The sequence below is a fragment of the Phocoena phocoena genome, chromosome 3 (genome assembly GCF_963924675.1).
Source record: "Phocoena phocoena chromosome 3, mPhoPho1.1, whole genome shotgun sequence".
Lineage (NCBI taxonomy): Eukaryota > Metazoa > Chordata > Mammalia > Artiodactyla > Phocoenidae > Phocoena > Phocoena phocoena.
Genome location: NC_089221.1, coordinates 117,114,395 through 117,258,573, shown reverse-complemented (window position 1 = coordinate 117,258,573; position 144,179 = coordinate 117,114,395). Strand labels below are relative to the sequence as shown.

The 144,179-nt window shown below is 46.4% G+C and overlaps 3 protein-coding genes across 4 annotated transcripts; 1 reads left to right on the top strand and 2 right to left on the bottom strand.

Moving 5' to 3' along the window:
- Positions 1 to 43,429: 43,429 nt before the first annotated feature.
- On the bottom strand, positions 43,430 to 101,812 carry UBE2D2 (ubiquitin conjugating enzyme E2 D2). Its single transcript, XM_065873203.1, has 7 exons — positions 101,338 to 101,812; positions 59,444 to 59,507; positions 53,246 to 53,277; positions 53,089 to 53,166; positions 52,899 to 53,004; positions 46,007 to 46,100; positions 43,430 to 44,361 (listed from the first exon to the last, which is right to left on the bottom strand). The coding sequence occupies exons 1-7, from the start codon at positions 101,359 to 101,361 to the stop codon at positions 44,316 to 44,318; spliced, it is 444 nt and encodes a 147-aa protein (XP_065729275.1). The 5' UTR covers positions 101,362 to 101,812; the 3' UTR covers positions 43,430 to 44,315.
- Positions 101,813 to 133,124: 31,312 nt separating this feature from the next.
- On the top strand, positions 133,125 to 138,117 carry STING1 (stimulator of interferon response cGAMP interactor 1). 2 transcript variants are annotated; one of them, XM_065873117.1, is made up of 8 exons: positions 133,125 to 133,170; positions 133,509 to 133,609; positions 134,126 to 134,352; positions 134,483 to 134,666; positions 134,916 to 135,024; positions 135,905 to 136,143; positions 136,876 to 137,062; positions 137,664 to 137,937. In XM_065873117.1, the coding sequence occupies exons 3-8, from the start codon at positions 134,126 to 134,128 to the stop codon at positions 137,852 to 137,854; spliced, it is 1,137 nt and encodes a 378-aa protein (XP_065729189.1). In that variant the 5' UTR covers positions 133,125 to 133,170; positions 133,509 to 133,609; the 3' UTR covers positions 137,855 to 137,937. The 2 variants fall into 2 exon arrangements, with proteins under 2 accessions (XP_065729189.1, XP_065729190.1); XM_065873118.1 differs by lacking the exon at positions 133,125 to 133,170 and having other exon boundaries at positions 133,484 to 133,609; positions 134,205 to 134,352; positions 137,664 to 138,117.
- A 2,915-nt stretch (positions 138,118 to 141,032) lies between these two features.
- On the bottom strand, positions 141,033 to 142,824 carry SMIM33 (small integral membrane protein 33). The gene is made up of 2 exons (XM_065875619.1): positions 142,816 to 142,824; positions 141,033 to 141,422 (listed from the first exon to the last, which is right to left on the bottom strand). Exons 1-2 carry the CDS (start codon positions 142,822 to 142,824, stop codon positions 141,033 to 141,035), a joined length of 399 nt encoding a protein of 132 aa, XP_065731691.1.
- Between the last annotated feature and the right edge of the window lie 1,355 nt (positions 142,825 to 144,179).

Genomic DNA, 144,179 nt, shown 5'->3' with positions numbered 1-144,179 from the left:
GTCCACATCTCATTCCCCCAACACTTACACACCCTAATTGGGGGCTGGAGATGGGCAGAGGGACCCAGAGACAGAGCCTGGGAGACTCCCCTGAGCCCGCTCTCCCAGCCAGTGCCACCAAGCCCATCCTGACCCACCCAGAACCCTCCCATTCCACTCCATCTCAGTGCTCTTGTGCCCAAGATGGTGGACATCCATGGAGGCCGGCCAGGTGGGTAGGGTGGCCCATCTGTCAACCACCATTTCCTACTTTCCAGGGGCTCCCTGGACACAAAGGGTGCATCAGAGGGGAAGCCTCAAGCTCACTTCAGCATCTCAGGGGACAAAAGCTCCTTGGGTGTTGTAACTGCTCAAGGAACACCGGGCCCCAAGGAGCACACTTGGATTGGAGTGTGTATGGTGAAAGCAGCCCTAGGGACAAGTATATCTGTGTGTGTCCACCTGGGAGGTGTGTCAGAAACCTGTGCACGCTACATGCACAAGAGTGTGTGCGTGTGTGTACAGTCTCAGCTGTCACTCTGTGGGTTTCAGCACTGATGTACACATCGGGCTTAGATATCAGCAGAGGTGGAGGTCTTTGTGTGACTCCCCTGTGTGTACGAGTGGAATGTGGCTATCTGCATCTGTGGACGTACGCGTATGACCGAGTGTGCTTGTGTCCAAGTAGAGTGGTTTACGTGGTGGCTGGATGTTTGTGGGTTCTTCTGGCCTGTGAGCGTGTTCGCGTGCGTGCAGGCGTGCATGCGCTCACCGTGAGTTGTCTCAGGGCCTCTGAAGGGTTCTGGGATGTGAGTCTGGGGCCCACCTGGCGTGGCGATGGTGCAGACAGGAACTGACGCCAGGTGCTGGGGCCCCTGTGGAAACAGGAAGTTGCCCACAGGTACGCCTGGGCTGTGGTGGAGGCTGAGCTCTGCCCAGGTTCAGTTTGTCCCCCTGAAAAACCAACCCAGGGTTCCACTGGCCAAGAACCTGTCCCAGCCCCGAGGGAGGCACCTGCCTTGTCTGCCGTTCAAGACCTGACAGCTCTGCGCAGCATCTGCCTGGCCTGAGCGTGGAAAAAACTGGAAAACAAAAGCCCCCAGACCGCAGGCCCTCCCTGCAGAGGCATGGGGGAGGCAGGCAAGAGGCGGGAGGATGAGGAGGAGGGAGGGAGGTGGCGCTGCAGCCCCGGAACACAAAAATAATGAGGCGAGAGGGGCCATGGGGCCGAGCCGGCTGGTTCCGGAGTCGCTATCTGACCTTGACAGATGCCACAGCTGGGCGCCTGGAGAGGAGCCGCCGCCACAGTGCTGCCAAACAGCCCCCCCAACCCACCACCTCCCCCAGGTTGGGCCAACGGAGGTTCAGGCAGGCCCCAGCCACAGGCAGCCGCCCCACCAGGTGGGAGCAGGGAGACCTCAGGGTGCAACCCAGTCAGGCAGGGGGGTGGGGTGGGGGTATGGAGGCAAGAGAGTGGGGGCGGGGCCGCTGCAGGGCACGGGAGGCGGCAACTGGGGTCTCCTGGGGGCACCCTGGCCCTCAGGTGCGGCTATGTGTGTGAGAGACACACAGAGCATGCTACTGTGCTTGTATAGCTACGAGGCTGAGGGTGTGTGTGCAAGAGAAGCCAAGTGTGAGTGTGGGTGTGACGGAGACGAAGCTCGTACTTGGGTGCACGCGTCCTTGGGGTCACTGATCACTCCCCTGTGCCCTTCCAGAGCCACAGCTGTGCTGGTGGGAGCGAGCCACGCTGGGGCCAGGGGTGGCAGGGTGTGAAGAAAGCCACAGGCGCCCCGCACCAGCAAGTTCTGTCACTTGCAGATGGAGGAGAGGTGGCCCTGTGGCCTGCCTGGGCCTCCCCTTTCTCACACCATGGTGGTGCCCCCGGGCACAGTGATGGGCTCGGGCTTGGACTCCACCACTCTGGGGACACCAGTGAGGGGCTTTGGGTATGAGCTGCTAGCGGGGATGCTGGGCTGGAGGCCGATTAGCAATTCTGAGCACTGGCTGCATAATTAAAAAATCATTACGGCAGGCGGGCGGGCAGAGCCGAGTGTGAGCTCGCGCTCAGAGAGGGTGGGGACACTGCCACGGCGCTCCCCCTCCCACCGCTTCCCTGAGGAAAATCCCACCTGCTAATATAATTATGGAAAAACACAAGCACAGAAATTCAGTTTCAGCAAACGACGTGCGTTGAGTGCCCAGGGCCTACCTGGCCCTCAGCACAGTGAGTAGGTTGGTCACCAGTGCCCAAGGCTCCTGGCAGGCCCTTCCAGGTCCATAATCCAGACCCCCACCTCCACCCCGTCAGAAGCCCCCAAGAGGGCAGGCGGGGGACATGTAAAGCCCAGCTCCTCAAATTACAAATTCAAGAGAAAACTGGCCTGTCCTGATAGTGGACAGATGGGGAAACTGAGGCTAAGGAATCTGTATAAGCTTATTGTATTTGTGGCAACGCTGAGAAGAAGAGTCGGGTCCCGCTTCACCAATGCAATGGGGAACTCAACCCCATCCCCATCCCCATCCCTTCCCCGGTATCCCTCCAGCTTCCCTATCTCATCAGTCATCCCCCAGCCCCTTCCACTCCCGCTGGGACGCACAGATCTCTCCGGAGACTGAACAGGACTGTTCAAGCCAGGTGACCCAGCACCTCCCAGCGCCTACCCACGCCGGGACCCCAGGACGGGGGCGCGGGGAGCCCCAGCCTCCTAGTTCAGGGACAGGGTGCCCTGGGCTCGTCTGGGTTAAGCTAGGCCAGCAGGGCTGGCTCCCGCCACAGGAAAGGCAGCCAGGTCTGGGGCACAGGCCCCAGGATGGCAGGAACAGCAGCCATAACCTCCGGCCTGGAGCGGGCGGCGGGCGGCGTGGGGAGGGGAGCCGGCCCTAATTAGTCGGCCAGGGACCCGGGCGGGCGCCGGGGTGGCAGACGCAGAAGCAGAAGCCGGAGCCGCGCAGGCACGTCCGCGGCCGGGAGGCGGCAGGGAGCCGGGAGGCCGCGGCGCCCTGGGACGCAGTGGGGCAGGCGGCCTGGGAAGGCCCGGGCGGAGGAGATTCCGCACCGAACAGGCCTGGCTTCCCTCATTCCTCAGTGCCACCAGGCGCAGCAATTAGAGGCTTTCAAAGTTTGTTCTTAATTGGTTTCATTTTTGCCTCATAAATGATTCATGGCCCTGGAGGTCTGGGAGGCAGAGAGAGTGGCAGGGGAAATTTGGGGAGGCTTTCGCTGGGAGCCAGGCCCCCTACCTGAGGCTGGAGAGGGGGCTAAAGCCTTAGCCCAGTTGATGATAGGGCCTGGGGAAGCCTTGGGCAGGTGGGATCCTCCAGCAAAAATAAAAACCCAGGCCCTCTCCTTGGGGCACTGACTAATTAGGAACTGCAACTTCTCTGTAGATCAGAGCTCTGCATCCAGGCCCAGAGCCACCGCAGCTGCTGGGGCCCTGGGAGGGTGAATAATAATGTAATGATAACAAAATAACAGTGTCAATAGTCATAATAAAGATGGTGAACACTTAAGAAGGAGTTCTCACAAAGTTTTGGACATGAAGCTAAGAACATCTCTTTTAACCACCCATCCTACACCCGCCAAGCACTACCAGGAAGAGGTACCAGGATCCCCATTTTACAGATAAAGAAACTGAGGCTCGGAGAGATTAAGGTCTCTCCTCTGACCCTCTGATGCCAGAACTCCTCACTCCCCAAGGTCTCAGGAGCCTGGGCCTCAAGGCTGGACACTGGGAACACTGCCTGCCAGGTGAGTTAGGAGCTGCAGGTCCGAAGGAAGCCTGCAGAAGATCCCACACCCATCTGGGCCAGGTTAGCTCTGCCCCTCACAAGGCTGAGCAATGTCCTCACCGGGCGTCAATTGGCCCAGCTGTCAAATAGAAAAGCAGGAGCCCTATGACCCCCACCCAGTGCTAACTCTGTGCTGGGCATGTGATCAGAGAGATGTCATGGATCCCACCCTCAGGAAGCTCCCAGTCTATGGACACACACAGAGAAGGGTTTAATAAGAGTCTGTGCAGAGAACTCCGAGCGCTTAGCCAGTCGCCTGCTGGGAGCTTCTTGGAGGTAAGGTGGGCAGAGGAAGTTTCTCCCCTTTAAGCCCATACCCAGCCCACACAGGATGCTCAGGGAATGGGTGTGGTCCATTTAAACCCTAGGCTAGAGGTCAGACCTTGAAGAAACCCAGAACTACAGACTACATCAGAGGGCTGTGGGATGCAAAATGCCCAGCTCAGCCTGCCCACGACAGTCACTTTTATTCTGAACAACTATGAGAGGTGAGGCCTACACAATTAACTGCAGGGCCCACTTGGTCCCTGGGGACATCCTGGAGGTAAGGAAATGCACTAAACAAATGCAAGAGTAGATGCTGTATGGACTCCCCCTAGAGGCCCGTGGGCTCTGGGCCGCTAGCTGCTGGCTCTTGGGTGCTTCACAAATATCACCTCCTCGTGTGTCCTCCAGCTCCAGTCCCAACCACATGCACCAGATTCCCCTCCAAAATCTTGGCCTTCTCAGGCTCTGGCACCTGCACAGTTCCATTGGCTCCCTGCTCTCCCACCCATCCGGCCTCACCTGGCAGTGAAATAGTCTGGTGCCAAAGTCAGATGCTTCAAGTGGTTATACCTCCCCGTGCCTCACCACAGCCCTCTGCGTGGCATATATGATCACACCTGTTTCCCAGATGAAGAAAATGAGGCTCTGAGCAGCTAAGGCACTTACTCAAGGCCACACAGCTTAGGGGAACCCAGACCCAAACATCCTGAAAGCCCATGTGCCTCACCTTGCTGGCCTCCTACAGGTCATATCCCTGACCTGTCCCAGGCCTGGCCACCTCCTGCCCCAGCCCCAGCCTATCCTCAGTCTAGACAAAGACTGTAACAGAGTCCACACTCCTCCGGACACTAGAACCTGGTCAGGCTGTTGTGGTCCGGGGCCCTGCAGGGGGTCCAGGAGGCAGTAGGGTTCCCTACATAACCCAGGGAGCCCTAGGGTATGGGGCCTCCTGCCTCAGCCCAGCTGGGTCATCCTAAAGATTGGGTGGGGTGGTGGGAGGAGTCCCCATATGCACATACAGGGTACCACAAATGTCTGAGGAAGGGGAAGGAGGCGGCACAATGATGCCAGGGAGGAAGGGGGTGGCCATGTTCTCTGGCCCTCTCTTTGGGGTACAGTCAACTTTAAGGCTCCTATCACACACATTTGGGAGGGGGCTGCCTGTGGAAGTGTTCATCCCTTGGGAAGAAGCCTAACTTTTATACACCCACTACATCCTGCTGGAGAATACAGCTGAATGCCTTGTCACACCCTCTGAGCCTCAGTTGCTTCATCTGTACAATGGGCCCAATAATGTCCCTTGAGCTCTATGGAAAAGACTTTGGGAATAGGTTTAGAGGTTTCACTTGAGAAAAGGGATTCGGAAGAACTGGACAAAACACTCAGTAGTCTATGTTGGCTGGGGGCACTTGAGACACTGTGGCCAGTGTATAGTAGAAGCTTGACAATGGCCTGGTGAACACATAAACAAGTGGCTGAGTTCAGAGTTCAGAGTTCAGCTTAGCAGGTCCAGGTGACACACCCTTCCCAGGTGTCCCCTCTGGGCCAAGACACTGGTCTGCCCAGCCAGGTCACCGGGATCTCCCTCCCCAGCCTGCCCAGGAAGCTGCACGTCCCAGGCGGGTCAGCACTGACGTCAGTAGGACCAGCTGGGCGTGGAGCCTGCCACCTCTGGAACCACCAATTAATTAACTTTTTCAAATTAATTTCCCAAGGAAAATTCCATAATTACATCTGTCTCCATCAGCCTGAGCTGGGCAGGCAAGAAGACCCCGCAATGAGATAGAACATGACCATACTAGGGGGTGACCATACTAGCCCCAGGAAGAGGTCAGAGAGGCACTGGGGGTTGGGTTTCATCCTGGCAGGGTGATTGTCTGGCCTCCTTATGGATGCTGAATGAGGGGAGGGGGCCGAGAAGCCAGAGCCCCCCAACCAGGAGGTGGAGGGCTCAGGGACACCCATGCCTTCCCAGCTCATCCTGCTGCCCCCACCCCCCACCCTGTGCCCCCAAACCACAGTGGGTCTTGGCAGGGCCCAGTAGTAGCACCGGCACCGCAAGGCTGAGGAGGCCGCGACTGCGGCGTTCTAATTTCCCAAAGGGGTTGAGATTAATTAGCTCACACACAGGCGCAGAGAGGAGAGGAGAGTGGGAACAGGGGCGGGTAGCGTCAGGCGAGGAGCTGGCTGGCGCTCCCCCCACCCGCCCAATAGGCAGTCAGGTGGCCTTGACAGCCTGGGTGCTCTGAAGGTCAGTGGCCAAGCCGGCTGAGCCAGCAGACTGGCACTATCTCCTTCCCAGAAGCCCTGAGACCAAGACGGGGCAGTGGTGGTGCAGCAACCAAGAGGACAGCTGGTGGGTGTGGTAGGTCACCATGGATCGAGTCTCTGCCAGGTGCTCTGTCCACACCATCTTGTTTTATTCTCCCAGCAGCCAAAAGAGGTAGGCACCATGGCCTTCCCATTTCACAGATAAGAACACTGAGGCTCAGAGCTGAGTTAAAGTCAAGTCACCCAAGTTGTTGATGGTGAGACTAAAATCCAAGTTGGCCCATCTCTAGAGCCCACCTTGCTCCCCCTGGATCCCGTGCTGACATGAGGTCTGCAGGAGCCCTGAGCCTAAGGGACCTGGTGACCAGTTGCAGGTGCAGGGCCTGTGAGTGCGTCTGTCTGACTGTGACTTACCTCCACCTCAGAGAATGTGCAGGGCAGACTCTCAAGTCATTTTACAGATGCAGAAACTGAGACCAGAAAGGGGAAGTAACTTGCCAAACAGCACAGGGCCCCAAACCCAGACTTTCTGCCCCTGTTTAAGGCCAGCAACAACTTCCAGAAATATAAACCCGACTCAGTGACCTTTAGTGAGCCCTGACCCAGGGCCACGCTGTGCCTGGTGCTCTCTTCAGCTAACCAGCACACTGACTGGGGCGGTGGGGGGCGTCACTGTGGCCCCTGTGTACAGAAGAGGAAGATAGCTCCAGCTCAAGGGCACTTTCTTAACTACTCCCTGCAGGGCTCCCCAGAGAGAGGAAAAGAGTCCCCAGGAAGGTGGGGGGTGGGGATGGGAGAGATGTGTGACGCTGACCAGGCCCCTAAGCAGCTCTCACAAGACTAGCAACTGACCTTCCCAGAACTTGTCTGCAAGGAGATCCCTGCAACCCTAAGGAGCATCAATCCGCCCCCTGGGGAATGCCCTGACTCCTACCCCACTCCCAGTGAATCATGTCTGCAGAAGACAAGGGCAACAGGGCTCACCCTCCCCAGGCTTAAGGGGTCAGCAGTCCCAAGGTTCTTGGGTCCAAGATAACAGAGGGTCCTAGGAGAGTCATGGGGCTGGGCATAGGTGGTGAAGGGGATGGCCCAACTACGAACATTACTCATCATGTGGATTATGGGAGGTGGGTAGGGAGTCCCCCAGAGGCACAGGTTCAGGCCATGAAAGGGTCCAAGTCGGGGGTTTGGAGTCAGGGTTCCTCTCCCACTCTGCAGCCTCCAGTTAGGTGACCTCAGACAAGTGGCTTGATCTTGCTGAGCCCATTCCCTGATCTGTGAAATGCCCGCCATGACAGCCCCACCCCCACCAGGGTCCTAGAGAGGATATATGTGAGGTTCTTAGTGCAGGGCCAGCATGCACAGGCGCTCAATAAGTGAGAGCTGTGTTGTTATTTTTACTGTCAGCACCAGCCAACACGAGAATGAGTGTCAAGGACAGCTCAAGCCAGGAGTGCTGGGTAATCCAGGTTGCAGCCCCAGTTCTGCCACTGTTTGCCTTTGAGCCAATCCCTCATGCCTCAGTTTCCCCGGCCTGAAACAACATTCCCTGCCCTGTCCTCGTACCTGCAGGAACACGGGGAGATGAGCACACGGTAGGGTTCTGAAGGCTACAAAGAGGGCAGCACTCAGCTGTCCTTTTCTGGCCACAGGAATAACCCACCACTACTTCCTGCCAACCTTTCCTCCTACCTCCCTGGCCCCCCAGAACTGCCTGCTCTATATCAGCACTTCTTCAAACTCCCACAGTCCCAACAGCCCTTCCACAGGTGTATACTAAGCCCCTCACCACCTTGCAAAGGCCACGTTTGCCACCTGGAAGTCCCTGCTTGAGTCTAACTTGTGGCCTTGCTACCTGTTGGGGGTTAGGGGATAGAAAAAGTCTTGGAACCATGGCTGGCTCTCTGTTTCCACCCATACTGTGAAGCCCCCAGGAATGTCCACCCAAGGACCCCGGGTTCCTCTGCCCCGGGTCCAATCTATTCCCAACCCTCCCCCTCTCTGTGGCCCCAAGCCCAGCCTCTCCACTCCCACACCCCAGCATTGTCATCTAAGAACAGTCCTAGAGAAGGGTAAATCCAAGACATTCTAATCAAGGAGTCCTTGTTGTGGGGTACTACTACTCCCAGAAAAATGCCAGCTTTGGTGGAGCAGACAGGTGGAGGGGAGGGCTGGACTCACCTGGAGATCCAACTGTTACGTGGTGAGAACCACAGCCCACCACCTACTTCAGCTCTTGCAGTTTTAAGACACAGAGATAAGGGTCATACCCATTTTACAGGTGGCAAAAGTGAGGTCAGAGAGGTTGACACACTGGGCCATGATTTACACAGCAGGCAGTAATCAAGCTCCAAGTAACCAAGCCAGATGTGGAGCCCAGGCCTGTCCAACTCCAGAGTCAATGGCTCAGGAGACATCCAGTCCTCCTGAAGCCCAGGCCTGTCCAACTCCAGAGTCAATGGCTCAGGAGACATCCAGTCCTCCTGACTGGCCACTGCTGTTTGTTTTCTTCAGGATGCCTAGGCCCCTCTCTTCTCCCCGATCACTGTCCAGGCCTTTATTGGGGAGACCTATGTGGCCAGGAGATGGGAGCCAACATGGGCCCCGAGTTCACCTGCCCCTTGACCTCTGCTAGGCTGTCTCAATCCTGTGGGCCCAGAATGATCTGCAGTCTGAGTGTTAGGTGACTGTGTCCAAAGCCCTCAATGACCATGAAGCCACCCCCATCAGACTCAATTCTCTCATCTGAAAAATGATGTACTTTTCAGTGTATGAAAAATGGGTATACCCCCAGTTCTGCTCACTCCAGGGAAGGCAGGCACCGGCCCCAACAGGCAGCAGAAACATAGAGGCTCCCTGAGGGCATCCCTCTAACGCAGCAGCCCAGCCCTTCCTTGTACTCAGGCCAGCTCTGTATCCATTTTGCAGGCCAGGGACTAAGAACCAGGGGCTAACTCCGAATTCTAAGTCTCAGGGTGCTGGCTGCAGGGCAGGAGGGGATGACGAGGGGCTTGGGAACCAAGAGGACAGAGGAAAACGGGTGCCAGGGTGAGCAGGGAGTGTGAGCTGACAGACTCCTGAGGCACAGCCCCCTAGATCAAGGGAGTCTCATTCCTCCTCAGTATCTGGCACCCCCAATCTCCCAAGGACCCAGCTCCCTGAGTGGGGGGAGCAGCCGGCCACTTGGCGCTCCCAGGAAAATCGATTCTCCATGGCTTTTCTTCGCCAGCCTTTCCTCTTCCTAGCTCCTCTGCATCCCTCCCCCATCGACCCCCAACAGGCTCTGCCTGGACCAGAGATCCCCATACTGGAGGGTAAGTGGGTTTAACACTTCCACACCTGAGACTTGGGCCTCCTCCCCCAGAGAGCCAGCCTGAGGGGTGGGAAAACGCCTCCCTTCCCGTGCCCACCTTGTAGAATTCAGCTGACTCTACATGGCTGAGAGCTGGGCCTCTTTTGTGTGAGCCTATACAGGGGCCTTTGAGTGAATGGAGCCTCAACTACGCTGAGAGCGCACATGTGCGTGCCACGCTTGGTGCGGTCAGCGCCCCTGGCCCAACTCTCCGCACCATCTGGGTGAGCTGTGGCCGGAGGACGATGGCCTGAGGCCGTGACAGGATGGAGCAGACATACAACTGCCTTATTGGAGCCGTGTCCCAGGGGCCCAGCACGCCCACGTGTGACTCTGTTTACCCATTCACCTCTGCGTGTGCCAGTGTGTGTGTGCGCCAGAGGCTGGGGCCATGAGTGTGACAGAGAGCGTGCTTCTGGAGTGTGCACAGTAAAAGTGACTGGGCCGTGCCCGTGGGGGTCAGCCGTGTGTGCTGGGTCATGTGGAACGACGTGTGCTGAGTGACCGTCTGTCCCAAGCGCATGCCCCCGGGGGTGCCGCGTGGGGCGTGCGTGAGTACGCGCTGCCTGCCAGGCCGCAGGGCCTCGTGGGGCTGCTGGGGACCGGGTGACTCACGTCTCCTGAGCTCATCCTGCCGCCAGCCCGCCTAGCTCACCCTGCTTTGCTGGGCTCATGGCCGCCAGCGCAAGGGAGGGGGTTGGGGGAGGCTTGGGCAGACGCGGCAGGGAGGCCAGCTTGATAAATAACCTGCTGCTTCCCCAGGCCTCTGAGAAGGGGAGGCTGCATCATGGGGAGAAGGGGAGAAGCGGGGGGGAGGCAGCCCTGGCCCCCACAGCCCAGGCTACGGCTCCGGTTCCTGTTTCATCGAAACCTGAGCTGGGAAAAGCCTATCGGGTCATCTTGCTGTCCTGCCGGCCGCCAGGCCCAGGCAAGCTGCCCCTCAGGGGACAAGCCCGCAGCCTGGCCGCCCAGCCGGTGGGTGGGTGGGTGGGGGGAGGATATTTCTGTCCAGACTAAATGCAGCTCTAGGCCTCTGTCTGCCCCCCCACCAACAGCTGCTCCCAGGGGCCCCCTGGCTCTGCAGGACTGACTAAATATAGCCCCCCACCCTAGCAACCCCCAATGTTCACCTCTTCCCATTGACCCCACCCTCACGAGGGTAGGGAGAAAGCCAGGGAGCCCACTGTGTGACCCTGGGCCAGTGTATGCCCCTCTCTGGGCTCTCAGCTAGGAAACATCAAGTATTACTCAGCTCTAGGCCCTGACCTGCCTAAAAGGAACTATCGGAGAGAAGACAAAGGTGACTAAATTGGGGTCTCTGTCCAGGGAGGTAGGGGCTGAGGTCCCCTCCTTCAAAATGACTCCAGCCTGCTTCAGCAAAAGAATGCCTGGGGGAGCCCTCCCCAGCACCCCAAGTACCTTTAGGCTTATAAACATGGCCCCCTTCACCCTGCCTATTCCTTGCCCAGGCTGGGCAATACCAGGCTCCTCCGACCTGCTTCAGCCGGACCCTGGCCAGGAAACAAGTCGTGCCAGGCTTGGGGTGGGGGGAGACGCAGGAGCATGACAGCTGCTATTTCCTGCAGGCCACAGTTGGGCACAACCCGGATTCCTGCCTGGCTCCACACTCCACCAGACAGCCTCTCCCAGGCTCCGGCCCTCAACAGGGCACCCCTTCCCCAGTGAGAGCACTATCATCAGCCAGGGTCCCGGTCCCACTCCTCCCACTCCACTGATACAGGCAGGAAGAAGGTGCCGGATGCACCTTCTGGCCTGGGCTGGGGAGAATGGTGGTCTCTCCAGGGTTCAACAGGCGGGGGAAGCAGCCCCAGCTTCCCTCCTCCTGCCTGCCTGCCCACCCGGCTGCTTCCCCCAGCCCCACACGCACCAAATTCCCCACATGCCTGTCTGTCTCTGACAGCTCGCGCAAATACTTGGCTGCGCGGGCACCCGCTGTTCTGAGCCCGCTGCGCCTCCTCCCCTGCCTTCCCCCGGGGGCTCTGCAGACGCAGCCAGGGATGGGAGGGGGGCCAGAGCCAAGAAGCTTGGTGGGCAGTAGGGGGAGTGAAGGCGGGAGGAACCAGTCTCAATTCCGAAGCACCAGCCCCGGCCCCCAGGCCTGGGGGAACTGAGGGACTTGGGAGGCCACCATGAGCCAGCCCTGGTTGGGCGGCAGCTGCGGACGCCCCCGCTGCCCCCCGGAACCTCCCAGGAGGACCTTCCGGAGGCCTCCCACTCGCCTCAGCCGATGAAACAGCATCTGCCGCTCCTGCGGTGGCAGCTCAGGACAGGGCGGAGGGCACCGTGAGGCCCCTGGGGAAGGCTTTGAAATCTGGACTACGGCCCAGCCCCTCCTGGCAGCCCAGCCCCTCCTGGCAGCCCGGCCCGCCACCACAGGCCCAGCCCCAGAGCGTGGGGAGCTGTGTTCCAGCCCTCCTGCAGTGTGAGGGGCACACCTGCCCAGCTGCCAGGCCTGGGACGTCTCCATCCGACTGGCTGGGGGCCTTGTTTGCCCCAACTATCCTCCTTCCTGCTTGCCTCACCTCCCTCCCAGGGGACCAGTGGAGGAAACACTTCCTGAGAACAGCTGGGATTTTCCGCTGGACATTGCGCCTCGCTGGCCAGCCCCTTATCTCCCCCCACCGGCACCACCCTCATTCCTTCTCCCAGAGTCACCCCTTTAGCCAAATCATACTCCCACCCCGCAACCAAGAACACCCCTCCTCTCCCCACTACTTGCCTCAGGATCCCCAGTACCCAGCACATATCCAGGCACAGAGCAGACAATGAATGAATGACCTCATGGAATGACACGCTCCATTTTGCAGATGGGTATATATCGAGGCCAGGAGAGAGCCCAGTGAGCTAGGTCTCCCATCCAGGGTTCTTCCTGAAGGAGACTCTGTCTGCAGGGCCCTTCTCTATCATTTCCCACCCGCCACACTTTCTGCCCCAGGAACCCATTCAGCCTCCCAGGCTACTGGAGGCATCAGGGCGACTCCAAGCAGAACTTCTCAGTGCTCTGGGTCCAAACGCCCAGCTGGCTATTCAGTACTACTCGCCCAACTCTCCCACAGCGTAAGGGTGGTCTTAAAAAGAATCCCAACTGTACTGTCCTTGTGACGCTAGACTGTGGGGTAAAGCCTCCTCTCCCCATTGCACAGATGGGGCTGCTGAGGCCCCCAGGGGAGGGGGAAGCTGCAGGCGGCCGTGAATCAGAGGGGGAGCTGGGAAGCCGCCCGGCCCTGCCGGCTGTCGCTGGAAGCAACAGCCTGCATTTCCTCCTCACACTGGTGCCTCGGGGAAGCGTGGGCAGCGGGCAGGCAGGCACTGCCGTGAGGACCCCTCCTGTGCCTGCAGGCCAGCCGCATCCCCTTGCTGCCTGACTGGGCCCACACAGCCCACTCCCCGAGCCAGCTTCATCTACAAAGAGGGGTAGACCAGAGGCAGAACTGGGTTTCTGTCTAAGGTATGTACTCATGTCACTTGAGGGCACCACAGGGAAGCCCCTCCCCTCAGATCCTCAATGTTCCTAGCATCAAACAAGATTGAAACATGACCATTCACGCATCCTTCCAGCAGTAAAGCCCATGGCTCTGTGATTCTAGAATCCCAACACGACAAGAATCCTGACAAGACTCCCACAGCTCCAAGCATTCTATGATTCTAGACTCCTGTGACTTAAAATTCTAGGCCACCAAGAATGGACGCTGCCTGGAAGAAAGGGGGCCAAGCCCACTCCGACCTGCTGCTATGTGCCCAGCTAACCAATTTCCTATCTAGCTTTGGGGGAGGCGGGTCAGGCAGGAGAGGGGCTGGGCTCTTCCATCAGGGTCAACAGGACCCGGACGCGAGGCTGTGGGGCGGGCGTGGGGGGTTATAAGCCTGGGGATACAGCTGGTCTAGTCCTGGAGGACAGGCCACCACCTCGTGGCACACACAGCCACTGACGCTGCAGCTGTCAGGAAGCCCAGCCTGCGCCAGAGCAAAAGTGGGTGGGTAGGAGTTTGTGAGCCTGCACCCTTACCCTGTAGCTCAGAGGGAGGACGGGCGTCAGGTCAGGGCTGGTCTCCCTGCTTCTCAGGTTCCAAGCCAAGCTCCACGCTTCATCTTCCTGTCTTCACCACCCACTGCTTCCTCCTTCCCACCACAGTCCCCTCACCTCTCAGGCTCCCAGACCAGCTGGCAGCCAACCAGGGCAAGGTTCCCAAGCCCATTTGATAGATGGAATAACTGAGGTCCAGGGAGAAGACATGACCTGCCCCAAGGGCTCAGCCTCAGCAGCCTACTGGTCTCTGGCTGCATCTCTCAGCCCTGCCCCCCCAAGCTCACTTTCCAGAATCCTCTACAGGGCCAGAGGGTCTCCACAGCCAATCTGTGGATTTCTCTGATCACCAGCATAAGCATATCCCCCATTCTGGTGTCCCTTGAGAACACTCAATTCCACAGCCAATCACCTGGTCATTCATTAATTCATTCTTTCATTCACCCAACTAGCCAATCAGCCCATCTTCCCACCAGATGCCAGGCCCCTTGCCAGGAGTCTGGGGGCCTCGAGAAGGAAAGAGAGCACGGCCTGTATTCAGTAGGCATTTACGGAGTGCCTGCTGTGACCAGGCAGTGTGGACCACCACACAGAGACCAACCCTGGCTGTCCTCTTGGTGTTTATAGCCAGTCAAGGGCTCAGCCAGGACCCAGTCCCACTCGTCAGTGGCAAGTCCTGAGGCAAGTCACAAACTCTCCAGCCTCAGTTTCCTCATTTGTATATGGGAATGCTAACAGCACCTAAATCACTGGCCTACTGTGAGCATTAAAGGAAGTGAAGGCTAGAAAGCTGCTCACACAGTGCCTGCCCACAGGAAGGGCTTAGGATGGGTTAGCCATTGTCATCACCATTGTTACGACCTATTATGATCATTACAGTAATAATTGGGGGACAGCAGTTGATTAGAGCAGCAGCTAAAGCTCTTCAAACACTTAGCTGGTGCCAGGCACTGGGGGTACAGGAAGCAATCACTGCCACATCCCATTGCAAGGCTGGCAAGGAGCGGGCTCAGTAAATCCCATAAGCATCTGATGGATGAGGGACTCAATGACAAGAGGCATGGCCCTGCCTCCAAGGAAGGTACACACTCCGTCATGTGTTCATGTGTGCTGCACATGTATGTGCGAGAACTTAATTATGCATATGAATGCGTCTACGTGGGAAACCTGGGAGGTCCAGCAGGTTATGCGGGAAGCGGGGTAGCAGTGAACAGAACGCAGTTGCTGACGCCGGCTCAGGCCCCCCACCCTACCCTACCCAACCCCTGCCAGTGATCATAGCAGAGCTGAGGGGATCACGGCAAAAGCATGGACCAGGCCCGGTAGGGAGAGGCCCGGAAAGATGCTTTGCATAGTTCTGACCACCAGATTACAGGCCTAGGCTAGGCCCCTAGGTGGAGGTGTGGAGGCTGCCAGGTGCTGTCCCACACGAATCAGGCCCCAGCGCCCGCACTTCATGCCTGTTCTGGCACGGCACATGAGGGTTCCTGCTGGCAGACGGGGCAAGTCCGAGGAGGTCAACGGAGGTCATGGGGAAGAGAGGGAACAGTGGGCCCAAGGGCCATGTGGGGTCTGCTGGACAGGGGAGGGTGGGTACAGGGCTCCCCCCGGGCCACCGGGCAGGCCTGGCTCTGCCCTGCTGGGGCCAGCAGCTGGAGGGAAGTAAATATAGCGCGGGGCGTCCCGGCCACATTCCTGGGAGGCCAGTACGGCCCGCCTGCCCGCTGCTCTAGGCAGAGCGCAGCAGCCAGGGCCCAGAACTGCCACTGCCCTCTTCCCAAACAAACAGAAAAATAAATAAAACCAGCTCTCATGGCCAGCACAGCTGGGGGGAGGGGGCAGGAAGGGGTGGACCCAGAAGGGGGGGCAGACAGGCACACCAGTTGCTGCGGTTTCTGTTCTGCTGGGAAGGAGGAGGCCAACAAAAGAGGAAAATGGAGGGAAAGGGCAGGGAGATAGTCAGAGACGGGAGAGGAGGGGAGAGAATGCGCAGGAGAGATGGAGGGTGTGACAGGCAGAGGTGCCAGGGAGGCAGGTCAGGAGGGACAGGGATGATGTCAGGGCTGGTTGGGGGAAGGCAGAGGCAGCCTTGGGGTCAGTAATTCAGCAATTCAGCGACACGGATGCCCCTGGGTGGGGGGCAGCAGGCAGACAAAGGGGGCCTGTGCACTGGGGCAGGGGGCCGGCTCCAAAGGCCATGAAATATTAAAGACCCTAGGCCAATGAGTGACAGAGGTCATAGAAATAAGGAGACTAGCAGGGAGATACAGGGACCCTGAAGCAGACCCCCTCCCAAACCCGTGTCTGTCGCCCTCCATCACCTCCTGAGCAGAGCAAGTCTCCCCCAACTCTCCTCCTGCTGTGGCTGCTTTCTGTCTTTCCATCCAGACGGAGGACAGGCAGAGGGTGGGAGGGGCCGTAGGGATTAGTGATGGCAGGGGACCTTTGCGGTTCCCTCTTCCCTCTGGCTGATCTGCACGCAGCCGGCCTTCCAGAGCTGCCAGCCACCCTAGTAAGAGGGCCAGGAGGCCTGTCAGCACAGCCGCTGCCACAGGCGCCTCCTGGGGAAGAAGGGGGTAGACATCCAGCTTCCCCTTTACAGAAGAAAAATCAGCCAAGCCACCACTTTCCACAGAGACAAGCAGGAGGGAAGGCCATGCCTCACAGCTCAGCTGAGCCAGCGAGTAAACGGGCAAGCAAGCCAGCAGGTAGCCCTCCTACCCATCCAGGTCCCATTATCAGCCTCATGACCTTGGCCAGTCCCCTTGTCCCCGAGCCTGTGTCTTCACCAGCCCCACCCCACCCAGGCTTGGTGTGAGGAAAGAAATAAGAGGACAAGTAATACTTTGAAAACCTGCAGGGGCAGCTGGGGCCAAGCAACTGCATGCAGATAATCCTGTGAGGTCAGACCCATTCTCGGTCCCATTTTACAGATGGGGAAGAGAAATCCAGAGAGGCAAAGTGATGTATCCAAGGTCATACACCTGGTAAGTGGCAGAATGGAGACAGAAATGCTAACCACGAGCCACGTGTTCTGTCTTCCTTTTCACTGGGGGATATGAAGTCCTCATCACCATAAAAGCCAACTTTTATTGAATGCTGACTGTGGGTTAGCCACTGGTGCTGGGCACTGCACAGCCATCCCTGTGTTAATCTGAAAAAAGCCTTGTGGGGCAGGCACTCTTATTATCCCATTTCAGGGATAAGGAAACTGAGGATCATAGAAAGAACACATACGGACCAAAGGTCATATATCCAGCTAGGCAGTGACATGGCCAGGATTTGGAGCCAGGTCTGACTCCTGAGTCAGTGGTCAAATACACTTGCCCAGGCAAGGTCAAGGCAGGAGGTTAGGAGGACCCAGTAGAGGGGAGCTCAGTGATCCTATTGGTGCCTGGAACAGCCAACAGGAAAAGGTCAAAAACAAGGTCACAACTGCTATGCCAGGGGTCGTCAGCAACTGCTCTGGGAACAGGAGATGGGCAGAGCCTGTGGGGACCCACAGTGAGGGCACTGCCTAGGGGCCTGGCCAGAGTGATCTGCCTGGTCTACCCAGAGCTCATGTACCAGATTACACAAGCCCCCTCTCCTAGCATGGGGATACTGAGGCTGGTCCAAAAAGCCCTGTCCTGTTGGCCCCCAGGGCTGCAACAAGCACCCCAGGGCCAGTGTGCCAGGAACTAATCACCCCCACCTCCAGAGCCCTCAGTGCTGGCAGAAGAGGGGGCAAGATCCCCTCCCTCCCTCCCTGGCCCTGTGAGCCCAGAGGGAGGCCAGCATCAGAAGCAGGAAATGAAGAAGAATTTGCGATCTAATTGAGCTGGCGGGGGATTAGGAGGCAGAATGCAATTACAGGGGCTGGAGCAGGGCCAGGGGCACTGACACCCCGAGATGTGGCCTGGCCCAGGTGACTGGGCCTAGCCAGTCTCTGGCCAGAGACACCCTATGGGGGGTGGGTGGGCAGGGAGGGGGAGACAGGTGGGCAAAGATTGGGGCCAGACCACTCTTCAGCACACACAGGACTACAGGGTTCCAGCTCCATGAAACACCCAGAAACAAGAAGTTTTCCTGAGAATTCTCCCCCAGGGAACAGTCCTGTGGACTCTCCCATGGGGAGCAGGAAGACAGGAACACACGCTCTCACAGGCTCCACTCATGCATGTACACACACGTGTTCATGCTCCCAGGAAAGCCCTGCAGACCCATGTTCACTTGCAGGGGGACAGACTCCCAACCTGCAGACACACAGCAATGGTCCTTTGCTGCCAATGGCTCCACCAAAGGGGGGAAAAACACAAAACAGAACAGAAAAATAAACCCATGACCTTAAAATCCTTTTATTCCCATAATCACAGGCTGCCATCGCCGTGGATACGTGCTGTCACCCCGGCCCCAGCCTGTCTCCCTCCATGGCTTCCAAAACTCCCAGCAGGCAGGCAGATGGGGAGGCTGCCCAGTTACTGCCAGGGAGGGCAGGGGAGGGGAAAGACTGGGTGGGAGAGGTTCAACATTACATACACTCACACACTCAGGGCCTCAATAAGGGAGGGAGAGACAGAAAGAGAAAGGAACATAGACACCAGCCACCAAAGACAGACATAGACCATTGTCAGCACAGCTCAGATATGCCACTCCCAGAGTCACACACACTTTCTCAATTCAGATACACCACTCAGGGGGCGAGACACTCTGATATTTACAAGCATATATAAAACACACAGATATACACAAATTATGAACACACCCTCTCCAAAATTCTAAGCACACAGAACTCAGAATATACACATTCCTAGATTTACAGGGACAAATCCAACTTTCAGATATAGGCTCTCAGGTTCACAAACAAACAGGTATATGCGATGCATACACAAACTACTACTAGATCCATAGACACATGTCCTGATTCACAAATATACACATGCTCAGACTCCTACACCCCAAGAGAGAAAGACACACATTCAACACACAGAGTCACAGATAAACACGTCTTGAGTCATTAGCGCACACACCACCCAAATTCCCACATCTCATACCAACAGACTAGACCCACACAGCCTCATCCAGCAGCTGACACTGCCTTTGACTTTAGGGGGCAGGTGGAATGGTTGGAGATTCCTGGGTCTTTGAGGGGGCAGTCCTTTCTTATTGCCCGCAGCCTGGGAGGTGGGCTCAGAGTTGGGGGGAATAAAGGGGGAAGTAAGAGAAAGCAAAAAAAAACTTGAGTGGGATATTCTTGTTGGGCAGTAGTGCGTGAGTAACTGGGGAGGCTTTTTGTGGTCTGGTGAGTTCCAGCTATGAGCGAGAGTTTAACTATTAATACACTTAACCAAGGGCACTTCACACACACGCACACCCATACAACCACACACACAGGCTACGATGGGACCAGGTGGTGGGGGGTAAGAGAGGTAGAGCCCCAGGAAAAAAATGGGAAAGCCCCATTCAGGGCCCCAGGGGGTAGGGAAAGTGGGTGGAGTTTCTACCCTGGGCCTGCCTCCAGAGCAGGGGCAGAGTCAGTGATTCATTTCTGCACTCCCAGAAGGGTGGGGCTTGACACACAGTAGGTGCTCAATAAATACACACTAGACCAATGAATGAATAAGTAAATTATATATAAAGAGTGGGCAATAATAATAACAACAGTAATAATAAGTGAGCCCCACCCCATCCTTGGTCAATTAAGGCATGCTTCAGAACACCGTGCTTGGGGAGCTAGTTCTGACTTCATGGTCACCCGACCAAAGGCTCTAAGAAAGTAGGCCTGGGTCTGGCTCATCAGTATCCCACCATTCCTCCACCCTATCAGGCATCCTGGAAAGTCAGCTGACCTCAGCCCAGCCTACACCCCTCCCTCCCAGAGAGACCCCCATCTCCATTCCACTCTCCCATGAATAACTAGATGAGGTCCTAAAGAAGGTGGGGTATTTAATTCCCAGAGACTTGATCCTTTATCCAGATGCAACCCTGCCCCCCACACTCCCATAAGCCTCAGCTTCACATCTGCCAAATGGGTAGAAGGTAGGCAAGAAGCTGGAAAGAGGCAGCAAGAGTTGGGGGCCGCAGTAGGAACCCATAGAACACAGGTTTGAGCTGGCCTGGGCCCTGGATGCAGAATCCTCCCCTCCCCTTCCCTTCCCCCACCCAGCCCAGCCCTGCCGGGTGGACATTCCAGGCCTCACGTGATAAAGACGAGGCCGCTGGCCCACGGGTAAGTCAACAGGCTCTGTCGGGGGAGAGATAGGAGGCCCTGGCCAGGGTCACCTGCTGAGCCGGGAAAACAGCCGGGCCCAAATACACACATAAATAAGGCGCCAACGGACAGCCAGTCAGCCAAGGGTCTGTCTTCTGCAGAGGAACCTCTGCCCCCACCTTGGAAAGGGAGGTGGCATGGGAGAGGGAGGTGCAAGGCTAGCTCTTGCTTCCCTGGGAGAGCCCCCAGGTCCTGCCAGGATTGGAGGTGGGCATGTGGGAGCGGTGGGCTTCTACCGAGACCCCCAGGGCTGACTGAAAACTCAGAGGCCAACCTCCCTCAGCTGTTCCCACCCCTTCCCAGGGCAAAAATCACCCCCTCTCCCTCCTCCCCAAGGAGAGAGGACAATTTCCGTTCTGGGAAGGGGGTGACAGCTGCAGAGCGGGCCACTACCCGCTCACCCCGCCCCAAGCTCTTGCTTGAGTCTCATCCAGAGAAACTGCTAAATCAACACTACGCAGTAGTAGGTAGCGCTGGCCTCAGTCTCCCCGCATCGCTCTCAAAAAGGGGTTTGGGAGGAGGCTTCGGGTTCCTGGGTTTCCTAAGACGGTTGGCACCTAGGGTACGAGGGTCTTTCGGGAGGGGGATCAGGGCAAGCTTAGGCCAGCACGCCCCCTAAAAACATCTAATTTAAATGCTCTCAGTTACATGGACAGCCATCCCCCGGCCCCCCCCCCCCCCCCGCCTCCCGCCCCCGCGGGCCGGGGCAGCTGAGGTGGCGCCGGGCGTTCAAATAGCGCTCCAAACAAGTCCGCAGCGACCGCGCACGCAGCCCCCGCCAGGCGGCCCCAGCGGAAAACTTGAAAGGGACTCTGTTTGCCGGCCGCCCTGGGGCGGCTCCGGCGGGGGCGAGGGCCGAACCAACGTACACGCCCCCTCCTCAGCGCTTCCTGCGCAAACGCGGAGAGGCGGCGGGGGGGGGGGGGGGGCCGGGCCCACCACAAAACCTAGGACTCCGAACAGCGCCCGCGGCGCAGGCTAAGGCGGAGGTCAAGAGGCTGGCTCGCCAGAACACCCCCCTTCAGCCCCTTCTATCCGAAGACGCGACTCTCAGACCACCCAGGGTCCAAGGGGCAAAGTAGGGCGCGGCTGCCAACCCTTCAGACCCCCGTCGCAGGAGACAAGAGGAGGGAGCAAGTCTTCCCGGATGAGTGCCTACAGAACCCCCCAAATCTGCAAGGTTCCTCCTTGCAGCCCGTGTCACCAGCCCAACTCCGCGTACCCCTTCCGATTCCTGAAGGGGGGGGAAACCAAAAAGCGATCTTGCTCCCTCATTGGGTGCTTCAGCTCTTCTGACAGGTCCCGGAGGCGGCCCCCCATTTAAAAACTGGGGTCACTCACTTTCTGTTGATCCTACAAATAAACAAAGCCGGGCGCACCCCGCGCTCCCCGCCGGAAAGCAGCCCATTACGGGCGAGGACAACTTCCCCCAGCAAGAAAATTAACACATTCTTCTCGCGGCGGTTCGGCACCCCGCTCTGGGGAAGAAGAGAGGAGGGGGCTCGGGGCCAAACTTCACGGGTAAATTTGGGGCCAGAGCAACGAAGCAGGCGCCTGGGACACCCGCCTCCCACAGCTCCGCAGCTAGAGGAACACCCCCATTCTCCCTCCCTGGCTTTGCATGCTGCTTGGCCACGCGGGGCTCAGGAGACAGCCTGAAAGACTCCCTAAGGCTTGGGAGGAAGGGAGAAGGAGGCCGCGGAGAGCAGTGGTGGTCGGGGGTGATACTTGGACGGAAAAAAAAAAAAGGTCAAACTTGGTCAGCCCGCCAGGCACCCCGCGGGCAGCGGGGGCGAGGAGCCTCAGGGGAAATGTAGAAGTGGCCACCGCCCCCTCCAAGTGGAGGGGGAGACTCAGCCACGCGTCGTCCTGGGCGTTAGAGCAGTAATGCCCCCAAAACACAGAGCTGCGAATGGGGTCTGTTGGGGGGAGTGCGCGCCGGAGATCTCCAATCAGCCGCCCCCGCAGGCGGAGCGCCCGCCCAACACCGAGAGGTGAGGACACGGGCTCCCGCCGCCCCTGTGCCCTCAAGCGCGAGTACTTGGGGAGGGGACCGTACCCCTCAGGGAGAGCCCCGACCCCAATCCATGGCGCCCAAGCCGCCGTCCCCGACCCTAAAACCCCTCTTTTTGTCTGAACTCAGTGATCTGCGACCGAGCAGACTGCGGCTTGGGGAGGCTTGAGTATAGAAGAGGCCATCGAGCGATCACCGGAGCTAGTGATCCCAGCCTCCGGGGCTCCGAGGCTCAGACTACGGACGCCCCCCGCCACACCCAAACACGGACCCCTCTTTTCCCGTCCCTGGCTCTCCGCACCTGAACTTCGGGGGAGCCCGCGCCGCCAAACTTTCAGCAGACTTGCAGCGAACTCCGGCCCCGGCCGCGCACCGGGCCCCGGGGGAGGAGAGGGAGGTAGGCGGGGAAGGGGAGGGGGCCGGCCTCCGGGGGGGGGTCGGGGGAGGGCCGTGGCCCGACACCTACCGGCTCTCAGAGTCGTCCAAGCCGCCACTGCCGCCGCCGCCGCGAGGCCGAGGGGGAGGGGAGGGGCGGGGAGCTGCGCTCCGCTCTGGGCACCGCCACCGCGGTGCGCTCCGCTCCAGCCGCGCCGCCCGCCGTGCCCGGGTCCGGAGCCGGAGTCACGCCGCCGCGGCTGGTCGGAGGCGGGGAGGGGGGGGAGCCTGCAGCACCTGCCCCTCCTCCCCCTCCCCGCGGCCCAAATTAAAAAACAACAAAAAGCAACTAATCACCCCCAAGCGTAGCGCTGAGCGGCTGGCGGAGGGCGCAGCGTGAGGCGCCCGGACTCAGCAGGCAGCGCGCATGGCTGGGCGCTGGGCTGGGCAGGGCAGGGACGCGGGGCCCGGCTTCGGGGAACAAGGTTCGGCCGCTCTTCTCTCTCGGCTCGGGCGCCTGCTCTCGCCGCCGCCACCGCCTCTGCTGCCGCCTCTACATCCCCGCTCAGGCTCCGCCGCCTCTGCCACCGCCGCCGCCGCGCGCCCGCCCGGGCAGGAGCTCTGAACGCTGCCCGGGGGCTGCCGGCAAAACCCGGACCGGACTCAACGCTCCCTCCTCCTTCCTCCCCCCCCCCCCAACCTCGGCTCCCCTCCCTCCTCCCTCCGCCTCCCGCCCGACGCAGCTCTGGCCACTTGGACGCCGCAGGCTCTGAGGCCGGAGCCGCAGCCACTGCGCCTCAAGCTCCCCGCGCTCTGACGAGGTCGGCCCAGGCTGAGCTCCCCAGCGCGCCCCGTCTTCACCTCTTTTTCTGCAACTTTACAAAAAATAAGAGGACCTCTCCCGTTCTGTGAGGAGTGCATGGGCTTGGAGACGCACCTTATGGGGAAATCCGCCATCTCTCTGCCCCCTCTCTCCAGCCGGCAGCGAAGCTACAAGGACCAGTAGGAAGGGTTTGGCCGCGCCCCTCAGCTCAGGTGCGCGTAGGGCCGAGAACTCATAGCCGAGCACTCTTGGAGCTAGACTCGTGTTCAAAGATTGCACCCTTCCCAGAGTGCATTCCCGTACCGTACCCGGTGGGCTCTAGTTACCCGGGAGAAAGGGGGTGGAGGTTCCTGTCCCCATTACACAGATGAGGAAACTGATCCGAGAAAGGACATTTTGTTACCTACGCTGGCCCCAACGGAAACCCTGAGTCCTGGAGCTAAAGCGACTACATCGTGGTGCCCTGAGACCGTGGCCTGTGAACTCTGAGCCCGAAACAGTGCCTAGCACAGAGAAACGCTCAACAGACACTGGTTGAAAGAGAGAACAAAAGCCCAGCGGGTACAGATTTGGGCCCGCATATCCTCGCAGTCATTCAGTGCCCCCTCCATCTGCCCAGCTTGGGCTAATCCTAAAGCTGCAGATGTCGTCTTCTCACCACTTCAGGGACCCACAGAGCGAGCCCCAGGCTCACTCGTATAATCCCAAAGTGGAAAGTTTCTTCAATTCTGTGGAATTCATGGGGGTGGATTTGTGCTGCCTCCACGAGACAGAGAAAACACAGCCCCCAGACCAGAGACCCTAACAGGAAAGGGGCAGGACGGTTTGCGAAGTCTGCCTAGGGTTAAACATTACAGCCTGAGAACGATTGGGACCCAGATAACAGGGAGTTAACTGCAGCGACCTGGTGCCTCCAGCCACTGGAGCAGTCTCAGTGGAAGAAGCAAAACTAGCTCCCACCTCGCTGTTTCCTCCTCTGTGCCGCCTGCCTCGGTGTTGGAGGGCCTGGGGCCTGGGTCTCATGGGAGCAGCCGCTGGTGCCCACCCTCCAAGCCTTCTGAATTTGGCTTTGGGACTTTGACCCTGCCAGGGGATAGGGGTGTGAGGGAGGTGTCAGAGGGCAGAGTTCATCTGGAATGTGTTGTCTCTCTACCTGTCCTGACCTCCCAGGCCACAGGGAATGACCCTCTCTTGAACACCCCCTCCCTTCCACAAAAGCTGAAAAGTGTCCTCCTTTAACTGTGTGTCAACAAATGGCTCCCTAGCCTGTCCAGCAAGCTTCCTCAAAGCCACACCAAACGTACCATGTGAGTAAAGCAAGGTACTTGCTCTGAGAACACAGTTTTAAGACAAACGAACACCTCCAGATTATCACCCCTAAACTGCTTAAATTAAAGATAGACATTCTGGGCCCCACCCTGACTGTCAGGTACAGTATGGTGTTAGGCACTGACCATACAAGGCAAAAAGAAGCAGGGTCCCAGGCCTAGATGCTCAAGGGTCTGCAAACACTCAGCCCACCACTGTCTACCTTTTCTGGGGAAGCTGAGGCCCAAACTGTGAGGTGGGACCTGTTGCCCAGGAGTCAGCAGCAGGCCTCAGAGGATTAGGACCCAAGAAATGAAACTCAGTCCTCAGAGCTTCTGAAGCCTAGGGTGAGTGCAGAATCAGGCCCTGCATACCTGAAAAAAGCTTCATGCTGAAATCCATGGGGGGTGGGGGTGATAGTAGCTCCACCTTAGGGAATTACTATTAATTACCCACTTTTTTCCCCAAGACCTCTGTCTCCTCCCCATCTCAGGAGGGCAAAGCCCAGGGGGCTGCAGGCTGCAATGGAGATGAGTCAGGTGATACTAATGGTGACTTTCTCAGGGAACGGGTGTTGGCATATGCCTGGCCTAGTTTAGAGAGTGGATCTTGGAGTCTTCCCCTTTTCCTGGAAATTAAGAAGTGGAGGGAGACCCAGATCCTCACTTATCCACCTCGGGTAGGAACCAGAGAGGAGAGTGGCAGAACTGTCCACATGGAAAATGCAACATGAACAGGAAATACCACATGCAAACCATCCACATAGAACTCTCTACCATAACAAGTAAGACAAGGGGGAGACACCCAGGAAGGATTGGGCGGGAGGTCTCTGGCCTTGGGAGAGACTATCCCCACCCCAGGCCCCTTCCACAAGAAGTAAAGGGATCCTGGTTCACAATCCCTCCAAAAAGGAGTATTGGAGTTTCATATTGCTATTCAATCAATCAGCTTAGAGTCAGGAAGCAAATTCCATAAGTCTCCAGTACCTGTCGGGGAGAGAAGGGCCCTGCACCCACCTGCCCTGTCTTCCGGGTAGGAATGTGTCAGTCCAGTACCCTGGATCCTGCTCTCCTGGTCCTGGTTATAATATCCATAGCTGGCATTTACAAAGCCCTTACCCTGAGCAGGGCATTAAGCTAAATAGTTAAGGTAACTTATCTCATTTAATCTTTACATCAGCCCCAGTAGTAGTATTGTCCCCATTTTTCAGATGAGGAAACTGACATGAGACTGGCACCAAAGTTGTTTTCCTAACCTCAGAGATTTGCTATCCTAGTGAGGCTTCTCACACACACATCTGCCTGGGGTTCACCTGTTCCTCATCCTGTAGTGACTAATCAGAGCCCATAGGGCTCAGCTCAAGCCCCTTTCCCAACTTGGCCTGGCTTCCCTAACTGGTCTGTTCTTCCCTGCAATCCCTGAGCCCTGCTGACCAACACCATTCAACACTGGTGGTTCCCTCAGACACCCCAAAACTTCCCTTCAAGTATCTGTGGCTTTGCATGCACTGTTCCCTCTGCCCAGAAGGGCCTTAATCAAGCTCACCTCCTGAAGTCCTCACTGAAGCCCAAGAGCATGTATTACTCCACTGGGAACCTTCTTTGACTTCTACTCCCCACCTCAGTTTGGCTTATATCTACAGAGCCAGCACTAGCCTTTGTGCAAATTAGAAAAAGCGACCACTTTTTGGCAGATATAGGTACCCCCATGTGGCAGCAGGTCATAAACTGTCTTCCAGTCTTCCTAGACCCCTTGGCCAGGTGTCTTTTTTGCAGTGCATGCACTGAACAATTGTACTCTGTGGCCTGGCTTTGGGGGCCCTCATCTGTCCCGTCCTATGGCCACAGTGACCACACTGCACAGAAATAGCTTTTATTTGCTCATTGTCTCCCTGTCCCCTCACTACTACCACCCACGAAAATCTGTTGAGGGTAAGGGAGAGTCTCCTACCTGCTTTGGGCCTGAAGCCTGGCACTAAGTACGTACCAGTAGTAAGGATTGTAGCCAACAGTTTTCTGAGCACTTACTATGCGTCTGGCACCACACTAATTGCTTTCTGTGAATATGCTTATTTAATCCTGGTATTCAAGACAACTGCTTAATGTTACAAAGTAGCAAAACCAAGATTTAAACCCATGCCTTGTGTGGGGGATCTACCTTTTCCATGACTACCATCTATCAGCTAATGTCAGTCATTGATTAAACATCCAGTGACTGGGAATGGCTACACGGAGAGGAGTGTGGAAGTTAGTCTCCAATAAAGATGGCCAACCCAGAGCTTGGCCTATGCCTCTCCTGAGGCCCCAGTTCCTGCATCTGTATCACAGAAAATGAGAGCCAGGGCATTTGGAGCCCTGCCTCAGGGCAGGGTGCAGGATAATGCTCAGTGGGGTCACACTGGACTGTGACCTTGGCCAAAATTCCAGAGCAGGGCTGGGGGTGCAAACGTGGGCAGGGGAAGAGGGAAGCTTGACTGCCTAGACATGGGCCCACGCCTCTGGGGTCTAAGCCCTCACATACTGACCACTGGCCCTTCGGCCCCACCCCTGCCCCCATGACCTCCGAAGGGACAAGAGAACCGTGAAACTAGAAGGAAATTTCAGAAAAGCTAGATCTGTTTCTTAGGAGGCCAAGGTCCAGCCATCCCTAAGAAGTCAGTTTGGTGGCCCAGCCTGGCCCTGAGCTGTGTAAACAGTGGGGAAGGGAGGCGGGCAGAAGGGGGACTCCAGTCCCAGAATAAAATGACTCTGGGGTGAGGCTGGGAGGGAGCAGAGACCAGGCCAACACATACACTCACACTTTGTATTTCCGCTTGCACCCCAGCACACAGCTACACATGTGCCAGACAACCAGAAGTAGCCCCATGCTCTGCCAGGCCCAGGGAACTCAGCCCTTATGTGGTAAGGGAAGGGGAGTGGGGGCAGTTGGGGGCGTCTGTCATGCCCCTGACAGTAACGCTTTTCTTAAGATCTTCCTTCTTTCTTTCCTTCCTTCCTTCCTTCCTTCCTTCCTCCCTCCCTCCCTCCCTCCCTCCCTCCCTCCCTCCCTCCCTTTCTCCCTGGCTGTGTTGGGTCTTCATTGCTGCACTCAGGCTTTGGGCTTTCTGTTGCAGGGAGCGGGGGCTACTCTTCCGTTGCGGCAGGCGGGCTTCTCATTGCAGTGGCTTCTCTTGTTGCAGAGCGCGGGCTCTAGGCACGCAGGCTCAGTAGTTGTGATGCACGGACTTAGTTGCTCCGTGGCACGTGGGATCTTCCAGGACCAGGTATCAAACCCATGTCCCCTGCGTTGGCAGGCGGATTCTTAACCACTGCGCCACCAGGAAGTCCCCTGACAGTAACTCTTGACTTCACTAGGCACAATCATGGTTCAGCTGTCTCTCCAACAGGAAGTGGGACTGTGTGCTCCCAGAGGCCAAAGCTGTGGCTCCATGGCCTCAGGGTCAAGAAGAGGGAGGGGCCGCAAGGTAACAGAAAGGGGCCTTGGGGGAGGGGAGGACACAGCATCCCAAACCTGGAGGCCACAGACCAGGCCCAAAGAGGGGGTGCCGGTGGTGGTGTGCCCTGGGCATCCAGAAGCCTGGCCAGAAAGTGCTCTATCCAAGACATGCAGGCTAGGGTGGGGTGATATGGAGAAAAGTTGCTGGAGGTGGAGAGGTGGGGCTAGGCCTCCCCTCACAGATGTGACTCCAGAAGGCAAAGCAGGGTCTTAAATGTCCCTCACACTGAGACTTTAGAAAACAGAACCCAGCCTCCCTCCTCAGACCACACCCTACCTACCAACCCCTACTTTGCCTTCCTCTTCCAGAGAATGGGGTACTCAGGCAGTTGCCTGGGGGTAGGCCCAGGATGAACTGCTCTTTGAACTGGCGGGACTGGTTCTGTGTCTAGCCACCTGGGCAGTCACGGGTTGCTTGCCTTGCTGGGCCTGTGAGGAGGGAGGCCTCAGGAAGGGGCCCCTCGTAAATCGTTAACTCCCAGAGCAGCCTCTGCTGCCGGGTCCCCTCAGCCCCACCCCCAGTTGTGACTCTGACACTTAGAGAGCCCACCAGCCCCCCGGAGGCCAGAGTCAGAGGTTAGAGGTCAGAGTCAGAGGTCGTAGCACCTGGACAAATCCCTCCCCCGACTATCTGGAGGGAGGTGGGTGGGGGGGAGAGGGGGACGGTGTCTTTGGGGAAGGCCCTTCTCCCTTAAGTTCAGAGCTTCTCACCCTAGTTTGCCCTCCAGCCTTCCTACTGTAGCCCTGACCTTTGCCTCTTAGGAGAGAGTCAGGAGCTCTTGGTGGGCCTCCTGGGGCAGCCCCTGGGCAAGTCCCAACCCCACCAGACCCTTATCCTCAGAGAGATAACTATGCCAGTCCCACCCACTTCACCCTCAAGGGGTATCACCAGGACTAGATAATGAATGGGTTGAGGAAAAGAATTAAGATACGTTCAGAATTGGGATAGGACCCTCAGCATTGTTCCAACCCTGCTTCCTGGTGCTGGGGTCCCCCAAGGGAAATAATCAAGGCTGCCTTTCTGAAGATATTGTGCTAAACCCTTTACCTCCTTGGTAATCTGTTTAGCAATCACATTCTCATTTTGCAAATAAGGAAACTGAGGCTCTGAGAGGAGAGGTGACTTACCTAGGCTGTGGCAGCTGTACAAGGAGCAGGGCCAGGATTTGAACCCGTTGTGTGCTCTCAAGCTGAACCCTTGAAGGGTTCTCTGTCTCCTTCTTAAATTCCTGAACTACAGATGAGGAGACACCCTAAAGCCAGAATGGGCGGAACAATCCCCCCAGTGTAACACTGGTTGTAGCGGGGCTGATATGAGGCAGGTAGGAGAGGGTATGTGGGCAGGAGACTGCCAATGCCCCCAACCTCTCTGTAAGCCCCTCCTCCAGGGCAGCTCCCCCTCAGGTCACGTAGCCCCAGGTGCTACCACAGAGGAGGCTTGGCTGCTGCTCCCCCCACACCTCAGGAAGAACTCTCCTGACCCAGACAGGCTAAGGAGGGAGGACTGATGGTGCTACCACCTTTTTCGCTAGGGAGGCATCTCAGAAGCCGAGGAGACAGAGATCAAAAAAAAAAAAAAAATCAACTTTTAATCGAGATTCAGAAAAGATTCATAAATGAAATGATTCCCCGAGGAAATATAAAAAGTTACTTACGGCACAGCTAAGTTGAGCATGCTTCAATCGGGGGCTGTTGAGAAATCATTAAGATATACAAGACGCTTTTTTAGATATATGTGGGCTCCGTCAGGAGAGATGGCCATTGCTCCAGTTGGAGAGAGATCTGGCCCTGAGCTGGCTTGGCCTGCTGGGTCACCTCCTTGGACTCATGGCTGGGGAAGGAGGGCAAAGTGGGGAGAAACCCTACCTGCCAGGCCTCAAGGGCCATTGCCCAGAGGTTGTTACTGCCCCTAGGGGCCCAGAGACTCTCTGGCAAGGGAGAGTGGAGCAGAAGGGATTATGGTTAGAACTTTTTATTGATTGAAGTAGCTTTTTCCCACTTTCTAACAGCAAAATGGGACGTGGCAGAGCTAGAGCTACTTCCCTCAAAAAACGAAAGAGGGGACCTCCCCCACCCCCATATCCCCTCGCCCCTTGCCCTATTGCTTGGGTCAGCCTGAGGAAGTGATCACTACTTGGACAGAGAAGGACCAGAATGTGCTCTCAGATCTATGTCTGAGGGCTTTGCCTTGGGGGAGGGGCAGGCCAGGGAACACTGGGGGAGTGGACCACCCTGGGGAATTTTCAAGGATGATCACTAGCTTTTGAGAAGACATTCTCCCCTCTCCACTGTAGCCATAATCCATTTCTTCACTGGAAGGCTTATTTGAGGTCTAACCCTCCTCTCTTGCAGCCTGTGGGGGTCTTTCTGCCTCTTCCTTTCCCAAAGCCTAGGACTTTCAGGATTGAGGCTAGGACATCAGTGGAGGGTCTCTGCTGAATACTTATCACCTTCCCCCTTCTGTGCACTCCTGGGGACCAAAACTCCTGGGCTTTAGACAAGGTCAAGGCCTTACTCATCTCCATGCTCTGTCAAGTACCTGGTCCTCAGTTGGTGTCAAATATTTACTGAAGAGGAGGGAGGGCATCAGGATGCAGCTGGGGCAATCTGTCCCGTGGGGGTGGGTGTGGAGGAGAAAGGAAACAGGCAAGAGCCTGCTCAGGGGACTGTAAGTGGCAGTGCCTGGACCCCCTTTCTTAGGCCCATCTACCTGGGTAGCCCCCTCCTCCATTAAATCATCAAGGGTGGCAAGAAACCCGAGCCGGATGGTCGTGGCCACACTGCCTTGTGGGTGACCCGAACCCGATCCTGGCCAGGCCGAGGCGCTATTTTAAACTCCAGCTCCAAGCTGCTGCCTCATACCGCTTGGCCCATCTCTGGTTACAAAGCCACTGCCCACCTCCCGGCCACTTCCTCCTCCCCACCCTAGGACCCCCTGGGCTGGTGCTGGGTTCAATGTGTCTTGGGGAAACCCTGCTCTCTGTAGGCCCTGGTCTGTCAACTGGCACCAGTGCTCTTCTCCATCCCATAGCTGAGCCCAGTTAGGCACCCTCATCCCTCTACCCACACAAGGACCTGTTGACCTTTATTTTGACTGAAAATTCCCCCATGGGGTTCTCTTCCCCAGGAATAAGGGCACACCCTGGCCAGAGAACCACACAGCCCAGGAGAGGGCAGATGCTACAGGAAGAAAGGAAGTAGGTTAGACATAAGTAGGGACTTCCCAGCAGTGACACTATGCTCTAGAAAACTTTCCCTTACCTCAATGCCTGCCTGCCTGCTTGAGCAGGAAGAAGGAGATGACTCCAGAGGGAGCTCCCTCCCCAGTCCTCAGGCTCAAGGGCTTCTGGGCTGGGGGGGAATCAGGTAGCACTTAGCCACCCACAGTGTCTTCTTTCCTCCCCTTCCTCAAGGGGAGAGCTCGGCATTCAGGTGGCCCAGCTGTCAGCTGGCTGGGCCCGCTGGACTTGTGTCCACAATCCTGCTCCAGGCAGTAGCCCCCACTGGCTCTCAGTCCTGCCAGACCTACTCCCAACCCAACACTGGCCTAGAGGGAGGCAGCAGAGACATTGCCAGGGCACCAAGGGAAGGCAGGAGGCTGATCATCCATGTTGGCTCCCCTCATCTCAAGCTGGCTGGGCAGAAGGTCGCACAGGCAGCCTGAGTACCCCCATGAACGCCCCCGCTCCCCCGCCCCCATGCTATGTAGTCTCAGCAGTAAGGTGTTGGCACCAAGCCTGGTGCAGCTGAGCAGTGACGCCAAATGCTCTGCCATCTCAGGCAAGCATGGTTTCCTCCAACCTAGCAGGGGCCATGGGGAGGGGGGAGAGTGTCTCCCACCCTCCTGGGCCTGAGACAGCTGGGGACAGAGCCTTTTTGGAAACCTCCCTTTCCACTACTGAAGAGGATATATGGCATCCCCATGGGGTCCTAGCCACCCCTTCCAACCCAGGGGGCTGGTCCTGAGGTTAGACCAGTGATTCTCAACTAGAGCTGATTTTGCCTCCCAGGGGCCATTGGGCAATATCTGGAGATGTTTTCGGTTGTCACAACTGCTGCTAAGCATCTTACAATGCACAGGACAAAGAATTAAATGGCCCAAAATGTCAATAGTGCTGAGGTTGAAAAACCCTTGGAAGAAGTCCCTGACTAATCTGGGAGCCTGGTAGGAGATAGGAGGTATTCTCCACACAACACTCACAGGGGCCGAGGCTCATCATTTCCCACCCCCAACAGGCAGAGAAGGTCCTCCTGCCATTCTGGCTTCAAAGGCCCCTTATAGCCTGAGGAATGTGGTAAGCCGCCTGCCTGCCCACCCACCCACCAGCCTCTGGGCTTGTTAGAAAAAGTGCCCATGGGGGGATGGGGACGGCAACACTTCACCTGCCCATGATGGGAATTCAGACATATCCTACCTACCAAGCGAGCCCTACAGAGCCCTCCCCTCAAGAGGATCTGTGGAAAAGTATAGGGGTTGCCCTGCCCCACCAGACCCATCCCCAGAGGGTTGGCCCAGCATGGGGCTGGCTGGAAGCTCTGGCCTCCTCCTCATCTCTCTGCCTCCTCCCATTTCTATTTAGGAGGCAGCCATGGTGGCTCGGCTCTTGTCTCTGGTTTCCTAGGGAGCTCTGCTGAAGCAGCCCAGCCTCCATGGGTCCATCTGTCAGGGAGGCTGTTCCGCCCCATCGATTGCTGTTCCCAGGGGGCTGTGCTGCTCGAGGGACCCAATGTGGCGGCCAGATAGGAGGGAACTACACCGATAAGGGGGGGTGGGGGCAGCTTGGCAGCAGGCAGAGCTGAGGGGAGCTGACACTTTAGGGAGAAGAAACAAAGCTAGACAGGCATGAGAAATGCAGAGGGCCAGGGGCACCAAGGCAGGAGGCTGGCTGGAATGACCTCTGAAGCCAGCTGGCACTCTCAGGACTCAGTTTTGCTCCTGGACACACCAAATTCCCACTTGCAAAGACAATAATAATAATTGCTAATACATGTTGAGCAGGAACAGTATGTCCAGCACTGGACTGGGGGCTTTGCACACCTCTGCTTTCATCTGAGGTTCACACTCATCCAAAGCAGGTGCTGTTATATTCCTCCACACGGGAGGAAGAGAACCAGAGAGGTTACAGCACTTGTCAGCAGGCACACAGAGGAGCTGGGACTAGAATTGGAGGCGGGTCAGCCTGGGCAGCAGCTATGCCCCAGTCCCAGACAATGCCAGGCCTAGGGGGAGGAGGCGTGTCTCGCCAGGCAAGAGGCCCTGCCCGCCCTCCCCATGGAGGCGCCTCCTCCCCTGGGCTCTGTGACATCTGCCCCGCTTCCCGGCCCCAGACAGCTGCCTGAAGCCACGTCAGCACTTCCACCAGGGAGCCTGGAAACTGGCTCTGGCCCCTGGGCAAAGGGGAACCAGGAAGGCTGAGTCCCCGACACGGTGGCCTTGAGAGGCTGTGATCCACTCAGCCCAGCAGGTGGTGGGTCAGCATGACCTTGGGTTGGGCTTTTCTGAGCCTCAGTTTCCCCTGTTCAGATGGGGGGGTGCTTTGGGAAGGCTTCAGAGGAGAATGCAGCTGCGTCTTGGGTGGACAGGAGCAAACATTCCCTTGCAGCCAGAGTTCTGGGGGCACCCCAGGGAGCCTGCAACCCCCACTGTCCACTCGGGGCCAGGTGGTCATTTGGCGAGGCTCATATGGGTGAGGAGGAAGGTGGGGAGGTGTCTATGCCCGGCTCAAGCCCGAGCACTGGCTGGCTGGGGCCAGAGATAACCGGCGCCTCCCGGAAAATCATTAGCATCTGTTTGGGCCACGGCAAAGCTGGCCCGCAGGCGCCTCCGCCCGCCGGAAACAGCCCCCCACGCCCCCACCCGAGCGCACAGGCGCACCGACCATGCCCCCACCCTCCCCGGGGCCAGCTCAAACTAGTGGAGCGACAAGCATCCACCCACCCAGGGAGGAAGGTCTGGGTGCAGGGCCGCAGGCCGGGCAGGCGGGGATCTGGCCTCTCCGTCGGGCGTCCTGGCGTGGGCGGTCCGGTCCGCGCTCTGGGCAATCCAGGCCGGCTCTTAGTGGCGCCCGCGCTGGCGGCAGCCCAGGGAGTGTGTGGAAATGACACCGCCAGGGCGGCGGAGATCCCCCCTCCTGACATTGGCTGGAAAGTGGAGCAGCTCGTCAGGGACAATCAATGGCGATCGATCGCTGCACGGCGCGGGCGGGCGGCGCGGGGGAGGGGCAGTGGTGCTGGCATACGCGGCTGAGGTCAGACAACACACAGACCCGAAAAGGGGCACAGAGGCACATGGGGTGACACGGACACACAATCTGTACAGGGATGGGCCACTATGGGCCACTGCCCCCACCAAGGAAGCACACTCACCTCACGGAGTTACAGCACACTACAACAGTCTCTGACACAAGTTAGGACAGGAGGGTCAAGGGGTCAAACAAATGGTTCCCCCGGACACACACAATAGGGTCACAGACACATAACAATACAGCCAGTCACGCTGTCACACAACCAGTTCACACCACCACAACCGATGACCCTACACTAGACACCCACATCACCAAAATACAAAATAAGTCATACATTCTACTAGCTGGTCTCAACTACAGGACAGAAGGGAGTTACATACTCTGGCTGCACAACAAAGCAAAAAAGTCACACAGCCAAATTATACACCATCACCATCACCTCAAAAAACATTGTCAAATTGGGTCTTAAACTATGGAACAACACAGTGGAGCCCCATATTGGCAACACAAAACAGGACATAGAGCCCAAGTATACAACAGGACCCCACACTGCCACAAGTTGCACTTCAGCAAGTAAGACAGAGATGCAGCTGTATCACATCCGCCAACGAGAATATAACATGGCACAATAAACATTGTGGCACAGGCAAACCAGCATTAACTCTCAGGGTTCTGACGGAACCAAATGAGTTACTGCAGGTTAGGCACTTAGCACAGGGCCAAGCACATGGTAAGCACTCAAAACACAGAGGGTAGTGGGATCATTTTTAATGTCTGTATGCTAGTTAAGTCATATCAATATGATTGTAACTACTTAATAGCATCACTCTCTCCAGATAGGTCCATTCCTGTCCAGGAACCTGATTCATCCCAACAACAAAATTAGTTCAACCATTACACACACCTGGGAAACACAATTCAAGTGTCACAAACCACTCACACTGCTGCACTCACTCACACAGTGGCCATACACATCAATTCCCCTAGTACACTGCCACACTGGCCACACACACTTTGGGACTTCCGTGGGGAAACCACCCCCAATCTCTCATCAGGTGCAACTCAACTAGTACATAGCTACTGGCCCCATTTCCTGCCACTCTCACAAGGCTGTAGAACACAAAGCACCGCCCACCCAGCAGTGATCTGCTCTCTCAGTTAAAACAAGGTCCAGAACCTCCCACGCAAGCTCCTTAAGGACCATCCCTAATCAGTCTCTCTCTCCATTCCGCCATTTTTTGTACAGAAACCGAGGCATCAGTTCCAGAGCGCTCCCTTTTCCAAATCTAAAGCAGGAAAGAGGGCTGGCCCCTGATCTCAGAAATCCACCCCACCCCTCACCACCACCATTTCCCAGTGGTACATGTGTGTAGGAACAAGGCCAAGATCCCTCATTCCTTCAACACACCCTTACAGGCCACTCCTGTGCTTCCAGTTGTAGGGCCAGCTGGGCTGTAGCCCTTATTTCCTCCAGTTAAGGCCTGGGACCTCCCAGGGGCTTCCAGGAATCCCTTGCAGCCAAGGAGCTCCCCCTAAAGGTGCCACCCGGAAAGGCTTCAAACATTCCCTAGTTTTGCCTGGCTGTGTAACACTGCCTAATTCCCCAGCCTCTCTCTGTGCCTGGATCCCAAATCCTGCCTGTTGATCCAAGATTCCAACGGCTGCCCCCCTTCGAGACCTCACGCACGCACACACAGGCACTCTTTAAGAGAGCGTAGAACCACTAGGTGGCCTGTGCTCTAGAATGGGGGAAAGCAAGGATTCTGGGCTGTGGGCTAGTGCTACAATCACCCATGTCTCATCCCTTACTCTCACCCTTCAGGTAGGGCGGGGAAACAGCTGGGGGAGGTCTGGCCTCCTTCCACAACATCCCCACTCCCAGATGGCTGGAGGCAGCTCTTCCCAGCATCCCCTTCCAGGCTTTTATTCACCAGAAAGGGTATCTGAGCTCCCCTTTTGTCCCCCAAGAGAAACAGAGGGACACAAACCCTGTGCAGGGGCACACAGGCTGTCCAGGCATGTCCATCATCTAAATGCCTACCCATTCTGTTTTTAGGCACATTCTTTTTTTTTGCAGTACACGGGCCTCTCACTGTTGCGGCCTCTCCCGTTGCGGAGCACCGGCTCCGGAGGCCCAGGCTCAGCGGCCATGGCTCACGGGCCCAGCCGCGGGGATCTTCCCGGACTGGGGCACGAACCTGCGTCCCCTGCATCGGCAGGCAGACTCTCAACCACTGTGCCACCAGGGAAGCCCTAGGCACATTCTTGCAGGCCTTGCCAAGTGGGTATGAAAGGCATAGGCCCCAAAGGGGCCCAGACACCCTGCCCCAAGTCCCTGGGTGTCCCAGGAGCTGGTCCTGCTCAAAATCATCTGGCTTGTATAAGAGTCCAGCAAAAATGTCCAACTACCCACGCCTACTACCCTGAATTCATAAGCACCCACAGCCGCAACCCTTTAATTTGATAAGGCCATTTTCCACCAAGCATTGCCTATGGGCCAGGCTGGGCCAAGTGCCCATTTTCCAGATGAGAAAACCAAGCAAAGGAGAGAGAAATTAGTTGCTCAAGAATATACAACTGAAAAGTCATGGGCCTGTGATTCAAATACAGATTCGACTTCTGTTCCTCAAAGGCTACACAGTTTAGGCTCACACCCAGATGCATAAACACTAAGGAATGTCCATGCTCACAATTCTCTCACACGTTCCTACACACATGGGCAGCCCCCCCCCCCCCCCCGCACATACTCACACATACAAGCAGGCCTACACTCTCCCACGCCTGGGGCCTGTCAGCCACATTCTCCATGGCTCCCTCCCTCCAACAGGGACAGGGACAGGCAGGGAGTCCACATTCCCAGGTTTCCGCCCTGACCCTGCCCCCCCACCCTTCCCACTCAAAGCACACATTCCTCCTGCTACAGCCAGATAACCAGCCCCAGGGGGAGGCCTGGGAGAAAGCAAGGCATTCTGGGGGCCAGACTCCTGGGCCTACTCTGGGCTGCCTAAGCCAGCTCTACTGCCTGGATCTGGCATGGTAGGAAGCCAGAAGCTTTCCCTGCAGATAGCCCCCACCCTTCTAGCCATGCTAGACCCAAGGCTTCCCTCCAGATTCCAGGAACTTCCTTATGCTCAGAGATTCACACTCCAGGAAGGGCCCCCAAGGGTCTCCCAACTCACCCTTTGGATGCAAAATCCCTTATACAGTTAGTAACTAGAGCAGGACCTAGGGAGCCCCCAGGACTCCTCTCTCTCCCACTCTTAAAGCGTCTCTCAGCAGGTGAAAGCGCAGGTTCCATGCACCAACAGCCCCCAGGCAGTTTTCCCCATCTGGGCGTAGTGGCAGTTAATTCTCACAGCTCTGCCTGGGGTGCAGCCACTTGGAGGGCTCAGCAAATCTGGAGATATTTGCATACCCAGATGGCCGAGCCTGGAATTTCAAAGAATTCCCCAAGAAGAGGCAGCTGGCTTCCCGGTAGTGGCCCTGGAGGCTCACAGCTGTTGGGCTGGAAGACTGGGGAGTCTAGGGCCCCAATACACAAGATAAGATTGAAAAGGACAAGGGAAGAACATCTCCCAGGCCCTATCACCAGCCCCCAGCTCTGTTCCTCCTGTCCCCAGCCCTCCACCCCTCAGGTATGAAAAGTCATGTCCTGGTTGCCCAGAGTAGGTAGGCAGGCAAAGGAGACAGGGCTAGTTGGCTAGAGTCAGAGGGACTGCCTGCCTTTGGGGAAAGGTAACAGTGGGCACCAGACAGAGAAGTGCCAGAAATATGAAATCCCCTTGTTCACATGAAGCAACAGATAGGCCTTTGTCCCCATGCAACCTGCAGTCAGGTGGGCAAAGGCCCTGGCCTGGTCCCTACGAACCTGTCCACACACAGACACATGGCTACTATACCAATGGCGAGGGGAATGGGGAGCTGGTGGCTTGACACTTCTGGCAGGCCTTGGGCTAGAATACTAATCTGTTCCCTCAGTGTGATTAAGGCTATGATGGAGCATAATGAGTTAGACACTGGGCCATCCAGTTCTGGATAATCAGTAAACAAAGCCAAACCCAAACAGGCCTCCCCACCCCAACCAAAGCTCCTCCCAGGTTCTGTCCAAGCCGATTTACTGACCACCTACCTCATGGTTGTTACAGCTATAGGTCACCACTGCCCTCTGCTGGCAACTCAGGCACTAGCATCCACTCAGATACCAGCTCGCTCCCTACGTAGCCAAGCAAATGCACTTCAGTCACCTCCTCCATCTGTGGGCATAGAAACTTAAGCCTACCCAACTGTCACCTGTCAGAAGGTGGCAGGGGGCAGGATTAGCAGGGAGGAACCCAGGGACACAGTGTGTCAGAGGAGAAATCACAAAGGAATTCTGCCCCTCTTCCCAAAATTTACGTCCAAAACTTCAAGTGTCCTTTCTCTCCAGCTTAGAGGTTAAAACCCCACACTCATGGGAACAGTGCCTGCCCCATAACCTGTTGCAATGCAGCAGAACCTCCCCTTTACCCCTTGTCTTATGCCTTCTCTTTGTCCCCTCCAAAGGAGGGCCAGGCTTAGATGATCTGGGAACCATCCTTTGAAAAAGCTCAACTTCTCTGGCAGGTCTGAGAAAGCCTTTGTTCCCCTGGTTCCTTCTGTTACACTGCAGCAGGTGACTGGAAGTCCTGGGCGCCTCTGAAACAAGGCCAGCTCCCCTCAACTTTTACTGCAACACCCTGCAAGCAGCCACACCTTTCAAAGATGGCAGAGATACGGAATGGAGGTGGGGGGAGACTGCCCAGAAAGACCTAACCAGTATTGCCCCTTAATTAGCTGGGGGAAGCTCCAGAAGCCCATCAGGTAGGTAGCCTAGATTTGCCAACTACCTCAAGCATGGAACATCTCTCACCCCTGAGCTGGCTCTGGAGCCCAAACAAATGTCAGGTTGTACTTGTGTACTGTTTCTAGAAACCTCCAAGTCAGAAGGCCTAACTAGCAGTTTTAGAGCTTTCAAAGCTACTCACTTCCTATGGAAAACTTCAAAGGTGAGAAAGCTGGCCAAACCCTTCCTACTCACTCTCGTTCTCTAGAAGCCCTACAATTTAGGGTAGGGGAGTACCCTTTAAGAGTCAAGATTTTTAAGTACTTAGGAAGAAATTCAAACAGGAGAACAAGTGGCTCAGGGCAAGGAGCGAAGTTCCTGGGAAAATGGCTGCTGTCGCCCCTCGTATCCTTAGGAGAAGTCTGAAAAGGAACATGGCACACTGACTGAGGCTGGTGCTGCTCTTCTCTGGACATCAGTCACCAGAGGCCTGGGCACTCAGTAACTTCTTGGCCTTTCCAAAGGTGATCAACCATTTGCTTTCAGTGTATATACACTGTAGGGTTATCAGGAACCCCAGCCCTGGAAAAGGCCATTCTATTAATAACAACTCACACAGGAGATTAAAAGCAAACAAAACCCCCACTCAATTGAAAACTATTAAGTGCTATCCTGGTGCTAAGACATTCATATAGTTCTTCATCCGATAAGAGGCAGGCTACAGTTTGCCTCCAGTTAAGGTGCAGCTCCACAAAAAATTCAAAGATGAAAAGTAATCAATTGTCACAAAAACGTCTGACTCTGCCTCTTCTTCAATCAGCCCAGGAGCAGGCACTGAGAAAGGGCAAAGCTGGCTGGTGACTGTGTCGCACATTGAGCCACTGAGACCAAAGGCCTTAAAGGCTTTACAGTCAGTCCCAAGCTTTGAGCTTTGCCACTTATATTGACTAGGGTAAAATATGGCAACAATGGGGGAATGTATGTGTTTCGGGATCACCCTGAGAAAGTGATCCCATGGCCGGTTTTCATTATTTCTAAGCCCATCCCAGGAATTGTATTCAGGCACCTCTGAATATCCCTGGAAATATTCAGAGGTGCCTGAATACCAACCACTTATACCAGCTGGGGCTAAGGTTAGGAAAAGGCTTTTAAGGAAGCCTTTTGTTTGGTACAGAGAACTCAGAGCCACTTTTCATCTAAGCACATGCACAACAAAGGAATGATGAAACAGGCTCCAGGAGTGTCCCAAAGGAAGTCTATTTTCTCTTCCTGGATGGATATGAATGTATATTCTGATAGTTTGCTACCTTCATAGTTATTCTCATATTAAAAGTCTATTTTCTCCACTGTCTCCAGGCTGCTGGCCCCGGCCAGGATCCTGAATGGCTTTTTAGCACGCTATCTAAGTTCTACATTTGGGAGCTACCAGATGACAAACCTGACTGGCTGAAAGCTGGACTGGCCTTGGGTACCTCCATCTTCTTGTGGATCTATCTCATCAAACATAAAGAAGATGTTTTAGAATATAAAAGAAGAAATGGGTTGGAATAAACTTTTGATATACTAATACAGTATGTCCCATATAGTGATTATAACAGTTCCTCTGGATTTACCAATCTGTTGAGTTATAAACATAAGAGAAAAAATTTTACGTGATATTACGTTGAGTCAGCATTTGTGCTTTGCTTAAATGGGAAAAAAAAAATCTGCTTTCTCTACCATCACAATCACCAGAATAACCCATCACGTGAAATAAAGACTGTTTCACAAAGGGAATGAAATGGAGATGGGTTCCTAACATGAATGACAATTTTCTGCAGGGGTAATAAAGATGCTATTCCTGAGAAGGAAGGAAGGAAAGATGTGTTCATAATTCAGAAGATCTAGGAACTGAAGAAAGTTCTTCTATTAAAACCTAGCCACTGGTTGTTAATGGGTATGGTACAGCAGACTAAGACAAAAGCCACAGTTTCACTCTAATTGCAGACAAGGGGCGGTTTACAGGCATTCCAACTGTAGTTTAGAAATAATTCATTTCTCCTGACAACCTACCTAGGGCTCCAAATTACTTGTTGAGGCAAAGAGGAATGACTAGAAAAGTGGAATACTGTAGCTGTTGGAAGTAGAAAAGGAATGCCTCAATTTCTAGGTCAGTGCAGAGAACATGGGCCCCCCTCTCTGACCACCACATCCTTCTCTCTAAAGACCTCCCTGCTGCTCCCACGCCAAGAGTCCTCTTTCCAAATCTTTATATTACAAACTAGCAGAACAACGCTACCTTTGACCACTGGCCAGTAACAGAGCATGCAAGTATCCAAAATCATGTAGCTTTACCAAAAGAGACTGTTCCAACTATAACTTGATCAAGCACTCCATGTTGTTAAGAAGCAAAGCAGGGGCTTCCCTGGTGGCGCAGTGGTTAAGAATCTGCCTGCCAATGCAGGGGACACAGGTTCGAGCCCTGGTCTGGGAAGATCCCACATGCCGTGGAGCATCTAAGCCCGTGCGCCACAACTACTGAGCCTGCACTCTAGAGCCCGCAAGCCACAACTACTGAAGCCCGCGTGCGCCTAGAGCCCGTGCTCCGCAACGAGAGCAGCTACTGTAATGAGAAGCCTGCGCACCTCAACGAAGAGTAGCCCCTGCTCACCACAACTAGAGAAAGCCCGTGCGCAGCAACGAAGACCCAACGCAGCCAAAAATAAATAAATAAAATTATTAAGAAAAAAAAAAAGCAAAGCAATTAACATATACACACTACTAAATATAAAATAGATAACCAACAAGGACCTACTGTATAGCACGGGGAACTATACTCAATATTTCGTAATAACCTATAAGGGAAAAGAATCTATCTATCTATCTATATACACACACACACACACACACACACATATACATATATATACATATGAAACTGAATCACTTTGCTGTACACCTGAAACTAATACAACACTGTAAACCAACTATACTTCAATTAAAAACAAAAAAGAAGCAATGGGAACCCATACACTGACATTCCTTTATAACCACTGCCCACCAAGATAATCAAATCTACTGCAAACAAGCTTTCACATGTGATAAAACTACAGACACTTCTGTAAAAAGCAATGTGATCCCAGATGAGACCCATCCTGAGTTACACACTTTTTTTGTGAGTGGGGAAGGTGGTCTCCTCACTGAGCCTTCATTCTGGCCAAGGCATATGTAAGCAGACTGGACCAAATATGTTCCAAACTCAAATGAGCAAGACCAAACTGCATTCAAAAGCCAAATGTTTCATGAACACCAGGATGACTTTTACTTAAAAGTACTCTTGTGAAAATATCTACATTATGACCTAATAAATGGTAATAAGCTGGCTGCTGTTTAAGATGACAAAGAATGGGGCTTTCAGGATCTGTGCAACTAACCCATGGTCAACAGTCAAAAACTGAATTCCCACTTACCCATGATACTGAGAATGAGGGTAATTTTAGGTTAGAGCTCAATTCTAACTCCTTTACCCACAACTATTAATAGTCAAACTTCTTTGCACGGTCAAGGATGCTAGAAATGCTAATAATAAGTAGCCAGCAGCTAAAATGAAGCACTTTAAAGGTTTCAGGTATCACACCTTAGTTCTGAGATGGAATAGTGACACTGAGAGATAAGACAAGTTAAACAAGTTTAAAACCAAAAGCAGTGGACATTTATTCCTCAATTTTTGTGCAAGAGTGTAAAGATGCATTTGAAAGAACCTGACGGCTAGAGAGCATCAGCCATTGCTTTCAGGCTGGCCTGGTTTACAATTAGATTAGGAGAGGTAGGGGGAGAAAAAGTAACTTGCCTAGTTCACAGGAACGATGTTTCTGGCAAACACAGCTGTTTACAAGTTTCAAACTACATTTTACTAGCGTCAAGGGAAGACCAAAAAGCCACATACAGTACAATTTAAAATTGGATGAACATCCTGCAATGTTAGTGCAAAGTAATTATGTAGACTCTCCAATACAAGATTGTGCTCATGTTTCCCAGGTTTGGTCAATGTTGTTTTTACAATCACAATCACAGAAGCTGAACTTACCAAATAGCAATGCCTTTGTTTTATGTCCTATGTACCAAAGGAATGTCACAAGGTTTCAGTGAAATGCAGCTTAGTTTCAATAATAAAGCAAATTTCTTATTTAGTTTAACAGTCATGTTCCTGGAATACTGCATATATAAATTTCATGAAAATTCTTTTAAGCTTATGCGTTTATCTTGTTCAGTAAAATTACTTTCAAGATATCCTTTTTACTATGTAAACTGAATTGTTTCATGATTTTGAAATGCAACCAGTATAAATGAAAACATTTTAGGGGTGGGAAAAAATCCACCACTAATCTCAGCTAGACAAAATTCTTAAAATCAAAAAGCCTATTCACACAAAATTATATGTAATGACTGTAGTAATCAGTTTATTACACAGATTAATCATTCTTGAACGTACAGGCTCCAGAGGAGCAATTGGGTCTTTAAATATACACAAGTATTTCCATCGAATGAATTTTCACCCTTACATCCAGATAGACCTAAGCAGTTAAAAACATAAGAAAAATAAGAGCTATTAGCTATGTATTAACTGAGAAACCACATACAAACCAAAGAATATGGAAGAGAGAAAGAGGGGCTGAAGGACGAAGGTTGAAGGGTGGGGAGATGTAAAAGAGTTGGAAACAAAGCCCATCACACTTTACTTACTAATAGCTCCAATCCATTTAAATGTTGACCAGTTAAACTTAGACCTTAAAATACAGGATGTAGGTAGAGTTTAATCTGATTGGTCATAACTTTCACCTAAGACGTTAAGTCCTTCGGAATAAAACGAATACAGAAACAGCTTCACGTTCTTCGCCTTGCTTTTCATAACTGTTTTGAGTTTAATGGGATTTCACTTAAAAAACAATCTCCTACAGGTCAGTGGAGCTTTTCTTCCCCATCCAAGCACACACCATACCCACCACCCCTCACTCTGCCGTTATCCAAATTTAAGTCAATAAGGAAAGCTTTTAGTCTCACACCTAGGTTATGCCTGGAGAACTGGCTTGTCACACACACACTTCTCTGCTAGGAGGCAATGTTGGTACAGAAGTACAGTATTTCTAGTTTGTTGTTCCAAGTATGTACAACACGCAGCACTGCTGTATCAGGTAAACATGTGCACAGGGGAAGATGAGGCGTGGGCTCATAGAAAGCAGTCAAATGGAAATCAAAAGGACTTTCTCTTTCAGAGTTCCCCTATCTTTATTTGTAGAGGTTATCCAATAATTTCTTTAATTACATCGCATACTTCTGAGTCCATTCCCGAGCTATTCTGTTGTACCTGTACACACAAAGAGAAGCTTAGCTTAACACAGGTGAGGAGTCAGTTAGAAAGCAAAAGAGTTCATTCATTATCGAATGCAGTAACTTGAAGGGAATAACTTATAGTATATTCAAGCTAAGCCATCTTCCTACTCCAAATTTCTAATAAGCATTTATTCAATGATAGTGGGAAATATCCTATAAATGCTACTAATACAGGATTCTAATTAAATTTTAGCACTTGCTGGCATACCCTCAGTCTATACTTGATCGACGTATTTCTAACAGACAATCTTCAACCCTTGTTTGACTTATTTGGAGTTCTTGGAACAATATAATTCTATATTATATGGTTCTTGAAATCATATAATAATGATTAAATTGACATAACACTTTCCCCTGCATCAATAAAACAACCAGTTCTGGCAGGACTTATTTTAACAATTTGGTTGCTAAAATGAATGGGTTTATTGCTCCAGAAGAACATTTTAGTAGTAAAATAAGCAGGGCAAAAGGATCTTTAATTCTTTGATCAAAAAAGTTCTGCTGACCATTACCGCCACAATGACTTGGGAAAAATGCCCATAATTCTAAATATGGGACAAAATGGTTCTCTAATCAGAAAATGTATTTATGGGCTTCCCTGGTGGCGCAGTGGTTGAGAGTCTGCCTGCCGATGCAGGGGACGCGGGTTCGTGCCCTGGTCCGGGAAGATCCCACATGCCACGGAGCGGCTGGGCCCGTGAGCCATGGCCGCTGAGCCTGCGCGTCTGGAGCCTGTGCTCCGCAACGGGAGAGGCCACAACAGTGAGAGGCCCGCGTACCGAAAAAAAAAAAAAAAAGTATTTCTAAGTAAATTCACAAATAGAAAAATGCATGATCTAATTTTATTCTGAATGCAGCCAAGAATACATAGTTATAGATACTATTCAGACAGAAAAAAACTAAACTAAGAACCAATTGCCGTTAGAATTCCCCATTCTCAATGCAGCTCCATTTTAAAATATCCTATTTATATGCCTCTCTAACCAATAATTCAATTAATTGTTTAATCTTTTATATTTTAACTTTAGAAAATTATCCACTACCTCCCAACTATTTCCTTCACACTCTAATTGAATAATACACAAAACAAACAAACAAAAATCTCAATACTCTCAGTTATTATCTCTTGTGATATCCTGACCACTCTTCAATAATTCACAATACAATTCTAAAATATGTAAATTCTACAAGTTTTGTTTTAAAGGAAACTTGGAGCTAATAACATTTATTAATAATCAATGTCTTGTAACATTTATTCACTTTCTTTTTTACACTATTCCAAATGGTAGAAAATCAATTCTCTTTCCCATTAATTTATAAATACCTACCTAAGACAAATGGGCTCTTGATGCAAAATCTTTACACGTCAAAAGCCAAGCAGAAGACCTAAAGCTGTTGGAAAATATACTATAGAAAAGTTTTTCTAGGCAGTAGGAGTCATGAAACAATCAGATATAAAATCATTTACTTATAATGATACTCGATGCAAATACTCCTCTTTCCTGTCCCCAGGTGAGTATATTAGGACTTCATTTTAAGTATCTGACAGATACTCAGCCCTTAGACAAAAACATCTCCACCCTGCCACAGATACTCTGCTGTCTGGAGACCATACTTACTTTTCTCTATCTGTTTTGTAGATCCGAGCAATCTCAGGCACTAAAGGATCATCTGGATTGGGATCACACAACAGAGAACAGATGGACAAAAGTACTAGAATGAAAAAAAACATACAAATTAGTAGAGGAACAAAAGCAAAAAGGTTGAAAGAAACATGAGATGCCAACACAAGAGAAAATTCTAAGACCCTATTTATATTGTAGTGCCTAACAGCTTTGTAAGCTCTACCTAAGTTTACAGTAACAGTAATCAACAAAGATTCTAAGATTTCTCTATGCTTGAACCCCTGAGGAAGCTGGCCCAGGCTGGTGAAGTGTCTTGCCTCATGTCCCTGGTTAGTGAGTAAAATTAGAGTGGAATTATAGAATCCAGGTCTTCCAAATCCTAGACCAATAACACTTTTCCCAGCTTATGAAGTTCAATTTTTAGAAGCCCATGTTCAGGGATAAATGGCTTTCAAAATTCCAAAGACAACCACACTACTGAATGCTCTTAGTAAGAAATGACAACTATGAAATCCAACAATCACTGCTTTCTCCATGGCAGATACTATATATTCAGATGCAATGGATTTGTTTCATTTTTAGTTGAAAACGATTTAGTCTAAGAACATAAAGGCCAGTACTTGCTCCCAAATGGGGCTGGCCACACTTATTATAGAGGATACAACATATCTCAAACTAAAGTCTCAAATTATTTTCAGTAATGATTTAGAATCTCATCTAAGCCATTTCCTCAGTGACAACCTGGAATGTAGCAGACAGATCTCAACAGTACAATTTCCTCTGTTCAAATTCATTAACTTATGTATTCCTTATTGAAAGCAAAGAGGAGGCTAAGGCCACTAATTACATTAAATCCAGTGGTCTCTGACATACTGAAATAAATTCCAATCCTTCTATTCTGATGTTACCAGAACTCAGCTACCTTATTTCTCTCTAATGTTCTGTAGCAAGAGACAATGATTCAGAGCCCACGTTACTCCCCAAACATCAAATTCATCAGGAAAAGGAATATTCCTTTTCCTATCAAATCTGTTCTACGGAGATGAGGGGCTTCTGAGAGATGAGAAAGTTTACACGCCCTTTATCATTCAGTTGTTAACAAAAAAAGCTATTTCCTTGCCTTAAGAGTATATGGAAAACAAAAAACATCAGGCAAGATGTTTTCTGACTCTTCATTCCTGTTGCCCACAAATGGCAGATGGCATTCCCAAAATATCTTCTCTTCCCATTGTCAGGTGTATCACCTGATGCCCTCTTCAAGCACAGAACATTCTAACAGCAATTAGGAAAGATTTCATGTATTTCCTGGAAATGACAACAAGGAGTTATAGATCTTTGAATGTTCATGAAATTACTGACTATAGAAGAAGAAACTTATCTGGCCTATCAAGCTGGCAAGAATACAACTGATTCTTCACCTAAAATTAGACATACGACCATTAGTATTTGTTAAGTTCCCTTTATTTACTCTTCCAACTATTTCAATAAGGCAACTTTAAAAAGACAAATTTTTTAAAAAATTGAAGTATAGTTGATTTACAATGTTGTGTTAGTTTCAGGTATACAGCAAAGTGATTCAGTTATACATATACATATATACTCTTTTTCAGATTCTTGTTGTGCATTATACGTTATTACAAGATACTGAATATAGTTTCCTGTGCTATACAGTAGGTCCTTGTTTATCTATTTTATATATAGTAGTGTGTAACTATTAGTTCCAAACTCCTAATTTATCCCTCCCCGCTCCATTTCCCCTTTGTCAACCATAAATTTGTCTTCTATGTCTGTGAGTCTGTTGCTGTTTTGTAAATAAGTTCATTTGTATCATTTTAAAAAGATAAGTTTTAAGTAAATAACTTTTCTCTCTTTCTTTCCAGGAAAGGAAGGTAGGATGCGGGTTATCTGGACCTGGTAAAACAGTTCTTAGTACACTACTGAGATCCTTGAATTTGTAGAAAATTGATTTGGCTTATAATATACTATACCTTCTTTCTCTATAAAGAGAATAACTTCTGTTTCTACAGCTTGTAGAGACTCTTCACTGAAGTAACTAAATTTTCACCAACATATATATATATTCCTCATCAGTACATACCCATTTTCATTAGTGTCATAACCCACAGTCACTTCCAATTCTAAAAACATATAATCAAGTGGCTTTATGATGGACTTAATCTGCTTCCTTTAAGTTTTCTGTATATTTAGGTCCCTTACCTATATACTTAAAGTGGAGGGCATTTCGGGTCAAGATTACTGCCCTCAAAAACAGACTATGGGGACTTCCCTGGTGGTACACTGGTTAAGAATCTGCCTGCCAATTCAGGGGACAAGGGTTTGAGCCCTGGTCTGGGAAGATCCCACATGCCGTGGAGCAACTAAGCCCGTGCGCCACAACTACTGAGCCCGCGTGCCACAACTACTGAAGCCTGTGTGCCTAGAGCTCATGCTCAGAAACAAGAGAAGCCACCTCAATAAGCCCACACACTGCAATGATGAGTAGCCCCCACTTGCCACAACTAGAGAAATGCCCGTGTGCAGCACCGAAGACCCAATGCAGCCAAAAATTAACTAATTAAAAAAAAGAAAAAACGGACTATGTTAAAGGGATAATTATATCACATACAGGATTCAGGCCTTCTTTAAAACACTAAACCTAGGTATGTTGATATAACCAAATTCAACAAAATGGCACTGCAGGTATTTTAAAAGATAGCTATCTAGACAGAACATATCAAGTCAAATAAACTAACACCCCTTATGATTTAGAACAACTGAAAAAATCAACACCAGGCACAGAAGGGAAAGGGAAAAAAAAAAGCTATGGTAACAATTTCAGGTATCTCGACCCCCTCGCCCCCCCAGACACACAGACACACACAGACTCACACACAGACACACACACAGACACACACACACAGAGTCCCACCTCTCTTGGCCCCATTTATATCTAGATTTCTATCTCTACAGCTACTTGGTAAAAGAAGAGCAACCAGGCCAGGAAATCACAAGAATAATAGGCATATGAACACTTTCACAAGCAGCCCTTGAATTACAAGGAGGCCTTCAAAAAGAAAAGGGGCCACTTATCTGGAAAACTATTTTAGTCACAATTTTGAAAAATGTGGTCCTCTGACTTTTTGTTTGTATTTTTGCCTGGGACCCCAGAAATCTTCATTTAATGCCCCAGAGTTTTTGTTTCCTTCAAAAAATTAACTTTTAAGAATATGCAAGTCTTACTGTAATTACAACATGACAAATATCCAATAATTTTTAAAATTAATTATTTATTTTTGGCTGCACTAGGTCTTTGCTGCTGCGTGTGAGCTTTCTCTAGTTGCAGCAAGCGGGGGCCATGCTTCGTTGCAGTGTGTGGGCTTCTCACTGTGGTAGCTTCTCTTGTTGTGGAGCACGGGCTCTAGGCTGCGTGCTCAGTAGTTGTGGCACACAGGCTTAGCTGCTCCGCAGTATGTGGGATCTTCCCAGACCAGGGCTCGAACCGGTGTCCCCTGCATTGGCAGGCAGTTTCTTAACCACCGTGCCACCAGGGAAGTTCCTATCCAGTACTTTTTTTTTTTTCTTTTTTTGGGCTGCGTTGGGTCTTCGTTGCTGCATGTAGGCCTTCTCTAGTTGTGGCGAGTGGGGGGCTACTCTTTTTTTTTTGGGGGGGCTACTCTTCATTGTGGCAGGCTTCTCATTGAAGTGGCTTCTCTTGTGGTGGAGCACAGGTTCTAGGCGCATGGGCTTCAGTAGTTCCGGTGTGTGGGCTCTAGAGTGCAGACTCAGTAGTTGTGGCGCACAGGCTTAGTTGCTTTGCGGCAAGTGGGATCTTCCCGGACCAGGTTTTGAAACCGTGTCCCCTACACTGGCAGGCAGATTCTTAATCACTGCACCACCAGGGAAGTCCCCTCCAAAACTTTTTACAATAGTGCCTTTATCCCAGTTATTTAGGTGCTTACAAGGTACGAGTCAACTATGGATTTTTTGCTTTTTAAAAAAAAAAAATTTATTTATTTATTTAGGCTGTGTTGGGTCTTCATTGCAGTGTGCAGGCTTTCTCTAGTTGCGGTGAGTGGGGGCTACTCTTCATTGCAGTGTGCGGGCTTTTCATTGAGGTGGCTTCTCCTGTTGCGTAGCACAGGTTCTATGCACTTGGGCTTCAGTAGTTGAGGCACACGGGCTCAGTAGTTGTGGCCCCCAGGCTTAGTTGCTCCGCGGCATGTGGGATCTTCCCGGACCAGGGATCAAACCTGTGCCCCCTGCATTGGCAGGCAGATTCTTAACCACCGTGCCACCAGGGAAGTCCCCTCCAATACTTTTTACAATAGTGCCTTTATCCCAGTTATTTGGGTGCTTACAAGGAACCAGTTAACTATGCATTTTTGCTTTTTTAATCTTCATAATAACAGTGAAATAGTTTTTATCATCCCTATTCTACCGATGAAAACTCTGTGGAATGCAGAAGCCAATCTGTCTCAAGTCTCATCCAATAAGAGGTGGAGCTGAGATCCTAATAAAGGCAGTTGCATCCAGAATCTATGTTCTTTAACATGAAACTATGTTGCCTCTTGTCTAAATGTATGCATTAAAGAAATGATAAAATTTAAGTAGACAGAAAAGAAAAATATTTTTATGTACCAAATTTCATCCCCAAATACCCAAACTATTTCTTTCTAGCTATTTAATATACTTTCTATACAATGCAAGTTACAGTGTGTAACACTTTATCTCTTTTCTGCTTTTTTCAAACATTGTATTTTCCTATTTCCCACAATATTTTTAAGGATCAATACTCTTTTGAATGCATCTTCCAGAACCAATATATTTTCTCCTCTACCATTGAGTCTATATGTAATTTCTATTTTTCAGAAATAACACTGTTGCAAATGTACTTGCACAGAGAACTTTTTTTAACCATTGGGCTTATTTTTTTAGTACAAATGAATGAACCTAGAATTACTGGGTCAAAGGGTATTAATGATTAAATCTCTTATTTCTTAATACATACTGGCAGACTGGACTATACAAATCTATACTTCTATCTGTAGCATATATAAGCACTCATTTCAATGTAGTTCACCAACATTTATTTTTCTTTTGTAAAGATCTTTGTTAATTAAAAAGGTGAAAAATGGGAACTTATTTTAATTTTATTTCCTCTGTTCCTTTCTGTCCATTGGGATCTAGGTTTTTCCTTACTGATTTATATATGTTCTTCATATCTGTTAAACATATTGGCCCATTATCATACTTGCAGCCTATTTCTAGTATCTGTACTTTGACAACATTTAATCCACTTGTGATTTCATTTGGGTATGATGTTGAGGGGTTGAACAATCTCACATCAACAAATAAGATAATATTCAGTTCAGGAATATAAAAAAAATCCCCAACCTCCTCATATAACTAGGTCTTATTTTAAAGAACTATTGGAGGGGGACTTCCCTGATGGCGCAGTGGTTAAGACTGCGCACCCAACGCAGGGGGCCCGGGTTCGCTCCCTGGTCTAGGAACTAGATCCCACATGCATGCCACCACTAAGAGTTCGAATACCACAACTAAGGACCCTGTGACTTCCCTGGTGGTGCAGTGGTTAAGAATCCGCCTGCCAATGCAGGGGACACGGGTTCGATCTGTGGTCCGGCAAGATCCCACATGCTGTGGAGCAACTAAGCTCGTGCGCCACAACTACTGAGCCTGCACTCTAGAGCACGCAAGCCACAACTACTGAGCCTGTGTGCCACAACTACTGAAGCCCACGCACCTAAAGCCTGTGATCCACAACAAGAGAAGCCACCACAATGAGAGGCCCGTGCACCACAACAAAGAGTAGCCCCTGCTCGCCACAACTAGAGAAAGCCCGCATGCAGCAACAAAGACCCAACGCAGCCAAATAAGTAAGTACATAAGTAAGTAAAGAAAGAAAGAAACAACTACTGGATCTTCCATCACTAAGTTGGCAACTAACTTTCTCTACACATTTTCACCCCCCCCACACACACAATATACCAAAGATTAAGATGCTCAAATAAAAATTTATATTAAATTGATTATCTTAGAGGGTGATTCTGTTCCTGACAGAAACCTAAAGATAAGAGCTGGTAAAACCTTAAAGAATGTGAATATGAATTCATCTATACTTTGCTCTTCAAGAAACTACTGTCTATGCTTATAGTATACAAGCATTCCTCTACAATGGCTGTTTTTTTAATTATTCTGGAACAATATCTATCCTTTCCATTCATGGATCTCAAGGTTGGAAGAGACATTGTTTGTCTTCTACTTTTACTATGCTCTAAAAAAACATTCATACCAAGTAGTCATATTCCAACCTATGCTTGAATAGCAAGAGCAATGGACAGAGAGCAGTCACGACACCAAGGAATACCTATGCTTGAAAATCCAGCTCTCTCCAGTGGGTCTAAAGGTCTTTTTAAGAATAAGGGGCGGGGGGGGGGGGGCCTTCCCTGGTGGCGCAGTGGTTGGGAGTCTGCCTGCCAATGCAGGGGATGCGGGTTCACGCCCTGGTCTGGGAAGATCCCACATGCCGCGGAGCAACTGGGCCCGTGAGCCACAACTACTGAGCCCGCACGTCTGAAGCCTGCGCTCCACAACAAGAGAGGCCGTGATAGTGAAGAGGCCCACGCACTGCGATGAAGAGTGGCCCCCGCTCGCCACAACTAGAGAAAGCCCTTGCACAGAAACAAAGATGCAACACAGCCATAAATAAATAAATAAATTACTTAAAAAGAAAAAAAAGAATAAGGGGGATTGCTACCTCCTCTTAAAAAAGGAATCCGATCAATCTTTCCAAGAATAAGTAATCTTAAAAAGACAAAAAACACAGTAGGATTTTTATATTGATATCAAATACTCATTCTATTACCTTTTGAAATAGTTAGTGCTGGAGACCACTGTGACCGTAGAATATCAAGACAAATGCTGCCATTACTGTTAATATTTGGATGATAAATTCTTGTTGTAAATGCAACCTATCAAAAAAGGAAAATTTTTTGTAAACTGTTTCAATAGTATTGTCAAAAGTAGATACAAAACAATTGTCATATCCCAATTACCTTAGGTGGTTTGAAGGGGTAATCTGTTGGGAAATGAATTGTCAAGAAAAATACTCCACCCTGATAGGGACTGTCATTCTGTTGATAACAAGAAAAGTTGGATTAAAATGAGTGAATTACATAAACTATTTATTCTGAAATTAATCTGAATACTTACTGGCCCCATTATTGTAGCTTGCCAATGGAACACTGAAAAAGAACAACAAAAAATCACCATGAAGCAACATCCACAGTATGCCTACACCATAATAACATATCATTCCCCATGTAATCTCAGTTCATTTATTAGCAATATGATGAGTCCTAAGCAGGATGAGGAATCTAAATTAAGTTGGAGTCTGAACAGAGAAAACAAAAATGACTAGCATGGTATAGAACACTGATAAGGTGCTCAACAAAGAAGTATCTGGGCTAAAACATCTTGAAAATTCATGTCAGGGAGACAAAATTCTTGACAAGGTCCAAAATTTCACTTTTAAACAGGCATTTCCTTACCTCAAAGGGTAAAAAAGAACCACAAGATTCAATTCTTTCATGTGTTATATCATTTCCCCAACACAAATATATATAATATACTCCTTTTATAATACTGGCATAGAGCAGAACAGTAAACTTAAAGTAGACAATACTCAAATTAGGAAATGCTGGCTTTTTTCCAGTGAGAAAAAAATTTCCAAGAGTTCTCACCTGTAGGTGTTTAGAATTGCTGGTACCTCAGTAAATAAAGAAAACATCAGCTGAAAGCCCCAAGCTTGATTACAAACTCGGGATAATCCCAATAAATTATATACTTGTTTAATAAGGAAATTTTCTCTTCAAACTGCAAAAAATGGTGCTTGTTCCATTTCCAAGGTAATGCCACTAAGGACAACACAAAGATCAAATAGCCAGTTTTCACTTCTAAGCAAGCTACTTAGCATTTAACATTCACACTAGGATTTGAGCGAACTAAGGGAAGCTATCACTGGGATTATAGATGAGCAAACCAAACCACCTAACCCTCGACACAAAGAGGAAATGTGAAGACTAAAAAACCGCACGAAAATCCACTGGGATATCAGGCCAAATCCTTAAATTCCTTCTGACCACCTGGCATGAGAACTGACCCTATAGTTGGCCTGCCCCTCACTGGGGCCTGAATCTACAAAGAGCAGCTTGTTTATTAGGAATTAAAAATAAAGGATAGGTACTGCTGAGGCTCTCATTTTTACGTTACCCATCATTAGTACTGAGAAAAATTCCTCATAACTTCTGCCAACCAATTTTTTATGGATTAAGCAGCTAAGGAGAAAGTCACTTTGAGTCACTAAGATTAGTCCCAGTATCTTTAACAAAGGTCCTATTAAAAGAGCCCTAAGGTCCTATTTAAAGAAACAAGTCTCATTCTGTTTTTAATCATAAATATACTTACAATTTGAGTAAACAAAACACAATGATAATTGGAGTAAACAATCCCAATGACAAAGCTGAAAACACTATTAAAAATGACCAAGCTACAGGTCAAGGGAATTGTTTTAAAGCAATCTTATTCTTCCATTTAATCCTTCTATATTTTTAAAATTTGTGGCTGTAAATGGGAAGATATATTTATACCTGCACTCTTGTTAAAGGTTGTAAGAATCAGATAAGGAATAAAAAGAGAGAACTAACGCACTTAGATGATAAAATATACAAATATCGAGACATGCTAAAAAATTTAGTTAAAAAATTTTAAAACTATCAAAGTCCTAACTTTTTCTTCTGAGTCTTTTCAAGATCAATCTTTCTCTTGCTACTGACAGACTTAAGAAGTTATTGGAAAAATTTAAACCTGAACAAATTCTTGGCTGAAGGTAAAATATTTATTTTTGGTGATTTCCTATTCTTCCTCTACAGAAAACAAAGACCATTTTATGCTTTATGATTAAAATCGACTAAAAATTAGACAACATAGAAACCCAAAAAGCTTGGAGCAGAAATTCTGACAAGACAAGCTGGCAACTAGAACATTTACAATTACATAAAGGATACCCTTCCTAGAAGATGTGAAAAGATCAATATTTTCAAGTAATAATGCAATCTCTTTCATATCTGGCACTCTGGAAAATTGAAAATATTCTAGTATATTTAAGCAAGAATCTTATATTACTGAAAACTCTTATAAGCAACATCAACAGGCTATTTCATATGTAATTCATATCCATTTAGTTAGTAAATCATGTTTGTTTAATATTCCCCAATAGAACTAAACTTATATAAACCATTAGTTCTAAATAAAAACCCATTAACACTCAAATGCTAACCTTTATTAACTTATTTGTTTTCGTCTTTATAAATAAAGGGTCAAATACTGTCACCAGAAAAATGAGCAAAAGCACATACACCAGGCTGTCTTTAAGAGTGAGAGGGGAGAGGAATAAGGAAATTGCTAATGTAGCAACTGAGATCAACAATATTTATGTCTCTTGTTAAAATGATCTAGAATCTACAATATCAACAAAAGGCAGAGAAGAACAAAATAAAAACACATTAATTTGGGGCTTCCCTGGTGGCGCAGTGGATGGGAGTCCGCCTGCCGATGCGGGGTACACGGGTTCCCACCCTGGTCCGGGAAGATCCCACGAGCCGCGGAGCGGCTGAGCCCGGCTGGGCCCGTGAGCCATGGCTGCTGGGCCTGCGCGTCCGGAGCCTGTGCTCCGCAGCCTGTGCTCCGCAGCGGGAGGGGCCACGGCAGTGGGAGGCCCGCGTACCGCAAAAAAACAAAACACAACAACAAAAAAACACATTAATTTAATTAACAAAAGCATTTCAAGACCTACCATTTAAATCTTAATTGAGTATTCTGCCACACTGGTTAAATATAAGAATACCTACTGGAATCAGTGTTACGTCTCCCTCTGGAGCACATTTGTTTCCATGTCTTGGCTATTGTAAACAGTGCTATGAACACTGGGGTGCATATTATCTTTTCCAAGTAGTTCTCTCCAGATAAATGCCCAGGAGTGGGATTGCTGGATCATATGGTAACTCTACTTTTAGTTTTTTAAGGAACCTCCATACTGTTCTCCATAGTGGCTGCACCAATTACATTCCCACCAACAGTGTAGGAGGGTTCCCTTTTCTCTACACCTCCAGCGTTTACTGTTTGTAGATTTTTTGACAATGGCCATTCTGACTAGTGTGAGGTGATACTTCATTGTAGTTCTGATCTGCTTTTCTCTAATAACTAGAAATATTGAGCATTTTTTCATGTATCTATTGGCCACCTGTATGTCTTCTTTGGAGAAATGTCTATTTAAGGTCTTCTGCCCATTATTTGATTGGGTTGTTTGTTCTTTATCAAAAAGCTTTTATTAAGCTGTATGAGCTGTTTGTATATTTTGGAAATTAATTCCTTGTTGGTTGCATAGTTTGCAAATATTTTCTCCTATTCCACAGGTTGTCTTTTTTTGTTTACAGTTTCCTTTGCTGTGCAAAAGCTTTTAAGTTTAATTATGTTCTACTGTTTATTTTTGTTTTTATTTCCATTACTCTAGGAGACGGAGCCAAAAAAATACTGCTGCAATTTATGTCAAAAAGTACTCTCCTTGTGTTTTCCTCTAGGAGTTTTAGAGTATCTGGTCTTACACTTAGGTGTTTATTTTGAGTGTATTTTTGTATATGGTGTGAGAAAATGTTCTGATTTCATTCTTTTACATGTAGCTGTCCAGTTTTCCCAGAACCACTTACTGAAGAGACTATCTTTTTCTCCATTGAATATTCTTGATTCTTTTGTTGTAGATTAATTGACCTTAAGTGCATAGGTTTACTTCTGGGCTTTCTATCCTGTTCTACTGATATACATGCTCGTTTTTTGTTTTCCTGTTCCACTGATCTATATGCTTGTTTTCTGCTTTCCTGTTCCACTGATCTATATTCTTGTTTTCCACACCATACCCCTTTGATTACTGTAGCTTTGTAGTACATTATGAAGTCAGGAAGCATGATTCCTCTAGCTCCAGTCTTCTTTCTCAAGATTGTTTTGGCTATTCGAGGTCTTCTGTGTTTCCATACAAATTTAAAAAATTTTTGTTCTAGTTCTATGAAAAATGCCATTGGTAATTTGATAGGGATAGCACTGAATCTGTAGATTGCCTTGGGCAGTATGGTCATTTTAACAATATCTGTCTACGTCGTCTTCAATTTCTTTCACCAGCAACTTATAGTTTTCAGAGTATAGGTCTTTTCAGCATAATGTTTTTAATGCTCATCCATGTTGTAGTATGTATCATTTCATTCTTGTTAATCGTCAAATAATATTCCATTGTATGGATACACCACATTTTATTTACCCCTTCATCAGCTGGTGGGCATTTGGGTTGTTTTCACTTTTTGGCTATTATAAAGCTTCTATGAACAATCATGTATGAGTTTTTGTACAGATATATGTTTCATTTCTCTTGGACACATACCTAGGAATGAACTCACTGGGTTATATCGTAACTCTATGTTTAACTTTTTGAGGAACTAACAGGCTGTCTTCCAAGCTGGCTATACCATTTTGCATTCTACCAGCAATGTATGAAGGTTCAAATTTCTCCACATCCTCATCAACATTTGTTATTATTTGACTTTTTGATTCTAGCCATCCTAGTGGGTGTAAAGTGACATCTCATTATGGTTCTGACATGCATTTCCCTGATGATTAATGATGCTGAACATCTTTCCATGTGTTTATTGGCCATTTGTATATCTTATTTGGAGAAACAGCTATTCAGATCCTCTGTTTATTTTAAAATTGGGTTATCTATCTTTATATTGCTGAGATATAGACTTTTAAAAAATATTTTGGATAAATTGGCTTATTAGATATATATGACCTACAAAATTTTTCTCCCATTCTGTGTGTCTTTTCACTTTCTTAATAGTATCATTTGTTGCACCTAAGTTTTAAATTTTGATGAAGTCTAATTTATCTTTTTCTCTTATTGCTTATGCTTTGGGGGAGTTTAACTCTCCAGGGTAACCATTTTTTCAATCTGACAAAGGAATGTAATAGTACTAACTATGGTAGAAGCAAAGGCAAATTACTTTAGCACACTACAGAACTTCAAAAATGAAATCTAATCCCCAGACTTCAAATGCTTTTAATTAAAAATCATCCACTCTCAACTTTGAGGAATTTACCTGAAATAAAAACACTCTTTCAATTGAATGACCACACTGATGCAGATGGATTATATGGTAACCGTGAAATGACAAAAGTAGAATCAGAAAACCTGAGAATGAGTCCACTTCTGGAACCTCCACAAGCCTCTCACCAGATTCTTCTCTAAAATAGTTTACAATTTCTATCCCAATGACCTAAAAGAATTGTGAGGCGTAAATGAGATAATGTGTGTTTAAGTACTTGTCCTGTCCTGTTTGGTATCAAATACTATAGTTACTCATACTGGACAGGTCTAAACATAACATAAATGGGATTTTTCATCACAAGTACTTAGTCTTATAATTTATAACATCTGTTTTATCTATAAAGCAGTCCTTGTACAAGGGCTTTGCTTTGGTTCTTAAGGATTTAGGAGACCAAAACAGCAATCTAAGAAAAACAAGGAAAAAATTAATTTACACACAAACTAATATAACCTCATTTATTTTTTGTCTTAATCTATATACTTCTCTCACACAAATGTTTCCAAGTATATTCCATTTTTCCCCTATTTGCTAAATGTTGCATTTTTTGTGTGAATTAGTTTTGTGTTACAAGGCACAGCCTCTTCAAATATCCTCCATTTTAAAAAGGATAAAAGGCGGTATAAGGGGAAAAAGCTGTGTTGAGACAAAGTGGAACAAAAACAAAATTATTATCCAACATGTACGATAAGTACAATAGATTATTTCAAACAGGATTAAGGAGATAAACTGGACATTAAAAATAAATTGTAGCTGTCTTCACGAGTATGAGTCAATAGAAAGACAGACACAGACCCACATACATACATACACATATACATATACACACACATACCCCCCCATCATCTTTAGTATTATCTTACTGAAAGAACAGTAGCTTGCTGTAAGTAAAAGCTCGAATATTTTGACTCAAGTAAATACCCAGAAGGGACAAAGGACAGATAAGAAGGAGCCAGGACAACTACACAGACAATGTCTGGCAGAAGAGGTTCAAAATGTAATAAACAGTAAAGATGATGGGATACACATAAAACTGCACCTTTCATGGGCAAGTAAAGGTAAATACTGCCTCTTCTCTACTGCATAATTATCTCTTCACACAAAATAACCTTAAGAGATGTATATTTATCAGTCCCAGAGTTCCCCAGAGGCAGATTTTTATGCTGTTTTATGTTTCACTCTATCATTCCTTTCACATACTTACTATCATCTCCAACGGGACCTGCTGAACACTGTGCTGGGGGGTCCCGCGCCAGGTCGTTCAATTCCTTACGGAGAGAAAAAAGAAATGTATTCAACATAAATATAACTTTTATCCATTAATAAAATTGTCACTGTTACCAACATTCTCTGTCCCACCAGTAAAGCTCTTTTAGGAGCACTCCTTCAAAGCCAGAGAAGGGTAGATTAATGAAATCTTTGGGATTTCATTATTTGGGATTCTTGAATGCAAATATATGTTTATACAAGTAATCATTTTTGCTTTGTTCGGAGTTTAGTAGGTATTAAATATAAGGAAGGTAAACATGTATCGTACTAAAGAACCACAAAAACTGTTTTTAAGTAAAAACTTATTCGTTTTCAAAAAAGATCAACGGCTTTTTTTAAAAAAAGATTTAATTTTATTTTTTTGGCTGCAGTGGGTCTTCGTTGCTGTGCGTGGGCTTTCTGTGGTGGCTTCTCTTGCGGCGGAGCACGGGCTCTAGGCATGCAGGCTTCAATAGTTGTGGCACGCAGTCTCTGGAGCGCAGGCTCAGTACTTGTGGCACACGGGCTTAGATGCTCCACGGCATGTGGGATCTTCCCGGACCAGGGATGGAACCCGTATCCCCTGCACTGGCAGGCAGAGTCTTACCCACTGCGCCACCAGAGGAAGTCCCCATAGGCTGGTTTTTGTACCTCAAAACCATTAGGTTATACTTGAGACAAACTCTTTAAGTCATCTTTAAGTCATAAATGTTCCAAATTACACGGAACCATCTGACAAGATACTGGTATTTTTTCAGCTCATATCCACTACCAAGGTTTCAAATGTAGTAGAAAAAACTTAAAAAAGGGTATATTACAGGGCTTCCCTGGTGGCGCAGTGGTTGAGAGTCCGCCTGCTGATGCAGCGGACACGGGTTCATGCCCCGGTCCAGGAAGATCCCACATGCCGCGCAGCGGCTAGGCCCGTGAGCCATGGCCGCTGAGCCCGCGTGTCTGGAGCCTGTGCTCCGCAATGGGAGAGGCCACAACAGTGAGAGGCCCGCATACTACAAAAAACAAACAAACAAACAAAAAGGATACATTACAAAGCTGGCTGAACATAACCCATCATAAAGATTTGTAATCAGAGATGGAACTACTTGTAGTAATGCTCCACAACCAGATGCCAGCTTCTTAGCTACTTTAAGGTAAGAACCCACAAAGTTGAGATTTGTTACTGGGTGGGGATGCCTGAAAAACCACAAAGCAGGAAATCACACTATATTCCCTTTCCCCTTGACTTGGTATTTGAGATTAAAAACAAGCTCTGAGGGAGGACTAGTTTTAATTATATGTTAAAACCAGAACAGTAAAAACAGTAAAATCTATTAAAAGTACAATAAAAACTATCTCAAATCTTATTAATGAGTTACATAAGTAAACTTTTAAACTTGCAACACATAGATATTTCTGTAAGTCCCTTCTTCTGAGTTAACTTATTCAACCAGCCATTTGGTTACATCAATTATCCTGTTTTATCCTATCTGTAAGCTCGGAGGACAAAGCATAAAGTATAGAAATAAAGTTCTGTTTTGTTTTTTAAAGGGCTGGGGTTGAGATAAAGATTTAACAATATTTACTTTCTTTCATATCTCAATTTGGTGATTTTGTATTCCTCTACAACAGAGATTCCTTGCCCATCTCAAGGAGGAAAACAAACAAAAAACAACCTACTGTACAGTTCCTATTCCCAAATGTTTGTAATAAAGGTCACTATAACTAAGAATGCTTGATTGATTTGAAACAAAAAGTTAATCTACTTCTGACTAACATTTATCTAAGTGAATATAAGATTCATCAGATGGTGATCACTTTGTAATGTACAGAAATATCAAATCACTATATTGTGCACCAGAAACTAACATAGTGTTGTGGGTCAACTATACTTCAAAAACAAACAAACTCATAGAAAAAGAGATCAGATTTGTTTATCAGAGGTGAGGGGAGGTGGTGAATTAGTCAAAAGGTACAAATTTCCAGTTATAAGATAAATAAGTACTAGGTATGTAAATGTACATCATGATAAATTAACACTGCTGTATTTTAAAAAATATTTTATTTATTTTATTTATATTTTTGGCTGCATCGGGTCTTAGTTGCAGCGCTCGGGCTCTTCGTTGTGGAGCGTGGGCTTCTCTCTAGTTGTGGCACGTGGGTTCCAGAACACGTGGGCTCAATAGTTGCGGCACACAGGCTTAGCTGTCCCTCGGCATGTGGGATCTTAGTTCCCCAACCAGGGATCGAACCAGCATCCCCTGCACTGGAAGACAGATTCTTTACCACTGGACCACCAGGGAAGTCCCAACACTGCTGTATGTTATACATGAAAGTTGTTAAGAGAATAAATCGTAGGAGTTCTCATTACAAGGAAAAAAATTTTTTTCTTTACCTTTTATTTTGTATCTGTGAGATGATGGATATTCACTAAACTTACCATGGTAATCATTTCATGATATACGTAAGTCAAATCATTATGCTGAACATCTTTTTTTTTGCTCCGGATGCGCAGGCTCAGCAGCCATGGCTCATGGGCCCAGCCGCTCTGCGGCATGTGGGATCTTCCCGGACCGGGGCACGAACCCGTGTCCCCTGCATCGGCAGGCGGACTCTCAACCACTGCGCCACCAGGGAAGCCCCCTATGCTGAACATCTTAAACATAAATAGTATGTCAATAAAACTGAAAGGAAAAAAATTTGAGCCATTAAAAAAAAATCCATCAGTTCACTTCATGAGCCAGTATGATATAATTAATTCAAAAAACCTTAACCCAAACTTAAGCTAATACACAATTAACATACTCATTCAACACTTCCTTGGTTCAAGGCACTCATATGGATGAATCTCAAAGGCATAATGTTAAGTGAAATCAGTCAGACATAAAAAGACTATATTCTGTATGATTCCACTGATATGCATTCTAAAAAAGGTAAATTTATAGTGACAGAAAGCAGACCAATAGTTTCAGGGGCCAGAGAGAGCTGGAGGGGATTGAACTGCAAAGGGACATGAGGAAAATTTGGGGGGTTATGGAAATATTCTATATCATGATTTTCATAGGGACCACAAAACTGTGTATATATTTATTAAAACTCAAATTGTATACTTAAAATTGTTGAATTTTATTGCATATAATATATATCAAAGTTGTTTGCTAAAAAAGCATATATCCATTCATCTTTGTATATGCATAAAATATCTCTGATTTAAGAAACTAGTTCACAGTATTTGCCTTCAGAAGGAAAGTCTGTTTTGGAGGTGAGAATAGGAACTATATGTATTCTTTTTATACCTTTTAACAAGTGTATTTATTGCCTATTTGAAAAATAAATTACCAGGGGCTTCCCTGGTGGCGCAGTGGTTAAGAATCCACCTTCCAATGCAGGGGACACGGGTTCGAGCCCTGGTCCGAGAAGATCCCACATGCTGCGGAGCAACTAAGCCTGTGTGCCACAACTACTGAAGACTGCGCGCCTGGAGTCTGTGCTCCGCCACAAGAGAAGGCACCACAATGAGAAGCCCTCACACCGCAACAAAGAGTAGCCCCCGCTCGCCGCAACCAGAGAAAGCCCGCGCACAGCAACACAAGAACCAATGCAGCCAAAAAATTAAATAAATCTATATTTAAAAAAAATAACTTACCAGTTCTGACTATAAATTTCGATTAAAATAAAATAGCTATTAAAAGCTGTGACCATCTCATTTCAAAATAGTGAAAAGCCAGTTAGACTGAATAGACACAGAAGCTACAAAATTTGATGTGCCTGCATTAAGATGAAAACTGAAGGGAGTTCCCTGGTGGCCTAGTGATTAGGATTCCAGGCTTTCACTGCCATGGCCCAAGGAACTGAGATCCTGCAAGCCGAGTGGCGTGGCCAAAAACAAAACAAAGATGAATCTTGAAATTAAATAACGGCACTGATCTAGACAGATCACTTGGGCAGAAAAAAATACCCTAACACATCAGGCTATTTTTTAACAGTTGGCTTTATCATATGCCTTTATACCTATACATTAATTTCCTTAACTTCTTATTCCAAAAGAAATAGTATTCAGATTTCTTGTATATCATATAGCAAATTACGCATTACTGGGATTGAGAGTAGGGCTAAGACAAAACCCAAAACCAAGGAATTTTCCTGTTTATTGAAAAACTTTTCTATAGAAAGAGCAATAGAGAAATAAAGTATATATAATTAAATTTAGAAAAAAGAGGGAGGAGGGAACTTTGACAGGATCCTCAATTTCTAAAAAGATTTTATAATCTTCCTTTGAAATCTAAAAAAAATTAAAATAAAGGTCCTGTTTTGGGAATAAACTGGATATTACTAAATAGTTCTCAATTAAAATTTTTTTCTTTGACGGTATACACTCCCCTTGTTTATACGTATACAGCAGAATTGTTATTTTTAAAGATTAAGGGTTATAAACAATTTTGATTCTCTGCAACTTTCCCAAGTATTTATCTTAGTTCAAACAGCCCCAAAACCTTACACAAATTAATTTAATTATTTTCAAGTAAGGTTTAATTCACTACAAACGTTTTTTTTTTCGGCCATGCACCACGGATTGCGGGATCTTAGTTCCCTGACCAGGGATCAAACAAAACCATGCGCCCTGCTGTGGAAGTGTGGAGTCTTAACCACTGGACCACTAGGGAAGTTCCCAAACTTTTATATTTTATTTATTATTTTTTTAACTTTTTAAAAAACATCTTTATTGGAGTATAATTGCTTTAGAATGGTGTGTTAGTTTCTGCTTTATAACAAAGTGAATCAGCTATACATATATCCCCATATCTCTTCCCTCTTGCATCTCCCTCCCTCCCACCCTCCCTTTCCCACCCCTCTAGGTGGTCACAAAGCACCGAGCTGATCTCTGTGTGCTATGGGGCTGCTTCCCACTAGCTATCTATTTTACGTTTGGTAGTGTATATATGTCCATGCCACTGTCTCACTTTGTCCCAGCTTACCCTTCCCCCTCCCCGTATCCTCAAGTCCATTCTCTAGCCAAACTTTTAAATACATTTCCTAATACTACCTTTTTTGGCTCAGGAATATGAAATCCAATGAAGAGATACACAGGAATGATTATAATGCCTTATATGACTCCTTAAGAATACCTACTTTCCAAAGGATTACCCCTTCTTTAAAAGGGACCACTATTAAAAAAAACAGAACGCTAAAGTCTCTGAGCCTCAGATATTTCTGTATCATAGCACTGTAGCAAAAAGAAAGGAAACTTCCTGGGACTTCCCTGGTGCCCCAGTGGTTAAGACTCCACGCTTCCACTGCAGGGAATGCAGGGTGCGGGTTGAGGGGGAAGAAAGAAAGAAAGAAAGAAAGAAAGGAAACTTCCTAGCTCTGTGGGGAGGGGGTCCTGCAAGGGATATGTAGAGTTTCCTTTCACTGTATCCTTAAATACTCAAATAGGTCATTAGTTGGTAAAAATTAATGCTACTATTAGCTATTTTTAAAAAACCTCTTTCCCCAGTCTTAACAATTATGAAGCAAAATACAGATTGCATGGAATACAGATTTGTTTCACCATTTTGGTTTTTACCCTATGGCATATGGTGAGAGAAACAAGATGGGAAAATGAGAGGTTATAGTTACTTTCACAGAAAATTGGTTTCAAAGTCAATTTTTTTTTACTTTTTTTTTGACTTTGGGAAGCCCCAAAGTCAATTTTTAATAGTTCTAAATTTTGTTGTACAAATCAAGGATCTTTGGTGGTGTTAATCAGGATATGAGAAGATTTAAGCACAAATTATGATTCAACACCAGAAGAGATCATCTAGACCAATCCCCAATTTTATTTTTTAAAAAAGATACAGGGCTTCCCTGGTGGCGCAGTGGTTGAGAGTCTGGCTGCCGATTCAGGGGGCACAGGTTCGTGCCCCGGTCCGGGAAGATCCCACATGCCGCGGAGCGGCTGGGCCCGTGAGCCATGGCCGCTGAGCCTGCACGTCCAGAGCCTGTGCTCCGCGACGGGAGAGGCCACAACAGTGAGAGGCCCACGAACCACAAAAAAAAAAAAAAAAAAAAAAAAGATACAAAGTATCCAACCCGAGTAAAACATGTAATTAGTAATTAGAGTAAGGACATGGTGTTCTACTATACATGTTCTACCATATCATGTCTTTTTAGTCTGAATCTAAAAAATACTAGAAATGTACAAGTTAGAATGCCTGAGAAACTATGTTGCCCAGGAAATCAAGCTGAACCTCCTTTTAAGATGAATGAACTGCAAAGAAAGAACAGCTAGATAAGTAGTAGTTCTCAAAAATGAGGTCCTGGCACAGCAGCACCATTATCACAAGAAAACTTATTAGAAATGCAAATTCTCAGGCTCCAACCAGACCTACTGAATCAGAAACTCTGCAGTGTAGCCTAACAATGTGCATTTTAACAAGTCCCCCAGAAAATTATGATGTACACTAAATCCTGACTGCCTTTATGTTTGACAAATTAAGCATCAGAGACAGAAGACAATGCTAGAAAACTCACTACCAGCAAAACTGAAAGTGAAGGGAAGGTGAAGGGCAACATGATAGCACAAAATGAAGAAATCAAGAAAGGGGTGAGACACGTGCCACAACTACTGAAGCCTGCGCGCCTAGAGCCCGTGCTCTGCAACAAGAGAAGCCCGCGCACCTCAATGAAGAGCAGCCCCCACACACTGCAACTAGAGAAAGCCGGCGCACAGCAACGAAGACCCAACACAGCCAAAAATTTAAAAATTAATTAATTAATTAAAAAAAAAAAAAGAAAGGGGTAAGACTTAGAAAGATAAGGTATGTTCCACGTTTTCAAGACACACTGAAGGGAAGCAGTCTGTCATCACCATAGTACTGCATTGTCCCTGCTGCACTCCTACCTTACCAGGGCTGCAACAGAAATGTTAACTTATGTGTCCAGCATAATACTTGAAGCTAGTATTTAAAAATTAACTGCTAGAGTATTTAAAATTACAAATGTTTAAAACTTAGGAAATATTAGTAACTCAGTTATCCTAGATGAGTTTGAAAGAAAATTATTAACTTCTGAAAATATCAAATTATAGAATCTGGTACTCTAATATTTTCTATTTCCCTCTTAATAATGTTGCCTTCTATTTTAAAGACAGACAAACTGATGGAAACATGTATCAATACCAATCTTTCCCTGAACTCAGTATAAGCAGAAGTGGTAATCTTATTTGAGGTTAAAGTCTGTACTCTTTTAAAAAAATTCAAGTCAACTAAAAGTATAGAAAATACCCAGCACAAACCTATGACCCAGCTTTGCCCAATCTAAACATTGTTGTATCAACTCTGGATCTTTAAGAAGTCCCCTTTGTTTTCCTCTCCAAAGTAATGATTACGCTGAATTTAGTGTTTATCATTCTCTTGCATACTTTTATACTTTTCTATGTGTCTATAAACAACGTAGCTTTATCACATTTTTAAACTTTTATTTTAAAAGTGTTACATGGCATGTATTCTTCTATACTTTGCTTTTCCCTCAACATAGTAAGGTATTTTTCCATGAGGATCTAGTTTATAGTTTATTCCTTTTTACTGCTGTTTATTTTGCTAGTGGGTGTCTAAACCAATAATGTTTCCTTTCTTTAGGTGATGGACATTTGTTTCCTATTTTTCACTATTACAATGTTTTGGTAAATATTTATACACACATTCTTGTATTCACATGAGTTTTTCAAGCTAAACACTTCTTTGACTTAAATAACAAGTACCCCTCCCCCTTTTTAACCATGCACCGATGCCTTTTATTATGTATGGGTTTTTAAAAATTATTTCCTCAATCCATACACACAGGCAAAAATAAGTGTACTCTTCAACACACTGGAACTTGCAAACCTGATCATTGCCTAGAGAAGGGAAAATTATCCCTAGAACATGCTTAACCAGGAGGCCAATTCATCTGCCAACATCCAAGAGCACAGAAATGAACGTGATAGACACTATCTTCCATCTGAATCTTCATTCACCGCCATTTGACAACCCTTCTATACATATTGGAAACTAACCATTTCATGTGTAATTATGTTAATGAAAATAAGTTTCCATAAGGATTATAATGGTTATTCTACAACCTGTTTGTGTTCTTGCTGATATCAGCAGGGGCAACAGGCAGAATTCAGTTTTTCCAAGTCTTCATATCCTTTGATGGGACTTCACTGGTGGTCCAGTGGCTAAGACTCCACACTCCCAATGCAGGGGTGGGGGGTGGGGGGCCTGGGTTCTATTCCCGGCCAGGGAAATAGATCGCACGTGCCACATAAGAGTTCACATGCCACAACTAAAGATCCCACGTGCTGCAACTAAGATCCAGTGCAGCCAAATAAATAAATAAATATTAAACAAAACAACAACAAAACTTGTATATATATATATATCTCCTTTGACGTTTTCTCATTATTCTGCTCTTAGGTAACTTTAAGCAAGTCATTCAACTTCTCCAGATCAGAACTTTCACATCTATAAAACAAGGAAGTTAAACTAAAATAGCATGGTTTGGTTATAGATTTAGGGGTCAAATAAGTTTGGGAAATGTTATAATCCACATACTTGTAAGAATATTCAAGGTTCTAAAGAAGTCCTGCATAAAGAAAACACTATTGTTTGGACACAGAAGCAGGCTTTGCTTCCTTCCTTGGCCCATTCTTCCAATGCCCCGTTCCCTGCCCAAGATTTTATTCTCACAAAATGCCTAATGCCCATGGGAAAGTCCAACATAAGTCTGAAGGAATCACAAACACTTTTTATCCCAAAGAAATATTATTGTTGTAGAATAAAAGAATTTTAAGCATGACACAGAGAAATCTACACAACATGGCTAATACTTTCCTAAAGTTATCTACACCTTGTCTCTCACATCTGGACTATAAATTACTTCAGTGTGGTTTTTTTTGTGTGTGGTAAAATACACAAACATAAAATTTACCATCTTACCCATTTTAAAGCATATAGTTCAGTGGTATTAAATACATTCATAATGTTCTGTTCAAAATGTTTTAAGAGAATGCTTATAGCAAGAAAAAGCTCATTATGAGTAGCTTTTCAGATATGGTTAATACAACATAAATGCCCTTTCTAAGGCGATTACATGATTCTATTAATTTCTGGATACAGGTTTTTTCTGTTGTTTTTTTAAGTTACTTTTGTCAAGTTCCAGGAAATCCTTACAAGTGCTATTTGTGTGACAATGTCCATAGCTTCGTAGTGATCAAATAGATAGCTGATGTGTCTCTGGCTTAAAACATTTTTTCTAGATAAAAAGGGGGAAAAGCACTTTTCTCACAAAGGACATATCTTTTAAAAGGGAAATGATATGCTACATAAAGATATTAGCAATATTTGTCATTTATGTAATCCTAACTGTTGTACTACAAAATGTTCAAATACTGAAAGCTTATACCACTCATATCACAACCTAGAAAGGAAAGCTAAGCAAGGTAACCTTATTGTACGTATACATATAAAGTCAACAAGATCTAAAATTCTATGTAACAAAGGAGATCCTGATTACCCTAAGGTAAAACAAGGAATTAAAAGAATTACAAAACTTTAAAGAAAATTCTTTCTTTAGACTCATTATTGACTTTAATTATGCAACCAGGGCTTGAATAAAGGGGCAGGGGTAGGGGAGGAGGGGAGGAAAGGAGGCAGGAGTCAGGAAGTCAGAGTATAATAAGGGCTATCACTATTCTGTAAGTGGGAAAACTCAACTATAGGAAAGAAGCTGTGAGTTCAGACTTATATGGTATTTCTTTCTTTCTTTTGGCCAGGCCCACTTGCAGGATCTTAGTTCCCCAACCAGGGATTGAACCCCAGCCCGGCAGTGAAAGCACTGCATCCTAACCACTGTACCGCCAGCAAATTCCCTGATATTTCTATAAATTACAGCTGAGTTATAAGGGATTCGTATTTGTTTTGGCACATTTAAAGTTTCACAAAGCAGAAACCAATATGAAATTCTGACAATGGATATAATTAACCCAATTATGAACCTGAAGTTAAAAATTGTCAAGGGAGGAGTCAAGATGGCAGTGTGGGAAGATGTGGAGTTAGCGTCTCCCCACAACTAGGGCATCTACTGGCCGCTGGTGGGGGACTCTGACCCCCAAGGAGATGGGAGGAACCCTGAAGTGAACCGGTAGGACTAGGGGGACCCAGCGGGGAGGAGAAGTGGAGGTCAGACAAGATCAGCGCCCCTGAGGCCAGGGAGATCAGGAGAGGCAGGAGGGAGGGACTCTCTGGGAAGAGCAGGAGAGGAGCAGAGGGCGATCACCTGGCCCACTCAGGCAGGGGAGGCTGCTGAGCTCCCAAGCTGCTTCCTTCCCTATCTAAAGCCCCACCTAGGCCGCGCGGGTTCCGGGGAGATCAGGAGTGACAGGCTGGAGGGGCCATCCAGGAGGAGCGGGAGAGGAACGGAGGGCAACTGCCCCACCCACTTGGGCCAGGGGAACCTGCTGAGCTCCCAGGCCGATCCCCTGCCCTCCAGGCCACATGGGTCCTTGGGGGCATAGAAGGGAGGCTGGGGAGATCAGGGGAGGCAGGTGGGAGGGGCCCTCTCAGACCCCAGACTGGAGGAGCAGAAGAGGAGAGGAGGGCGTTTGCCCTGTCCTCTTGAGCCCAGGAAGCTTGCTAGTGCCCAGGTGAGGTCCCCTGCCCTCTGAGACCAGGCTGGGGGGCAGGCCTGGGCCCCTTCTGTTCCTTGAGCCTAAGCCCCATCCCCCACAGCCCCCAGCACCTTTTCCAGCCCTGTGGGTCCTGAACATTGGCCCTGCCCACCGCCCAAACCTCGCCCTTGCTTAGGCCCCACTCTCCACAGCTAAGGCCATCCCCCCCCCGGCTGCCATTTTTCCCTTTTCTTCCTCCTCTTTCTTACTATTGTGGTACTGATGTACCTTCTGGTTGTTGATTCATCTATATTTTTATTTTCACATTCTTTCTAACATATCTGTTAGCTTCCCAGTCTAATTTTATTTTTTACTTTGTTATTTTTCTCTCTCTTTTTTAAAGTTATTTTTGGCTACATTGGGTCTTTGTTGCTGCATGCAGCTTTCTCTAGCTACGGGAGCGGGGGCTGCTCTTCATTGTGGTGCACGGGCTTCTCACTGTCGTGGCTTCCCTTGTTGCAGAGCAAGCGCTCTAGGCCCACGGGCTTCAGCAGTTGTGGCTCATGGGCTCTAGAGAGCAGGCTCAGTAGATGTGGGGCACGGGCTTTGTTGCTCCACGGCATGTGGGATCTTCCCGGATCAGGGCTCAAACCCATGTCCCCTGCATTGGCAGGCAGATTCTTAACCACTGCACCACTAGGGAAGCCTCTCTCTCTCTCTCTCTCTTTTTTTTTGCCACCCCACCTGGCTTGTGGGATCTTGATTCGCAAGCCTGGGTTCGGGGGGAAGCTCCTGCGGTGGGAGCTCAAGTCCGAACCACTGGACTAACAGAGAACCTCAGACCTCAGGGAATATTCACTGGAGTGAGGTCTCACAGAGTTCCTCATCTCAGCACCAAGACCCAGCCCTACCCAATAACCTACAAACTCCAGTGCTGGAAGCCTCAGGTCAAACAACCAGTAAAACAGGAACACAATTCCACTCATTAAAAAAAAAAAAGAGAGAGACGGCAAAAAAAGTATGTCACAGATGAAGGAGCAAGGCAAAAACCTACAAGACCAAATAAATGAATAGGAAATCTACCTGAAAAAGAATTCAGAGTAATGACAGTAAAGATGATCCAGAATCTCAGAAATAGAATGGAAGCACAGATTGAGAAAATACAAGAAATGTTTAACAAAGATCTAGAAGAACTAAAGAACAAACAAACAGAGATGAACAACACAGTAACAAATAAAAAGTACACTAGAAGGAATCAATAACAGAATAACCGAGGCAGAAGAACGAATAAGTGAGCTGGAGGACAAAATGGTGGAAATAACTTCTGAGGAGCAAAATTAAAAAAAAAGAATGAGAAGAATTGAAGACAATCTCAGAGACCTCTGGGACAACACTAAACACACCAACATTCGAGTTATAGGGGTCCCAGAAGAAGAGAAAAAGAAAGGGTCTGAGAAAATATTTGAAGAGATTATATCGGAAAACTTCCCTAACATGGGAAAGGAAAGAGTCACCCAAGTCCAGGAAGCACTGAGAGTCCCATACAGGAACACCACACCAAGACACATATTAATCAGACTCAAAAAATTAAATTCAAAGAAAAAATATTAAAAGCAGCAAGGGAAAAACAAAAAAATAACATACAAAGGAATCCCCATAAGGTTATCAGCTGATTTTTCAGTGGAAACTCTGCAGGCCAGAAGGGAGTGGCAGGATATACTTAAAGTGATGAAAGAGAAAAATCTACAACCAAGATTACTCTACCCAGCAAGGATCTCATGCAGATTTGATGGAGAAGTCAAAAGCTTTTCAGACAAACAAAAGCTAAGAGAATTCAGCACCACCAAACCAGCTTTACAACAAATGCTAAAGAAACTTCTCTAAGTGGGAAACACAAGAGAAGAAAAAGACCCACAAAAACAAACCCAAAACAATTAGAAAATGGTAATAGGAACATACATATCAATAATCACCTTGAATGTAAATGGATTAAATGCCCCAACCAAAAGACACAGACTGGCTGAAAGGATACAAAAACAAGACCCATATATATGCTGTCTACAGAGACCCACTTCAGACCTAGGGACACATACAGACTGAAAGTGAAGGGATGGAAAAAGATATTCCATGCAAATGGAAATCAAAAGAAAGCTGGAGTAGCAATACTCATATCAGATAAAACAGACTTTAAAATAAAGACTGCTACAAGAGATAGGGAGGGACACTACATAATGATCAAAGGATCAATCCAAGAAGATATAACAATTATAAATGTTTATGCACCCAACATAGGAGCACCGCAATACATGAGGCAAATGCTAACAACCATGAAAGGAGAAATTGACAGTAACACAATAATAGTAGGGGACTGTAACACCCCACTTACACCAATGGACAGATCATCCAAACAGAAAATAAATAAGGAAACACAAGCTTTAAATGACACAATAAACCACATAGATCTAATAGATATTTATAGAACATTCCACCCCAAAGTGGCAGAATACACTTTCTTCTCAAGTGCACATACAACATTCCCCAAGATAGATCACATTTTGGGTCACAAATCAAGCCGCAGAAACTTTAAGAAAATTGAAATCGTATCAAGCATCTTTTCTGACCACAACGCTACGAGACTGTAAATCAATTACAGGGAAAACTGTAAAAAACACAAATACATGGAGGCTAAACAGTGTGCTAAAAAATAACCAAGAGATTACTGAAGAAATCAAAGAAAAAAAATACATAAAAACAAATGACAATGAAAACATGATGACCCAAAACCTATGGGACACAGCAAAAGCAGTTTAAGAGAGAAGTTTATAGCAATTCAATCTCACCTCAAGAAACAAGAAAAATCTCAAATAAACAATCTAACCCTACACTTAAAACAACTAGAGAAAGAAGAACAAAGAAAACCCAAAGTCAGTAGAAGAAATCAAGATAAGAGCAGAAATAAATGAAATAGAAACGAAGAAAACAATAGCAAAGATCAATAAAACTAAATGCTGGTTCTTTGAGAAGATAAACAAAATTGATAAACCCTTAGCCAGACTCATCAAGAAAAAAAGGGAGAGGACGCAAATCAATAAAATTAAAAATGAAAAAGGAGAAATCACAACTGACACTGCAGAAATACAAAGGATTATAAGAGACTACTACAAACAACTATATGCCAATAAAATGGACAACCATGAAGAAATGGACAAATTCTTGGAAAGGTACAATTTTCCAAGACTGAACCAGGAAGAATTAGAAAATATAAACAGACCTATCACAAGTAATGAAATTGAAACCGTAATTAAAAATCTTCCAACAAACAAAAGTCCAGGGCCAGATGGCTTCCCAGGCGAATTCTATCAAACATTTAGAGAAGAGCTTAACACCTATTCTTCTCAAACCCTTCCAAAAAACTGCAGAGGGAGAAACACTCCCAAATTCATTCTATGAAGCCACCATCACACTGATACCAAAACCAGACAAAGACAGTACAGAAAAAGAAAATTATAAACCAATATCACTGATGAATATAGATGCAAAAATCCTCAACAAAATACTAGCCAACAGAATCCAACAGCACATTAAAAGGATCACACACCATGATCAAGCGGGGTTTATCCCAGGGATGCAAGGATTCTTCAATATATGCAAATCAATCAATGTGATACCCCACATTAACAAATTAAGGAATAAAAACCATATGATCATCTCAACAGATGCAGAAAAAGCTTTTGACAAAATTCAAAACCCATTTATGATAAAAACTCTCCAGAAAATGGGCATAGTGGGAACCTACCTTAACATAATAAAGGCCATATATGACAAACCCACAGCAAGCATCATACTCAATGGCGAAAAACTGAAAGCATTTCCACTAGGATCAGAAACAAGACAAGGATGTCCACTCTCGCCACTCCTATTCAACACAGTTTTGGAAGTTCTAGCCACAGCAATCAGAGAAGAAAAAGAAATAAAAGGGATACAAATTGGAAAAGAAGAAGTAAAACTGTCACTATTTGCTGATGACATGATACTATACACAGAAAATCCTAAAGAGGCCACCAGAAAACTACTAGAACTAATCAATGAATTTGGTAAGGTTGCAGGATACAAAATTAATGCACAGAAATCTCTGGCATTCCTATACACCAACAACAAAAAATCAGAAAGAGAAATTAAGGAAACACTCCCATTTACCACTGCAACAAAAAGAATAAAATACCTAGGAATAAACCTGCCTCAAGAGTCAAAAGACTTGTGCTTCCCTGGTGGCGCAGTGCTTGAGAGTCCGCCTGCCGATGCAGGGGACGCAGGTTCGTGCCCTGGTCCGGGAGGATCCCATGCACTGCGGAGCGGCTAAGCCCATGAGCCATGGCCACTGAGCCTGTGTGTCCAGAGCCTGTGCTCCGCAATGAGAGAGGCCACAACAGTGAGAGGCCCGCGTACTGAAATTAAAAAAAAAAAAAAAAAAAAAAAGAAAGAAAACAAAAAGACTTGTACTCAGAAAACTATAAAACACTGATGAAAAAAATGAAAGATGACATAACAGATGGAGAAATATACCACGTTCTTGGATTGGAAGAATCAGTATTGTGAAAATGACTATATTACCTAAAGCAATCTACGGATTCAGTGCAATCCCTAGCAAACTTCCAATGGCATTCTTCACAGAATTAGAACAACAAAATCTTACAATTCGTATGGAAACACAAAAGACCCCGAACAGCCAAAGCAATCCTGAGAAAGAAAAACAGAGTTGGAGGAATCAGGCTCCCCAACTTCAAACTATACCACAAAGCTACAGTTATCAGCTACAGTGTGGTACTGGTACAAAAACAGAAATATAGATCAATGGTGCAGGATAGAATGCCCAAAGATAAACCCACACACATGTGGGCACCTAATTTACGACAAAGGAGGCAAGAACATACAGTGGAGAAATGACAGCCTCTTCAATAAGTGGTGTTGGGAAAACCAGACAGCTACATGTAAAAGAATGAAATTAGAACACTACCTAACACCATACACAAAAATAAACTCCAAATGGAGTAAACACTTAAATGTAAGACCAGAAACTATAAAACCTTTAGAGGAAAACATAGGAAAAACACTCTTTGACATAAACCACAGCAAGATCTTTCTTGACCCACCTCCTGGAGTAACAGCAATAAAAACAAAAATAAACAAATGGGACTTAATTAAACTTAAAAGCTTTTGCACAGCAAAGGAAACCATAAATAAGACAAAAAGACAACCCTCAGAATGGGAGAAAATATTTGCAAATGAAACAACAGACAAAGGATTAATCTCCAAAATATACAAACAAACAAACAAAAAAAAAAATATACAAACAGCTCATGGAACTCAGTATCAAAAAAACAAACAACCCAGTTAAAAAATGGGCATTAGACCTAAATAGACATTTCACCATAGAAGACATACAGATGGCCAAGAGGCACGTGAAAAGATGCTCAACATCACTAATTGTTAGAGAAATGCAAAACAAAACTACAATGAGGTATCACCTGATGCTGGTCAGAATGGCCATTATCAAAAAAGCTAGAAACAATAAATGCTGGAAAGGGTGTGGTGAAATGGGAACCCTCCTACACTGTTGGTGGGAATATAAATTGATACAACCACTATGGGAAACAGTATGGAGGTTCCTTAAAAAACTAAAAATAGAACTAGCATATGAGCCAGCAATCCCACTTCCTGGTATACACCCTGAGAAAACCATAATTCAAAAAGAGTCATGTACCACAATGTTCACTGCAGCTCTATTTACAATAGCCAGGACATGGAAGCAACCTAAGTGTCCATCGACAGATGAATGGATAAAGAAGATGTGGCACATATATACAATGGAATATTACTCGCCATAAAGAGAAATGAAATTGAGTTATTTGTAGTGAGGTGAATGGACCTAGAGTCTGTCATACACAGTGAAGTAAGCCAGAAAGAGAAAAACAAATACTGTATGCTAATGCATATATATGGAATTTAAAAAAAAATGGTACTGATGAACCTAGTTGCAGGGCAGGAATAAAGAGGTAGGCATAGAGAATGAACTTGATGACATGGGGTGGGAGGGCAAAGCTGGGGAGAAGTGAAAGTAGCATCGACATATATATACTACCTAATATAAAATAGTTGGCTGGTGGGAAGCAGCGGCATGGCACAGGGAGATCGGCTTGGTGCTTTGAGATGATCTAGAGGGGTGGGATAGGGAGGATGGAAGGGAGGCTCAAGAGGGAGGGGATATGGGGACGTGTGTATCCATATGGCTGATTCGCTTTGTTGTGCAACAGAAAATAACACAGTATTGTGAAGCAATTATACTCCAATAAAGATCTATTTAAAAAATGTCTTAAAAAGGCTGGACCCCAGTTCACTGTTATCTATTTTCACAATAGCACAGTTATGATTTTTCTTTCTTTTTTTTTTTTTTTTTACGGTACGTGGGCCTCTCACTGTTGTGGCCTCTCCCGTTGTGGAGCACAAGCTCCGGACACGCAGGCTCAGCGGCCATGGCTCACGGGCCCAGCTGCTCTGCGGCATGTGGGATCTCCCCGGACCGGGGCACGAACCCGTGTCCCCTGCAACGGCAGGCGTACTCTCAACCACTGCGCCACCAGGGAAGCCCCCACAGTTATGATTTTAAAACACATCGACACTAAACACTTCCAATTAAAAAGATTACTGCTAACATACCATTGTAAAGCAATTATACTCCAATAAAGATGTTTTTAAAAAAAAAAGATTACTGTTCACACACTGCTTTTTTAGGATGAAAAATAATCATTTTTATTCCCCAGGGACTTCCTTCTTTCTCCAAGCAGCTTATTGTTTATTAACTATACTATACAAATATAGTATCATATATGGTATGGTATAGTAATATCTTATCAATATTTTATCCACAACTACCAAACTTCTGTGTACCCTTGCATCTATCCCTTGAATGCTTAATTCTTTTTTTTTTTTTGCTGTACGCGGGCCTCTAACTGTTGTGGCCTCTCTCATAGCGGAGCACAGGCTCCGGACGCGCAGGCTCAGCGGCCATGGCTCACGGGCCCAGCCGCTCTGCGGCACGCGGGATCCTCCCGGACCGGGGCACGAACCCGCATCCCCTGCATCAGCATTCGGACTCTCAACCACTGCGCCACCAAGGAAGCCCCTTGAATGCTTAATTCTAAATCCCTTCAGTTAGAGACAAGGTATATCATATTCTTTACTGCATTTCCTAGATTGGAACACAAGAGACACTCAAATGTCTAAATGGGTGGATGAATGAATGCCTAGCATGCCTAGCACAGTACATATCAAGCAGAATTGGTGCTCAAACACTTGCAAATGAGATGACAAACAAAAGCACATAAACAACTTGCAAGGGGAAGTCCAGTCCAATCCAGCCTAGTCACCTATAGTGTCAGGAAAGAGAAAGTCTATAGTGACAAACAGTATATTAAGATTTAATTACTGAACATGAATGGAATAGGTGTTTTTGAGTGAGACTGGATAACACCAGAGAACAAGGAGTTCGTTTTTTTGAGCACTTCAGCAGCAACCACTTAGGTGGAAATGTTCTGTTATAATTAAAGACAATATTCTTTGTTCATTATTGAAGATCAAGAACCTTTCCTAGACCTCATTTTACCTACATGAACTACCATTTACTCATTTCAAAACTTTTTTCTTAATCAATTAGCTTTTAATTTTAATTTTTAAAAGTTAAATTTTTTCTTTTTGCGGTACGCGGGCCCCTCACCGCCGTGGCCTCCCCGCCGCGGAGCACAGGCTCCGGACGCGCAGGCCCAGCGGCCATGGCTCACGGGCCCAGGCGCTCCGCGGCACGCGGGATCCCCCCGGAACGGGGCACGAACCCACGCCCCCCGCATCGGCAGGCGGACCCCCAACCACTGCGCCACCAAGGAAGCCCTAAAAGTTAAAATTTTAATTTAACTAGTCCAAGACTCTAGGAACAGTTTGCCTGGAATACTCTGCACGCCCCACCCCAACTCCATGCACCTTTAGTCTTCATGTAAATGTTGTGCTTAGAGACAGGTCTCCTAGAAGCCCTTCTCCCCTATTTCCATCCCATTTCCTGTTAAATACTACGATGGAAAAGTGCAAGTTGCCTTAGCAACTCAGGATGGTTTATAGTATATGTGTGATTATTTAATGTCTCTCAACCCAATGACAAATAGGGACCTGACCTCCAGCACAGTCCCTGGTCCAGGGTGAGTCCCCAGTAAATATCTGTTGAAGAACAGATTGTTACAATTACACACAGTAATTTTAAGTACGTAGAGAAAGATAATACCATCTTTCATTGATTGTAAGATTTTTTTTTAATATACTTGAAATCAAACTGCATACTACAATCAATGGTACGTCAGCTTAACTGGCAATACCTTTTCTTTCTTAGTAGTACGTCTTTCAACTAATAGCGTCTTAGATTCAATGAAGTAAGGCACTTGGAAAGGCAGTAATATACTGATACTGCATCCACAGGATCATATACCTAACAAGGAACAAGTTTAAAATTTTAGCAGTCAAGGCCAAAGCAGAAGATGGTTGAGTAAATAACAGAGTTAAGATAGGAAAATCACAACTCTTCCGGAAGACTACTTCTGTAGAAAGTAAGGGGACAAAAATATTAGCGTGGTACACATGGTACCAAAAGCAAAACAGGCAAATAGCCGTTTCTTGCTTCTGGAACTGATGATCACTGGTAGCTAAGTTGTTGGGACAGGTTAGACTCCACACAGGGTCTCTGTCAGGATCTGAAATTACCTCTCCTTTTAGCTACTGAAGCAGTGGTCCGTGCTCTTCAATACTCTGTTTCCAAAACAAGTGTGGCACATAGCCAGGTAGATGGGAAGAGTCTACGTTCTAATAGATGGTAGAGCATCTAAGCCAAAAGATTCCAGCGCTCACTAAACTCCGAAGAAAATACTGGAATGCTAAGAAAAGAGCTCCCTTCCTGGCATTTGAATAACCAGGATCTACACCAGCCAATTCCACCTCAGTTAACAGCTACATACCAAACTAGAAATCTAAAGAACTCTTCTATAGCATTAATCACCATGTACCATAGTCCCAAGCTTGAGAAAATGGGGATATAAACAAACGGTGATATCATTATCTTGGTGTGCTTCTAGGCTACTTAAAGTGGCAGGACAATGAAGACCTTAAAAAGGTAAAAAAGACATCCCTTTTCTCATTATACCCTGTAAAACTATGTGCTCCCACCCTCCCAAATAACTCACATGCACTATTTTTAGTAAGTAGCATATGGTTAAGTTCTGGTACTCTGATGTTTTGAAATATATAAAAACTATTCACCTAGAACTTTAAAGCCTTGAAATTTAAAAATAACACTTCTCACGGACTTTACTCTTCACTCTTCCAAAGCATAGTCAGTTTCTGTTTCACAAGTTCTCCAACACTAACCTAAGGAGCTCAAGATGATGAATCTACCCACAGTTAAATCAGTCTTCCTATAGACTGACAACCTCTGTAAGACAGGTGACCAATCGTCAAGCAAGCTGTTAAATTTTATTATGCTAGAAGACTTGCTACATACTTGCAAAACTGTCTCATGTGATGATCAAAGCATAGAAAACACACTTCAAGTTTAAAAAAAAACCCCACACACAGAACCAATATTTAATCCTGGGATTACATCTTAGAACAACTATTGAAACACCAACAGATTTTTGCATCTCCCTGTAACAGTCCAACCTCCAAAACAAGACAGTATTAACAAAAGTGTGAATAGGTACATCTGAAGAAATGTCTTTTCAAAGTTACATTTTATGTAAGCCTGGAGAAAGGAGCTCTCTGTCCACACTAAAATCACTTGAGATGCCATTTAATCAAGTATCTTCCACAGTAATAGAAACATTTACTACTGTCTTGGGGGAATATATTACAGCACCATGACAATAAGACAAATGAACAGTTTCTGTCTTGCTATGATGAAGTTCACAGCCTAAAAGGATTTCCATTTTGTCTGCAGCAAAGGTTGGGGAAGGGCCAAACAGAAATTTCAAGTACGTAGTTAGGCTGGAGAAAGGTTTGGTACTGTTACCTGTTTCAAAAACATTTTATATTCCTGATATTAAGAACAAAGCATAGTTCTCGTAAGCAGTTTTTGATATGGCAGACCTGACCAATGAACCTACAGGGAATGTTTAACCCATATATCATTACAGTGGTGCTACTTGAGGATTCTGAGAGCACTTTTAAGATTAACAAAGAAGAGATGGCAGGAAGAAGCTGCTCTTTGGTATGGTAATAAGAAAAGTATGAAAACATTATAAATCAAGTAAAAAAAAAAAACTCCCCAGCCTAGTCAGTCTCATGTGTGTTAGTTATCAAGATCATGAGTTATGTGAGTGTCTTGGTAAGAACAAGGCTGGTAATATAAAATTACTCCTTCCCATGACTCAATTTTATCCAACACTTTCCAGAATAGACAGGCAACCAAGAAGGCAGCCACCTCCGTGGTCTTTAGACTTTTAAAGTCTTATATTATAGGAAAAACTTAAAGAATACCAGGTAAAAACTCAAAAGAGCCTAATGATTATATTTTAATGCTACAAGAAAGAAATAGTTTAAGCCCAGGACATATATGGCTTTTTAGAACACTTACATCCTATCTTTTTAATTCCTTTTCCTTAGTCTCCAGCACTAAGCTAAACAAAGCAACTTGTGGGTGGTGGGGAGATGGTGGAAACGGGGAGATGCTGGCCAAAGAGTACGAACTTCCAGTTATTAGATAAATAAGTTCTGGGGATCTAATGTACAACATGGTAATATAAATAATACTGTATTATATACTTGAAACTTGCTAAGAGAGATCTTAAAATGTTGCCACCACAAAAAAAGAAATAATAATGGGACATAGGGACTTCCCTGGTGGTCCAGTGGTAAAGAATCCGCCTTACAATGCAGGGGATGCGGGTTCGATCCCTGGTCAAGGAACTAAGATCCCACGTGCCGCGGAGCAACTAAGCTGGCTTGCCACAACTACTGAGCTCATGAGCCTCAACTAGTGAGCCTGCGTGCTGCAAATTACAGAGCGCACACTCTCTGGACCCTGTGTGCCACTAGAGAGAGAAAACAACCCCACATGCCATAACTAGAGAGAAGCCCACACACCACAATGAAAGATCCTGCGTGCCTCAGTGAAGATCCCACATGCCGCAACTAAGACCTGGTGCAGCCAAAAAATAAATAAAAAATAAAATTAAATAATTATGGGACATGATGGAGGTGCTACCTAACACTATGGTGGTAATCATTCTGCAATATGTAAGTATCAAATCCACACTGTGTAACAAACTTACACAATGTTATGTGTCAATTATATCTCAATAAATTTGGGGGGGAAAAAGAAAAAAATAAACAAAGCAGCTTATGAAGTTTATTTTGACAGGAAAAGGCAAGGACCCAAGTAAATGGTTATACTTCTCCTCAAAACAATCACATTTTTAGATTTCACATCCAACAAGCCTTTCCCTTACCCTCTACTCTTCCCTTCTTCCCTCCTCCTGTTGACTGGCCAAACGAATCTTCATAAAAAATTTCTTTGAATTAACATTTGGAAAAAATGTTAACTTAATATTACCCAACCATTTAGAACTGTTTTTAATGAACCCAAAGAAGCAAAATTCTACTACAGAATTAAATTTTTAACAGGTGACCTTATCCAAGAAGTATGTTAGTACTAAGACAAAACTTACTACAACTTCCCCTGCAGTAAGTAATCTCCAAAGATGGGTGCCAACAATTTCTCCTCTCCCTGTAAGAACATACCACTCCTCTTATCAAGAAGTGGTCTACTTCCCTTCCCCTTGAATCCCAGCTGCCCTGGATCTTGCTTGACCAAAAAAAAATTAAATAAATATGACACCATGTCAGTTACAAGTCTACTGTTTAAGAGGCTTGACAGCTTTTCTTCCTGCTCTTTCATAGCTCTAAGCCACCACATAGGAGGTCCAGGCTATCTTGCTGGAAAGGCCATTTAGGGGGCAGTGGAGCACATTCCAGCCAATAGTCAGCAACAAGGCCCCAGACACGTGAGAGAGGTCTTCTTGGATCTTCTAACCCTGATGCCAGCTGAACACAGCCACAGGGATAACCCTGGCTGATAACACATGAAACAAAACCGCCAAGTCAATCCAGAATCCTGAGAAATAATAAATCACGTTGTTTTAAGTTTTGGAGTCATTTGTTATACAGCAAAGCTAAGTGATAAATACCCCTATGTAGTCTCTAAAGATAATAGGCTCAATAATAGATCCTTCCAACAATTATCACCATACCAGTTTCTCAGCAAAACAATACCAAATTTCTAATTCTGCTAAATACTAAAATAAACAAACACACACACACACACACACACACACAACCTCCCCCCCAACCTACCCTGCTACTGGAAGCTACTGGCCCAAGAGAAATATTTTTAATATTTTAAAATACTGTTAAGGGGTAAAGTCATGATAAAAGTAGTTTATTTCAAGTGATCCATATCCCTTCAGATTTGGCATCCCAGTATCTTGCCCAAGGTCCTTTATAAAACCAAATAATAGGGGCTTCCCTGGTGGCTCAGTGGTTGAGAGTCTGCCGCCGATGCAGGGGACACGGGTTCGTGCCCCGGTCCGGGAAGATCCCACATGCCGTGGAGTGGCTGGGCCCGTGAACCATGGCCGCTGAGCCTGCGCGTCCGGAGCCTGTGCTCCGCAACGGGAGAGGCCACAACAGTGAGAGGCCCACGCACCGCAAAAAAAAAAAAAAAACCAAATAATATTTAATCTTAGCAGGTATAAATATTTACCTAAAACCTCAATAATAAGGTAAATAATCAGCTACCCATCTTAGCTAAATTTAAAGAGAGCAGCCATTTTTAAACGTTACATATTGATCTAGGAGAAAATCACAAACTATTTAAAAAATATGTAGGGACTTCTCTGGTGGCGCAGTGGTTAAGAATCCGCCTGCCAATGCAGGGGACATGGGTTCAAGCCCTGGTCCAGAAAGATCTCACACGCCGTGGAGCAATGAAGCCCACGCGCCACAACTACTGAGCTCACGTGCCACAACTACTGAAGCCCACACGCCTAGAGCCCGTGCTCCGCAACGAGAGGACACCGCAATGAGAAGCCCACGCACCACAACGAAGAGTAGCCTCCACTCACCACAACTAGAGGAAGCCCACGCACAGCTACAAAGACCCAACACAGCCAATAATAAATAAATAAAATAAAATTTAAAAAATAATAAAAATAAAAAATATGTAAATGTCCAATACTTTTATCAGCTACATAAAGATGGTAAGATCCACAGGGGTTTTGTATTTTATGACTTTTCAAGTGCTTGCTCTTTCAGAGTTACAATTCCTAGAAATATAAATTTTGGTGTAATACAATAGCATGTGTTCCAGAAGAACCACTGAAAGTACCTCAGACTTCCTTATCTCAGGGTTTCTCAATCTGGGAAATGACTGACATTTGGGGCAGGATAATTCTTTGCTGTGGGGGGCTGTCCTTTGCATCGTAGGATGTTCAGTAGCTCCCTGGCCTCTATCTATTAGATGCCAGTAGCAGCCAGTAGCCTCCCAGCTGTGACAATTAACAGTGTTTACAATGCCAAACATCACCTGGTGGGCAAAACCACCCCCGATGAGAACCACTGCATTATCTCTCAGTAATACATTCTGAATTATTTACAGATAAAATGATATGACATTTGGGATTGGGTTTAAAATAATCCAGTAAGTGTGGAAGAGGTAATCAAGAATAAACACAAAATGATGGGTGATGGGTCACATGGTGATATGTTATAGAATACTCAATGTTTGGATATGTTTGAAAATTTCACTGAAGTTTATTAGACATCTGTTTTGTGTACTTTTATATAGTGTATTATATTTATAACAATGAAAAATTTTTAAGAAAAAAAGTTAATTAAAAACTCGCATATCCTACAGTTGGGTGTCTAAAAATTTTGTCATACAATTTGGCATTACCTTACAAAAATAAAAAGCATCAGACTCTATAACCAAACAATTCTACTGACTATTAAGAGAAACTCTCACCTATGTGCACCAAGAAATTTGTATGGGGATATTGATGCTTTTGTATCTGTAGTAGCAAAAACTTGGAAACAAATGTCTATTATAGGTGGAATAAATTTTAAAATATATTGTTGGCATATTTGTATTCATTGAAAATGCATGTTATTTAAAATGTATACAACATAAGTTCTCAGGACTGAGGGACAATAAGCACAGTCAATGGCATGGATGATGTATGGAAATCAGGAAGGTTAAGCGAATGTTTACATACACACTTTGTTCCAAACGGCCCTGAGAACACTGGAAGCTTTGCCTATACCTTCCAGGCAGATTAAAAGATTCTTCTCGAGAAAAAGTGACCAGCACAAGATAAAGATCTATACAATTCACGGACACCAGTGGTTCATCTGGAGAAACAGCCCTGCCAGTAAACCATAAATTAAGTCCCAGAGTTGCCAAACCTCACCCCCACATGCTCAGACCCTTTAATCAGTGTTTTACTCTAAAATAAGGATAAACAACTGACAATGAAGGATACTGGCCATCTTCAACATGATTCATCTTCAACATGAAAGATAAAGACCAAAATAATGTGAAGGAAAAAAAGAAGCAGGAGAAAACAAAGACCATGAAGGAAGAAGAAAAAGTCAAAACAAAAGAAAACCTATCATGGATATCCTTAAAGCTAAGAGATGCTACTACTTCCATGAAACAAGAGCAGAATCCTTAAAACAAGCAAGCAAACATTCTGAGAATGAGAAAGTCTTTCAAAAAGTGGATAAAAGATAGAAAAGAAAATATAGCAAGACTAGTCCAGACACTCCCCAAATTTATCTACAGATCCCACGAAATCTCCATCAAAATTCCAAATGCCTTTTTCTTAAAAAAAGAAACAACAAGCACAACCTAAAATTCATATGGGAATGCAAGGGATCCAAAAAACCAAAACAATCCTGGGAAAGAACAAAGTTGGAGGATTCACACTTTCTGATTTCAAAACTTAACACAAAGCGACAGTATTCAAGACAGTACGGTACTGGCGTAAGAACAGACATAGGTCAGTGGAACAGAATTGAGAGTCTAGAAATAAACCCATACATCTATGGCCAATTGGTTTTTGACACAGCTGCCAAAACAATTCAATGTGGGAAAGAACAGTCTTTTCAACAAATGGTGCTAGGACAACAGGATACTCACATGAAAAAGATGAACTTAGACTCCTACCTCAAACTATATACAAAAATTAACTTAAAAATGGATTAAAGGCCACTATCTCATTCCATCAGGATGGTTACTATTAAAAAAAACAACCAACCAACCAACAAAACAAAAACAGAAAATAGTAAATGTTGGTGAGGATGTGAAGTTGTTGGAACCCTTATGCATCACGGTGGTGGGGGAGGGGGAACGTAAAATGGTGTAGCCACTGTGGAAAACAATATGGTAGTTGCTCAAAAACTAAAAATAAAACTACTGGGGACTTCCCTGGTCGTGCAGCAGTTAAGAATCCGCCTGCCAATGTAGGCGACATGAGTTCAATCCCTGGTCCGGGAAGATCTCACATGCTGCAGAGCACTAAGCCCGTGCACCACAACTACTAAGCCTCGGCTCTAGAGCCTGCGAGCCACAACCACTGAAGTCCATGCACCACAACTACTGAGGCTGCGCTCTAGAGCCCGCGAGCCACAACCACTGAAGCCAGCGCGCTCTAGGGCCCACGTACCACAACTACTGAGCCCGCGTGCTGAAACTACTGAAGCCCACACACCTAGAGCTGGTGCTCTGCAACAAGAGAAGCCACCGCAATGAGAAGCCCGCGCACCGCAATGAAGAGTAGCCCCCACTCATTGCAACTAGAGAGAAGAAGCCCACAGGCAGCAACAAAGACCCAACGCAGCCAATAAATAAATAAATAAATAATATATAAATAAATAAATATAATTACCATATGATCCAGCAATTCCAGTTCTAGGTATATACCCAAAATAACTGAAAGCAGGGTCTTGAAAAGATACACCCATGCTGACTACAGAATTATTCAGAATAGCTAAAACGTGTAAACAACCCAAGTGTCCAACAGCAGATGAATGGATAGGCAAATACAGTATATACATACAATGGAATAGTAAATAGCCTTCAAAAAGGAAGGAAACTCTGACAACATAGATGAACCCTGAGGACACTGGGCTAAGTGAAATAAATCAGTCACAAAAAGAGAAATACTGTATGATTCCACTTCTATGAGGAACCCAGTCAAAACCATAGAGAGATAAAGTACAATGGTGGGTGCTTAAAGGCTAGGGAGAAATCAGGAGTCACTGTTTAATGGGTACAGACTTTCAGTTTTGAAAAACAAAGAGTTCTGGAGATGGAGTAGTAACGGTTGTACAACAATACAAATATACTTAATACTAATGAACTGTATATTTAAAAATGGTGGAAATGGTAAATCTTATATGTATTTTACAACAATTTAAAAATTGGGGCTTCCCTGGTGGCACAGTGGTTGAGAGTCTGCCTGCCGATGCAGGGGACATGGGTTCATGCCCCGATCCGGGAGGATCCCACATGCCGCGGAGCGGCTGGGCCCATGGGCCATGGCCGCTGTGCCTGCACATCCGGAGCCTGTGCTCCGCAGCGGGGGAGGCCACAGCAGTGAGAGGACCGCGTACCGCAAACAAATAAATAAATAAAATAAAATTGGAAAAAACAGATCAAATACCTAAATGTAAGAGTTAAAACTATAAAATTCTTAGAAGGAAACAAAAAAATTAAAAATAAATTTACCATATGATCCAGCAATTCCACTCTGAGGTATATATCCAAGAGGAATGGAAACATACGTTAACACAAAAATTTTAAAATAAATGTTCATAGCAGTATCATTCTTAATAGTTAAAAAATGAAAACAGGGCTTCCCTGGTGGTGCAGTGGTTGAGAGTCCGCCTGCTGATGCAGGGGACACAGGTTCGTGCCCCGGTCTGGGAAGATCCCACATGCTGCGGAGCGGCTGGGCCCGTGAGCCATGGCCGCTGAGCCTGCGTGTTCAGAGCCTGTGCTCCGCAACAGGAGAGGCCACAACAGTGAGAGGCCCACGTACCGGAAAAAAAAAAAAAAAGAAAACAACCCAAATGCCCATCAACTGACGAATGGAAAAAGGAAGTGTGGTAAATTCATACAATGGAATATTATTCAGCCATAAAAAGAAATTAACTACTGATACATACAACTTGGCTAAACCTTGAAAACTCTATGCCTAAACAAAAGAAGCCAGACACAAAAGGTCACATATTGTATGATTCTATTTACATGAAAGGTCCAGAATAAGCAAATCCATATAGATAGACTCAGGGACTTCCCTGGTGGTCCAGTGGTTAAGAATCGGTCTTGCAATGCAGGGGACGCCAGTTCAATTCCTGGTCAGGGAACTAAGATCCCACATGCCGAGGGGCAACTAAGCCTGTGCACCGCCAACTACTGAGCCTGTGTGTCACAACTAGAGAGCCCACGTTCCACAACTACAGAGCCGACACGCTCTGGAGCTGGCACGCCACAACTAGAGAGCCCATGTGCCACAACTAATGAGCCTGCATGCCACTACTAGAGAGAAGCCCGCACGCTGCAACAAAGAGCCCGTGTGCCGCAATGAAAGATCCTGCGTGCTGCAACTAAGACCCGATGCAGCCAATAAATAAATATTTTTTTAAAAAAAGACTCAAAAAGACCAACTGAATGTTGAGTAAAATAAGTGAAAACTGACCTACACCACCAAACATCATGAAATTTCACAACACTGGGGACAAAGAAAATCTATAAGCTTCCAGAAAGGAAGGTGGTCACATATATAGGATCAGCAATCAGAATAGTTTGGGACTTAACAGCAATACTGGAAGCCAGAAGACAATGAAAGTACCGACTATAAAAGTAAAAGGAGGGCTTCCCTGGTGGTGCAGTGGTTGAGAATCTGCCTGCCAGTGCGGGGGACATGGGTTCAAGCCCTCGTCTGGGAGGATTCCACATGCTGCGGAGCAACTAGGCCCGTGAGCCACAACTACTGAGCCTGCGCGTCTGGAGCTTATGCTCCGCAACAAGAGAGGCCGCGACAGTGAGAGGCCCGCGCACTGCGATGAAGAGTGGCCCCTGCTCGCCGCAACTAGAGAAAGCCCACACACAGAAACGAAGACCCAGCACAGCCAAAAATAAATAAATAAATAAAATTTTTAAAAAGTAAAAGGAGTGCCACACTGGTGGTCCTACCTCACACTCCCAGATTAGATCAAGTCATGTTCATGATCCAATGCCAATACATTGTTACCTTCAAGTTGTTCTTCAAAGTCTGAACAATCTTCTTATAACCTTGTATTAATGGTGCATGTGACCTCATACAATTTAATTTTCATATCAAGTTATAGGTTCAACAATAGAGGAACTGAAATAAGACTTAGATATACTGAAAAAAAATATTGCATAAGCATGTTTTGAGATTGTCACTGTAAGTTTAAACAAATTTTTACTCATTAGAGATTTGCCCTGTAGTGATAAAAATAAATGGTATAACTATTTCTCTTTGAAAGGAATTCAAATTTCTGTTTTAAACCAATTTAATCAGTGTTTTAAACATGTGGTCAATGATTTCAAGTCAGCCTTGAAATGGATATAAATATCATGGCAATTCACAATTTTAAAAAGAGCTCACAAGCATGTATGATATACTCCTGGTAAGCTCAATTACTTCAAAGTGGATTTTATTACTTCTAGTCAACAAAAGTGAAACACAATGCTTAAAGTATAAATAACCTTTCAATGGACAGGAATCTAGCCTACTACTTAACTCAGTGATGATATAGTATTGCCTTGATGTAATAGGTAAAGTAGGGGAGGTTTCACAAGTAATTCCCCATTACTTACAACAATGTACCTTTATCAAAACATGAATATTTCTAAATATATGCAAAGATCCCAAGCTCATAAATTACCAAAAGAAGCCACGGCTCCTGACTAAACTTTAACACTGAAGCTAAATTAGGTAGGTCTGAATCTTAAACTGGATAGTAAGTACCTAGGTGTTGGTCACATCAGTATCTAAAACTTTCTGTAGACATAAAAATACTTCATAATAAAAGATTAAGTTTCGGGACTTTAAATTATGGTTCTTTCCAACTATTTCTAAGAATGGAGACTAGTTTATACAGGTTACTAGTATAATTATCAAAATTGTCTCATAATAATAACACTAAACTAAAATTATGGTTTTAGTTTTTTCCAAAAATGGGCTATAGAAAATGCCATATTCCCTAACTGGGAAAAGTGCATGTGGTCACAATCACTAGATTGATTTTTCCATATGTGTTTTAAGTAACAATTAGCATTATTACTTTAAACAGTTTTTAATCTAAATATTTATGTCAAACAAGTCCTATATTTTAATTTGTTTTTTAAAATACTGAGGCTATCCACAGGGGAATGGGCATGACCAGTGCAGGATGTCCAAGATAGGACAGAGTTAAGAAGGGCACCCCTAGGAGAGACGGGGACAAAGAATCGTATCTATGCAGGTGGGCCACAGCAATGGGAAGTTGATTATACACAGGGGAATTGATCAAATGAGTAAATACATTAACGGAAGCCAGGTTTTTCACTGTAAGAAAAGGACTCCCAATTTTGAAAGGAAAAAATAGGGTGAACCCTATGGTACTGGACTGGAATTAGAGGCACTGGTGTGAACTCATGGTTTTTGATATATATAGAGAAAAGTAAATCTATACATACACATATTCCCCTAGCTACATCCACTGATTACACTGAGAAAGCCTGGAAACAGTGAGATTCCAAAAGCAATGAGCATACCTAGCATCCAGATCTTGGTTTCTAAATACCATTCACCACTAAAAAGACCAAGGGATCCTTGGAAAAATAGATGATAAATGAGCTAGAGCAAGGAAAGTAGAAGAAAATGCAGGAAACATCTTTTTGTGCCAGAACTTAAAGAAGTGCTCAAATGATGGGGAAAAAAGCAAATTGGGGACAATTTGAGGATTAAAGTAAATAATAATAAATTATTAAAACCCACATGAATAAAATAGGAAATCATGAGTCCATACAAATATAAACTTTAAAATGAGTAAGTTAAAATTTTTGAGTAACAGTGTGGCACCCAGACTCCAGGTTGGCTCCCAACGATCCTGAACTCCTAGTATTCACACCCTTGTGCAGTCTTCCCTGCCACACTGTACCAGGGGTAATCTGTGAGGCCAACAGAACATGGCAGAAGTGATGGTATGCCTGTCGGTTCTGAGATTAGGTTATAAAAGATACTACAGGCTTTCACTTGGATGCTCTATCTCTCTTAGATCACTCTGAGGGAACCCAGATGCTTTGTCTTAAGCACACTCAGGCAGCTCTGAGTCGGAGAAACCCACGTGGGGAGGAAATGAGTCTGTAAGTCCAGCAACCCACAAGGAACTGAGATCTGCCAACAACCACGGAGTGAGTTTGGAAGGAGATCCTCTAGTCTTCAGAGTACTGCAACCCTCGGCAACAGTTTGGCTGCAACCTCAAAAAAGACCCTGAGGGCTTCCCTGGTGTCACAGTGGTTGGGAGTCCGCCTGCCGGTGCAGGGGACGCGGGTTCGTGCCCCAGTCCGGGAGGATCCCACATGCCGTGGAGCTGCTGGGCCCGTGGGCCATGGCCGCTGGGCCTGTGCGTCCGGAGCCTGTGCTCCGCGACGGGAGAGGTCACAACAGTGAGAGGCCCACGCGTACCGCAAAAAAAAAAAAAAAAGAAGACGACCCTGAGCCAGAACCACCCAGCTTTTAGCCATTCTTAGATTCCCAATCTTCAGAATCTATGTGATAATAAATGTTTATTGTTCTAAGCAGCTAAGTTTTAGGGTATTTCCTTATGCAGCAATAGATAAAGAGTAAAAAAAGAAGAAGTACATATATTCAAAGCATCTCCATACAAATTATTTACTCATTATAAAAGGAAAAAGAGTAACTTTACAGTATGAAACCTGGTAGATATCACCTTAATCAAGTGATGGAAGTGAAAATTCTCAGTAATGGGTCAAACTGAAATTGTATACCACCTGACAGGATGGAATGAAAAGAATCCAACCAAAATCATGTACCACTTGATAGGATGTAGAGACAGACATAGCATTGCTTCTGTGACATTCCTGCCAAAGATGCATGACCTAAATCTAATCACAAGGAAATATCAGAAAAACACAAACTGAGAGACATTCTGCAAAATAACTGGACTCTAATCTTTAAAAGTGTCAAGGTCATAAAGCAACTATACTTTAATTTAAAAAAAGTGTTGAGGTCATGAAGCAAAGGAAAGACTAAGGAATTAAAGAAAACTAGAGATAGATAACTAAATGCAACAAGTAACTACAGACTGGATTCTTTCCTATAAAGGACATTATTGGAACAACTGGCAAAACTTAAATGGAGTCTGACGATTAGATAGCAGTAGTATCTCAATGGAAATTTCCTAATTTTGATGGTTATACTGCGATTATGTAGCAGAATGTCCATTTTGTAAGAAATACACATTAAAGTATTTGGGGTTGATGAGTCATCATGTTGGCACCTTACTCTGAAATGGTTAAAGAAAAAGATGTTCCAGGTATTGTATTTGCAACTTCCCTGGTAGGTTTGAGATTGTTTCAAAATTTTAGAAAGATAAAAACAAAATCAGAAAAGCCCAACCGTAATTACAGCAGTCACTTTATTAGAATTTGGGGATTAGATGGTATACAGCATTGAATGGTCCCTAAAACGGTATGTGGCACATCTTAATTCCTTGGAACTATAAATGTTACCTTATTTGGAAAAAGGGTCTTTGTAAACATAATTAAATTAAGGATCTTGAGATAAAATCATCTTGGATTACATGGGTGGGCCCTAAGTATAAGATCAAGTGTCCTTATAAGAGATAAAAGAGAACACCACACACAGAGAAGGTAGTGTGAAGATGAAGGCAGAGACTGAAGTGATGCAGCCACAAACCAAGGAATGCTTACAGTCACCAGAAGCTGGAAGAGGCAAGGAAGGATCCTCCCACAGAGCTTCCAGAGGGAGTGTGGCCCTGAAGGTATGCTGATTTTGGACATTTGGCCTCCAAAACTGTGAGAGAATAGATTTCTGTTGTTTTAAGCCACTCAGTTTTTTGTAATTTATTACAGCAGCCCTATGAAACTAATACAGATGGTATAAATGAGGACATTTAATCTAAAGAAAATCACTCACTCCCATTAGCATACTATTATTTTAAGAAACCTATTTCTAAACTGTTATCACCGCAGCTTCTGTAAAATTCAGCTTTGATTTCAAATGTTTTATCTGCCATACGCCCTTAAGAAGTTGGCAAAGGAGTGCTATCACTTATATAGGCACTGATGTTCTACAAGTGGTGCGGGGACATGCTCAAAGGACAGCAGCAGATACTTCTATTACAAGATTATGTTAAGAGAACTGTTTTCACGTCTAGGCTTACAAAAGTATCACATTTATTGGAAACGTATTAAGATAACAATAGTTAGAACTTTGTTGAAGAAAAATTTGGAACTCAGTCTCTTTTTTCATTTAGAAATATTAGAAAACATCACTTTACAACATCAGGGTATATTTTTTTCCCTTTTCTTTTTTGGTTGGGGTACCAATGAAGGTGAAATGCTAAACAGACACTTAACACTGACACCTAAGATTTCAAGATTCTACCAATTTCATGGGTCAACATTACTGGGCAGTTAAGCCAGTGGTAATTAATATTAAAAACTATCTTTTGGGTTTCCCTGGTGGCACAGTGGTTAAGAATCCGCTTGCCAATGCAGGGGACACAGGTTCGAGCCCTGGTCCAGGAAGATCCCACATGCCGCGGAGCAACTAAGCCCGTGTGCCACAACTACTGAGCCTGCGCTCTAGAGCCCACGAGCCACAACTACTGAGCCTGCGTGCCACAACTACTGAAGCCCATGCGCCTAGAGCCCGTGCTCCGCAACGAGAAGCCACTGCAATGGGAAGCCCGCGCACCACAACGAAGAGTAGTCCCTGCTCACTGCAACCAGAGAAAGCCCGCGAGCAGCAATGAAGACCCAACGCAGCCAAAAGTAAATAAATTAAATAAGTTTAAAAAAAAACACAAAAAACTATCTTTTACATGGTCCATATTTTCTTTCTACTCATCCCCCACAGGCTTGCAGGGTATGTGACACTATCCTCATTCTATAGGCAAGGAAGCTGAGGCCAAAAAAAAATCAGTGAAGTAACTTGCCTAAGGCCACAGGGTTAGAACATGACTCAGTAGGCATGCTGCTCCAAAATCCTACTATTTTTTTCCACTATACCACTTGCTGTTGACTTTCATTAAATGTTGCTGGCAAAAACTGAATGCCTACTATGCATCAGGTACTGGGAATATAATAAGTAAGACAGGGACTTTGCCCAGAAAAGCTCAGTCTAGAGGGGGTAATAATCAATCATGTCTACACACTAAGAAACAGTTCTACAGCAGAACCCTACTGCCTGCATTACTGGGGCATGTTTCACAGAGAAGCGGTCTGTTGGATCTCCAAGGATGAAGAAAGAATTCAGGAGAGAGTGGGTTGAGAAGGCATAAGGAAAAGCACAAAGACTAAAGGAAAATAATTCTGAGAAAGATCAATTAGAACTGTTTCAATTACACTAATATTTCTCATGAGACACTAATATGTATTATAGGAATAAAAATGGCAATCTTTTTGTCCTAAATTTTATCCACTTTTAATATGTTTTTAAGAAATACTACATATTTCCACGAATTTAAAGCAATAATTTGCCTCAAGAAACTTGCACACCATAAAGCAAATTATATCTGTGTTCCGATGCATAAACAGCATTTAACCATGGGTATTACCTGACTTCAGTGAATTATCCTGTTTATTATCATAATTCAATATATATTTGAGAAGTTATTTAATCAAAGCTTATTGAATACTAAATATTTCTACATTCTCCATGGACTTATAGCTAGAATATGGAAGGGTTTTTTTGGTTTGTTTGTTTTGTTTTGTTTTGCGGTACGCGGGCCTCTCACTGTTGTGGCCTCTCCCGTTGCAGAGCACAGGCTCCAGACGCGCAGGCTCAGTGGCCATGGCTCACAGGCCCAGCTGCTCCGTGGCATGTGGGATCCTCCCGGACTGGGGCATGAACCCGTGTCGCCTGTATTGGCAGGCGGACTCTCAACCACCGTGCCACCAGGGAAGCCCCATGGAAGTTTTAAATGAAAAGCAGAGTCCTTTGATTCTTAAGCCCGAAAAACCAGATTATTTAAAAATAAACATGAGCAAAGCATATACTTTTTATTTTTTAATTAGGTGATCTGTCTGCCCATGAGACAATTAATAATGTTGGTAGTGGCCTAATTGCATGAATATTGCAAAACATGCAGTTTTAATTCTTTCTTTTGTTGTAGTGCACCTGCCTGAAACAAATTTTCACATTATACTATAATGAAAACAATACAGAGTAACACATCATTTTTTTCTTTTGGCCATGCCACACGGCTTGTGGGATCTTAGTTCCCTAACCAGGGATCAAACCCAGGCCCTCAGCAGTAAAGCGTGGAGTCCTAACCACTGGACCACCAGGGAATTCCCAAGAGTAACACATTTAGTGCAGCACCTGATGAGGATCCCTTTCATTTTCTTAAAATTCTATTCTTTAGGTGTTTGTTACTTTATAGCAAAATGACAATGAATAATGTTTCATCTTAATATATTTTGTTTTTAAGTTAATTTACCTATTTTTGTGCTTGTATATTATATATTGATTATGTTAATTAGCTTACCTAATTGACAGCCATTTGTGCTGTCAATTTTAATCCAAGTGTGCATTATTTCATGAACTTTTGTTTGTACCCATAAATAATATTAGTTTGAAAAGTGTTCTAATAACGTTAGGAAATACTAACGTTATTAGAACACTAGATATGAGAAAGGAGGAGAAAGTTTATCAAAAGTTAAGGGAAATGAGTAATAATGTGAGTATAATCACATTAAGTGTTACAAAACTGAGGTATCCATTGAATTTGGCAATTAAGTAATCATCAGTGACCTTACTGAACAGTCCCAGAACAGTGAACAGACACTATTCTGTCAAGAATTTTGGCACTGAAATGCCAGAGATGGAAGGGATAAAGAGGAGGAAGGAAAGGAATCAGCTCTAGGGGAGAGGAGAGTTTAAAAGTTTTTTTGTTTTTTTTTTAGGATGAGGAAAGTCTTAGACAAGTCTGGATGCTTAGGAGAGTCAGAGAAGAGATTAGAACTAGGAGAGCAGGGACAATTACTAGAGAGCAAGGACCTGGCAAAAAGAATAGGATGAAAAGTAAAAGTTAGCTTGCAGTGGGTAAAGTATAGATTCTTCAGAGACAAAAGGGAAGAAGAGCAATGACTAAGGTATACTTGGAGCAATGGCTGGCTCCATAGTCAAGATCGAATGCATCTGAATCCTGGCTTTTCCTATCATAGCCATATAATCACAGGCAAGTTTGTTTATTTCTCCAAATCTCCATTTTTTCTTCTAACCTGGGGAGAACAGAATTTTCATAGGGTTGTTCAGAAGATTCAGTCATTCTGATACGGAGTGAGTACTCTAAAGATGGTAGCTGTGGTGTTTGGTTTTTCTTTTTCTTTTTAAAGGCCTCAAAGGAAATTTGAAAGAATTCACACAAATTTCTATTTCCTCTACAGAATAGGTAATTGGGTCACCTACTGAGATTAAAACAGAATGTTTAAGGAGACCGGACAGTGATTCTTAGTCTTTTGGAGAGATTAAAAAACCCATTTGACTATGATGAAAGATATATGGAGGACAGAACATCAAAAATTTGCATAGTTTCTTATTTTTCTGCTTTTTGGAATTGAAACCCACCCCCTCCCCCCAAAAAATCTACATAGTTTTAAGGGAATTCATAGACACCTCTCCAACAATAACAAGAGATGTTGAGGAAAAAATATTCTGGTTCCAGGGCATAGTTTAAATATCCAATTGTTCAAACAAAAGAAAAAGTTTGCATCCTCTGGATTTACATACCTAACGACTACCTACGAGTATAGGGCCTGCCAGAAAAGACACTGGGCACAGTCAAAAAACCCAGGTTCTTTATCCAGCCCTAAGTCACATGGCCTTTTCAGACAGTAGCTCTGAGAGGTGATGCAGTGCTAAAATTTTCTGATTCTATTACTTGAAATCTCACTTGACTGTGCAGACAAAAGAACAAATGGTACTTTATTTCCTATGTCATAGTTTAACATGATTTTGAAGGTTAGTCTGGGAACCTAACCACCAAAATTTTATTTCTACAGAAAAAACAAGTGTGCTCCTTCATTTCTGGGATGAGGCTGCAGAGGTTGCTGGCAGCATCAGGCATGAGTCAGGTATTCCTATCCTGGGAACTGCCTAGGATATTTTAGCAGCCCTCTCTCTATGGACTAAAATATCCAAAATTGGGCTTTGTCAAAACTTCCTCCTTGTCAGTCAGCAGTACAGTAATACACACTGGGAGACTTAAAAAAAAAACCCTAGGTTTATTAAGTTAATGACGGCTGTTTAAATTACATTTAAATAGCAACCCAGAAGAGCCAAATGAAGTTTCTCAATTCAATGAACCTTTGCGAAACAAAGAATCCTTTTCTAAAGGAAAAAATAAAAATCTTCCCTGAGATTTCAAGAAGCTTATCTTTTGGAGTAAGAAGGTATGTCTGGAGCTTCCCTGGTGGCGCAGTGGTTGAGAATCCGCCTGCCAATGCAGGGGACACGGGTTCGAGCCCTGGTCCGGGAAGATCCCACATGCCATGGAGCAACTAAGCTCGTGCACCACAACTACTGAGCCCGTGTACCACAACTATTGAAGCCCGCACACCTAGAGCCCGTGCTCTGCAACGAGAGAAGCCACCACAATGAGAAGCCCACGCACCACAACGAAGAGTAGCCCCCACTCGCCGCAACTAGAGAAAAGCCTGTGCGCAGCAACGAAGACCCAACACAGCCAAATAAATTAATTAATTAATTAAAAGGATGTCTGCTTTCCAAGATAAAACTAATTCAAACAGTCATCTTCTGTCAACCATTTATTATACTGAAGTTCCAAATACTCAAGACTATTTGCTAATTTGTTTCATCATTTTGACTGGAATTCACTGGATCCTTACCTCTGATAAGATTAATGCAATGTATGATATCACACTTCTAGTACAGTATTTTAAAATAATCTTAAAATTAGTACTGTTACAATGTTACAACTCCTTTCCCATATCCTTAAAAATCACCCTTTGGTAACTGGCAATCTTAGACATTTTGAAAGTATGTAGTCTACAGAAAGATGATTCATAACATGAAACAGGATCGCAATGAAGTTAAGAGTTAAGATGTAAACTTCTACCATGGGATCAATGCATCTACTAAATTGGCTTTTCCTATGACTATAACCATAAAGAACTTCACCAAAGAAGTTAATTAGAAGTTTACAAAAAACTACTGATACTTAATTGTACCCATTTACATAAAACAATACTTTGACACTTTTAAAAAGACAAAGTATGGTTTAAATGATTTAATCCTTACACTCCTGGTTACTTGCTGAACCTCAATCTTCGATTATTTTTAATTCATATACTAAACTGGTGCCTACCAATCTACAAAAAAGTGTGGTGGTGTCTTTTGGTTTTGTTGTTTTTAATTTGAATTGGCTGCCAAAAATCTGGATTTGTGGCTTCCCTTAAAAAAAAAAAATCTGGCAACTTTGGGCACAGATCCTGGCAATAGCAACATTTGGAGGGGGCTGAATAGCAGCTGCCCTCTTCTAATAGCACATGCAATTTCTAGCTCCCTCCAATTCTCTTTGCTCACTTTGGTCACCTGCCTAGCCATCAGAGTTTGAAATCTTTACTTTACTGGAAAATTGACTGACTGGGCTTTTCAGGGGCCTTAAGACCTTTAATCATAGAAATACAGTAAATCAAGTGATAGCCCTGGCATTAAAGCTATGTATTCCAAATGTTAACTAGCACGACACCATTAAAATGTACAAGGCACTATCATTGTTAAGAGCTTTTTAGTATCTTAACTTTGGTCTGTCTTCAATTCTTCAAAGAATCATGATATTCAGCCTTTTACCCTTCCTCAAAATAAAGAAATTAACCTTGTATTTCAATATCATGGCATGCTAAGAGCAACAAAAAGCTTCCTGCATCTGTATAACAAAGGTAAAGAAGAAAAACAGGAAGCAAGTAAAAAAAGGTCTCTGATCAGTCAGACCACACAGTTCACAGAACACATGAAGCCCTCTTCACTCAGAGCCTACTGGATCTTATTTTAGACATAATTTTAATAAGCTCAGTGATCTGGTTTCCCAGCCCACAACAGATGAGACGCAGCCAACTGGAAAAGGGCTGGGGGTGGTGCTGCTAGAGGCAGACACTCAAAGCATCAAAATCAAAGCTGAAGACTGATAATGTCAGCAGAAAACCTCAAAACGTAGCAGGCTGGGGCCATTTGGTGTAGATACGAACAATCCCAAAGGGTCCCAATCCCTGCACACAACTACAATGGATGTTCAAAATGAAACCTCTTTGGTAAACTCTGTTAAAGCATAGGTCAGTTGACCTTAAAGTATATATCAAAATAAAGTCCACCAAAAGCTTTTTCCAAAAAAGTCATGGCATTTAAAGGACTGTCAGATTCACAGAACATTATTTCCCTCTGTCAATGAAACACAAGATACTGAATTCCTAAAGATGCCACATGTCAAAAGTATTTGTTCTTAATAAAATTTTATTAGAACCCAGATGCAGTAGTTCATGATATCTGAAGTTGAGAGGTATTTAAGCAGAACTATTTTCTCAGAGAATAGTAACTGGGAAGGTTCAAGACCAAGATCAGTTATGTAAGCCAAGTATGTCTTTGGGGGATTCCATCGCAGATACATTACTAGGGCTGAGGGTGAGATAGGACTGGTCTTATCCAAGTCTGCATTCAATTTAAAATTGGTGTCATACAAAAAGTTAGGGGAAAAAAATCTCCATTTTGTTTTTACAATCTTATTGACTATGACTAGTATGTACACCAAAAATAAATTTTATTTTTCTAATCCCTGGCAGTCTCAGAAGTTGAGCCATACTTTGAGGATGGCTCTAGGTTATAAACCAGGTGAAAAAAAGGTTAATACTGAGTTTTAGAAGTTCAAATTATCATTGTGTACACTTGATTTTCCTTATTAAAATTTTAATAAGGGCATCTTTTAGAGAAAATCTAGAGAACATGTAGTATTCAAAAGAAATCATATTATTGGAGGCAAGGATATTAGAAGATTAAAATGCATGTTTTGAGTGCTATTTCCTTTTCTGAAAAAACCTCCATAACATACATATCAGAGTAGAGATTAAAGGCTACATTTCTTGATATGTAAGTGATCACACATTATACTCACTCTTCTTCAGGTTTTAAAAATAAGGCCACAATCTTCCACACGTATAATCTCAAATTGATAACTTCTCAATTAGTCTTTAAAATCTCATAACTCCTTAAAGCCTTAAAAATGCATATGTATTATTTACTTGGAAGACCTGTCCTCAGTGTGCTCCTGCTCCTTAAATGGTTAAGAGATCTTTGCTTAAAGTTCAAGCTTCTTTTAACAAATAACCTGCTTCATTTTAGTAGATTTACTCTGTCTAAAGTCTGCCCTTTTTCATTTGATAGAAATCAAAGTCAAAAGAAGTTGGTGAGGATCTAACCTAATTTACAGTAACCACTGGGATTAATTCCACATTAAAGGTCTTTGATCAAGAATGAAACGAAGACAAGCTGCTGAGCTGAGGTGTTTAAACTGACCAAACCTGCATTTTCACTGAGTTTAAGGCAAGGTGAAAATTGGTTCTCTTCCCCTTGCATCTCTATCCCATCCTTTAGGATGGATAATCCCAGGATCTACTTCTTACTGGCTAGAGGTTTAACACAGCCTCTCCAAGTAGCCAAGTGAAACACCAAACAAAAATCACCAGTGCCACTTCCCCACTTCTGAGAAGAAGGAAAAAAAGATAGTGAGAGGTAATAGGAGGTTACAATATTAGAGGGAAGGGAAAAAACCCTAAACTTTAAGCTAAGCCCATACTCCAAAGCAATATTAGAAAAACCTCTGTAGAGGCAACTACAAATAAATAAGCCTTCATCCTAAAGGGCAAAGAAATCCTTCCTAATGGAAAAAGGTAGCAAAATACCTCCTACATTAAAAGGATCTCCCTGAACATATCACCTAATTTAAGCGTTAAAATCCGTTTTGCGAAGAGAATGTAAAAGGAAACTTTATGAAATTCTCTCCAGTGGTTTTCAATTTTCAGGTTTCTACCTCTACCCTTGACAATTTAACAGCTTTTCTATTAAATCCATTCCTGCAAACTGAAGTGTCAGTTTCTGACTACATTTGGCAACCTCAAGGAATAAAACGCTTCTCCCTCTACTTCCCTCCTGCCTCATAAAAGTCATGTTTATTTCCTCCTGAACTTCCTACTCTTAACAGTTTCTGGACGAGTTAAGTGGACCGAAGCGTGCGGCCACTAAGAGGCAAGTGAACTCCAGAAATATCTGTGGATCGGACAAAAAGGCTTCCTCAGTCTGCCTGAGATACGGGCCCCAAGCTCAAGTGGTTCTGTGGAGGGAGCCTAGGCAAGTGGGGGTAGGGGTTTTATGGGCAGAGATGGGGCATAGAGCCCTTTCGACCTCCGTCGATGGGGCCGCCCAACGCCCCAGTCCCAGCACCCCCTCCCGGCACGGCTGGACAATGGCCCTCTGGCACAGCAGTCCCAGGCCGGGGAGAGGCCCTGGGACTCCATACCACGCGGGGCCTAGAGAGGAGGCCGGGAAGGAACGCTGAGCCGGCGAACATACCTCCGGCCTAAGCGCGGGCAGCGCGCCCGGGCCTCCGTGGGCGCCATCACTGGGAGTGGGGTGTGAAGGCAGCCCGGCCGGGGCATCGCCGGCAGCCGGGTCCAAAGAAGCTGCGAGCCCGGCGCAGGCGACGGCGGGAAGTGCAGGCCGCAGCCTGCTCAGCCGACCCACCCGGCAGCCCGACCCGCCAAAGCCGACCTTTGGCAGCTTACCTTGTGGATTCTCTTCAGAGCCATCGTGGGAGGCAGGTGGAGGCGGCCCCCGGGGCGGGAACAGGGGCAGGGGAGGGACGGGGAAGGGACGAGGGGGCGCGAGGCCGCCTCGGTGATCGCGGGTCGGCCGGAGAAGATGGGGAGTTCCGGAGCGCGGGTCCGGCGGGACGGACTTGGGGCCGTGGCCCACTCGGCTCCTGAGCCTGCCGCAGGGGTCACCGCATCACCCGGCGGCGGCCCCTTTATGCGCTGCCGCCCGAGCCGCCGCCGCCGCCACCGCGGTAGCTGCCTCTTCCTTCTAGGCTCAGCGCCGCCTCCTCAGCCGCCGCGGATCCCTCCGCCAGGGAGCAGAAGCCCAGGCCTCGGGCTCGGCCGGCGCCTCTGGGTCGGACGGTCGGAGGTACTGCTTGCTGCAGGTGGACCGAGGGACGCGCGGGCGGGCGGCGCCGCCGGGGTGGGGCAGGCGGAGCGCGGGGTGGGCCCAGGCCGAGGGGCAGGTCGGGAGAGCGGGGATTGGCGGGCCGGGAAGGGAGGGCTGGGCCGCGCCGGCGGCGGAGGGATACGGGCCGCCCCTGTGAGTACCTTACGCGCTGTAGCCGTCGCCGCCACGGCCGCCCAGACGATGACGCCGCGAAGCTCAAGGAGGAGATCTCGCGAGACCTGTGGTGCGGGTCGCAGAAGCTCGCTCGCTCGCTCGCTCGCTACGACCGATGAGTCCCTTACTTGTTTGTGGTCCCTCATTCGCGTGACATCTGAGATCAATAAACAATAAAAGCGAATGTTTTTCAGATCACCCGACCATCCCCAGAGCATAGACGGACCCGGGAAGAGCACTTAGGTCCATTGCAATGTTCCTGAAGGAGGAAGGGACTTGTCCAAGGTCACACAGCTCCACAGTGGCAAAGCTGGGACTTCCCTGAAGTCGAGAGTTTCGTCAGATCCCTCCCTGGAAGCCGCGTGGCAACAGCCTGGGCACCTGCGGGAATGTGGTTGTACAAGCACGCCGCAGGCAGCCCTGAGATGGTGTTTCCGACAAACGCCTCAGCTGAGAGACAGTTTGAATGTCTCAGCCACTGACATGTCAGAAGTGCTCTGCTTGGTAAATTGTTACAAATAGGCACTGTAGCTGTTACCTCAGGGAGAAAAACAAAAAAACCAAAAAACTTGCAAAACGTGTGCTCCAGTAATTAAAACCAACCTTGCGTTCAAATCACCATCAAAAGCAAGGTTAGAAAACCTATTCTGGGGTTGTTTTTAGAAGATGGAGGCAAAAAGCTAGTTCATTGAGCAACTACTCTGTGTCAAACCCTGCACCAGGACTAGTGAAATATAAGGCTCACTGGTTTTATAAGGCCTGGGCTGGGAGGTGCTTTTTACCTGTCTGGAGACACTGGGAACACGGAATAGTAAGGAATATTTTCTTGGGAGGTGATGCCCACATTCTCAAGTCTCCCCCAAGGTTTTCTGATTCTAAATCTGTTCTTTCCTCTGTCTGGAAGGGACCTTGAAGATCATTGATTAAGAGAGGAGAAACTGGAGTCCCTAAGGAAAAGAATCTTGCCAAAAGTCACACAATAGATAAGCAGCAAAACTTGTACTGCCTCATCTACTGAGTAGAGGCTGGACCCATAGGGCAGGGCCACCATGGACCCAGTGAGTCAAAGGAGGGAAAAGCTGTGTCCAGTCGCCCAAGATGCACAGGTTTTAGGTTGAAGGTGAAGAGGAAGAGTCCAAAGTCCTAAATCTTTTCTTCCTGAGAACTGTGATGGGAGAGGTACAAAAATGCCCATTGGTCAGATTTTTAAAAATTTTTCTTCAGCAATAACTTTTTTGTATTAAAAAGTAATATATATTTGTTGCAAGAAATACAGATAAGTAAAAGGAAGGAAATAAAAGTCAACCATACTCCCATCATCCAATGATTAACCATTTTTGGCATTTGGCTTATGTCCTTTCAGTGTTTTTCCATTATATATATATACATATTTTTCTTTGAAAATGTAGGGTCATGCCATTATACTATTTGGTAATCTACCTTTTTAAAAAAAATTTATGTACTTAAGGTGTACAGCATGTTGATTTGATATACATAAACATAGTGTTATGATTACTACATCTCTATCTCATTTTTTGTGTGTGTGGTGAAAGCACCTGAAATTTTTGATAATTTACTTTTAAAATAAACAATATATGGTGAATTTTCCTGTGTCAAGACATATGTCTACTATATTTTAATGGCTACATATTCAATCATATAAATGTACCATATTTAATTGTCACATTTTGGGGGATATGTAAGTTGTTTCCAATTTTTACCATTAAAAATATTGCTATAAAAAAAAAATATATATATATATATATATTGCTATAGGGCTTCCCTGGTGGTGAAGAATCTGCCTGCCAATGCAAGGGACACGGTTTTGAGCCCTGGGCCGGGAAGATCACACATGCCGCAAAGCAACTAAGCCCGTGTGCCACAACTACTGAGCCTCTGCTCCAGATCCCATGAGCCACAACTACTGAGCCCATGTGCCACAACTACGGAAGCCCACGCGCCTAGAGCCTGTGCTCCGCAACAAAAGAAGCCACTGCAATGAGAAGCCTGCGCACCACAATGAAGAGTAGCCCCCGCTCGCCGCAACTAGAGAAAGCCCGGGCGCAGCAACGAAGATCCAATGCAGCCATAAATAAATAAATAAAATTAATAAATTAAAAAAATATATATTGCTATAGTGAAAAAAATATATTGCTATAGTGGATATTCTGTAGTTGATCTTTGTACAACTGTAAGAGGGCTTTTTGGTATAAATTCCTAAGAATGAAATTGCTATATCAAAGACTGATCAGATTTTTGCATCTATGTTCATGAGGGATAAGGGTTTATAATTTTCTTTTTTTGTAATATCTCTGTCAACTTTTCATATCAACGTTATTCTGGCCTCATAAAATAAATTGGAGGGCTTCCCTGGTGGCGCAGTGGTTGAGAGTCCGCCTGCCGATGCAAGGGACACAGGTTCATGCCCCGGTCTAGGAAGATCCCACATGCCGCGGAGCGGGTAGGCCCGTGAGCCATGGCCGCTGAGCCTGCACGTCCGGAGCTTGTGCTCCGCAAGGGGAGAGGCGACAACAGTGAAAGGCCCGCGTACCGCAAAAAAAAATAAAATAAAATAAACAAAATAAAAATAAATTGGAAAGTGTTCCTCCTCTATGTTCTGCGTGAGTATGTATAGGATTGGTTTTTTCTTCATTAAATATTTGATAGAATTCTCCAGTGAAGCCATCTGACCCTGGAGTTTTCTTTGCAGAAAGAGTTTGATAATAAACTTAATTTCTTTCATATGTATGTGTCCATTATGATAAGTTGTGTTTTTCAAGGAATTTATACATTTCATTTAGGTCATCCAATTTATTAGAATAAAGTTACTCATAATATCTTATTTTTCCTCTACTATATGTAGCATCTATAATGGGATCCCCAGGGACTTCCCTGGTGGTCCAGTGGTTAAGAATCTCCCTTCCAATGTAGGGGATGCAGGTTCCATCCCTGGTTGCAGAACTAAGATCCCACATGCCCTGGGTCCACAATGAGAGAGAAGACGGTGTGCCACAACAAAAGATCCCACATGCCATAATGAAGATCCCGTGTGCTGCAACTAAGACCCGATGCAGCCAAATTAATTAATTAATTAAATTAAAAAATATATATATATAATGGTGTTCCTTTTTTATGCCTGATGTTGGTTATTTGTGTTTTCTCTATTTTTGCTAGGGATTTATCAATATTTTAAAAATATATGCCTATTTTAGTCTTACATTTTTATTCTGTTTAAATGCTGTTTGAGGCATTTAATCTATTTTTTTTTTTTGGTGGCGCGGCATGTGGGGATCTTAGTTCCCCTGCCAGGGATCGAACCCCTGCCCCCTGCAGTGGAAACATGGAGTCTTAACCACTGGACCATCAAGGAAGTCCCAGGGATTTATCAATTTTATTAATCCTTCCAAAGAACCAACTTTTGACCTTACATTTTCTCTATCATTTGTCCATTTTCTGTTTTATTGATTTATATTCATTATTTTTTTCTATTTATTTTGGATATAATTTGTTCTTTTCTAGCTTCTTAAAGTAAGAGCTTAGATCACCAATTTTACACTTTTCCTTTTTTTCCCAATATAAGCACTTTGTAATAAAGCATTTTTATAAAGCACACTGTTTTTGCTGTATCTTACAACTTAGTTATGTTTTGTTTTTCATTTTCCTTCAGTTTAAAATAGTTTCTAATTTCCCCTGTGACACATTCTTTGACCAAGGGTTATTTTCAAATACTTTGGAATTTATAGGTCATCAGGGAGATGCAAGTTAAAATCATAACAAGATACCATTTCACACCCACTGGAATGGCTAAAATGAAAAACATTGACAACCATAAGTGATGACAAGGAAGTACAGCAATTGTCACTCTCATTGCAGGTGAGAGTGTAAAATGATACAACCAGATTGGAGAACTGTTTGGTAATTTGTTATAAAATTAAATGTACATCTACCATATGACCCAGCAATTCTACTCTTAAGTATTTACTCAAGAAAAATGAAAAGATATGTCCACAAATAGACATGTACACAAATGTTCATAACAGCCTTATTTGTATATAGCCCAAAAGTGGAGACAGCCCAAATGTCCATCAACAGGAGACTGGGATAACAAATTATGACAAGTCATACAATGGAATTCTACAATAACAAAAAAAGGATGAACTACTGACACAGTTAACAACACGGATGAATCTCAAAACGATTATGTTAAGCAAAAGAAGAAAGATGCAAAAGAATATGAACTGTACAATTCCATTTATATGAAGTCCAGAAACAGACAAACTGATTTTTGGTGTTTGAAGTCAAAAAAGTGCTCTTGTTGAGGAGGTGATTTGCCAAGAAAGAGATCGAGGAAATTTTCTGGGGTAATGGAAATGTTCTATATATTGTTTTGGGTGGCGGTTACACACGTACATATATTTAATTGTCAAAACTCATAGAACTGAACATAAAAGAACATTAAAGGTCTGAGCATTTTATTATATGCAAATGTATATATAAAATAAAGCAATATTAAAAAATTTAAGAGTATGCAGAATTTTTAGATCTTCTTATATAGTAGATTTCTCCTTGGGGTGATTTTTCCTCCACTTACCCTACATGTATCTTAGAGCCCACAGTTTACCTTCCATTGTCCTACTGAAACTGTGAGCACACTGCACATTCTTGGTTGTCAACCCAATACTACAAGCTTTACAGTATTTAAAGGCTTTCCCTTAGCAAAGGTGTTTCCAGAGCTGACAGCTGTGATTAAATGATAAGGAGGGGCTTCCCTGGTGGCACAGTGGTTAAGAATCCACCTGCCAATGCAGGGGACATGGGTTCAAGCCCTGATCCGGGAAGATCCCACATGCCACAGAGCAACTAAGCCCATGTGCCACAACTACTGAGCCTGCACTCTAGAGCCCACGAGCCACAACTGCTGAGCCCGCGTGCCACAACTACTGAAGCCCGTGCACCTAGAGCCTGTGCTCTGCAACAAGAGAAGTCACCCCAATGAGAAGCCCGCTCACCACAACAAAGAGTAGCTCCCGCTCACCACAACTAGAGAAAGCCCACATGCAGCAACAAAGACCCAACACAGCCAAAAATAAATGTATAAATTTATAAAGAAATAAAATAAATGATAAGGAGTATACTCATTAATAGACAGATGATTGCTGTGGGCTGAGTAAAGAGTACAGTGCAAATAATTTGGGAACTCCCTATTTTTGGATCTCAGCAACCGTATAGGAGAGTTCATTGTGTCTTATTAGAATAACTGAATAAGAAGTATTAGGTAAACCAGGAATTGATTTTCTAGCTGCATCAGTATAACCCCTTTTTGTGATTTTTTTTTTTTTTTTGGCCGGGCCCCGCTTGTGGGATCTTAGTTCCCCAACCAGGGATTGAACCCAGGCCATGTCAATGAAAGCACTGAGTTCTAACCACTGGATGGCCAAGGAATTCCCTGTGATATTTTCTAAGGTGTAGATTTAAAACACAAGAATGCCCCCAAACATCCCAGACTCTTTAAGATAGTACCACCATTAGAGGCTATCAGAGGTAAACTATTTCCTAGGAAAATTAGGTTTTGTGAGTTTGAAGTAGCTAATTTTTTCATGGTCAAAAATCAGAACAGTGGCTTACCAAAAGAGTTGTATTCAATTTTACATTATTTTTGAACAGTCTCTCTCTCTTGTTATATATGATTTGGAGTGTGTTCTGCCTACCAGCATTAATTATACTGTTGGGGTCTGGGGCTATATCCATGCCCTACTTCGTAAGAATTGCTAACTGAAGAAATGACACTAACTTTGCCACCTGCCTCCTATAACACTTTCTTATGTTTTTTGGCAGACTGGTTTTAGCCTAAAAGTCATCTTTCAGGAAGCTTTCCTGACCAGTCACCCAGACTAGTTTAGGTGCTCTTAGAGTCCTGCCCAGAGGTTGATCACACTTTTAATCGCTGGACAACAGTCTCATTCAATAGATTGTCAGTTTCTGGAGAGCAGAGATGTTGTCTCTTTTGTTACACTTTTAATCCCCAGTGCCTGGCATATCAAAGACAGATGTTGAATGAATTTAGGAGCAGCTCAAGAAAACCTTCAAAACTCACTAGTTGTTGGGTAAGATAGCAGATCCCTTAAAAACCCAACCAAACAAAAACACTCTGTAGTATTCCAAGACTTTATGCACAGAACACAGTCTAAACCCAGTGTAGAGGTTTCAAAATCTAGTAGGAAGGAAAAATACCATCCCTACTCTCTCCTTGGAGAAGATATCATTGTGCACATGTGGACTTCCTCCTGGTGAAATAGTCTGAAAGGAGGAGATGGTTGTGGGCCCTTGTGCTGCTTCCCTTACTGAGGTCAGGGGTGTTGAGAGGTAGTGTGATCCAGTGACACAGTGGTTTAGAACCAGGTCTTTGCAGTCAGTGGGTTTGAGCCTTACTCTGCTATTTGCTCCTAGTGTGAAGTTTATGCAAGTTTACTTGACCTCTTGAAACTTGGTTTTTCTCATCAGTAAAATGGGGATAATGGTAGGATCTTCATAGAATTATGAGATTAAATAACAAAAGGTATGTATAGGGACTTCCCTGGTGGCACAGTGGTTAAGAATCCGCTTGCCAATGCAGGGGACATGGGTTCGATCCTTGGTCCAGGAAGATCCCACAGGCCGCAGAGCAACTAAGCCCATGTGCCACAACTACTGGGCCTGTGCTCTAGACCCCGTGCTCCACAACTACTGAAGCCCGCATGCCCAGAGCATGTGCTCCGCAACAAGAGAAGCCACCACAATGAGAAGCCTGCGCACAGCAACAAAGAGCAACCCCCGCTTGCCGCAGCTAGAGAAAGCCCGTGTGCAGCAACAAAGGACCAACGCAGCCAAAAATTCTTTTTAAAAGTATGTATAAAGTTCCTGGCCTGAAGGAAGTGCTCATAAATATTAGCTATGATGATAATGATCCTTTTTCTGAGAAAAGCAGTATTATAAAAGACTGGTCCTAGGCAGTCTTTTTCCTTGAAAGAAGTCTACAAACTCAGCCCCTGTGAAGCTGAGATTGGTTTCCAGAGCCCTCAACCACTGCTCTTTCTGTGAACCTTGTGGTGGGGATGAGAATACAGCAGCAAAGAGTGGATGACTTCCTGCAGGCTCAACCCATACCATTGCCCTGGAAGGGTAGGGGAGGGTCTAAGGACTAAGAGACAGAAGAGGTGGCAGAGCCCCTAGACAGCTAAGTAAAGCCCCAATTTCTGAGGACTTGGTGGTTCTCGTAGTCTATAGCTTAAAAGGACCCAGCTGCTTCACTGCTGGGAATGAGATAAGGACTCCGTATTCAAATGCCAATGGCTTCAGCAGCAAAAAAGATGTATAGTTCAACCTTATTTGTTTTTCCAATAGTGTATAGAGACTACACAATATAGATGATGTACGTGCTATATGCAGAGAATAACATCTGTATTTGGTGGTTTCTGAGAGGGGATTATGAAGGACTTTTGCTTTCTAAGACAAACATTTCTGAAATGTTGAATGTTTCATACTGAGCGTGTACTATTCTTATGTAAAGAAAAAACAAGTTTTTAAAGTTTTAAAATCTGGACTTCCCTAGTGGTGCAGGGGTTAAGAATCTGCCTGCCAATGCAGGGAACATGGGTTCGAGCCCTGGTCCAGGAAAATCCCACGTGCTGCGGAGCAACTAAGCCTGTGCACCACAACTACTGAGCCTGTGCCCTAGGGCCCATGCTCCGCAACAAGAGAAGCCACTGCAATGAGAAGCCCGTGCGCTGCAATGCAGAGTAGCCCCAGCTCGCCACAACTAGAGAAAGCCCGTGTGCAGCAACGAAGACCCAACGCAGCCAAAAATAAATAAATAAAATAAAAATAAATTTTTAAAAAAGTTTTAAAATCTAATAACATGTTATAGCAAAAAATTGGACACAGTGTAATTCTTCATCAATTGGAAAAGGTTAGAGTACTGTAATTCATACTACAGAAAAATATGCCACCATGAAAAGAATGAGTTAAATCCATATGTCCCACTGTGGAAGAACTATCACAATATTGTTGAGGTAAAAAACAAAAGCTGCAGCAAAATCTGGTTGATATAATTCCATTTTTGTGGGTTAAAAAAATGTCTAATAAAAACTCATGGAGCTGTTTACACTTGAGATTTGCACAATTTATTCTAAGTAATATCTCAATAAAAGTTTTTTTTCCATCTTCATGAAATTCTGGTTGCGTGTGTATGTGTTGGAATGTGCATGGAAAAAGATCTGAACAGATGGAAACCAAATTTTTAACAGTGATTGTTACTAATTACCCCTGGGGAATTACATGAGGAAAGTGAGGGAAGACACTTGCACTTTTTGTTTTACATACTCCTCTATATTATTTACATTTTAAAATAATAAACATGGGAATTCCCTGGCAGTCCAGTGGTTAGGACTCCTCAGCTTCCACTGCAGAGGGCACTGAGATCCACCCCTGGTCAGGGGAACTAAGATCCTGCAACCACATGGCCTGGCCAAAATAATAATAACAAGAACAACATGATTTTCTTTTGTTGTTAAAACAAAAGCAAATAGAAAAAAATTATTTGTTTGCTATGGGGTCCCTTAAATCACTCCATCGATTTCAAGAACATTTAAACAAATACTTATTTGCTCGCACCTGTCTTAGTTGTGGCATATGGGATCTAGTTCTCTCACCAGGGATTGAACCCTGGCCCCCTGCATTGGGAGCACAGAGTCTTAACCACTACACCACCAGGGATGTCACCTCAAGGACATTTTTGCTGCCTTCCCTCCCTCTCAGTGGGTAAAGAAAATGAAGTTAAGAACAGTCCAAAGACTTCAGGCAAACTGTGTCCAGTCCACATCACGGTATTGCTGATTTCCCTGTAATTTACATTAGAGAAATTGAACTTCTGGTTGAGGTCGCTCGTGTTTCAAGCAGAAAGCAGACGAACTTTAATGCTACGTACGGTCTCACGACATTTTAACGTTAACACTGCTCTCAGGAAAGAATTGGGATTTGGCGGCGAAGCTCTGCGTGAACATTATCACTTTTTAAATATCTATTTTTACCGATGCCCTAGAAGCATTCTTTTGGAAACCTTCTTGTTCCAGTAAAAGTTAGCCAATGGGAAACAGGCATGCGGGATCTGAGAGGAGGGACTAGTTTTGAGCATCCTCAGCCGCGAGTAGAAAGCGGCACCTACAGCCAGGCCCCTCCCTACAGCCTGCGACCGTCCTGTCCCCAGTGCCGCCTTGGGGGCAGTTGCAGCCCTCCCGCCAGGTGGGGCCGGGGACCAACCGGAACGGTGACCTTCCTCTGCATCCAGCCCCACGTACAATCCAGGATCCACACAGATTTAGAGGGATGATTGAGCCCAAAGGAGGCAGAATGATCAAAGATATGAACACAAAATAAGGTGAGGAAAGGGGGACGTCCTAACAGAGGCTGGGGGCCCACCTGCCAAGCTTTGTCTTTCAGAATAATATTGTGACTATTGTAGAGTAACCCAGATCCATCATTAGGACATGGAAGAGGGGGTACCACAGTAGATTTACCTTTTTAGCTTTTAATATTTTTGTCTGATTTTAAAAGTCATGTTTATTGTCAAACAATACAGAAACCTATAGAGCTGAAAATTAAAGCCCTCTTCCCTAATTCTACCTTCCCAGAAATAACTACCATAACTAATGCTGCGTGTCTGTCCAAACTTTTTTTTTTTTTTTTCCGGTACGCGGGCCTCTCACTGTTGTGGCCTCTCCCGTTGCGGAGCACAGGCTCCGGACACGCAGGCTCAGCGGCCATGGCTCACGGGCCCAGCCGCTCCGCGGCATGTGGGATCTTCCCGGACCGGGGCATGAACCCGTGTCCCCTGCATCGGCAGGCGGACTCTCAACCACTGTGCCACCAGGGAAGCCCTGTCCAAACTTTTTAATGTAAATATTGTATATATAAATATACATATGGTATGATGTGGTGGTCAAGAATACAGGCTGACTTTGACAATCGAGTCTTATCCTGGACATCAGTTTTCTCAAATATATAATATTTTCTCAAATATTATTTCTCAAATAATAGCTGCTTTTAAATTTTTTTACAGAGGTGGACTCATACTACATATGGGGCTCTATAAATGTAATTTCAAATTTATTTTTGAAATACTTATAGATTCACAGGAAGTAGCAAAGATAATACAGAAAGTTCCAGTGTGCCCTTCAATCAGTTTCCCCCAATAGTTACAAATTACTTATTTATAGTACAATATCAAAACCAGGAAACTCATGTTGGTACAATGTGCGTATATAGTTTAATGTCATTTTATCACGTGCAGATTTCTGTAACTACCACTGGAATCGAGATGCAGAACTATTCCAACACTGCAGAAATCTCCTTCATAGTACCTGCTTACAGCCACATCCACCAACCACCAACTGCAGCATCTCTAACTCCTGGCAATTACTAACTTACTTTTCATTTCTGTAATTTTGTCATTTTGAGAATAATATATAAAGGGACTAATACAGTACACATGAATCATTTGAGACTGACTTTTTTCACTCAGCAAAATACCCTTGAGATCCATTTACATGTATCAACATTTGTTCTTTTTTATTGCTGTGTAGTATTCCATTCTGCAATGTACCTTAAAACGCCTTTTTTTTTAAAAAAATTTATTTATTTATTTATGGCTGTGTTGGGTCTTGGTTGCTACACATGGGCTGTTCTCTAGTTGCAGTGAGCGGGGACTTCTCCTGTTGAGGAGCACGGGTTCTAGGTGCAAGGGCTTCAGTAGTTGTGGCTCGCGGGCTGTAGAGTGCAGGCTCAGTAGTTGTGATGCATGGGCTTAGTTGCTCTGCGGCCTGTGGGATTTTCCCGGACCAGGGCTCGAACCCGTGTCCCCTGCATTGGCAGGCGGATCCTTAACCACTGTGCTACCAGGGAAGTCCTACATCTAGGGATTTATCCTACAAATGTGTTTAAAAAATTAAACTTGGGCTTCCCTGGTGGCGCAGTGGTTAAGAATCCGCCTGGCAGTCCAGGGGACATGGGTTCGAGCCCTGGTCCGGGAAGATCCCACATGCCGCAGAGCAACTAAGCCCGTGCATCACAACTACTGAGCCTGCACTCTAGAGCCCATGAGCCACAAACACTGAGCCCGTGTGCCACGATTACTGTAGCCCGCGCACCTAGAGCCCGTGCTCCGCAACAAGAGAGGCCACTGCAATGAGAAGCCTGCGCACCGCAACGAAGAGTGGCCCCCGCTCGCCACAACTAGAGAGAACCCATACACAGCAACGAAGACCCAACGCAGCCAAAAATAAATAAATAAATAATTTTTAAAAAGAAAAGAAAATCCTTGTTTAAAAAAAAAATCCCTAGATGTATTATTGCTGGATGAAAGGATATGCAAATTTAAAATTTCAGTAGATATTGCCAGATTATTTGCTAAGGAGGTCATAAGATTTACACCCCCTATCAATAGTATATGAGACCACCTGTTTCCCCACACCCAAAGACATCCCTCATCACAAATGAGGTTAGGCACACATTTTCATATGCTTTTTGGCCACTTGTGTTTCTTGCTCAGAGACCTGCATGCCTGTATCTTTCAAGCTTTGTGTCTTCATTTATAAAAATGGGGATGTGGACTGCTGGGAATCCCAAGCATGAGAATTACAAAGTTAAGAATGAGGGACTTCCCTGGCGGTGCAGTGGTTAAGACTCTGTGCTTCCACTGCAGGGGGCACGGGTTCAATTTCTGGTCAGGGAACTAAGATCCCACATGTTGCAAGGTGTGGCGGAAAAACAAAAAAAAAGAATGAATGGTCCCTCCTGCACTATTGGTGGGAATGTAAATTGGTACAACCACTATGGAAACCAGTGTAGAGGTTCCTTAAAAAGCTAAAAATAGAGTTACCATATGACCCAATAATCCCATTCCTGGACATATATCCGGAAAAGACAAAAACTCTAATTTGAAAAGATACACGCACCTCAATGTTCATAGCAGCACTATTTACAATAGCCAAGACACAGAAGCAACCTAAATGCCCATCAATAGATGAATGGATAAAGGAGATGTGCTATATATGCAATGGAGTATTACTCAGCCATAAAAAAGAATGAAATAATGTCATTTGCAGCGACATGGATGGACCAGAGATTATCATACTAAGTGAAGTAAGTCAGACAGAGAAAAACAAATATCATAGAATATCACATGTGGAATCAAAAAATGATACAAGTGAACTTATTTACAAAATGGATTACAAAACAGAAATAGACTCACAGACATAGAAAACAAACTTATGGTTACCAAAGGGAAAAGGGGGGAGGGATAAACTAGGAATTTGGGATTAACAGATACACACTACTATGTGTAAAATAGATAAACAACAAGTACCTAATGTACAGCACAGGGAACTATATCTTGTAATAACCTATAATGGAAAAGAATCTGAAAAACAGTGTATATATATATATATATATATATATATAATATACGTAACTGAATCACTATGCTGTATACCTGAAACATTGTCAATTAAAGAAAAAAGAATGAAGGGCGATGCTTGTGCAGTTCCTACCTCCTTACCCCCTCCCTGCAGATGAGCACCCCACACAAGATGGCACCCTTTTTTAATAAAGCCCCTGGCCCTGAAGAGAGCACAGTAGGGACTTCTGCTGAGTGGCTTTTGAGCCCTATCTGTAACTCACTGGAAGCTCCCAGATGATGATAGCCAGTGACAAACAGCATCCACATCCATCTGTAACCCTAGGTGACACAAATTTATGGGAGTTACCAGACACTACAAATTAAACACAAGAATCCTTGAGAGGCACTGGGGGAGGTTCTAACGTGGGTCCACTCAGCCCCTCCTTGAAGGTAGGTGTCCAAGAGGCAGAGTTGTCCACTAGATGGAGGTTCTGCCCACTGCCATTTACTTTGCTGAATAATATTGGGCCAGTGGCTTCCCCAACTCTGAAAACAGTTTCTTCATTTGGGGATGATAATAGCACTGAAATGGGATTGTTGTAGGATGTGGTGAGCTAATGTGCCAGGCACCAGGCAGCTAACCAGGTAGTTATTATTATTCTTACAGATCTCCGACAGGAGGTTTCTAACCTTTCTATAATTAGCCCACTTAACATTGCTGTAAATAAATAAAATTCCTCTTGTAGTCTAATCTCATCCCTCCTACTGCTGGTTCAGCTCATTCACTTGAGTTCTGTAGCAAGAAAAGGTTATTTTTAGAGACCCTCTGTAACTTACTCTTTTTCCCATCGTTCTAGGCACAGTCTGTCAAATTCGGTGGCGGGGAGAAGGAGGCATGGGGTGGGGGAGTGCTCATGGTGGCACCTTCCACTCTTTCTTTGCCCGCGCCTGTATCTGGAGACCTACATGCTATGTGCTGGTGTGGGGAGAGGGGAGAACATTCTCACCTGGCCCAGCTTCTGTGTGTAGCTTTTGCCTAGTTCCACCTGGATCTTTTCTTTGTTTCTTTTTGTCTGTGTCGGGTCTTAGCTGCGGCATGAGGGATCTTCGTTATGGCATGTGGATCTTTCGTTGCGGAGCAAGGGCTCTTCGTTGTGGTGTGTGGGCTTCTCTCTAGTTGTGGTGCGGGCTCTCTAGTTGTGGCTCTCGCAAGCTCCGTAGTTGCAGCACAGGCTTAGTAACCCCGCTGGCATGTGGGATCGAACCAGCGTCCCCTGCATTGGAAAGTGGATTCTTAATCACTGGTCCACCAGGGAAGTCCCCAACTTGGATCTTTAAACTTCTCCTGCCAAGGCCCCAGGGGGACTATTGACCCCTTCCAGAGAAGGAAGGGGTGGGTGATTGGGCCAAGTTTTGGATTGGGCCCCTGCTTATTGTTTAATAATCATCATAAAGGCCTTCCTGGCTAGGGAGACTTGGAGCCTCCTGAGGGGCTTTCACATTTAGGATCCTCAGGCCTCCTTTGATCCCTCACCCTCCAGTGGTGGCCCAGTAATACATAACAATGGCCTCTTGTTACTAAGCACAGTAGCACACAAAGGACCATATCTTTAGCACTTGGTAATAATAATAGCTAGCATTTATAGAATGCTTAATAGATACCAAACCCCTCACAACTCTTCTGGAAAGAAAATACCGTTACAGTCAAGGAAAAGAAGAAGGAAGGTCCTTAACTGCTCAAAGTTATGGCAACAAAAGGGCCAGGTTGGCACCTAAAGTCCTGCTGGGACTCTGAAACCAGTATGCTCTACCTCCAGGCAGGCAGGCTGCACTTCCAAACCTGTCCGTCCTCTTCCTCCTGCTGGTGCTTCAGCTTCCCCTGACTTCCCCTTACCAGGAGTTTTTTCCAGGTCCCTTTCTCACCTCCAGGCCATCACTGGTATTTTCAATACCCTCCGTCATCAATCATTGTCCCTCCAATTATTTAAGAATCTCCTGGGGTCACAAAAGGATTAGCTCCCCAATCCCTCCCAGTCCAGCCACCCCTCCATCCTTTCTGGGGTGCGTGCACGCACACACACGCACACACACCCATATCCAACAAAACAGTCTACAACCATTACAAATTGTGCAGCAGCAGGTTTTAGTGACAGAAGCAAATATTTAGAATGTATTTTATTTACCTTTTCATATTTTTGAGGAAAATAATAAAACATTATATCAAATATTTCTTCTTGTTGCTTGTCTGTGGTTTCTAATTTATTTGCAAGTGATCTTGTATTAATTTTGTAATGAAGGGAGAAAAGTCCCTATTTGGAAAAACTTGGGAATTGATGGCCTTTGGCTTTATATTTAGCCTCTGGATAGATTCCTGTCTCCCCGTGGCCCAATAAACTCCAGAGTAAGAAGCCCCAGCAGATCTAACCACTTGGGTCAAAAGAAAAGCAGTAGAAAGAAAGAAGACCCAAGAACTTTTGTGGTCTCTTTTCTGATACCCCTTGGTAATAACAGTTGTGTCTTTGATGATCTGGAGAGTCAGGGACATGATCCTGGCAGTGCCAAGTGGGGCTGGGAGTCCCCTCTCTTTCTTTGATATGGATATTGATGCCTTTAAAAAAAATAGATGCCTTTTAATTCTTATGCAGATAGACTTCCAAGACAAGTTTCCCAGAAGCCTCCTTCCACAAAATGCATCCCTTGGCCTTCCCTGGTACCCCAAGGGCCTGAGGTACCTCCTCCCGAGGTTCCAGCCCCTCCCTCAGTCTTTCTCCCATTATCCTCCTGCCATTTCCCCTGCCCTCCCCCTTCACTGTCCTTTGTTCAGGAGATGGACTCAGTTGATCTGTGAGCTGAGGAGGGTGCTCTGTGAACAACAGCTACAGAGATTTAACAGGGATAGCTCGCATTTGTTAGGGAGACCGCAGAAGGCTTAGAGGATGAGCTGGATGCTAGACCTTTGCATCTTCAATAGCCTCTTGGGTGAATAGCATCAGGTAAATATTTTTTGATCACTTCATACATGCCATGTATGGCACTAAGCACTTTTACAGCATCATCTGATGCCAGTCTAGGTCTCTAACCACTGCACAACATTGCCTGCCCCTAGTTCACTTAATCCTCTCACAGCTCTTGTCACATCTTGTCCTCATGATTTACTCATCTCCCGCACTAGCCCGTGAGTCCCAAGAGAACAAGAATGACATTGTTCTATCTGTCCCATCTATCCAGCATTGCCCAGTGCAAGGTCTGGCACACAAATTTGTAAGTTCTGGGGAAGGGCTGATATGGTGGGATGGGGTTTTACATTCTGTGCTCACCTCTGTGGGTTGCCCAGTTGAGTGGAGGCTTTGGATTGGATGACCTGGTTGGGGGACTGAAGCACATTGGGCATAGGCATGGGCATATCAGGTTATTTATCTGCTGGGGTCTAGATTCCCCATGAAGGCTACCAGCTCAGACCCTCCATCAGCTTGCATTGCCCCAGATCTGGCTGGCCTCCTCACATGTGCTTGCCTCTGGTTTTCAGGGTACCAGATGCCAGTGGGCAGGTGATTCAGTGGTACCCATTCCCACAGCTGGAAAAGCTGCTCAAAGGAGTGTGCAGTACCTGCCTCCAAGAATCTATAAATCAGTTCTGTTCAAAGACCTGAACTGGCTCCTGGGGGGTGAGGTAGCCTCCTCAGGGCCTGGGCACCTGGTGGGGTAAGGGATGAGGGACGCTCTTTATCTTTTCTCCTCCTCATCTTCTTCTCTTCTAATTTCCCAGCTCAGTCACCTCCCCAGCCATTTTTGTCCCTAAAACTAAGCACAGAGTGTTCAAACATATTTATAATCATGACATATTGTTCCTTAGTTTTTCCTTTTTGTTTCTAAGAACATCAGTTCTAGGCATGTTAAAACTTTGGGATCATTGTAGGGTATGTGACAGGAAGGCTTTTGAGATGGGTCCTAAATGGTGAGGAGAGTCAGAAGGTAGGGAAAATGGGAAAAGGGCGTATAGGCCAAGGCACAGAGGAGTCTATGATAAAACCAAAGGATATGAGGAAGGAAGAGATGGGAAGTGACAGGAAGTGACACTGAAAGGGCATTGCAGGCCAAGCTAAAGGTTTGCACTGTATCCTGAGTGCAGTCAGAAGCCATTGAAGAGTGTGGACCAGTGAGTATATTCCAGCAACACAAAGAGAAGTGTTAAATAGCGAATATTTATTGACTACTAGCTTTGTAATGAAAAAGATTATTTCATTTAGTCCTACCAACAATCTTATGAGCTAGTATTATTTCCATCTAATTTTAAGGGAAGCTAGAGATGGGAAGACTGTTTCCTCAAGTCACAGCTAGGAGCTGATCCTGTAATCTATTCCTTTAATTGTCATGCTAGCAGATCTGAGAAAGGGCTGGGGTCAGGGAAGGGTCCTGGAGATGGTTAGGAGACAGAATGGGCCACCAGACTCCATGACCACCTGGATGTGGGTGTGAGGCTGAAAGCCTTCTCAAGAATGATGTCCAGTTCTCTGATTTGTGCACCTGGGAGAAGCGTGCAGAAACACAGACTGTCTGGGACAAAGCGCGGAGACGGGAGCCAGCGCCAGCCAGCTAGTGGCTCCAGCTGCGATGGGTTGATCGCACCCGCGTGGCAGGCCCAAATCTGCCAGACAAGCAGCGCTATAGCACGAGCAGGCAGCCCGGAGTGCCTTCCCAGTCCTTTCCTGGTGCCAGCCAAGTGGCAGGAGGGGCCGAGGGGTATGCCCGGAGCAGTGCCATGTAGTGGAGGCCGGCAACCGAGCCCCATGAGGTGACCACCCAGAAGCAAGCCGGGAATGGCAGCTGCTGGGGTGTGTCACCAGCGGGACAGAGGAAGAGTATGGACCCAGCTGCGGGCTAGGCCTCTCTGGTGGTCTCCGTCCTACTGTGGACACAGGATACACCAGTTTGTGGGGTCTCCCGACTCTGGGGTCCCTGAGGTGCAGTGCCTTCCCTACTCGCAGTCTGTGTCCTCAGGCAACAGGCATGGACACTATGGTCCGACCTCTCAGACCCCTCAGATTCCACATTGAATCGCTTTGTTACCCAGTTCGGGTCTGTTTGCTTGAAATGCAGCCAAGCCAATCTACCGATACTGGATTGTGGTGATGGAAATTAGTGTTTACTGCGGGGCACCAAGCAAGGAGAACTGGGCAGCTAGTAATCAAAAGGCTCAAACTCCCAATGGCTTTGAGGCAGGGGTTTTAAAAGGCGACATGGGAGTCGCAGGGAGTATGATCAGCTCCTGGACATTTTTTGGACTGGTTGGTGGTGAGATAACAGGGTGATGCTTCAGGAATCTCAGTCATCAACCTTCTGGTTCCAGCCAGTCTGGGGTCTACATGCTTGTGGTCAGCATGTAGTCACCATCCTCCACCTGGTGGAGGGTCTGAGTTTCTGCAGAACAACTCACATTATTATCTATATCCCTTCAGGAGGAGCCGTGACCCTATTATTCTAATCATTAACTGCTTGAGTCTGCTCTTTGGAACTCAGGGAAGGCCAAACCAAAAGTGGGGGGGGGCACAGAGGGGCTTGTACCTGGGAAGGCCTCGCAGGGTCCTGCTCAGTTTCAGTCCCCCCTTTTCTCTGATAGTCCTCAATCCTGAGGGGAACAGCGATGGGACAAGAAAGGGAATAAGGTTTTGGACAGAGAGGTTCATCAGAACCTCAGCATGGGAACTGGGTTTTAGGGGTTCCTCACACTCCTCCGACTTCCCTTACCAGATTTTGGCTCCTCATCACCCATTCCCTTGCCCTCTGGCTGCCTCCTTTCCCTTATCTCACAGCCAGCACATTACCAGGTCCTGTGAATGCTCCTATGCCCCCTCCTCTCCCAAATTCAGCCACTTCTCTGGCCCTACTGCCTCTTTCTTAATTCAGGCCAACATTCACTCCAGGCTGGAAGGCCACATCGGCCAGCAGTCCTGTCCTCTTCAACCCACTTCCTACATTGCAGCTAGAGGGGGGATCTTTGCAAAGATTCTGGTTGTTCCCTGGATGAAAGCTCTTCAGGGGCTTTCTGATTCCTTTGGTGTAAAGACCAAACTCCTCAGTCTGACCCACGAGCCTTTCACAGCCTGGCCTCTGCGACCTCCAGCCCATCTTTCACAATGCCTCCCTCACATGTTGAGCCACAGTCCCACCTGCAACAAAATCACTGGTGGAGCTTGTTAAATGTGCAGATTCTGGGCCCCTATCCCAGGTCCACCAAATCAGAATCCCTGGGACCGGCACTAATGCTTAACAAGCCTCCCATGATTGAAACCTACTTCTTGCAGCTCCTCAGAAAGGGCTCTCTTTCCTCCTGGGCTGTACACAGGTTCCTCTTGCCTAGTGGCTATACCTCCTCCACTTCCTTCAGACTGAGTTTAAACATTACCTCCTTCCTACCCTGGGCTTACTCCTAAAACAGCACTTATTAAGTGGAGATTTGCCTGTCTGCTTCTTTGTCTTTCCCCCCAACCAGAATGTAAGCTCCTATGGCAAGGTACCTGGCACAGAGAGAGGACTCAATAAATACTTGTTGAATCTAGAATGAATGAATATCTGGGCATACTCCAAGCTCAAGGACCTGCCATGGTGGCGGGGGAGAGAGAACAACCAAGAATAAGCCAGCCCTGAGGATGGAGGAGAGGATATGACTGGGGGGGTGGGGGGTGGTGAGTCTTTCCAGTTCCCCTCAAGCTACCACCCACAGGGGTCTGGTTTAGGGGCACACCCACCTCCCAGGGATGCTAAGGAGAACCTGTTCCAATAGATCAGCTTTCTTCTCTGTCGCCTCAAGGACCCATTCCTGCTCCTCTGCTGGAGGTTTTGAATGCCCCCCACAAACACCATGCCATCCAGGGCAGCTGGGGTGGCATCCTGGTACTCCAGCAGCACTTTGTCTCTCTTTGTTTATTGACCTACCAGAAAAATCTCAAGCCCAGTCCAGACAAGTGACTCAGTACAGCCTCAAGGAATGAAAGCTGGAAAACAAGACTCAGACAGCAGGGTCAGTCCCTGCCCGGCCCAAAGAGAAGGTGCTAAGGGAAACCAGTCAGCAGATGCCCTCTAGAGCCAACACAGACCACCACTGTGTCCTGGGTCTTCTCTGCATACACAGTCAAGGTATTCTGCCCTCTGCCCTCTGCCCTCAAGGATGTCTCCATCTAGTTGGAAGTTGTGGGAAGGACTTGAATTGGGTCTTAATTACAACAGCAACTGTAATAGCAGCTGTGATTCTTATTGAATGCTTACCATGTGCCAAACATTGTTCTAAGCACTTGACAAGCAGCCTCTCTCACAACTCAAATAATCCCTCTGCAGATTAGGAAACTGAGGCTCAGGGAGGTTAAACCCATCCATACAGTTGAAGGGATAGGTATAAAGCAGAGTGGTTGAGAGGAGGGCTCTGGGTGAGTTGCAAGGTGATGCACACTCAGTTTGGGCCACATTTCTTCAGTTGGAAGCAAAGGCATGTGCTGGGGAGTGTCACAAGGTGATGGGAAAGCCCTGGTTGCCAGGCTAAGGTGCTTGTAATTGCTCCTCTAGGCTCCATGTCAACTGCTCCTTTCCTCTGTGTTTTTATCTTAGGTGGTCAAATGCTATGATATGACCTAAGGAACTGGAGCTGGGAGTCCTGGTCCTGCTACAGTCTGGCTGTGGGACCTTAAGTAGGCTGCTGCCCTCTCTGAGCCTTGGTGTCCTCACCCTGAAAGGAGCCTTATTCAGGAACTTCCAACCCAGCCCATGGGTTTCTATTCATAGCTTCATAGCTCCAGAGCCCAATTAAGCTTAGATGCAGGAGCAGTTTTTAATTAACTTCAGCCTTTTCCTACAATAGACCCTTCCCCCACCTCACAGGTGCCCCTAGGACACAGGACAGGCACAGAGGAGGAAGGCAAAAGAGAGAGCAGAGATACTTCTCTCTGTACATCCCTGAGCGGGTGAATTGTCTGGCTCCCTCCTGGACTCCAGGTTGGTCTACCTAGTTAGATCTCCAGGCCCAGAGAGACAGCATCTCTTCTTCCTCTTCCTCTTTACTGTCTGTATTCGTTCATTCACCCATTCATCCATTTCTTCCTCAAAGGGCAGGGCCTCCTCTGTGCCAAGCATTGTACCCTGGAATACAGCTATGAACCAGATGCACAGGACAGGCAGATGGTGGGGTTGCCTCTGTCCTAGTCCAACTGGCCACCAGGTGTCACCAGTGCCAGCCACACAGCCTCTCTCAGGTCTGAGAAGGAAAGTGGAGCTGGGATGGGGAAGTGTGAATGGGTGAACCCACCCAGCTCTGCTCAGCCAGCCTGAATCAGAAGCAAGTTCCTCTAGTGGAAAAAATAATTCATCTCCTTACCCCTCCCCCACCAGAAAGACACCCTCATGACTTCCTCAACAGCCCAGCTCACTTGCGATCTTGGGAACTCATACCCCTCTTCAGTCTGGAATTCTCTCTACAGCCCATCCCTCACAGAGAGCCCACCAGTTTCTTGTAAACCCCTTTGGTGACTGCAGCTTACTACCTCACAAGTGAGAGAGGCAGAGACCTGGGACATTTACTGCAGTGCTTGCCCCTGGACAAATGTTTTCTCAAGCAACAGAATACAAAGAAACTATAAGGGACTAAAAATAACTGCATGCATGCCCAGCTGTGGCAAATTATGAACAAGATACAAAAAGACCAAAACCCACCTGCCATTTCTGAGGTAGGGGGAGAAAAAGCAGGGTACTGCACATGATCCCTGCACACGGTACCACCCAGGAGGTAGGCAGACCACCTATGCTGCCCCTCTGGCCCGCAGGTACCCTCACCCCAATTAAGGGACCAGCTGCCTCCCCACCTCCCACCCTCCCCACTCGTCCTCCTCCCCACCCCCACCTTGGGGAGCGAGCAAGGGAACCTGTTGCTTGTTTTCTTCCCTCTTGCTGCAGCACCAGTCCCAATAAAGCCTTGCTTAAATTTCTTGTCTGGCTTCTTATCAATTTCTATTGATTAAAGAGTCCAAGAACCTGGGTCAATAACACAGGCAACCTATATTATTAGAAGACCCTTCCTGACTTAGAACCAAAATTTGACAATCACTTTGATTTGTCCTCGTTTTACCTTCTATAGGCAAAAAGAGGAGGGCTCTTCTTTCCCATACAGCACTTCAGGCATTTGAAGAGATTGTTCAGATCTCCTGAGTTTGTTTGTTCATTATTCATGTCTGTATACAGAGCATTTACTATGTGACAGGCCTCGGGGCCATAGCAGAGAACAAGCAAAGTTGAGGCCTGTCCTCCCATGGCTTGTAGTCTGTCCAAGAAACCAAAAACCATACCAGCAGTAATGATAAAGTTTGTACAAGGCCAAATAGGAGAGATCTGGTCTGACATGGAGCAGGGGGCAAGGGCTTCAGCCAGCCTGGTCCCTAGGAAGACTTCCTGAGATCTCCCTGTGGTCAGACAAAGGGTGAGCAACTTCAATGCCGTTCAATGTCAAACTTTTTAAGAAAAACTGGGAGAATTTTGCTGGTACCCTGAGCTTAGAAAATGCAGCATCATGGTGGGGGGGGGTTGATGGGGTGTTTAGGGGACAGAGGCGGGGATAGAAAAGCCATCCAGGCAGTGAGAGAGAGGATGGAGTTTCTGGGGGGCTGACAAGGCTCAGACTTGCTGGAGTACACAACTGAGGAAGGAGCTGTGAGGCAAGAGTCCCCAAAAGAAGGGAGAGACACCTTTAGGCCCTTCAGTGGTTTCTGGATACCAGTATCCAATGCCCAGATCTGGTGTGATGTGGGGTCTGGGGAAACCATGAGGTCACCTTCCCTGATGCAGAAACACTACATTCCCATGAACACAGCCCAGGAAAGCAGCAGACTTTTAATGGGGACTTGCAGTGTAATTGTGGTCCTCTAAAGCCCTCAAGGGTTCTTCACTCAAGCTGCTAAGAGGCCAGAGAGGTCCCATCTAGGGATCTCACAGCTGAGCTGACGAACCTCAGGCTGAACTGTATTTCCTCTGTTCTCTTGTTTATTTCCTTTTTTCTTAGTTTCATGAACAACATGCATTCATTTTAATAAAAATTTACAAATACAATAAACAAAATAAGAATCTAAAATTACCTTGTATTATTGTATTTATTTCTGTGTAACAAATTACCCCTAAATTTCGTAGCTTCAGACCACAAACATTTATCTCCCAGTTTCTCAGATTCAGGTGCTTTGGAGTAGCTTAAGGATTTGGCTCAGGATTTCTCACAAGACTGCAATCGGATTGTCAGCCAGAGCTGCAGTCATCTGAAAGTTTGACCAGGGTTGGGAGTTTTATTTCTAAGGTTGCTGATTTGTACACCCAGCAAGATGTTGCTTGTTGTTGGCAGGAGGCCTTGTAGCTCACCACGTGGACCTCTCCATGGTTGCTTGAGTATCTTTTGACCCAGCTGCTGACTGTCCCCAGAGTGAATGATCCAAGAAAGAGAACAAGGAAGAAACCACAATGCCTTTTATGATCTAGTTAATCCTATACTTGGGAGGGGAATTAGGCTCCACCTCTTGAAGGAAGGAGTATGAAAGAATTTGTGGATATCTTTTTCAACCTCCAGATACCCCAAATCCCCTTCCCAAATAACTACTATGAACATTTTACCAGAACTTTTCTCACTCAACTATATACATCAACCTTAAAAAAAAAATGGTATCATAATGTACATACTGTGGTTAATTACTATTTTATGTAATGTTTGAACAGGTGATAACTCACAGTATAAAAATTTAAAGGTACAATAGCACAAAAGCATATGCAGTTAAAAGTGAGTCTCCCTCTCTCACTTGATTTCAGCCACTTAGCTCCCCTCCCTGAAATATGCCTTCACCTGTTTCTAGCATACCACAAACATATACATATCTACCCTTTTGTTTCCACACTCACTGTTCTGCAACTTACTCTTCGGCCTCACTATATAGCTCTCAGATATTTCCATATCGGTACATAGAGAATTGCCTCATTTTTAAAAGAGCTGCAGAGTATTTTACTGAATGGAGGCAGCCAAGTTTATTTAATATGGACTGTTTTGCAACTAGTTCTGTGATTTTAAAATGTACTATAAATGTCTTTCAGCATCAGTAAATCTAGTGCTACATCATAGTGTGTTGTGGCTGCTAACCATGTACTGTGACTATTTTAACTGATCCCCTGGTGCTGAAAATTTGAGTTGTTTCCTATTTTCTCATGGTGGCTTCCAAAACAGCATACATCTAGTGAGACTTTTGGTACTATCCATCAGAAGCCTGAAAAATAGGCATAATCTTTGATCCAGCAATCCCACTTCTAAGAATCTCTCCTAATAATCAGAAAAGTGCACAAAGATGCACCTTCTTATGTTTGTTGCAAAGTTGCTTATAGCAGAGAAAAAAATTTTAAAAACCTATACGTCCCAAAATATGTGACTGATTAAATCATGATTCATAATTCTATCCATGGAATGCTAGGTATACACCAAAAATTATGATGTAATCTTATCTTTACTGATCAACAAATATGTCTATGAAATGTTCCCTAGTCTTAAAAAAAAAAAACAAAACAGGTTACAAGACTGTGTATCTAATAAAATTGTGAAAACAATTCCATTTACCATAACATTAAAAAGAATAAAATAGAAAACAATTTGGGGGTCCCTCAAAAAGTTAAACATAGATTACTAAATGACCCAACAATTCTACTCTAGGTACATGCCCAAAAGAATTGAAAACAGGAACTCATACAGATGCTTTCAAGTGAATGTTCATAGCAGCATTATTTACCATAGTCAAAAGGTAGAAACAACCCACATGTTCATCAACAGATAAATGGATAAATAAATGTGGTACCCACATACAATGGAATATTATTCAGTCATGAAAAGGAATGACGTTCTGATACATGTTACTATGTGGATAAACCTTACAAACATTATGCTAAGCGGAATAAGCCAGACACCAAGGACAAATATTATATGATTTAACTTATATAAAATATAGAGAGTAGGCAAATTCATAGAGATGAAAAAGTAGATTAGAGGCTACCAGGGACTGAGGGGAGGGAAAAATAGGGAGTTACTGCTTAATGAGTACAGAGCTTCTGTCTGGGATGGTGAAAAATTTTGGAAACGGATAGTGGTGATGATTGTACAATATTGCCAATGTAATTAATGCCCTTGAATCATACACATAAAATGGCTAAAGTGGTAAATTTTGTGTTATACACATTTACCACAATTTAAAAATTCCAAAAAAAGAGTAAAATACTTGCAAATAAACTTAACAAAAGAAGGGCAGGGCTTCCCTGGTGGCACAGTGGTTGAGAGTCTGCCTGCTGATGCAGGGGACACGGGTTCGTGCCCTGGTCCAGGAAGATCCCACATGCTGCAGAGCGGCTGGGCCTGTGAGCCATGACCGCTGAGCCTGCGTGTCCGGAGCCTGTGCTCCGCAACGGGAGAGGCCACAACAGTGAGAGGCTCTCGTACAACAAAAAAAAAAAAAAAAAAAGAAGGGCAAAACTTATACTCTATACAATATAAAACATTGCTAAAAGGAATTAAAGAAGATCTGAATAAATGGAAAGACAACTCATGTTCATGGACCTGATATTGTTAAGATGATGATACTCCCCAAATTGACCTATGGATTCAACATAATCCCTGTCAAAATCCCAGATGACTTCCTTGCAGAAACTGACAAGCTGATCCTAAAATTTATGTGGGAATTTAAGGGACCCAGAATAGCCAAAACAATCTTTAAAAGGATGAGCAAAGTTGGAGGAATCACATTTCCTGATTTTGAAACTTAGTACAAGCTACAGTAACCAAGATGGTGTGGACTGGCATAAGGATAGATATATAGATCAATGGAAAATAATTGAGAATTCATAAATAAACTCTCATATTTAGAGTCAGTTAATTTTTGACAAGGGTGCCAAAACAATTCAATGGAGAAAGGATAGTCTTTTTGACAAATGGTGCTGGGAAAACTTGATATCTATATGCAGAAGACTGAATGTCAACCCCTAACTCACGCCACATTAAAAAAAACCTCAAAATGGAACAAAGACCTAAATGTAAGAGCCAAAATCATTAAACTCTTAGAAGAAAATACACACACAAATCATTATGACCTTGATTAGGCAATAACTTCTTAGATATAGATTGCACCAAAAGGACAAGCAACAAAATAAAAGATAAATTAGATTTTATCAAAATTAATAACTTTTGTGTTTCAAAGGACACCATGAGGAAAGTGAGAAAACAACCCAAAGGATAGGAGAAAAATTTTCCAAAGCATTTATCTGGTAAGGGACTTGTATCTAGAATATACAAAAAACTCCTATAATAATTACAATAATAAATTATTATAATAATAAAAAGGCAAATACCCAATTAAAAATGAGCAAAGGATATGAATAGACTTTTCTCAAAAAAGATATACAATAGCAATAGGCACATAAAAGATGCTCAACATTTACCATCAGGAAAATGCAAATCAAAACCACTATAAGACACCACTTCATACCAGTTAAGTGAGGATAGCTATACTCAAAAAGACATATGTAAACGCTGGCTAGGATCTAGAGAAATTAGAACCCTCATACATTGCTGATGGAAATGTAAAATCATGGAGCCACTTTGGAAAACAGTCCAGTCGTTCTTCAAAAGGTTAAACAGAGCGTTACCAAATGACCCAGCAACCCCACCTTGAGGTATTTACCCAAGAGAAATGAGAATATATGTCCATACAAACACTTGTACATGAATGTTCACAGCAGCATTCTTCATAATAGCCAAAAAGTGGAAACAACTTAAGTGTCTTCAGTAAATGAATAGGTAAATAAATGCAGTATATCTATACAATGGAATATTATTCATCAATAAAAAGGAATGAAATGTTGATACATGCTGCAACATGGATGAATCTCTAAAACATAAGAAGACAGACACAATCACATATTGCATGATTCCATTTATATGACAGGTCCAGAACAGGAAAATCTATAAAGAAGGAATGTAGATTTGTGGTTGCCTGAGGGTGGGGTGGGGGTGTTGGCTACAGGAGTTCTTTTGAGGTGATGAAAATGTTCTAAGTTTGATTGTAGGGATGTGAATATACTAAAAACTAATTTTTAAAAAATGAACATATCTTCCCATTTGTATTTGCCTTTGAAATGGAAGTCTTTTATTCTTTAGGACTTTTTTTTTTAAATTTATTTTTGGCTGTGTTGGGTCTTCATTGCTGCGCACGGGCTTTCTCTAGTTGTGGCGAATGGGGGCTGCTTTTCATTGCAGTGCAAGGGCTTCTCATTGCCATGGCTTCTCTTGTTGTGGAGCATGGGCTCTAGGCACACGGGCTTCAATAGTTGTGGCTCGCGGGTTCCAGTAGTTGTGGCTCATGGGCTCTAGAGTGCAGGGTCTGTAGTTGTGGCGCAGGGGCTTAGTTGCTCTGCGTCATGTGGGATCTTCCCGGACCAGGGCTCGAACCTGTGTCCCCTGCATTGGCAGGTGGATTCTTAACCACTGCGCCACCAGGGAAGCCCACTAAAAATTACTGAATTGTACATTAAATAAATGAGTTGTATGGTATGTGAATTATATCTCAATTAGGCTGTTACCAAAAACTAACAAAAAACAGCAGTAGATCTCTCCACCCTGAGGAATACCCGCTTCCAGGAGGATGTAGGTCCATTATTTACTCCCTGAAGATACAGAAGCTCAACCAGCTGTGCTTCCCCAACCCCAATCATGCATCATCCAGTCCCTCTTTCTCTATCACATATACCAGGATATCGTCTTGTCCTGGAAAGCCCATGACACACTAGGCAGCTCCATGATGGGGCAATAAAATTACAACAAGGAGGTGGCTGAGGTCAGGCTCAGAGCCACCAATGGATGAGACATCAAGTCTCTGTGTCCGCCGGAGAGGTGACTTAAGCCCAGGGTAGAGGCCAAGATGACAGGGACTGGCAACTCCAAGAGTGTGATTGTCAATGGTGATGATGATGATGGTGGTGGTGGTGATTAGAGTTGACAATTACTGAGCACTTACAAGTCAGGCCTACAAACACATTATTTCTTTTCATTCTTATGACAATTTTATGAGAAAAAAGGTATTACCACCCTCACTTTAGGTATGAGGAAACTAACTCTCAAAGAAGTTATATAACTGGGCCAAGGTCACACAGCAAGGAGAGGCAGAGGCAGGATCCCAGGTGTACCATGGTCAGCTGATATCAAAATCCTCCCAATGTCCCTGCGCTAGCAGGATTCAGGAACATTTACACACAAATATCAGGGACTTTTAACCATGAAAGGCATTGCATGGGCAAAAGAGTGGCTCCTTAGAAGCCAGAGGCCTCCTTATCCCACTCGTGGTCTGTCCCAGAACCAGCGTCCACTGAATGAGTGCTTAGTGTTTTCTTCTCTCCCAGGAACACTGATGACAAGTTTCAGGGAAGACACGTGGGAACTGTAACTAAGCTGGCAATGGAAATGAAAGCCATCCCAGACCAGCACTTCTGGGGTGTCTGGAGGGAACACGCAACTACCAGGACGTGACGGGGGGAGGCCCCAGGAGTGAGCGGGCTGTGGAGCAGAGTGTTGGCACTCAGCAACACTGACCCGAGGGCAGCAGCCTGTGAGCTGGGCAGTCTGGAACTTAGACCTAACTTCCCTCTGTGGTCCTCGGCTTCCTCCTTGTGTGCCAGATGGCCAGTCTGGAAGGGCTTCAAGGTCCCTGGCCATCGGCACAGCTGATGAGGACAATCTCATCCGTGTAGTTGTTGTGACACTCCCCATGCCCTGAGACCCTGGCCACAGCCCACAAGGCTCCAACCAACTCTCCAGTACCCTTTCTTACATCACTGACCTTGTTATGGGTTGAACTGTGTCCCCCAAAAAAGATATGCTGAAGTCCTAACTCCCTAGTACCTGAGAATGTGACCTTATTTGGAGACAGTGTCTTTGCAGGTACAATTGAATTAAGATGAGGTCATTAGGGTGGGCCCTAATCCAATGGGACAGTGGCTGGTATCCTTATAAGAAGAGGAAATGCCATGTGAAGACAGAGACGCACAGGGAGAAGGTCACCAGGTGATGATGGAGTCAGAGGCTTAAGTGCTACAGCTGCAAACCAAGGAACACCTCGGGCTGCCAGAAAGTGAAAGAGGCAAGGAGAGGTCCCCCTCTAGAGGCATCAGAGGAAGCATGGCCCTACTAACACCATGATTTCAGACTTCTAGCCTCCAGAACTGTGTGAGAATAAATTTCTGTTGTATTACACCACCAAGCTTGTGGTACTTTGTTATAACAGCCCTAAAAAAATAACGCAGACCCCCAACATGCTTACATGCTCCCGCCACACCAGCCATTTCTGTTTCTCCTCAGGCCAAACTCCTTCCCACCCCAGGGGAAGGCTGTGCTGTTTTTTATGAATGTTCCAGACTCTCACTCCTCCCCCACATCTCTCTCTTGGTCCTCCAAACCCAGCATAAATGGCACTCCTTCAGGGAAATCTGGACTTGGGGTTTTCCAAGTTCCCCTCAGAGCAGCAACAGGAATGCATTCTTCAAAGCCCTCGCCATATCTGCAGTGACTCATACTGACTTGTACAGTTATGCACGGCCCATTGCACCTGCCCAGCTATAGGTGTTGTGACAACAGGGTTCTGGCCTGACACGTTCACAGGCATGTCCCATGCCTAGCACATTCCCTGACACACACAGCAGGAAGTCAGGACACAACTGTGTGGGCTGCATGGTACGTGGAAACTCCTGGGCTGGTATTTGAGGGCCCAGACATTGGGGCCTCGGCTGCCTCAGCAGCCTTCTCTCCAGTCAGACTTGGCCCCCAACTCCACACTCCGGATGGCCTCCCTGCCTCCCCGCCTCCCTGGTCCCCATCATTCCTCATTCCCCTCAGCCAGGCCACATCTTACTCTTCCTGAATGACCTGGCCCTCATGTCTCCTGCAAGGCTTTCCTCAGAGCAGGTTCAAACTCAGGAAAAAGAGCCCAGAGCAGCAGCAGGCCGCAAAGGGCAGTGAGGACAGAGTGGGGTGGAAGGAGGCCCCAAGACAATGTTGGGATTTTTTCTCTTTACAGCATACTCCAAGCATCAAACAACTAATACATGTTCAATGTCAGGAAAAGAAACCTTAAAAAACATAATGAGCAAAAAGGGAAAATTATACTAAAAATCACTCACATTCCCGCCACACAGAGTAATCATTGTTAGCATTTTTCGTATATCATGTAGCCTTCCAGACCTTTTCTTGTGCAATGTGTATTTCTTAAAATGCAATTATACTGTTTTGTACTCTGCTTTTTTCCAATAAGAAACAATATACTAAAGGTATTTAAGAGTCAACATACAAAATTACATCATCATTTTAGTGGCTACCTAACATTCTATTATAAGATGAACCACGGTTTTGTTACTCAGTCCCCTATTGTTGGACATTTAGATAGTTTTTAGTTTTTCTCTGGTATAAACAACACTGGCACAAACATCTGAAAAACTGGTATCTTTGTGCCCTTGTCTCATTATTTTTTGATGAATGATTCCCAGAAGTGAATTGCAAGGTCTATGATTCTATGTGCATTTTAAGGCTTCTAATGCATAGTGCAAATCTGGCCTATAAAATAGAGAACCAAGCTCCAGGAGAAGCGGGCAGAGATGAAGCACAGGTTCAGGGGTGGAAAAGTGGAGCTGACAGTAGTGGTATCACCCAGGGGAGGTGGTGCTGGCCGCTGGGCAGGATACTGGAAGCCCAAGGTTGCTTGGCACAGGGAGACTTTGGGGCAGCTGTGGACTGCTCACTCTGGGAGGACTCTGCTCAGGCCTTTTGTTTGGCAACCTTGACTTTCTTTGGTTCTGAAGCACTGGAGCCCTTGCCCACTGCAGGGGGCCCCCTTGTGAGCTCTTGTAGGGGAGAGGAAGTACAGTGAATTCGAATTCTCTCCATTCTTAGAAAATTATTCTAAAAAATGAGAGAGTTTTCTGGAAGCCTCCTTGCTCCTGAGAGGCCGATGGCACCTATGAACGTGGTGTGTCTTCTTGTGTCTGTTTGGGGTGTGGGGAAGGGTCTAGGCAAGGACCCTCTGGCCTGGGGACATATGGACTGCTGCCACTCTGTGGCTTCCACCCCAATTCCACTCCCGGGCGCCCCCTCCTCGAATCCAATCAGCTCACCAGTTTACCAGGAAGCAGCCAGAGACACTCCCCACCCCAAGGGAAAACACATCATGAAACTTGGTCCTGGCACCTTCCACCCCTTTCTGGGAAATTAAGGCACAGAGCCAGCTGGGTTTTGGAGCCACCTACCTGGTTCACGTCCCCACTCCCTCCTTTACTAGCCAGGGGACTGGGGCAAGTTAATTCACCTCACTGAGCCTCAGATTGTCCATGAGGTTAGTATTATACCTTCCTGACAGGGTGGCTGAGGGGATTAAGTGAAACAATTTATGTAATGCTTGGCATAATGTCTGGAGCACGGTGAGCACTTTATTATTATTACTATTATTATTATTCACACGACTGCCTTTTTGGCTGGAAGCACCAGGTTCTCTCTGAGAAGTCACAGGCGTCGCCACTTCCTGTGGAGAGCCAAAACCCCACTCTTCTGCAGGGCTTCTGCTCCCACTAAGCTTTTTACTAGAAGGCTGTCGTTACAGGAAATAACTCTTCATTTTCCCCGCCTCTGGCCTGATATCACAGTCTTCAGAAAAAGAGGATCTGCATCTGGAAATCAGAATAAAACAAGCAGGTAGGGCAGCATGGTGTAGTGTATGTGCTTGGCTGGGTGTGTGAAGTGCCATGTGGGTGTTGGTAGAGTGGGCTTGATTGTGGGTGCTTGAGGGGCAGCCCGTTCAGGGCTGTGACTGCAGGGAGTTTGAGGGAGTTTCTGAACACCCTTGGTCTGGGGGATGGGCAGTGGAATGCAGGATTTCTCAAGCTTTCTCCCTCACCCCAATACTGGGAGGTGGCTCACCAGGGCCTTGGTGGGAAGGCTCTTCCTCCCTCCTTGGGCGGCAGGAAATAACCTCCCCAGCGCGGCCCAGTGCAGCTGTGGTTTGGTGAGATACCAGGGCTGGAGTGCTGTGGAGGAAGCTTCCATTGTTTTTAACCTTTCCTTTTCAGGCTGCACCCTGAGAGGCCGTCCTCAGTTGCTGGGAGCCCTTGTGCCGGGCCTTCTCTCCTTGTTGCCTTCCAGAAACAAGCTGCCGTCTGGGAGGCAGAAGGTAAGATCAGGAGAAGCCCAGCCTGAGTTCCAAGGCTGAGGCCCCTGCAGAAGCTGCAGAGGTGGGTGGCAACCTTCTGGCTGCCCTGCCCCCTACCCTCTGACCTTTGCTGACTAAGGTCCTTCTTGGGGTGGATTGTGGGGAGAAGGAAGCCCCGGTCCCCAAGGGTCCCCAGGTGGGTGGTACCTCACGGGACCCTTTAGGTCTAGGTCTGGGGTAGTCGCTGTCTTCTTTCTTTGCTACACCTGTGGTCTCACTGGGCTTGGGTGGGGTGTGTATGTGGAGCGCATGCATTTCTTTCTCCACCTGCTCTGTTTTCAACAAATCTCTCTTGGATCGGAGCTCTGGGATGCTGTATGTCCAGCCTGTCCGCTTGAGGTGCCTCCAAGAGTAGCCTCTGGGTATGGCTGGGCACCAGGGAAACATAGAGCTGGGGCAAGTGCCCAGCCAGAGCCTCAGTCCCAGAACAATCGGAGAGTGAGGGGAACACAACCATGGATTTCTTGATATCCACAGATGCCCCACTCCAGTCTGCATCCATCCATCCCACAGCCCAGGGGTCACAGGGCCCAGAAAGCAGCCTTGGTCCTGCTAGGTGCCTGCCTGGTGGCCCTCTGGGGGCTGGGGGAGCTGCCAGACTACACTCTCCAGTGGCTGGTGCTCCACCTGGCCTCCCAGCAGCTGGGACTGCTGATCAAGGGGGTCTGCAGTCTGGCCGAGGAGCTGTGCCACGTCCACTCCAGGTGACTCCCTGCAGTACCCATGGCGATTAGGTACCCAACATGTCTCAGTCCCTTGACCCCCAGCCCTGCCCCTCCTTGAATCTCTCTGGCTGAGCTGGGCTGGGGTCTGGAGCTTGGCTGTCACTTGCAGGTACCAAGGCAGCTACTGGAAGGCTGTGCGGGCCTGCCTGGGCTGCCCCATGCGCCGTGGGGCCCTGCTGCTGCTGTCCTGCTATTTCTACTTCTCCCTCCCAAACGTGGCTGGCCTGCCCTTCACTTGGATGCTTGCTCTCCTGGGCCTCTCACAGGCACTTAACATCCTCCTGGGCCTCCAGGTACGATACAAAGAGAGGTGAAGGGTCTGTTCAAGAGGAGGCGTGGCACATGTGACCTGCTCTGAGCTTAGTACTGGGAGTGGGACTAATTTAGAGGCTGGTCCTTGGATGGAGCCTATAATGGTCTGGGTTCAGCAGTGGCAGAGAATGGAGCCAAATGGCAGCAGGTTGGGTAATCTTGGGGGGAGGAGGAGGAGGGTTCATGTTGTTCTTCATGGAGGCCTCCCAGCCCCACCCTGCTGTCCACAGGGCCTGGCCCCAGCAGAGATCTCTGCAATCTGTGAAAAAAGGAACTTCAATGTGGCTCATGGGCTGGCCTGGTCATATTATATTGGGTACCTGCGGCTGATCCTGCCAGGTGAGCCATCCTCTCTGCCCCCATTTCCAGATCTACAGGACAGACAGTAAGACACACAACCTTGTGTTTCCAGAACTCACTATATTTTCAAAGCATTTTCATGTCTAACAAACCATTTGATTCCCAACGCAATCTTGTAGGCATGAAGCTGTTATTATTATGCCTGGTTGGCAGGAAGAAATTTGGAGCTTAGATCCATTAAGTGACTTGTCCCAAGTCACCCATGAATTCTTTCAATAAATATTTGCTGCATGCTGTATGTCCTTCACGCGTACTTTCTCTTTTAATTCACACCCTGTGAGGAAAGGATAATCATCACCCCTGTTTTCACAGCTATTCTGAGAGATACAGTGATCTGTCCAAAGTCACACAGCTTAGTTAGAGGAGGAGACAGGATTTGAACCCAGGCCTGTCCAGAGCCTGGACCCTTGACTACCCCACTGGGAGCCCACGGGTCGTGTCTCATTCCTCTGACTTGCTGGTCAAGGCCATGGTTCCCCCCTGTCTCATGGCTGCCTTCCCTTGACACCAGGGCTTCCTCTAGAGGCCTGGCTCAGTGCACGTGGGCCTGCTGGCATGTCACCTCCCAGGACTCTTCCTGCCTCTCAGAGCCCTGAAAGCTGTGGTGGGAAGGAGTGGGGCTGACAGAAATCTGGACAAAGGTCAAGTGAGGGAGAGAAAGGGGTGGTGGGAGTAGGTGGAGGGGCGGGGAGGATGCTCACATGCTCTTCCTCTCCTGGCCTCCCAGGCAATGTGAGTGGACTGGCCCCTCGGTTCTCTTGCACCCACACATTGAGGGGAACAATGATGTGGGTCTCTGTCCTGAGTTGGGTGGGAGACACAGTTGGTGGAAATGACTTCTTGGGCCTCTCCACCCCAGGTCTCCAGGCCCGGATCCAAATTTACAATCAGTTCCACAACAATGTGCTACGGGGCGCAGGAAGCCACCGGCTGCACATCCTCTTCCCGTTGGACTGTGGGGTGCCTGACGACCTGAGCGTGGCTGACCCTAACATTCGATTCCTACACAAGCTGCCCCAGCAAAGTGCTGACCGTGCTGGCATCAAGGGCCGGGTTTACACCAACAGCATCTATGAGATTCTGGAGAATGGGCAGCCGGTGAGTGTGCAGGGAAGTGGGAATGCTGGGGAGGGGTCAGGCCTAGAGACCCAGAACTCTGGGCCCTGGCCAAGCCCTGATAAAAATTCACTGCCCTTCTCTGAGCCTCAGTTTCTCCAATTGGTGCCAGGGCTGGGACCAATTGAGCTCTGAATGACGAAACTGACAAGTAACATTAATTGAGCACTTACTGCATGCCAGATGCTATTCCAGGTGCTTCATCTGACTACCTCACTGCATCCTCACCACCACCCTGTGGGGTAGGGACTGTTATAGCCCCTACTTTACAGAAGAGGAAACCGAGACTCAGAGAACCAGGGAGAAAGTGGACAATTTCACCTTGAGTATACCATGCTCTTGACCATAAATCTGCCCTAGATGAAGGCCGTGAGAATGTGTGAAGGATTTCACGTGCTATGGGGAACCCAGCCAAGGCTGAACCCCAGAGCCCCATCCCCAGACTTGACTGCCAGCTGGAGCAGTTGACAGCCTAGCTCAGTAAGCCTTGCCCTGAGAATCTTAGGAGGAGGATCTGGGAAGGGTAAATTTAATGCAGCCCTGGCTCTGATTTAGGAGTGGGGTGTCAGAGGCAAAGGCCAACCAGACAGTATAGACCCCATCAGGTGGCCATCTCCCCTGACTCCATCCCTACAGATTGAGCAGCGGCACTGGGGTCCAGCGTCTGTCTGCCTGGCCCCTGGTTGAGTCTGGTCTTCCTTTTACCTCCTCCAGGCAGGCATCTGTATCCTGGAATATGCCACCCCCTTGCAGACCCTGTTTGCCATGTCACAGGATGGCCGAGCTGGCTTTAGCCGGGAGGACCGGCTTGAACAGGCCAAACTCTTCTGCCGGACACTTGAAGACATTCTGGCAGCTGTCCCTGAGTCTCAGAACAACTGCCACCTCATTGTCTACCAGGGTGAGGGGTTGATAGGCTTAAGGGCAGGAAAAGCTGGGGTCCCCAGGGGTCTCCCAGGGGGTCAGCAGGAGATATGGCAGCACCACGCCCGGGTCTTCCCGAGTGGTCAGGGCATTCAAGCCCTGCCCCTTCCTCCCTTGGAAGGAAGAAGAGAGGTCCCATCTCCCCACCGTGGGATACCTGATTGCTTTCTGAGGTCTTTGGCTATGGGTCCTGGGTGGAGTGTGAAGAGGTGGGCTCTAGGGGCCTCTCACTTCATCTAGGGATGTTAGAAGAAGCAGACAGCCCCAGGCCAGGAGCCAAGAGACCAGGGCTGCAGCCTCAGCCATGCCACTCCCTTGCTCTGTGACCTTAGGCAGGTATCTGCCCCTCTCTGAGTATCATCTCTAAAAGAAAGAGGGTGGAATTCTCTTGTCTCTAAAACCACTGCTAGCTCTAGGATTTCATGAAACTCTAGCCCCAGTGGCTAGGAGTGAGGAGGAGGTGCAGGGAGGTAGGGGAGAGGGAGGGTTGGAGGATTCACCCAGCAAGTCCTCTGGGTGTGCTAGAGTGGGAATGTGTGAGGCCCTCACCCCACTCCCCACCCCTACCCTCGTTCCAGAACCGGCAGAGGGAAGCAGCTTCTCCTTGTCACAGGAGATTCTCCAGCACCTTCGGCAGGAGGAAAGGGAAGTTACCATGGGCAGCATGGGGACCTCGGTGATGCCCGTTTCCTCCACACTGTCCCAAGAGCCTGAGCTCCTCATCAGTGGCATGGAACAGCCTCTCCCGCTCCGCTCGGATATCTTCTGAGGCCCAGGGTCACCTTCCCTGAGCCCCTGGCCATCCCCAAGACTCTGGATTGGAGGATTTCTTTCTTCAGCAGCTAGAGGCCTAGCAGAGCCATTTCCTCCCATAGAGGGCCTCTCAGAGAAGGTCCCTGAGTTTGACATCTCAAGATGAATCCTATGACCTTGGGCAAGTTGTTTCACCTCTCTGAGCCTCAGTGTCCTCATCTATGAAATGGGATTATAATCATTGCCCTACCTACCTCACAGGGTAGTTTTTGTGAGGACTATGGCTGTATGGGTTTTTTGTAAATTCTAAATACCAGGTAAACTTAAAGGATCTTCCAGGTGTCTTCCATTGGACCCTCAGACCTACTCTCTACCTTTCCTCTGTCCTGGGATGGCTTCAATAGGCTCCCTTGCCCTCTGGCTTCTGGTCACATTCAGTCAATGGGAAGCCCCAGTGGGAGAAGGAGGGGAAGGGAAGGGTGAGCTTGGGGTATCTATTCCCCCAGGTCCCTCCCTGCAGTATCAAGGTCACTGTGGGCTCTCTCTAGACCTAAAGGACCCTTTCAGTAACCCTGTCTATCTCCAGGTCTCATTAACTTCCTCCTCCTCATGCCCCTTCAGTCCTGACAGTGGTAGTGGAGCCTCACTGATGCTCAGTCTGGAGCGCTCACTCTCACTTGTAATTTCCTTACACCTGCCCTTTCTAAATAGTCCCCTTTTTATTTTTATTTAAAAAAAATTTTTGGCCACACCATGCAGCATTTGGGATCTTAGTTCCCTGACCAGGGATTGAACCCACATCCCCTGAAGTGGAAGCTTGGAGTCTTAACAACTGAACCACTGGGGAAGTCCCTAAGTAGTCCCCTTTTTAAACACTCCTCAGATTATTTGAGTATGCCATCTTTTTCTGGCCAGACTGACTGATACAGGTGGTTGGCCATTATTATCTGCAATGTCCAAATCTGCTTGCACAGACACATTTCCTTACACCCCCTCCTCATCCTAGTACAGGGCCATAGGGTGGTAGCTATCATTTCAGTGTAGACAGAGCCCACCAGCTGGGCTGAGGGTATAGAGCTGGGCAGCACCCCCACTCCACCTGCCCTTTCAGTGCCCTTGTCTCCAGTGGGAGGCTTGGGGGACGGGGAGGGGCCTGAGGCAGCACACAGATGCCATGATGGTTACACACATGTGTCCTGGGCAAGGGGCTGCTCAAAGAAGCAGGAGCTAAATGTCTCCAGATGAGAGTCCCCTGGATAACAGGGGGAAAAGGGTTTGTGTGAGGTGATGGGATATATGCTGGGGACCTTGGACAACACAGCTGGCCACCTGCCATACTTTGTGCCATCACTGTTAGACCTGAGCCATTGCAACGACACCGTGGAGGCAAAATTGCCCCCATCTGGGAGGCCAGACGCCCATTTCTGCCACTTCCATCCATTCCGCCCAAGACTTATTCCCTCCCTCCCACCTTTGTTTTTATCGCAAATGCTTTGTTTTTATCGCAGATTTTTGAGTACAGTATTACTGTGGAAAAAAACTCCACACACAGACACACATTGGCCAGAAGCAACGCACTGCTCCCAAGGATGACAGAGAGTAAAGAGAGAGCCAAGGGAGTGAAGGGGGAAACAGTCTCCTCTCCTCCCCCACTGTGCCAGCCATTTTGCCCCTGAGGATTCCCTAGCTTCACATCAGTCATTCCAACACCTAAAAACCAGCCCAGAATTAAGGGTATCCCCAACATAACCTTTCCCTACCCATCTGGCCCCCAACATGGTGCTCAGACTATGGAGTCTGATGGCCCCAGGTTCAAATCCTGATTCCACCACTTAGTACTTGTGTCCTCCTGGGTGACTTGATATCCCCAGCTGTAAATGGAGATAACAGTGGCTCCTCCTCCCAGGGCTGTTATGAGGAGTAAACAGTATAATATCCGTAGGTCCATGGATGAGCCTGGAGCCCAGCACATAGTGGGCCCACAAGAAAGAGCAACTATTAACATTAGAGCTGCCTCTTACCAGTCTCAGTGGAGGCAAGCCAGTTCTCTGCACACATTACAATCCCTGTCTCTGTTCCTCTTCATCTTCTGTTATTTCTCAGAGTCCTTGACTGTGCTGGGGTCTCACCGAGGACAGTCCCCAGGGTTGACTTGTTGCCCTGAGGTGTTCCCCAGAGTAAAGCACCCAGAAGTTCCTCCATAAATGTCTGTCTGCCTGTTCTTGACTGCACGTAAGTGAGGCTCAAAGGTGTCAGGGAAAGGGGTACCTTTCCAGAGAGCCACTGGGAGGCTCTGTTCTGCCTTCCTGGCCTCCTGCATCTTCCCAGCCTCCATGTCCCGCCCCCTGCAGGGATCCCCACCCCTTCCTCTCCCCAGACAAACTCCATGGAGCGCCTTTTCCTTTCCTGTTTTCCCACCAGCTGGAAGATTCTGAATCTGGGAAATGTCCTGGGGTAAATGCTAGGCTAGTTCTAACAGGCCAATGCGCACAGAAAGTGGGAGGTATTGAGAGCCCCCCCCACCAGTTTCCTCTATCCCATCCTGGGAAGGCAAGATACAGTCTTGCTCCAAGATAGTAGGGGCAATTCAAAGACAATTTGGGGAGCTATGATTGGTGCTTGGGGCTTTTAAGGGCCTTGGAAGTTGTTGGCAAGACCTGGTCCCTGACAGCCAAAGGTAAAGGGTAACAGATTTTCCTTCCTTTCCTAAGTCTCAGAGAAGGCAGACCCCTGGGTTCTTTGCCTTGGCTCTCCGTGGCTGGCCCTCACAGGCTGTGGGGACGGGTCCTCTACCAGGAGCCTCTGACATCCCTGCACAGGGGTGGGGTGGGTGGTGGAATCTTCCAAGCTAGACTCACTTTGACACCAAAAGGGGAGGAGATGAGGAGTTGAGGAGGGAGTAGGAACTCAGAGAAGAAGGTTCAGTGGTCTGGTGGTCCCTGAAGAGGAGGGGGTAAGTTTGTATGGACAAATTGGGCCCTGGGAATGCTGACAGCAGCATTCAAGCTTCTTTTATTTCTTTGGTCCACAACAGGGCTTTCTGTATAAATACTCTGCTGAGAGGGCAGCTCCAGCTAAGTCCATGTGTGCCCTTCCGAAGCGCTGAAGCCCAGGCCCCAATTTGCTTTTGCCCTAATTCTCTGTCCAGTTTCTTGTTCTGAGCCAGGTCAGGCCAACTTTCCAAAGTCTCCCTCCTACAGAAATGTGACTTCATCAATGCTGAACCTGGGCCCATCTGGCACAGGGCAGGAGTCAGAGCCAGGAGGTTCCTGCTGGGCATCTTCGTGACTGTCCTGACGGCCCAGCACTCGCCAGTGTGTGAGAGAGATGCCATCCTCTGGCTTTGCGGATGGTGGCTCTGTGGCGAGAGTGGCATGGCCCTTGTGTAGCCTTGGCCCACAGTGGACTGCCACCACTATACAGACTGCCAGCAAGACAAAGGCAGTGACAATGACAGTTAGCAGGGGCAGCCCGACCCCTTGAGGTGGTTCCCAGGCCCCGCCCAGCACCTCCGGAAGCTGCCTCTGGGGCACCTGCCCCGCTGAGCCGTTCACAGCTGCAGAAAGCCAGGGATGGTGGCCAGCCTGGGAGGGAAGCAGCAGACGGAGAGGGTGACATGGGCATGTACACACAGAAAAAGACCAAAATAGAAAGAGATAGACACCCAAAGGGAACTGAGAGAGAGAGAGAGAGACAAAGAAAGACAGAGAGACAGTAAAAACAGAGAGAGAAGAGACACAGAATCACAGAGATAAACACACATAACAATAGAGAGAATGAAAGAAAAAGACAGAGGGGGATACAGAGAGAATGAGAAAGATACAAAGAGAGAGACAGAAAGAAAAAGAGAGAGATAAAGAGACGGAAGTGAAGATAGATGCAGAGAGACAGAGACAGAGGGGGAAAAAAAACAGATAAGGCAAAAAGGTCATTCGGAAAGGGACAAAGAGAAGGGCTTTATTACAGCCTGGCATATAAAGTTTGCCTCCTCCCCCCCCAAATCCCCTGCCAAGTCCCCTCCCACTGCTCTCTTCCCAGGTCCTCAGGAAAACTCCTAAATAGATCCTATGTCCTGGGTCAGGAATCTTAGCACACTATGGGCTGCTGTCCCATGTCCTGGCCAGGGGGCAGTGAACAGCTATTCCTTAAAGCCCCAGGAAAAAGGAGTCATTTTGTCCAGCATCTTACGTTCCCACTACTCTCCACATACACAGTAGGAAGAGGGGTGTACCCCGGGGAGAGGGAGCGAGGAAGAGGAGGCATGAACCCCAGAGGCTTGGAGTGAGGCAAGAGCTATACCCCAAAACACCCTGCTCAGAATCAGGTTCAGGGGCCTGGAGGGGAGGGAATGCCCAGTGTGGATTCCTGGCTTTGTCCAAGATGGACTGAAGAGACCCCACGCCAACCTCTGTTCTCTTTCAGGGTCTTCTACCAAAAGCTGGGGGTCACTATCCCTACCTCTGTCTGTCTCTATCCAGCTAAGTATTGAGAGGGGGTTCGGGGGATTACCATCAAGGTAGCAAACCTCCATATTGTAAGCCCCAGAGCTGACGAAGTTATCACAGGCTCAAGAAACTATCTCCTTAGTCTTCTCTTCCCCAGCTGGACCTTGAGGAGCAGACCCTTGAGGTGGAGCCCCTCCCCTAACCCTGAACCCTCAGCCTGGCCATCCCCATGGGTAGGCACCTGGGGTCCAGGAAGGGCTGGCCAGAACAAACCCACTCCCTTTAGTTCCTGAGTCACACTGTCCACCCCATCCCTCCCCAGTACCTGTCCCTCGGCATCTGGAAAGCTCAATACCTACGTCCCCACCCTGCTTGAAAGTCAGAGCTCTCTGGGGCCCAGGCCACAGGCCAGGCGGTGGGGAAGCAGCTCCGGATGTACAGGGGAAAAAGGGAAGCACAGTCTGGTGAAAGGCTTGGGGCCCCTGGGGAGAGTCTCACCAGCCTGGCAGGAGGGGGTGAGCTGAGAATCTACCTGATGCATTGTCCGGCTGCGCAAGGCTCCCTCGGGACTGGCGGCCAGCCGGGCAAAGGAGAGCCTGCCTCCCCAGCTCGGTCCCTACCCGGAGCTGCCACGTCTATGGGGCTTACGGGGCACACACCCTCTGCACGCGCAGCCTCAACGCTCTCTCCTGCGCTTTTACTTCCTCGAACATCTGGACTACCCTGAGCCCAGCCCTCAACTCTGACAGTGCTTTGATCTTACTCCTTGGCACCTCCTTTCATGCCCCTGCCAGCTTCAGGAGCCTACGTCTGCCTGCCTGTACCTCCTCCACAAGATCCCAGGCACTTGGCCAGCGCCTTAATCCCGCCCCGCCCCCCACCAGGACTTGCCTGCTCTCTATCCCAACTGATTCCTTGAAGTCATTATCTTTGATGTTTTTTAAAAACGCGATTTCTCAAACACACTGGAAAGTGCAGACTATAATATACTAAATCTCTCTGGCCCAACCACTAGTTCTGTTCATCTCAATAGTCTGTCACACTGATTTCAAAACATTTTAAGGAATAAAACATTACAAATAAAATAGAAGCCCCGCTCCCTGACCTCTCCCCTCCTTCTCACTGTAGGGATAAACATCTTGTCGAATTTAATATTTATCATTCCCATGCAAGGCATTCTTTTCTCTTTGGGTTCTTTGACTTTCACAAATATAAATTCTGGTATGTCTCTTTGCACTTGTCTATAACTTCATTTGTGAATGTGTGTGCTTTAATACATCCAAGACACAAAAAGTGCCCACCAGTCTCTCCTCTCCCCGGAGACAGTTTATAAAGGATAATTTTGGGTTCCCAACTAACTCCATGGGACCAGCCATCCCTCAATCTGTCCCTTGCTGTGCATGCACCACTCTCTATTCCAGTCGAGACCAGGAGACCCCCCAGGAACTCCCCTCACCCAGTGATTTGATCCCAGGAAGTAAGATGTAGCCTCCTGATTCTTTGTCTCTCAGCCCAGCTGCTACACACCCTAACATTTAGGGACCCCACTCAGACCTCCAAGCTCGCTTAAGCTGCTGGTCATTGGGCTGCTGACTTGACCTGCAGAGTGAGTGCAACTGGCTGGCTGGATGCTAAGGACAGGGTGCTGCTGGAGCACAGGGAACACCTGACCCCAACGTGAGGGGAGGGCTGAGGAAGGGATGCTTAGAACGTGGTCCTCTTGTTTTGCTATTCAGAATAACAATAATGTTTGTAAGGTCTCCCTGAAAGATGTAAGGAGTCCCATCTGCATCCGGAGCCCTGAGGAGGGAGAGGCATGTAGAGGATTCAGTCTACAGAGGGTGGGCGGCCGGTGGGCCGAGATATAGGGCTCAATGAAACAGAGTTACACTCCAA

What these genes read in the sequence shown, in the direction of transcription:
- UBE2D2 (XM_065873203.1), bottom strand. Translation starts at nt 101,361, where the DNA reads ATGGCTCTGAAGAGAATCCACAAG. An exon ending in ACCCCTTCAAACCACCTAAG is followed by an intron (nt 53,005 to 53,088) that starts GTAATTGGGATA and finishes CTTTTTTGATAG; the next exon opens with GTTGCATTTACAACAAGAAT. An exon ending in TACAAAACAGATAGAGAAAA is followed by an intron (nt 44,362 to 46,006) that starts GTAAGTATGGTC and finishes TTGTGTGTACAG; the next exon opens with GTACAACAGAATAGCTCGGG.
- STING1 (XM_065873117.1), top strand. Translation starts at nt 134,126, where the DNA reads ATGCCCCACTCCAGTCTGCATCCATCCATCCCACAGCCCAGGGGTCAC. An exon ending in CCTGCGGCTGATCCTGCCAG is followed by an intron (nt 135,025 to 135,904) that starts GTGAGCCATCCT and finishes TCTCCACCCCAG; the next exon opens with GTCTCCAGGCCCGGATCCAA. An exon ending in TTCTGGAGAATGGGCAGCCG is followed by an intron (nt 136,144 to 136,875) that starts GTGAGTGTGCAG and finishes TACCTCCTCCAG; the next exon opens with GCAGGCATCTGTATCCTGGA.